Below are 144,179 nucleotides of genomic sequence, written 5' to 3'. Positions count from 1 at the left end.
TTTCATGGATACATTTAAAATTGTGCAAAGGCATAAAAATGTTTAAAGGTTCTGTAGTGCTTTGCGCATAAAAAATTAAACATAATACACCTTTGATTCTCATAAAATGTTTATTTCAATTGTTTCATTCAAGACCATTAACAAAAGTATATAGGAGAACCTTAAGGTTCAACGCAAACCCAGGGTACTCCAGAGAATATTCATGACAGTAATAGCTCCATTTGTCATAAGAAGCACTGCAAATAGCCTCTATCCAAGTATTCAAATTTCTTTGCACGTTTTTAAATTTTACTCATTACACTTCCCCCATTTCTCATGTTCTGCATACATTTGCTCATTTTATTCAGGTTTTCAAAAAGTCCACCCAAGTAAAAGTACACATTACAGAGTATATTTCAATGCACACCAGTATTCTCTACTTGGGGGGGGGCACTCTACAATTGCTCTTATATTTTGGTGCCTGTTCGGGGATAGAGACACCAATTTTCTCTTAGTTTGTTTTTAGGCACCTTTTTCTTTATTCATTAGCAGACATTAAGTAGAACTTGAAGAAAAAAAAAAAAAAAAAGAAAAAGTACATGTGCAAAGACAAAGAGCCATATAAAAAAGGACCGCAGGCTACAAGATGCCATTAGGAATTCTGCACTTGCCCATAAACACATTGAGCTTTTGAAATCAAAACAGGAATTAAAATAAAGGCTCTTTAAAAAGAACACAAGCCAATTTAATTTGAAAGTAATCAAAAATAGTCATTTACACATCAAAAACCATACACAAGCGGGTTCAGAGCGCAGAGAAAATTTATTAAGCTCTTAGATCCATGTTAAAACCTATGGAATTGGTATGGAAAACGTGAGTGAGAAGAACTTTAAAGTAATTTTATTTCTCAGCAGAAAGAGCCCAGCAATATCTCAGCTCTTCACCTGGGTGAGAAACTCAACATGGGAAGAATTCAAGTGATACAGGAAGAATAAAGTATATATAACGGAGGTCAAAATACAGACAGGCAAAGCTACTCTAAAACAATAACTCACACAGCAGGTGCAGAATTCCTGGCATTTCAATTTCAGCAGAGACAAAAAAACAGGTCAAAAAGTGCCCACATCTCAATCTAAAGATGTGAGAACTATAAACCCCTTATTTCTCCTCATATCCTCTGCATAACCTTACAAGTTTACATGTGATGCATACCACACACACGCTCATACAACACGAGGGGTTTTGCTCAAATTACAACCACACAAAAACGTCACGCATACAATGAAGACAATGAGATGAGGATTCAACCCCCCCCCTCCCCAAGGGATCTTGTGACAAAAGGAAGGGAATTGGGTGCTAATTTTTCAAGTCTTGATGTGTTTGTTACTCTGTGAATTGTGTTTATGGGTGAGAGATAAAATGAGTGCGAACTAAACAGACACAAACAAATCCCTTCCTCTGCCCTCTGTCTGATTGCTTTTCTTCAAGGTGTTTCTTCCATAGTGAGGAGGAGGAAGAGGGGTAAACAGTACTCAGTCAGTAACACCAGGTTGGCGGGATTTCCTCTCTACATTGAAGCCCTGTAGGAACAAAACAGGCCAATATCGAGATGTCAATTACTTTAGGCAAGCTTCATATCTGAAAGTATCCTGGCCTGCAGTATTAGAAGCAAGAATGTGTTTACTTAAATGCTTTCTAAAACAACAGAAACAGAAAAGCAGTTTATTTGTACCTTTGAATTGTCTGGGCCATGAGGCTGTCTGATAACAACAAGACGGGGGGCACTGGTGTCATCAAGAGTGATGCTCTTCAAGCGATTGACCAGTCTGTCAGGTCGAGGTGTTGCTACTGGTTTTGGACCCTCGCTGTATAATTAAAACAAAAAACAATTCTGGTAAGATTAATTTAAAAAAAACATCTAAAATATTTATCAGCTCAATTTCATGATATTAGCAGCAGTCTTACCTGACTCTGCGAACATTGCAGGCACTGCATTTGCCAGTGCGTTGGTTCAGGATAACTGCAAACTCCACTTCATCACCAGCCTGAAGCTCCAGACCATCCTGCACCTCCTTGACATGGAAAAACAGCTTCTTGCTCTCTCCAACTTCGTATGTGATGAAACCAAACTGGGGACGGACGGGACAACATTTAGCCAGTGTCTTAAGTTAAAAACTTCTCACTTTCTTGCATCAGTAAGTTTACCTGATCTTTGACGCACTCCACCAGGGCTCTACGCTGAGGCACAATATTGCAGGCCATCTTTTGTCCTGTCTGGGCCACGGTACACAACTGAAACTTCACCATCTCCCCCTTTTGTAGACAGTCCCCTTTATTGGTAATACTAACGATGCCGAATGGATAACTCTGACCCTTGCTGGCTGCTAGTGAAATGTTTGAGCAGATAACAGTAGTTAATTGAAAATGAGGGGAGTTCATAGTTTCTAACATGATTACAAAATGCTCTAGATGGATTTTAAAAGATCACACACACACAAAATAACAGCTTGTGTCACTCACCTTCATCTGTGATCTCAATAAGGCCTTGATAATCAGTCTGAGAAGGATCCACACTGCGCAAGGGCCGAATCACTTTCCCCAGGAACACGGTATTACTCACATCCTCTCCTACACCATTCACTGACACACACAGAGTTGTGTTATTTGCGTGAAACAAATTCATGTATTAATGCCAAACCAATAAAAAGTCTCTGCAACCTACCAGCTGCAACTTTGGTGACCTTCTCAGCACTGATTTTGTTTCCTTTGCCCTTGGATAGAATGTATTCCACTGTATCTCCCAGGTCCATGTTATCCACATCCCCACATACCTCACTGGACACAATTCAGATTAAACAACGACAAATCAAACAATAAGTAAAACCATCAAGGAGAAACATTAATTACCTGTAGTGGAAGAAGATCTCCTGATCATGATTTGCCGTTTCTATGAAGCCAAAGTTATCCTTCAGTGTTGCTATGTATCCCAGAAGCCTCTTGGTGCCAACAGCACGATTAAGGATCTTGAGGGACACAGCGCTTTGCTGTCCGGTGCGTTTCACCTCACTGATTAAGAACTCCACCTAATGGAGACATGAGGGTTTACTTTACAACAAACCATCAAGTTAATAAACTACTTTATTAGTCCAAGAAGAAATTCAGCAAGCACAAGTAACACTGAGCCACAGTGCCAGTCTAATGTACCTTGTCTCCAACCTGTGGGTAAGCACCTCCCTCCAGGTCTTTAATATAGTAGGTAAGAGTGTTCTTCACTCCACTGTCTTCATACGCAATCAAGCCTTCATCTGCATCCTGGTGATGACACAAATACACACATTCACATAAGGACCAACAGCATTTAACCACATATCCAGAACTGAGATGAACTCGGACTCATAAGGGCTTTTCACACTTGAAACTGTTAACCCTGGGTCATCCTAAACCCCGGATAAACGGAATCTTGGGTTATCTGTAATCACGTTTAACACTGCTCATACTATACCTGGGGTTAATGCTTAATCCTGGGTATTCATTAACAGACGTTTCACACTGTACATTCCAAAACCCCGGGTTAACGTTCTTATTTGCATATTTGTGGAGTCACTAATTGGACAAACATCAGGCAACCCGTTTACACCGCTTTTTTGGCGTCTTGCCAGTTAAAAAAAATAAATAAAGTCACTGCGTAGGCCTATGTGCGTCTAGTGAGGCTTTAAACGGCTAAAGATAAGAAACAGACAAACCTCCTCATTACTCCAGTTCACATGCTTTGTCTTTTGACATTTCTCTCGCCGGCTGCTGTTTACACAACAACGTGTTTCCTGTTACTGCCATGACATGTGCCTCGCTGCTCAATTTCTTATTGGCTGTCTGTTGCCAAACGTCCAGCAGCAACAAGCAAACACCGCTTCGTTTCACACTGAACAAACTTAACACCACAAATGCAGTGTTAACCCTGCTCCGGAGCAGGGTTTCATAACCCCGGGTAAAAAGTGGTGCGAACACCAATTTCAAATTACAGGTGTGAAACGTTTCTTTAAATGGGGTTAAAAGCATTGTTTAGAACGATGATAACCCGGGGTTAAGCGCAGTGTGAAAAGCCCTATATAGACACATGAAATGAACACTCATTTCAAACTTTTGAAAATGAAAATACTACTGAGTGCAACTTCAAGATTGATTAAGTACAGAAATTACCCCTAGTTGTGAACTAAATTTAAATTTTTTGATTAGTGTCAATGCTGAAGGCCAGTTTCAACATCAGACTGCAGATACTCGAGGACCATGTAAACAAGATTGTCTCTCTGGATAACAGCAGCCATAATTTATTAAAACCCCTAGATTTGCCTTACAGAATAAACATCGAAAAAGGTACAAAGCATGGGGAAAATGTGTATTCACACAATGAGTAAATAAAGAAACAAAACATCTAATGCGTCACAATATTTAGCCGCCATGCACACACTAACACAAGGGGTAAAACTGCTCTCATACGGTTTGTCACCCACTGTTTGGTACACATTTGTGCCATGGTTAAAATGTGTATGAACGGTGTTGTTTCCATTTTAAAAATTAATTGCGTGAGTGACAGAAACGTTATACCCCTCATACAAGAATGCACACACTGAGTGGCACAGCTTGGCTGAGTTGGTATGGTTATGAGGTTAACATGTCTGTATGATTTAATGCTGTTAAATCAATCTCAGCTCATGCCAACAGACCTCATAACCAAACAAACAGTCATAGACTTACAGATCAAACTGACCTTTTCAACTTTACCCTTAAAAAAAAAAAAAAAATGAAAAAAAATGAAAAAAAAAGAAAAACGGAGGATTAGACATCCGTGACTTCATTTACCCAGTCATAAAATGTTTGAATTGAAGGTGAAATCAAATTAAACAATTTTTTTACTTTACTACTCCGTTACAGTAAGTAAAATCTCATCCTGGGTACGTTAACAATTTGCCCCAAATACGTTTAAGAACATGTTGTCAGAAGTTCTAGCAGTCTACACTGTGGAGGAAAGGCAGCATGCAGAAAACAGCAGCCTATCTTGTCTTTTTTCTAATGAAGACGGGCATGGTAAAAAAATAAAAAAAAATAAATTAAAAAAGGAATAACAAAAAAGACAATAGAAGGTCAGACAAAAGATAGTAGTATGTTACTACTGAATTTTGTGCTTGGGTCAATTAAGAGGGAGACAAGCAGATACAGGATATACACGTTTGGAAAGCAGAATTAAAAACAAAAACACTAAACTCCATTTTCAAAGTCCCTCTTTATAATTATGACTGAAGGTTCTACACCAAATCTAGACAGATGTGTACTTTAAGGACTGTTAAGAAGAAACACATTAAAGTCAACTGCGTATACACTACCTTTCAAAAGTTTGGGGTCATTTCGATTTTGTTTATTCAGCAAGGACACACTAATAGATAGTAAAAACAATGTTACAAACTATATTTAAAATAAATGCTGTTCTATTGAGCTTTCTATTCAAAGAATCCTGAAAAAAATATCACCATTTCCACAAATATATTTAGTACAATTAATGTCAACATTAATTAGAAATGTTTCATGAGCATCAAATCAGTATATTAGAATCATTTCTGAAGAATTGTTGACTGAAGTCTACAGTAAAGATTGAAGTCTAGCTGCTGGAAATTTAGTTTTGCCATCACAGGAATAAATTACATAATAAAATGTAAGTTATTTTAATGTTTTGGATCAAATAAATGCAGCCTTGGTGAGCATAAACTTTTCCAAACCACCTTGCCAACCCCAAACATTTGAATTGTAGTGTAGATTCAGGAAGACAAGAGTTGGTCTACCTTCTCTTTGCCCTTGCTGGGGCTGGAGTTCTTGGTGGTGGTAACAGGCACAGCTTCTTTCTCCACCACCCCCACAAAACGCAGCTCAGATTGAGTGTGGAATGACACTGTGCCCTTGGGCAGCTTTTTGATCCGCACGGCATGGTTCCTTTGGGCTGACAGCATGTCCTGAGAGAGTAAAGAGGGGATGTTTTAAAGCTAGTCAGTCAAGCTAAGACCACAATTACAATTCACAGTTGTTTCTGCTTTGAGTACAGTTAAAGCAGTGGACCAATCTGGGTTTTTCCAACAACTGATTCTTATATATCCAGCGAACAGGACGGCCAACTGACGAACGGTCTAATATAGTCCATCATAAAAAAAAAAAAGCATTTACATAAACGGCGACAAAAACAGGAACAAAAGTGGTTCAGGTGTGGTGATATCTGGGAACTCACAGGGACAACAGTGAATTCCACTTCATCAGAAATGTGCAGTTGGCTATCTTCTAGAACCTCGCTGAAATGGAAGAACATTCGGGCATCACGGTCCACACATTTGATGAATCCAAAACCATCACGCATGGCAGCTATCACACCCTGCACAAAAAGACAAGGAGAGAGACAAAGCCAACATTAGCACAAAGTGAAACAGCCCTGTAAGTAACCACAAGGACAAAGTTCTACAGTCGGACCATTTCACGGGTCTCCTTTGTGAAATGGAAGGTATCAGGGAGGATGTCGATATTTGTCGCTCTCTCCAGTTTGTCCCGACGGTCGGTGGATATATTGAACTGGACATGGTCTCCCTCCAGCAGCGTCACTTTGGACTTGGTGTCCTTCTCCCCGAATAGCAGCTCTTTGTCAGCTAAATTAATTCTGGCACTGATTCGCCCAGGCAGCGGGTCGTTCTGAGAGAGACAGATGGAGTCTTATTCAATTTAACATGCAAGTAGAATCTATATGGTAATGTTATTGAGGGAGTCTGGGAAGACTAATGGCAAGAGCTGATTCACAAACCTGATTCTTGGTGGGGACCTTGGGAATAACCTTGGAGACAGTGCCCTCGAAAGTCTCAATACTGATGTCCTCAAATATAACAGTGCCCTGAGGCAACAGTCTAACATCTGTGGCCACTTCCTTGCCCTATGAGAGACATACAGACACAACCTCCATAAAGCTGTTTGAAATGGCAATGCATCTCATAACTAGTAATTTCACTATTGTTTGAATGTAAAATCTTTTGCATCTTATCAGTAAGTATTATTTACTAATCAAAAACCAACAGAACGTCAGTAAAAATATTTCTTCATTTATTGCTCACGTTTCTTTCTTTAATGGTGAATTCCACATCATCTCCAGCTTGCAGAGCCTCCAGATCTCCTTTAAACTCACTGTAGTGGAAGAAGATCTCCTTCACAACATCCCCTCGTTCAATGAATCCAAAGGCCTCCTGCAAGATCATTTTTATGTTTGAAACAAGCAAAACTTGAAAAGTATTATTATATTATTAACAAAGTATAAATGTAATTTTGAATTTTAGAAATGTACATTCGAGATTTGCAGATTCGGTTCTGAATTACAAGTTATTGCAATGTTCAAATTCAAAGATTTGAAAATAAACCATTTAGAATTATGTTGTTAAACCTACACAACTTCCTTTGACTATTCTAGCAGAATGTTAAGATAAGAGAAGTCTTTTGCCATTCTCCTTCCCATAAGAGGGCAGGAGATCACTGTTCCTCAGTATAGGGTCTACAAAAAAAGCAGCTACTACAAACTCATCTTTGAATAAGATCCTTACCTTGGTAGCACAAACAACTCCCTGACATCTTGACTGTTTCTTCTTTACCAATACAACGTTGTGAGCACTAACAGCACCAGTACTGAAAAACAAAAACAAACCATTTCAACATCCAAAAACTGTTCCTCTTGTAAAATCATACCCATTTCAAACAGACATTAAATCCACTTACTGCTTGTTGGTCTCCATGTAAAAACTGACTTTATCTCCAGTATCTAAAGTAACGTTTCCTTCAACATCCTCAGGGGTGTAGGTCAAATAAAACACTTCCTGTGAGAAGATTCAAACCACAAACGCATTCAGAAACAGCAACTGGCTCCATCAGTGTGCCAAAACAAAAAAGACTAGTTTATGAACCACGGAACTGTTATTCACTCAGATTTCTTTTGGTTTGCCAAGTTGTATCGGTCCCAAAATGGTCTCAAAAGGGGGCGAACAAGACAAGCAAAACTCTGCAAATGAGAATAAATGACACTCACTCCATTCCTCTCATAACACACACTGCCTGTGGGCACTTGGCCAGGTGCGGACTTCCCGTCCAAATGAGAAGGGATAGCTGACACTACCTGAAAAAAGTGGACGTGCAAATCGACAAGATGGGGTTAGAGGCTGCATTGGTGAGAGACAGGATCAACTAACCATTTTTAAATGCTAAAGAGAATGTCCCTGAACACAGATGTGCAACATGTTCTGAACTAAAGACAGATTAAATAAAACCATTAAAAGAAACATTCATATTTGACTTGTACATCTGAGTTCAAGGAACCAGTGAAGAAATTTATATTTATGCACATGAATGACAGACTTAATATTGAGAACAAATCAAGATTTGTTTCTATCATAACTGTATATTAAAAGATGAAAAGTTCTCCCAACAAGATCACAGACAATCAAGCTCATTGTGAACCCACATAAAAACAAAGCATTAGCATTTTTATAGGATTGCTATGTAGCTCTTAATAATAGAAACCAGTGATTTATGCATTTACCAGGTCAATATGGATTAAAAATGAGCTCGAAACTCCAACAATGATGGACATTAATGGGACAAGGACAATAAAACATGAAAGTAAAATGTGTTCCTTAACTGGATGAATAAAACCATGCAGCACAGTTAAGGGAGAGGCGTGCAAGTCAGGCCCCACCTGCCCAGAAATTCGCTCTTCTGGCAACATTTCTGCCTTGATTTTTACCAGCTTCACTGCAATTGGTTTGCCAGTGCGTCTATCAGACGACACCTCAAACTCCACATCGTCTAAAAAAAAATAAATAAATAAATGGCAGAATAGACATGGAAGCCAGTTCCTGCATTAAGATACATGTTAAAAGCAATGAACTAAATATTTACTGCATGTATTTTTGGCATCAAGGTTCCTATTAGGTCTGGTCATTATTGAATGCTGACAAGACATTTGTGATGTTTTTACTGGCGATTTGTATACTGCAATTAATTTGATTAATTGTTGTAATTCAGCCATAAGCTTCCCTAAAGAAGCACCAACTCACAAGTATGAGATGGAAATAAGGGTCTCAACTTTCAGTAGCAAAAAATGGCATTAGATTGGGTAACTTTAATTTCCTTGAAAATTAAAACAATGACTACGTTTACATGGACATCAGTAATATATTTACCTTATTCTGAATAAGACAATTTTATGATTAAGGGGTTTACATGAGTTGGTTTTAGAACAACCCTTTCATGTTCCCGTTTTACATGTTATAGTACATAGATCGATTAATGGCACATCATTACGTCCCCATGTGACGCCATCCGATGTCACCTCCAGAATTTCACGTGCAAACATATAGTTCGTCTTCGTGATAATGCCATATAAAGTTTTGGGTGTTTCATTTTAAATTTTATGAAAGCTTCAAGTGCAGTTAATTATTTGTACGTGCACACAGACGACGGCGGTGTTGTAGCTCTTTTATTTGCCGTCACACATTTGACCACTGCCGTGTGTATCCTGTCGCAAAATGTGGCGAAAAGTCCTACATGACGTTTACTTCGATTGTGACTTTAGCCGGATTAAGGTAAATGAAAAATCTGTTTACATGGTGGATTCTTAATCAGACTATCGTCTTAATCGTATTAAAATCAGAGTATTGTTGTCCACGTAAACGTAGTCCGTGTTTAAACAATTTGAAATTGCGCAATTCAAAATTCTGGTTCAATGACTTGTCTGGATAAGAAACATTTAATGATTTGTTGGTACTAAAGCTTGATCAAAAGGCTAAATATGTAATTTTTTTTAGTTACACTGTTCAGCCCTAGTTCCTGTTATTTCCCCCACCCCATCTGGCTCATACCTCCGATCTTTAGCTCTTGCAAGTTGCCGCTGTACTGAGAGCAGTGGAAGAAGAGGCGGGCCTGTCTCTCAGAGCACTGAATGAAGCCGTATGATGCTAGCAGCTTTTCAACCACTCCTGTCTCACGTACTCCCATGCCTGTTCCATTGGCAAAGCCACCATGGCCATTATTATGCAGCAGACTGGGGTCAAAACTCATCTATGGGACAATAAGACATAGAATGAGTTAAAAATGTACTTGCTCCGTTTTCAACCTTTAGAATTCTCCACACATCCGACTGCTCCACAACAGATCAGAACACAAGTGTGGGAAATGGTAAAATGGGATGAAATAGGATTTTAAATGCTGCAAGTATTTGCAATTATGGAGAAAAAAAAAAAAAAAAAAAAAGTTGCCCCAGTAATTTGTTGTAGCATGTAGGTTTACGTTTCTCTTCTCCGTTTGGTCTGCTTGAACTGGTTACCTAATCAAGTATATCAAAATGACCAGGATAAATCTGCAGTATCTGCACAATACCAAACAACACACAAATGCAGGTATCATCGGTTTCATATTAAACCTACACATTAAAGTTCATGCATTTAATCCACTCCACACTGACTTAAATATTAGAGTATAAACACAAACACCACATTCAAAGTTAGGACTAGGTGTTTTTGTAGAACTTCACCCACAAATCAAGTGAACTGTACGTGAACGGTTGGCAGGCATGTGGTCAAAAGTTAGACAATCAAAAACAGATCTTATGGACCAAAAACACCCTGTAAAGCCAAAAGCTATACAACTCCTAAATTTAAAGCATGCGGTTACAGTGTCAGGTATTCTTTGCCAGTGATGATCAAGCCGGCACAGACTGTCCCATCATGCCCACTTACGGATCGCTGATATAAGGGGGTCCGCTTTAACTTTTTGCCCCCTGATGCACGAGAGGCATGGCATGAGACTGAAGCGGAGCGGGGGATTGGCTGGCTTGAGGTAGAAGGGGTGGGGGCAGCAACAGGGGTATCAGAGGCCTCCATCTTCAGGTGAAGGTAAGGGGTGGTAGGACACTGAAGGCAATAAGGGAGGGGGGGGGGGGGGGGGGGGGGGGGTATATAAAAATAAATAAAAACACGACCTAAATGACGGATCACCAAACAGGAAGAACCAAGAGATGGCATTAAAAACAACCCTTCTGAGAAGTTCAATTATGTAAAAAAAAAAAAAAAACCCTCCCTGCAAGAAATGAAATGTCTAAGAGGCCATCACACAAATATGATGATCTACAAAGGGTTAAAAGTAACAACAACAAAAAAAAACAGATTGACCAAAGTACACTCCTTATGCCTTTTGTTAAGGTTCTAGTAATTACTAGCAGGCAATATGTAATTTGAAATGCAAAAGAGCAGCTTCCAGGAAGAAATCTAAACAAAAGAAAGTACGATCAACAGCTTTCAAATTCTGTCAGCTTTATCACAAAATACAAACTATAAATAGTTTTTCAAATAGTAATTTTTTTAGATGGGTAATAAAAAATAAAAAATAAAAAAAAAAGGTTATTATACCGCGGGAGCGGTCATGGAAGCCGTCGTGTAAAGACCATCGACTCTACCGTGCGACTCCACCGGACAGGGACACCGGCAAAGGATAGAAGTATCGCTTTTTATTTTTCCTCTTTCACTTCTGTTTCAGTTTTTATAACCATTTCTTACTATGTGCAAGCAAGTTGTTGTTGTGGTGCTTGGCTCAGTGTTGATGTCTGTATAGGTTGTTTCAGTTTTATTTAATTTTAGTTATTTTAGTACGTCATACTATATGGAAATTAAATAACATTGAATTTATTTTTATGTATGTGTGTGTGGCTCAAATGACTAATTATCGAAACTCTTCAGTCATTTGAGCGAGATGCTAATGGTCTAATACGAGTCAATGATCTATGCTAACCTAAGCTAACAGTGCTACCGCCAGACACGGAGATCGGCTGAATGGATTCAAAAACAGTAAAACTCAACCGTTTATCTCTAGGGGAGTTGTAAAATGAGCCCATTTCCAAAAAAAGTGGAGTGTTCCTTTAATGACAGTCGGCTGCATGTTTAGTTCTGTCCCTTTAAGAGCTGCTCCCATCAAATACACAGGCACGCAACTGTTTACTTTCATTTTAGACATAACCAAATGAGTTTATATGTAAACCTTGTGTGTTTGAGTATTAGTGCAAAAGAAAACTTGGTTGAGTAATGAGGTGCCGTTAGACAGGCGCGAATGAAAAGCTTAACCTGAAAGGCATTAAAACACGCAAATCATGTAATTTTGTGACCGCGAATAAGTGCAGAGTTTCGTGAGAGTAACTCACATCAGTGTTAACACTGCGGTAGAGTGAATGTATGTCGCGCTGTACAGTATTGATACGGTGGCGCCAGAACTGTAACTGATAGAATGTGCGCTGTAGCACGATACTACGATATTTCTCCAAAAGCAGATCGTGGAGACATTTTTATCGTCCACGATCAAAAATAGTCATGTCGCACACCCTTACTTCACTTATGATGTCTTGAGCAATTCAGTTCTATATTAGTAGTTGTAGCCACTGCAGCGTGAACGTCGTCTCTGCTATATCTACAACTGTGGGAGAATACTGCTTAGTTGCACCCGATCATAGTTTTAGTTGGTGCAAAAGGTGTAAATAGTTATCGTAAAGCTGGACATTGCAAAGCCCAGCGTAGGGCTTACACCCAGCTTTTTTACGTCTAGCTGGTGCAACCGGCCCCTGAACTGACATTAAACAAATTAAAATGGCTGGCAGCTAATTTACAGGAACATTAAAAGCCATAGAAGCAACAAACAAGGCTGGCTAAGTAAGTGTAATAGTAGTGATATGGCAAGTATGCTTGCTTTTTCTTTGAATAAAAGCAATCAAAGAATGACAAAACTGACACGTGGGAAAGTCAATATACTCAACCAACAAATGACCATATCCATTACAACAGCTGTACTATTTCTACAGTTCACCGATATTATCTCTACACTGTGGTACCTTCCAATGTCAATGCGTCACATTTAACTTTCACTGCTCCATTCAAGTTGAATCTCACATTTAAGTGATGGGTTGAAGTAATTGTGAAATGTGTTTTGAGATGAAAGTTCTGTCTTTGTTTATTCATCCTAATTGTCATTCCAAACGATATAATTGACTTTCTTTTGAGGAACACACAAGACAATGTATGGACAAAAAAAAAAAAAAAAAAAAAAAAAAAAAAAACTTTTTTTTAAACTATTCTTTCAACTAATTCCCCACCTGTGCTAGGATACATGCTCAAGGAAAATCAGAATGTGTTAGTTTGATGAAGCGACTGGGAATGACACTACTAGACTACACAGTAACAGCAAATGGTTAGATGACACAGACTCTGACCAGCCTCGACCACTGGGCCATTACATTGAAACAGACACAGGCCTTTACACACCCATAAACGCTTCGATTCACTCAGCGTCATATAACAAAGCCTAATATCCATTTACTGCCAATCACACGTGGTTCAACAGCAGCTGACTGAATAAACAAATCTACACTCGGCTACTATAGTGGAAATATCATTGTTCTTGCCTCTCCACCTCTCGTTGCTGCTCGTCTCTACGGCAAGTGATCGAGGCCAGCCTCTAAGCCTGGTGATCAGGATGATGGTGTAAAGGAACAGCGCAGAGAGGGGCGACAGTGGGTGTTTAATGAACAAGTCGATTTCGGGAGAGTAGGAGACAGTGGGGTGGAAAGCGGATGTCGGGGCACTTACAGATCGGCCGTAGGGTGACAGGCTGAGCCCGACGGGTGAAGTGCTGTTCAGGTCAGCGCTAACAAACGCTGCAGGTGGCGATGCCGGCAAGGTAAACTCGACAAAACCTTTCCAGGGACTACCCATAATTCTCCCATACGCAGTGGCCAAATCTACTACACCTGGGATTGATCGGATTAAGCAGTGTTCTGAGTAAAGATTTTATTTTTAAGTCAGCCGTTGTGTTGCAGCTCCTCCCTTCCCTCTCCCCTCTCCTTTTGGTTACACACCCAACAAAACACCTCAGGATTTCTGCAAAGGTGAAGAAAGGAGGGATAGGGGTGAAAATAAACTGAGGGAGAGGCAACAAGAACAGCCAGTAAACAAAGCAGCACAGCAAAGTCAGTCGAGGGCTGAGGGTGTGTGTTGGTGTGGAGGACCTCCAACATGCATATGTGCCTCATCTGCACACAAAGTTGGGTCAAGGACTACTAAATTCTTCTCAGCAGGCTAAGTAATTATGAGCCCTTTCTCTCAGGAAAGCACATCTGGACTAATGCGAAGCATGCTAAAGAGCATCTACAATTCCCTGTCATGAGGTCACAAACTTGATCCAGGTAAATTTTCCTTCTGCTACATCATATTAAAGATCTGTACTCGAGTAAACTGAGTGAATTAAAGTGGTGCTAGATTTCAATGTTCACATTTTGAATACAACAAACAAGAAAATATGAGGGGGGAAAACATTCATCAGAATTTAAAGATTTAAAGGGATAGTTCACACTAAATTCTGTCATTTACTCACCTGTCATTTCTAAATCCATAAGGCTGTCCATCCATCCATCCAAAAAAAAAAAAAAAATCTCATCGGTTTGGAACAACATGAGGGTGAACAAATAATTCTTATTTTTGGGTGAACCATCCCTTAATTCTCATTTAGTTCTTAATTTTAACTCGCTTATATGGAGCATGAAGATATGAATAATCCAAGATCATCCAAGTAGTTCAATCTGAATGTTATGAAGCGACGAGAATACTTTTTGTATGCAAAGAAAACAAAAATAACTTTATTCAACAATTCGTCTCCTCCGCATCACCGTAGCGCCACATGAACAAACTTTATTTTTGTTTTCCTATTGTACAAAAAGTATTCTCTGCGCTTCATAATATTCAGATTTTGACGATGTCTTTCATACTTTTCTGGGACTTGACACTGTTATTTTCTTGGGAGTCAATGTAACCGTCACAAGCCTCCCGGGTTTTCATTCAAAATATTATTAATTGTGTTCCGAAGACTAACAAATCTTTTACGGGTTTGGAACGACATGGGGGTAAGCGATTAATGACAATTTTAATTTTGGGGTGGAGTAACCCTTTAAGAGACTGCGCAATAAACAGCATGGACAACCGGCCTGTTTTGGCACACTGCATATTATAAATGAATAAGCCAGACAAATCAGGATTATTCATTAAATTAAGGGGGAAAAAAAGTGGGGACAGTGTCTGGCATGGCTTACCTTGTTCTGTTGTCTTGGAAGGCTGCAATGATTTGGACTGATCAATCACTTAATCGATGCTTCAGACTTGGCTCACACAAGCGCACACACACACACACTCGTGTAAGGTTCGCCCCTCTGGCACACGTTCGAATTACAAAAAGTTGCAAAAATAAAGGAAAAAAGCGAAACAAAAAACAAATTCTCAAATAAAAAGGCAAGAGCAGGTGTACGAACACTGCTTTTGAAAAATATTGAAAAGAAATACAAGAGAGAGAATGGGGGAACAGAGGGGGGAAAAGATCAGGGAGGGATTCGGTCTGCAATTGACAAAGAAAAAGGTCAAAACTGAAAAGCCTAGCAGACAGCAGCTCTCACCGCACCCCAGAAGAGGAAGAGGTGCGGGGAGGATGAGGAGGGCTTGGTGCAGCGTTGGGACGTGTGCTTTTTCAAAGCTGTTGAGTAGGCACAAACTTCTTGTCTCAGATCAGGTCTCGCCTTCGCTGTTAATGTTGATAGTTGGTTGCTTTGCTCGTTGCGGCCTGGTTCTGTTTCTTAAATCTTTGGTTTGTTCATTTGGTTGTGTTGTGTTGCTTTAGTAGTTTTCCCTTTTGTAGCAGTGCAGTTCTTTGTCTTGGTCTTCGTCTTATCTTCAGAGTTGTTGTACCGCTGGGTCGTTTTGGGGATGTTCGTTATGTTTTCTTTTTTCTTGACGTTTCTTCTGACCGATCAATGATCTGAACTTGAAGTAGGTTTCAGATGGTACACAAATCAATTCGGTTTCATTTCATACTGGTTGGGGAAAAAAAAAAAAAAAAAAGATTAAAGTTTTATTAAACTAACACCAACCCCCCCTCCAAACACACGCCCACCAATATATGATCTAACAATTAATCTCATTAACCACATTCATTTATTGTGGGTTAAAACACCATGTTACTCTCTTGTTGATACGCAGGCCTAAAAATAAAGTTTCCTCAGCAGCCTTGCGTACAGAAAAGCAGCTGACTGAATACACGCATGAGGATCAACAAGTCTCAGCGTGAACCAGCAGTTGGCTGAGTATTTATGGCATACATTCAATTCAAGCGGTCAACAACTGCAGATATCCAGCATGCCAATCATTCAGTTCCCTACGGTCTATTACACATGAGATGGGAGGATCAAAAAGCTTGATACATAGGCCAGTTCTTTACTTGCTCTGATGGACCAAGTACAGACTTAAAGAGGATGGACACAATTTCTTAATAAACAGGCAATTTTATTTTTTCAAGTCAAAAGATTTGTTCCATATTGTGCTGTACATTTAATAGATAAAAAAAAGGATGGGGACTTGGTTGCTAACTGGATTTGGAGACGCCCGTTGCACCCAGAAGCGGAGGCAGATAAACTGTTCTCAATTAGATCTATAATTTGCATTTAGAAAATAGGGTGACTTTTCAGTTCATGTCGACTTCCCAAAAAAAAAAAAAAAAAAGTGTGGAGAATAGGACAACTATGACCTCTCAAGTCAGAAAACAAACCTTGAGAGCATATTGTGTGCCTTGCTTATTTACAACCTCCACCAAAGTGATTTGATCCCACCTACAGCGCACTTATATAGACCTAAGCGCCTGACGTCTGCACCCCCGAGCGCGTGCTGCTCAAATACACAAGTCACGGGCCGCAAAGTATATTAAGACCACCGTTTTCGTTCACTAGGTACGCTTTGTTAAAACGCGAAACTGTATATTTCTACAGCATACATAAATTACAAAATGAGGACATGAAACTAAGTGATGCAAGCGGCGCTTGAGCAACAGCTGGGAGTGGATCCATCTGGAGCTCATCCAAACACAAAAACACTAACAGTGCCTTTTCAGACACCACAACCCCAGCACATGCTACTCCTGAACATAGTAGAAAACGTACTGGAGGGATGAAGACCAGCAAATGGTTAAAAGTAGAATCTAGGGCGTTTCAAATCCAAATGAGAGAAAAAGACCGTTTTGACCAAAGTATTTTCATCAGTTGTTCAATCTCAACTGGAAAATCCTGGAAATGGCTTTCTTAGGAAATTATTTGACCAAAATTGCCAAAAAGCTATTTCTTTTGTGAGAGAACATTCTGTAGCAGTGTTTAAGCTGAAACACTTATATTCACTATAAAATTGCTTTTGATTTTTTTATTGATTTTAAATACTTTCACAGACGTGCAAAATTACCATAATTTCCTAATATTTCCAGGTTATTGTGACCATGGAAAAACTGGTTTTAGCAAAGAAATCGTTTGGAAAGCAAGTAAACTCTTTTCCTGTCCTAAGAAACGGGGGGTTAGTTGTTTAACTCAATTTACTAAGTGTCGATAAAACGGAATAGACAGCGATCCAGTCGGGCTTAAAATAAATCACTCAGCCCGACAACAAAGGCACACGGCGGCGGCTGTCGGGTCACGTTGGGCCGCCGCTGGAGCCTCAACTGGGCGCTTAATTTCTTAAATGACCTTTACAAAACATCTCCCATGACGGATGTGTCAGATTAGTAAATTAGTTTTTTATTGTTTAAAACGACTCTTCGCCAGTAACGGTGCTTTAAGCGCTGGCTAACATGCTAAAGCGCTAGAGCACACGCAGAGGAAACACTGCCCCCACCCTAAACCGTTTAACTGTTCAAAAACAAGCAGGAATATTCAGAATGACATAAACGCAAACGTCTGAGGCTTAAACGTTCATATAGCCGTATAAGAGTTGTGTGATATTACAAAATTGAATAAATATAAAAGAAACGCTCACCCCAACAGCTTTCAGCACTGTCACCAGCGCCGCCATAAGCAGCACGGCACATTACGTAGTGAGGAGCTGTGCGAACTCTCGCGATATTATAACAGTACCGTGTGAACTGTGGGGGACACGCCACTGGGTCAGAGGTCACATTTAAGTTACTCACTAGCTAACTTACCTCTATATTTTCACCGTGTTAAATGTTATTTTTAGATACTGACAAAGCTTTTAAGTGGCCCAAGCTTGGACTTTCTTGTTACAGATTTTCTTAAATCCCCACTAACAAAATGTACCAACCAACACCTTGATTTACTGTGGTTTATGGGCATGATGACACTATGCTTATACTATTTTTCTTAACATGTACCTTGCTAGTTCATGGTACTTTAATACTTACGAGATCCATAACACCATGGTTTTCCACAATACCTGTACATTCATCAAAATATGGTATTACCACATGGCTGTTCAACATAAGTGTCTTTCTATATTAAAGAGCCCATCTAATATCAGAGAACAAAGTTACAAAGAATGATCTGTGCCCTTGAGTAATGCACTTACCCAGTGTTGGGGAAAGTTACTTTTAAAAGTAATGCATAACAATATTGTGTTACTCCCTAAAAAGTAACTAATTACGTTAGTTACTTTTTATGGAAAGTAATGTGTTACCTTACTTTTGCGTTACTTTTTAAATAGGAGCAGGGCTTGATTGTTTTTAATACAAGAAGTTCTAATTATAGCAAATATAAAAGGCCTTTCACACCAAAAAGTGTAATGAATAAACCTCAGGCTGAAGGAAGAGTAAATTCACTTCTGTAAAGTAGAACGCAGAAGAAGAAGGTTCAACACTCTTTGGCAATAAAAAACAATGAAGCACAATTATTAGTTTATCTAAAGTCATTTTTGCTTAGTATGGTTGAACTGGATAATCAAAAGGTCAGCAGCAAAGACATTGGTTAATAAAATGGGATTAGATACATTTGTGTTGTTTAACATATTTAATTATTGCAGGTTTGCGTCATATTCTGAGTTTGCATTTCACTGTTTGAATTCATTTTGATGAATACTAAATCTGTGGGGTTTTTTTGCAAGTGGGATGAATTAATGCACATTCACATTTAGTCTAGAACTACAGTAACAGCATGCTCACACAGCGCACTGTCAGTCAATAAATGGGAAAAAAGTAACTGGCATTACATTTTTGAAAAAGTAACTGATATTTTCTTGTGAATTAAAAAGTAATGCGTTACTTTACTGGTTACTTGAAAAAAGTAATATTATTACGTAACTCGCGTTACTTGTAATGCGTTACCCCCAACACTGCACTTACCTATAATTAATGAAAAATAGTCTTGGTGGCAAATTTTATTAGAAAATAATAAATATTATTGTCTGACATAATCAACAGCTTTTGATAAAAAATATGAAACGTTTACAGGTTCAAGACATGTTTCATAAAAGTGACAATAACATGTTCACAATGAAAGAGACTATGTTTTCTACTGTATATCAAGCTGTACAGAGAGAGCAAAAAAAGAGAGATTCAAATAATGTACTCTGCACACTGATATTTTTTCTTTTGTTTAATCCAAAATTGTACCTAATCTAAATCAAAATAAAAAGAACAAGTATGCTCACATTATGAGAATATGATTCTTGTAACAACATGAATCAAAAGGCACTTTCCATCTTTTCCAGCTGAGGGACAGAAATCTGGATGTAACACTGACTGTTGAAAAATGCAGTCTATGGTAAGAATCCACCATCTTTCACGTTCAGATTCAGTGAATGGTCCTTTGATTGCTCAGTACTATAGCTTCTCCTTAAATGAGCCAATAAAACACAAAACAGCCAAACATCACCCAATGGCTTGCCCAGTTTAGCTCCGACCACTTTTGAATGGTGTGACTGGCCATGTAACCCTGTGTGGAAACAAAATACTGTGAGAAAGCAATTCTAACTAATTTAATTGTGTATATTTTTAGTAGTAGCTGACTATTTAAACTAAATATAAAACTGTATATATTTTTAAATTTAATGCAAATTAAATATGCATTTAATATTCATTTAATATGCATTAAATCATATGCAAATTGCATATGCATATGAAAACGCTCACCTCCTCAGCATGCATGTTGTCCATTTCAGAGTCAAACAGTGATCCCAGATATGTCAGATGGAATATTGACAATGCACTGAAGAAAAGGTTAACCCCATACACCCACAGCGTCTATATCAGGAAAAAAAAACTCTATAAGAAATCTCATTGAAAATCTGTGAACTACAGATCTCACCAAAAATGTTTTTTTTTTTTTATCATGAATATAGCTGATTAGTGCTAGACAGATCACCTTCTTATTTTGGTGATGGCAGTCATTTGGGCAGCGCTTTGACAGTATACAAGAACTGAAAATAGCTGCCAACCGCTTTCTCAGAACTGCAAGAGGAAACAAAGACAGTATTTTGAGTCCTGATGTCTAGGCCAGTGATGTGACATCTATTATAGATGTTAGAATTTACTACCTTCTGAAATGTGTGCCATGTATGCATTAGTATTATTATATTTTTTATTGATGCATATTGCATGCATTAATAAACTAAAATTATTGTTTACCATGTTCAACATAAGTGATGAATCCCAAAGACAACAGCACAGCCCCCAGATGAAAGCTGAGACCCTGGCAAACAAAGCATAAGTAATAAAAGAAAATATACTACCATTCTAAGGTTTGGGGTCAGATTTTTTAAAGAAATTGAAACTTTTATTCAGAAAGGATACATTAAATTGATGAGAAGTTGCTGTAAACACATTCATAATGTTACAAAAGCTTTCTATTAAAAAGAAAATTCTACTAAAAAATTTGAATAACAAGAAATGTTTCTTGAGCACCAAATCAGCATATTAGAATGATCATGTGACCCTGAAGCTTGGCTTGACATCAGTGGCTTGTACATAAGGGTACTGTCATTTAAGACACGTCCAAAACTGTTGCAACAGAGATGGAAATACAATTTTTAAATACGTGAATTATGCTTCCACAGTTTTAAAGAAGGGGGTGTTCCAATACTTTTGTCCATATAGTGTATGTACAAGTCATTGGTGTTTGGTGATGAGTTTTTGGCTCAAGGTCTGCATTTAAAGTCACACCAGACGTGTTCAGCTGGGATCAGGACTTGTCTTTCTGCAGACCAGTCAAGTTCTTCCACACTGACTGAATAAATCATGTCTTTTTGAACCGTGCCTTATACACAGAGACACTGTCATGTTAGAATAGAAAAGGGTCCTGTCCAAACTGTTGCTATAAAATTAGAAGCACACAATTCCATAGAATATCATTATATGCTTAAACATTAATATTTGTACTCAAGGAAATTACTAAAGTAGTCAAACATGTTCATTAGAAGGGTACACAATACTTTTGGCAATATAGTGTATATTAAAATAGAAAAGTTATTTTAAATTGTAATATTTCACAATATTAGTTTTACTGTATTTTTGATCAAATAAACACAGCCTTGGTGTACATAAGACCTCTTTAAAAAAAACTTAAAAAAAAAAAAATCATACCAACTTCAAATTTAGAATCAATGTCCTACATTAACCACCAGAGGTCTCCATTCAACTACAATACACTGAATTAGGCATCCGTGGCTGATATTTGTCTTAGTTCAGTGGTAGACAACTGTTCTGTGATGTACTATATATTTACGTAGTAATTGAAAAAAAAAAATCCCAAAATATTAAAAGGTACTTTATTTGATTTCAGACTTTTTTGCTAATTTCTGCCAGAATTAGCCACAAATTGCACCCATCCCTACAACCACATGTCCTTTCTCCAAAACCCACTTGACAGTGAACCCAAACAGATTCACATTCACGGTATGTTTTTGACTGGCTAAACAACCACAGGTCACCCTAACATGGATATTTTGATGCATGGATACATACAAATAATTCCAGCTGCTATTCTGATATACTTATACTCCTAAAGGTCAAACTGGTAATACAGCATGAATGATTTTATCTTAGTTACACACTTACAGTTTGAACCACACAAGCACAGCTACAACAGCTTACTGAGGTGACAAGGCATAAGCTTCCAGGGTAGGCAACTGTGGTTGAATTATCTATCTACACCAGCTGTAGACAGCCGTTTAAATCTGGGTCATGGTGCTCTGAGATAAGATACCATCTTTATTCAAGCTGTCATGTTACAGGGAAACTGTTTTCTGGATCAGGTGTTTTTTACCCTTACACAAACTCAAATCTGTTTAAACAGATGGAACCTGATTCTGTGCCAACAAACCTTCGTAAAATGTTAATAACCAGAGGGCTGGAAATCATACTTACATGTAACAATGCACTGGCAGTGTAGGTCACCAAGATGGCAGGAAAAGTGCCAAGTTTGAGTGCACTTTTAAAGATGTCTGTGTGTTAAAATGAACAGGGAACATTTATATGAATGCACAATATATATATGCATCAATAACACATCACAAACCTGAATAAATATACATACATTCGTTAAGCCACTTAGACATGGGCAGATTCCAAGAGGTAACAACTTCCACCATAGACCTCGGCAATTCCACATTCATAGGTTTAGCTACTGTAATATCCCTTTGAATGAGAAAATACGTCACAGTAGGTGTCAACAATGCTGTTATTTAACAACAAAAGAGAAAAAGAGAGAAAATGCATGAGTATGCACCATTTGATGTGGTCTTTGTGTTCAGAGAATCCAGCTCCAGCCATCACAGTGGTTGTTTCACTCAAGTAGCTGACAAAATAATTGCTAAAGTGGAAGGACACCGCATTTTCATAAGCGTGAAGCCACCTGAGGACAAAAGGACAATAAAAACAATATTAAACACAAAATGAAATAAACATTCAAGCTAGCCATTTCATTTCCTCTGGATATGGAATCCCAATGGGGGAAGAGCAGCTCACCTACGAGGAAGTCCGTCACCGTAGATGGGAATGAAGTATGGAAAGAGATAAGGAGCAATACAGTTGGAAATGACCAGGCACATCTGACTCCTCAGAAAGCTCAGAGCAATCTTTCCAAACCAGCCAACGCTCTGCAGGAGATAGTAGGATAGTTATTGTATAGCAAGCTCTCTGCTGATGGAAGCATGCTCAGAACAAATCAAGATTATCTTCTCTTCAAAGAAAACAATTATTTTTCCATTTAACATTTAGCATGAAAAACACATTCAATTTATTTTAATGTCAATATCTGCATATGCATATAAAGACACTTTCTGAAGACTGCTTTGAAACAATAAGGATTGGGAAAAGTGCTATATGAACACACTGGCTTGAGTTGACTGTGTTTTTGGACACAGAAGGTAAGTAACTAAATAGCACCACAAACAGTGTTTCCAAAGTACATCACATATATTTATACCATTTCAAAGTTTGGGGTAAGTGAGTTTTTGAAAGAAGTCTCACATAGGCTGCATTTATTTGGAAAAATAAATACAGTAAAACAATAACAAAAATATTATTACAATTCTTAAAATTAAATAATATTTGTATTTATAATTTAAAATAACCGTTTTTTTATTTTAATATATTTTAAAATGTAATTTTTCTTGTAACGGCAAAGCTAAAATTTTTGCATCATTACTCCAGTCTTCAGTGTCACATGATCCTTCAGAGATCATCCTAATCTGCTGATTTGGTGATCAAGAAACATTTCAACATTTCTTATTATAAATGTTGAAAACGGTTGTGCTGCTTAATATTTTTTGCTGAAACTGCGATACATTTTTTTTTTAATGAATAAAAATAATTTATTTCAAATATATTTTTGTTATCTAAATATATTTACTGTCATCTTTGAACAATATAATGAATTCCTGCTGAGTCGCAGCATTAATAAAAATAACAAACATTGTACTGACCCCAAACTTTTAAACGCTAGACATATAAAATAATGTGTACATATAAATAAAATGTTCACATAATATATACAAAAAGAGCACAGAAATGAAATAACATTAAAAAAGAATAAGAATAAATAATTTATAATAAATGCGAAAAATAAGACAATAAAACTAGGATTAAAATATCATTCTATTTACCATTTTGCGTCCGTTAATTGCATCTGTGTAGCAGGCGAAACTGATCCATGGCCCAAAGATGACAGTTCCCACAAAGCAGAGGTATCCCATGAACTCCAGCGGGGAAGGAAAAGAGGACACAGCACCTCGATCAAGGTCAAAAGCCAGAGAGATGGCCTTCATGGCCACCACCATCTGAGAGCCTGGATACAACCGAAACAGTCCGTATGGGACATGTGACACCATAATGAGTGTCATTTGATGAAAATTATGTGACATGAAATAAAATACTTTGATAAAAACTTCTATAAAATATTTAAATTAATAATTCACTAAAGACACACCTCTCATCTTATGCCAGGTCTCTGCGTCTATCATGTGTAGCTCCCTACAATACAAATTAACAAAATATGTGAGCACTTGTGATTGTGCATCCTAATGATTTTTTCCAATTTGAACCAGTTTTCTGTTCATTAGGCCCTATCTATAAAATGCAGTCTTGTGGAAGTGGATGACAGACCCCATCAGCATGTAAATCAGGATGACGACGGAAAGGAAGACTCCTCGGCTGCTGGAGTTTATGCTGAGAAGCAGGATGAGGTAGCAAAGGAGGCACAGGATAATCACCCACATCATGTGCAGCTCAAAGAACACGTACAACACGTACAGGCCGCCCGCCAGTGAGCTCAGGTGCTTCACATGACATGAGACACCTGTCAAAAAGTGAGATAGCATTAGCCTGCCGCATCAAGATATAACAGATGGACCCATTCAGAAACATGAGTTGGATATAACAAGATCAAGTGGGAAGATTTTCACTACAATACACATAGCTGTGAAACAGATGACAAAAAGCATTGATGTTAGCCATAAAAGAACCAACTGGGCCATGTTCCCATCCTCTGGGGGAAGACTGTCTCAGTTAAACAGGTGTTTGAGAGCTGGTGTTGTGCATGATGGACTCACCTAGTCTACAGATGACCCGACACAGCAGGCAGACGAGCAGAAGCTGCCAGACCTGCTCTAAACCCTGCTGGGCGGTGGGCAGCACACAGCCCTCTGCTAGAGCCTGCAGGAACTCCATATGCCCAAAGGAATCCATCAGAATGTCCCTGGAATGCCGTTACACACAGACAGGATCTAGAGAGGAAAAACAGAGCATTATTTTATTGTAAGATTATTGGATGCCATCGCCACTGCCCTCCACCCAGCCCTCACACATCTGGACAAAAAAGACACATATGTCAGGATGCTGTTCATAGACTTCAGTTCAGCATTCAACACAATCATCCCTCAACAGCTCACTCACAAACTGGTCCAGCTGGGGCTCAACACCTCTCTGTGCAACTGGCTGTTGGACTTCCTGACCGGGAGACCTCAGGCAGTACGGGTCGGCATTAACACATCCAGCACCATCACACTGAACACTGGGGCCCCCCAAGGATGTGTGCTGAGACCCCGCCTCTTCACTCTGCTGACCCACGACTGCACACCGTCACACAACTCCAACCGTTTCATTAAGTTTGCGGATGACACGACTGTGGTGGGTCTCATTAGCAACAGAGTGAGACAAACTACAGGAGCGAGCTGAGCCGCCTGGCCGGGTGGTGCAGTGACAACAATCTCTCTCTGAATGTGGAGAAGACGAAGGAGATTGTTGTTGACTTCAGGAGAGTACACACTCAGCATGCCCCTCTGACCATCAACGGCGCGACTGTGGAGAGAGTGAGCAGCACCAAGTTCCTGGGTGTGCACATCACAGAGGACCTCTCCTGGACTAACAACACTGTTGCACTGGCCAAGAAAGCACAGCAGCGTCTCTACTTCCTCCGCAAACTTAGAAGAGCCAGAGCCCCGGCCCCCATCATGTGCACCTTCTACAGAGGCACCATCGAGAGCATCCTAACTAGCTGCATCACTGTGTGGTATGGCGCTTGCAATGCATCCTGCCGCAAGTCACTTCAATGCATAGTGAGAGCAGCTGAGAAGATCGTTGGTGTCTCTCTCCCCTCCCTCCAGGACATCTACAGCACCCGTCTCACCCGCAAAGCCCTCCGCATTGCAGGTGATCCCACCCACCCGACATACAGCTTCTTCAGTCTGCTGCCATCAGGGAGGAGACTGCGGAGGACATTGTCTTTTTCTACAATGTCCTCAGACTGAAAAGCTCCTCTGCACTATATATATACACTATCATTTGATATAGCTGAATGTGTTCAAAAATCTCAATCTACGACCTGTCAGTTAGACCCTATTCCCACACATCTCGTTAAGTTCTGTTTACCTTCTTTACTACCTTTGATAACTCAAATGATACATTCTTCTCTTATTACTGGTACTATTCCTTCATCTTTCAAAGTAGCGGCCATAACTCCCATACTTAAGAAACCTGGTGTGGATTGTAATAACCCGGAAAATTTTCGACCCATTTCTAATTTACCTTTTCTTTCTAAAGTATTGGAAAAAATTGTTGCTCAGCAGGTTCATACTCATTTAGTTGAGAATAACTTGTTTGAGCAATTTCAGTCTGCCTATCGTCCATATCATAGCACGGAGACAGCACTCGTTAAAGTCACAAACGATCTGTTAATGGCTGCAGACTCAGGACTTTTATCAATACTCATTCTTCTTGATTTAACTGCAGCTTTCGACACTATCTCACATAGCATTTTATTGGAGAGGTTGATTTCTATTGGGATCACTGGCATACCCCTTGATTGGTTTAAATCATATTTATCTGGTCGGACTCAGTTCGTTCAAATACATTTTTTTAAATCGCAGATATCTCAGATAACCAGTGGTGTGCCTCAAGGCTCAGTCTTAGGCCCTCTTCTGTTCATTGTTTATTTACTGCCTCTAGGACAGATTTTCCGCAAATTTAATATAAATTGTCACTGCTACGCAGACGACACACAGCTTTATATGTCGTCGAAGCCTAATTCAGTATTGCTGTCTTCCTCTCTTTTGCTCTGTCTTTCTGAAATCAAATCATGGTTTACATGCAATTTTCTTAAAGTTAATAGTGCAAAGACTGAAATTTTATTAGTAGGAACTAAATCAAAACTGCGTAATTGTGGAAGTTTTACACTGACTATTGACGACTCTGTTATCTCTCCTTCTTTCCAAGTCAAGAGTCTGGGTGTCATTCTTGACAGTACTCTGTCTTTTGAGGCACATGTAAATAATATTACACAGTCCGCATATTACTATCTGCGAAATATCAATCATCTTCGACCATCTCTTTCCATTAATGACACTGCCGTTCTCGTGCATGCATTAGTGATGTCTCGAATTGACTACTGTAATTCTCTGCTTAGTGGTGTTTCACAGAAACTTATTCATAAACTTCAGATGGTTCAGAATTCGGCAGCTCGGATTATTACACGATTACCATCAAATGAACATATTACTCCAGTTTTAAGGCACCTCCATTGGCTTCCAATCAAATATCGTATTCAATTTAAGATTTTACTTTTTACTTGTAAGGCTCTTCATAATTTAGCACCTTCATATCTGAGTGAACGTCTTCATGTATATGTACCTACCCGATCCCTCAGGTCTTCTGCTTCTGTGACTTGTTGTACCATCTATACGTTTGACTACCATGGGAAGTAGAGCTTTTAGTCGTATTGCTCCGACGATTTGGAATACCTTACCTCAAGATATACGTAATAGCCTTAGTCTTTCAATTTTTAAATCACGTATTAAAACTCATTTTTTTAGATTGGCTTATCCTGAGTGATTTTAGTTGTGTCATTGGGTATTGATTTTTCGTATTATTGTTTATTGTGGTGTTGTTGTATTTTTATTTTTTTTCCCTCTGTTTAATTATGTATTTTATTATTGTAAGGTGTCCTTGAGTGTCTTGAAAGGCGCCCACAAATAAAATTAATTATTAATATTATTATTATACATATACACATATATCTGCACAGTTTTGTTTTATTTAACTTGTTAGCACTCTATCTGCCATGTGCCTTATGCCACTTTATCTATCTCTTTCTTTATTATTCTACAATGTCCTCATTTGTATATCTGTATAGTTGTATGTACATATGTTTAAACTGTATTTATCTGTATTGGAACGTCTACTGTCAGTGTCTTAAATGTTAACTGTATGCACCAAGGGTCTGAGAGTAACGCAATTTCAATTCTCTGTATGTATGTGCCATACATGTGGAAGAATTGACAATAAAGCAGACTTGACTTGATAGGTTTATCACAGGGCTCAACAATAAGCACAGCCCGGGGCTAATGTGAGACTATTTCTGGCCAGTTGATGGAAATGCCACTGAAGCTAATCTGCCAGTGCTGCATTATCACAAAATCTTATATTTGTTCATTTCCAACAAATATAAGTATATATTTTAGAACAAATATATATTTGTTATATATTAAATATATTTTTCAAACAAATATAAGTATATATTTTATGCCTTGCAAAGAATGCATACAATTTTTGGTGCAAATGTGTTGATTAAAAATTTTGATTTTAAAGAATACATTTTTAAAATAAACAACAGTTATTTTAAATTGTAATAATATTTCAAAATATTAGTGTTGTTTGATCAAATAATATATAATATATGCAGCCTCTGTTTGCATAAGAGACTTCATTACAAAATCTTAAGTTCTGGTATATAAATGCCTTGCAAAAATAAGTTTTATTGACTTTTGTGGTGGGACCAGTAAAAATGTTGGCATAGGTTTAAATAGGTTAAATTATAAATCGGTCACTTATTATTTTGATTTTCCAGCAAAATTGTGCTGATGTCATATAATAATATTACTTATGCGATTCGTTTACTTACTCATTATTGAATATTGTACATATTTAATATTATAACATTATTTATTTTTATTATTTGTAGTGTGTTTTATTTATTATTTTGCTTCTAAACTAATTAATTATTTATTTATTTATTGGCACATAACATTTTTTAAAACTTTTGGCAGGGAAAATAAATATTGAACTACTAGCCCCACTAAACAGGCAGGGAAAAAATCTTGCAAAACCTTGGTGTTCAGTCTATATGCTACATGTTATTGCTGGTACAGAGCATTCTGGAATGATATTCTCCTGAGTCCTTCAAACCGGGCCAGTCTGTGTTCATATAACTGGACCTTCATTCTTAAACAGAGGTTATATAATGCTTCTGTATGATATGAGCATGAGACGAGCTTTACCTCTACTACATCACTGACTGTCTGATTTAAAGGGCAGTTCGTTTCTACAAGTTTTATCGTATATCATATGAACGGTGTTTTGTTGCTGTTTCTGCCTCTTATACACATATGTAGCTATTGCATCGTGCAAAAAAACAAACAAACAAAAAACTAGTATTTATCATCAAGACTCATGAACATGAGACCGATTTCAAAGAGCTGTTGCATGATATGAAACCCAGCTAGATCGCTAGATTACGAAGGAAGAGCTCTGCTTCACTTCCACGCGATTCTTACCGATCTCCAGGAGAACACAAGAATCCTTGCGCTACAACCGCACACCCGGAAGTAATATGAGATTTTTCCAGTGAAATGTGTCGTCCTGCTCATCCAGGTGTCCTTTCCATTCCGTTAGCACGACCATATACATCTATAAAACTCATCCGAAGAGAAACGCAACCGCTGTCGTGTAAATGAACATCCCGTAGTTCAACCAAACTTGACTCCAGCTTGCTGCGTTCACTTCCTCCGCAGAGCCGGTGGAGGTGCTGGAGTGCCTGTGATGATTTATGATGGGAATGCACTGATAATGCATTCAATGTCTTTTCTGTTTTCCTTTTGATTTATTAATGATCAAATCAATTGAAAAGTCGTTTGCAGGTCTTGATTCCAGTTGCGCTTCTTCTTTTATCTTTTTCCACCCTGTTCTCCTCTGCATCCTAAAGATGAAATGACTCAGATTTCATGTATTATCTAGTGGAGTTGGATTGCTCATTGTTCAAAGTCAGTTTATGCACTATATATTGAGGAGGCTGGGGCTAGGGCTGTCTCTATAGGCCTAAGGTTTGGAGTCCCCATTTTCTTTAGCATTGGTTCTATGTTGGTTTCAAACTCCTACATCAAAATTACTTCTAAAATAATGCTTTTCAATTTGTTTAATTATATCCCATAAACTAACATTCCAATATTAACATATCTTTGTACTACTACAGTTTCAATAAATGTCAGCATGTCAGTTGTTTTAGTCTGTAGGCCTATTGATTTTTTCTGTGTGTGTGTAGCCTATAGGCTATAGTCATAATAGTAAATAATAGCCTAAAGTAACATATATAAGACTGGTTATTATATTATTACATCATATTTTACTGCTGCAGTCACAAAATGGCAATGTGTGTTCAAGAAACTTTTTTTCTTTTTTTTTAAGTAAAAATCCCAAATTCTGCTACATTTAGCTATTATTAGTAGTATCACTAAAAACTGCTGTAAAAAGTCGATCTGAAAATGATTAATTCGCACAATGAAATCAAACAGGCTAGAGAAATGGCCCAATTAATAGGCTATAAAATAAAGTTGTTTAAATAAATATACTGCAGGCGTTAAAGAGAATAATATGCTTGTTGAGTCACGCACCATGCAGTTCTTTTAAATCTTTTCATCGACCAATAGCTTTGATGAATTAATTACACTCACACAATTAAAAGCATTGTCATGGTTTGTATGTTGTTTTGAGGCGGTGTGTCTCCTGCTATGATTGGTTGATTTAGGGTTGTACTGTGACTCTCACTGTGAGACACAGGAACACAGTGACACTTGTTTCCATGGTAATTGTTCATTTGACACTGGACAAGCTCAGTCTAAATTTAGTTCCTATATACCAGACTGCTGTCTCTAATTCACTGGAAAGCTTTTGTAATTGTAAATGCCATTGGCTGCACTGTCAGTTGAAAGCAACGTCATCAAGTGCAAAGATTCATGACAATTTGATTGTGATGAAAATCAGTTGGGTGGTTAGATGCCAGTCATGTAGGGATCAAATAATAGGCTAGTTGATTAAATCATATGTGAATATAACCGAGGGAATTCAGATGGTGATCACGGCAGAATGCATAGGAACAACGAGAAGAAGATGGTGTGTGCATTTCACTCAACTCAGAAAATAAAAATCTCTCCATAAATGCTGATGAGCACTGAGCAACGCCCCATAATCTATTTATTATTCTGTCAATAAAAAAAAAACAATCAGAAAGAGCAGTCAAACCAAGTTAAGATACATTTCTAATTACACAAAATGATGATGCAATTAGACACCAACTATGCCCTCCAGCAGAGAAAGTGTAGTTACAGCTGCTGTGCGCTGGATGTCACACTTCTCACTGCAAAAGGCTTTGACCTTTACAACGTTATCAGCTAGACGTCTTATTTTTTAATGTGGAAAAATGTTTCCACGTGCATTTACACTTGTATTTTTTTTACTTGTTTTGTTCTAATTTTATTTTCTTTATAGTAGGCTATGTAGGCTAATTGGTTGGTGTTTTGTTAATTGGGATAATAATATTGAGGAATTTTATCTTGAGCCAGTTTGTAATCTGTGCATTTGTTATTCTGTGTAGAAAATCAAATAAATAAAAAACGAGACTTTTCTCTAGTGAAGTATGCAGGACTTTCTTCAATCATTTTGTCTGCTTAAAATCCATCCTACAAGCTTACATTAAAGCATTGGTCTCGAACTCAATTCTTGGAGGGCCACAGCTCTGCTCAGCTGTGGCCCTCCAGGAATTGAGTTTGAGATGACTGCATTAAAGGAATAGAATAGGCTAGTTCACTCAAAAACTAAAATTAGCTGAAAATGTAGCTAATGTTATCCTCTCACATCAAAATCAAACTTTGTTTAGAGTTATTTGTTTAGAGTTGCTTTGGACTTTATGAAACAGTATGTTTTTTTTTTACTTATAATGTGTTTGATCTGTGCATATTTCTCTCCTGATACAGACGAAAGAGCAATATTATAGAAGACTCAACTTCTGGTTAAAACACCATTAGAATACCATTGAATATAGAGACTTCTATCATAATATTGCTAATGGTGACGGATTGAATTTAAAATATCTTGATGAATTTATTACAAATATGTAGCTTTTCACTTCACAAGATGTTAGTTGATGGACTGGAGTCATCTGGATTACTTGTGGATTATTGTAATGTTTTTATTAGCTGTTTGAACATAAATTCTGACGGCACCCATTAACTGCAGAGGATCCATAGTTGAGCAAGTGACATAATGCTACATTTCTCCAAATCTGTTCCGATGAAGAAACAAACTCGAGGGTGACAATTTCTAGCAATTTTAAATATTTGGGTGAACTATTTCTTTAATCTGTGACTTTAATTTCAGTTTGCCTGGACCAACTCTTTCCTTGCAGCTCTGCCGATATATACATCTGGGGATTTGAGCTAAGGTTCGTTTCTAGCAGCTAAACCCATGTACCCTTCCCCCACTATGACCCATATGAGACAGGTACAGGCCTTGATGAATTATACCCTGAATCACAGCTCCATCCTGAACCTCCGCAATTTGGAATGCATACGAGAGCCTAACGTAACGTGAATGACACACATCAGCTGAGCAGGGGGAAAAATTAATTACAAACCGATGTGTTTGCCAGCCAGTGGGACAAGTTTGCCTCATACAGATGTGAGATGGGAATGTATTGGGCATGCTGGGTAATTAAATGAACTGTACTGTGCCGCCCTTGGAGGGAGGATGTGGCTTAAAGCCCTGGGGGTGGCCGACAGAGTTCTGCTGATTGCCTCTCTGCCCTCCAGAGAGACGAGAGGTGCCCTTATTTACGAGCAGTTTGGCTCAATAATAGAGGAGAACTGGAATTGATTATATCTGTCTGGGTCAAAAGGTCTCTGTTGATTTGAGATGTAGCACACAAGTGAACCAACTTTGCTCAATAAATTTGTACAATACTGCAGAAAAGAATCCAATACATATGAAATCTGCATAAATACTCATATTAATCATACAATATTTTCATTGCAAACTCACCTGATAATTGTGTATAAATGGACAAAGCGTCATCCACAGGCAGAAGAAACACTTTACTGATCAATCTGTCCCTAAAGAATATTAGGTTGAGCAACAAACCACAATTACACATTTGGTTCGCCACGTTCCTCCTCCCCCATTCTCCTCCATCCTCCCCCAATCCATCTTGTCCATTTCACATACCTCCAGGCTCCTACATGTATCCCATCCCCCCGAAAAAAGCGATGAGAGGAACAGATATTTTATATAAAGCAATGTGATTGTGTTATGCTGATGAATACTGGTCAATATCTACAAGCGTCAGGTTTAAGATTGTATCTGGTTGTTGAATGAATCTTCATATAGAATAATAACCTGTAAACTGTGATGTCTTTGTTGCAGGTTGTGACATGTTAAAGATCCTCTTCCTCTCCATCGACTGACCTCTCCCTTAGATATAAATCTTCAGAGGAGTTCTGCCACAGGCTTGGGTTATGTCTGCGGCTGCGTCTCTCATGGAGAAATAGTAAGAAATATTAACATGAGCGGTGGAAAATTCAGATGAATTGTGAGCATATTTATCTCCATATCACTTAATTCCAAGGCCTACCAGATCTTTCAGTTTTAGAGTAAGTTTGAGCTGTGGGCCTTCTAATTATAAATTCAGTTAAGCAATGAACTGAATGTGGAATCCAATCTATTTCACTTTTTTGCTTTGCTGGCTAAATATATTGCAACTTAAATTGATAAACTCTCGCATGTTAACTGGAGTGTGCTTGCATGAGATCTATCATCAGGCTATTTTCTGGAGAATCTCCTCCCCCTCTGAGACAGAGAAAGGCTGAGTTTTCATTAAGATTGCTGAGGAATTTTCTTCACAACAGGGCTCCATATTTTCTCATTGCGGGAAGCATAATGAATTTACATGAGATTTGAATGAGTTAATGAATTTTCTCAACAACACCTCCCGTGGGTTTGTGGGGACCCTGTGGATTCATGTATGACAACCGTGTACTTTATCACAACATTTCAATAAGGATATTGAGTTGTGAACCTTAAACTTCACAAGCTTTGTACAGAAACGTATTATACATTTTGAAATGATACATTCTTGTTTTATTAAAACACTTAATTGCCGATCAAAAGTTTGAGGTCAGTAAGAGTTTAAAAAAAAGAAAAAACTTCATTAAATTGATCAGTTAATTAAAAGTGACAGTAAAAACATGTATAATAAGATTTGTACTTCAAATACTGTTTTAAACTTTCCATTCATCAATGAATCCTGAAATAAAGTATCAAGGTTTCTACAAAAATATTGAGTAGCACAACTGTTTTCAGCGTTGATAAGAAACGATTCTGGATCATATGATATATATTAGATATATTAGATTGATTTCTGAAGGATTATGTGACACTGAAGATGAAGTAATAAAATGCTGAAAATTTTGAAATATAATAAAACAGACAGCAGTTATTTTAAATTGTAATATTTCACAACATTGCTGTTTTACAATATTTTTAAACAAATGAATTAGCATAACAGACTTGTTCCAAAAATACTGAAATATGCTTAAACTTTTGAATGATAGTGTATAAAACATTGACATATTTCAAGAGCACATTAAAAAACAATGTAATTGTTGCATTTAAATGTGTGAAATATTCAATTTAAAATACTGTCATTATTTATTAGCTCTCATTAAAAAAATATACATTGGTTGCTTCTTTAAAAGTATGATTTCTGAAGCCTAAAAGCCTCAGTTACCGAAGAAAGATCAGTAGAGTCCAGAAATAGTCATATGGGTTCTACGCAACGTGAAAGTGATCTGACCATGGCAGATTTTTCATTTTTGCCTGAAGTATGCCTTTAATTATAGAGACAGAAACAGGTGCCTTCCCATCCTTGAGGCAGTAATCCATAACGCTGCTGCACTCCTGAAGTCTGTAATTTCCCCTCTTCCGTTGCAGATCCCACCAACGCTGACCTCTTATCATTGTCTCTCAGACTTCAATAACTGCTCCTGTACCATCTCTGTATTATTCTCTCTGTTGCTCTTCTGAAAGCACTGAGCTTGTTTGGCTTCTATAATTGCTTGTCAAATCCCTCACTATCTGAAGTCCTGTAACATGTCATTTATGGAGAGTCTCTGCGGTACACACACATCTCTCTGTCAACCTCTCTCTTTTCTTCTTCTTTCTACCTGTGTGCTTCCTTTTATTTGAGGCTTTCAGGCTTGCGACATGCATGATTTCCAAATGGCTTAGGTATAATTGTGAGAGATGTTAAATAGGAAACCGATCTCCCTAACAAGGCTCTTAGGAACCAGCTGGATATCAGAGCAAATGAGCAATTGAATTCAAAAGCAACATGTTGGCACATCACCTTTTTCCAACAGGCTCTTCTCCAGAGAATTCTGGCTGTTTTATTCATGATGTGGAGATCGAAATGCTGTAAAGGGTTCATAAACAGCAAAGGCGACCACAAAAACACCACAAGGTTACAGTGAGGGCAACAAACAAACAGAAAAGTTAGAGAATGAGAATGCATCAGTAACAGATATGAAATCTGTCTCTCTATCTCTCCTTCCAGAGGTATAAATAAGTAATGAGCATATTGTTAAAATTCATGTTGCACTTTCATTCCCTCCAGTCACTCTCTCTCTCTCTTAGTATGATGCATGCTAATGTCGTGAGATCAGCCCATTACATGTTATTCAAGGTGCAGAGAGAACTCATAGGAAGTCACAGGGTCATATGATTGCGGCTGGCGTCGCGATACAGAACGCATACACAATGGCCAGCTTTCCCCTGAATGCATCTCCCTTCCTCCCCCACTTTCTTTGATACTCGGCTGTTCATGTCCTTCACAACAAAATCATACTTTATTGGATGAAAATAGAAAATATATTACATATTGAATTTGTAATCCCTCTAGACTAACCTCAGTTACTCGGTTTCTCCTCATCTCCCCCATCTGTTTTTTTTCCGTCCTCTTTATCTTGCCATATTTTATGCTTTGTCTTTGTGTTCCTAAATTGAATTGTTATACTATTCAATTTGAGTTTATGTTATTAAATGCAATTAGACATAATAACTGTCAACTCAAGAAATACATAAAAAAACTATCCTCTAGTGAGATTTTCATTGTGTAAATAAAAAATATATAAAAAACTCACATATATATATATACACATTCATATATATATATACACACACACACACACACATACAAGGTATATATAATTGTATAAGAATATATATTGTTTGATTTTATTTATATAGCATACATATGACAATACTGAGCTCTGCATGTAGAGCTGTGAGGTGGATCTCAGTGCGAGGTGTTTCCATGCGAACTAATAAATGTCAGTCAACAGCATGTTATTTTGTTGTGTGTCAAAGGGCAGTGGAGTGTATTAAAATAAACCTACTTGTCTGATTCCCAAAGATGCACTGGACAGGTCTATCCTGTGTCAGCAAGGATAATCACAGCTGCCAGGTTCTCTTCAAGACACAGAAGCAGCATAGTCTAAGAGAAAGAGAGAGAACAGAGGAGGTGTTTGCCACTGTCCTCCTCTGTTCTCTCTCTTTCTCTTATGGCAAATATACAATATTCAGAATCTTAATATATAAACAAAATGTATTACTAAAAACTACACAAAGCAGTTATATGAGTTTATTTAAATTCTATTCCATTTGATTCTACTTCCTTAAATTCAAATTTGATACAGTTCCGTATTCTGTATTCTAATCCTGTATTAAATTTAATTGGAATTTAAAAGGCATATTCAATTCATGTCTGAATGGTGCACAATCTGTGTACATACACACACACACACACACACACACTGCTGCGACATTCAGATGTTAGGGTCAGAATTAGGCGTAAAGAACATGAAAGCATGGATCCATCCTGCCTTGTCTGAATGGTTCAGACTTTGGGCCTCTTAGTACCAACTGAGCATCGTTTAAACGTTACAGCCTACCTGAGTATTGTTGCTGACCACGTCCATCCCTTTATGACTACAGTGTACCCATCTTCTGATGGCTAATTCCAGCAGGATAATGCACCATGTCACAAAGCTCAAATCATCTCAGTCTGGTTTCTTGAACATGACAATGAGTTCACTTTACTCAAATGGCCTCCACAGTCACCAGATCTAAATTTAATAGAGCACTTTTGGGATGTGGTGGAAAGGGAGATTCGTATCATGGATGTGCAGCCAACAACTGCGTGATGCTATCATGTCAATATAGACCAAAATCTCTGAGGAATATATATATATATATATATATATATATATATATGTATGTGTGTGTGTGTGTGTATATATATATATATATATATGTATATATGTATGTATATGTGTGTGTGTGTATATTGCATCAGGACAATAACCCAAAACACCCTGCCAGTTCAGTCAAGGAATTTATAAGGGCAAAGAAATGGAAAGTCTTAGATTGCCCAAGTCAATCTCCAGATTTAAATCCGATTGAACATGAATTTCACCAGCTGAAGAGGAGAGTAAAGGCAGAAACTCCCCAAAACAAGCAACAATTGGAATTGCATGCATTAAAGGCTGGGGAAAGCATTTCAAAGGATGAGATCAAGAGTCTGGTGATGTCTATGGGTCACAGACTCACTGCTGTGATTGTGCGCAAGGGATCTGCAACTAAATAATAACTTTTAATCTTTTATATCTGCCTTATGTTCAACTGTCCCAATACTTATGCTCACATCAATGAGTGGAATGAACTCTAAAAGTGCTGTTCTTTTTATTTGGTAAAACATGCATGTGTTGAAACGGCTAATAATAAAATGTGACATTCTGTATTTTGTCTCATATTCATCTTTTAATCATATTTGCAAATGTCTTGACTCCACTTGGGCACTGTATATATATATATATATATATATATATATATATATACACATATATATACACACACACACACACACACACACATACATAGAGAGAGAAAGAGAAATGCAATATGCAATACAAAATTTCATCATTATGAACCAGAGCCTGCAATATAAATAATAAAAAGAAAGAGAGACATGAATGACATGTGACTGTAATAATAAAGCCAGAGAAAACATCACTGTAGGGTTTTGTAGGCTGGTTTATATTGATTTAGTGTGGTAATCCCTGTTCTCTAAATACATCAGTATCTCACAAAATCAAATAAACTCTTTCAAAAGGCAGCTCTGGTTTTGCATGACTACCCATGGTGCAGTGAGGAGTCAGAGGGACAGCATGAGATAGCAGGTTATCAGCAATACGCACAGGGACCTCATCACACCTAAAAACTAACACGTCATGGCTTACCCAGAACACACCGCTGGTGCTCAGCACAGCTACGGGTCAATAATGACTCCCCTTAGACTCAAGCAGGTACATCGGTTTACACTGTGCTTGTTAAATGTTGCTTTATCATTGCTTACTGTAAATTATAAAACAAAAAGCTCCAGTCCTACATGCCGATTTATCATTACAGTGCTCAAAATGTGCAAAAATACACAATACAGTAATATCTATGATGCCAAACACCTGTTTACCTAACAACTGTATATATAATAACCCATAGAGAAAACTGTTATTGTTTACGTCAAGGACTATATCTTCCTGTGGAGGGAGAAAACACTTAATAAGATAAAATATTCTGTTACTGTTTACAAGAACTATATCTTCTAAAGGAATAAAATTAAATGATAAAATAAAATAAAACAAAATGCAACAATTCCACATCACATACAATCAAAAGCATCCAGTAACAGAGTGGTTAAACAGTTTTCAGTTATTATTAGATTGTGACATTACCTCAATGTGTCTGCACCTATACCTGCTATTATTTGTTTTCATGCAACTGTACAAAAGTAGTTTTCCAAAAAATCCTATTAATTTCTTTAAATCTAAACCTTTTTGTAATTAGGAAAAATGAATGAAAGCAACTTCAAACTTCAACATATGTATTTTATTATTTTGTATTTTAATATTATATGCACTGTAATTTTTTAAAATTATAAATGCAATAATTATTTTACATTTTTATGCATTTTTATAATGAATAACATTGCTTTTTATTATACAAGCAATAAGGCACTCAGTGATGCACTATATTGTGACTCTTGTGATTATATAGCATACCTATTGTCCTATTGCAGAATGGTTGCAAGCATTAAGGTGAAAAGAATGGCCACAAGAGAGAGTCACGCTTCTCAAAGCTCCTTGGTCTATGTGGTCATAAATTCTGTTTGTATGCTGACAGCCAGAGACTGACAACCTCTTCAGCCCCTTTCACAACAGGCAACAAAGACCCCGAGTGCAGAGCTGCTTCCAAAACAGGTGACAGAGAGAAAGAGAGAGAGCCAGCGAAGAGGGGCTGGGAAATAAGATATGAGGGAAGCAGGAAAGGAAGGTGGGAGGGTGAAGCTATCACATATAAGTATAAGAGAGAGGCTGAGCGAGTGAGCGAGTGAGAGAGAGAGAGAGAGAGAGAGAGAGATGAGAGCTGGCTGGTGAATATTGGCTGGTATTGCTGGGAGAGGAGGGGCCTGCTGTAAAGCTGTAATGGGCTCCAGCTTGTGCAGTGGTGCCGATCCCCACGTTTCCTCCAACCCAGCAGCTTTTCCTCTTTCTGCAGACACACATGTGCATGCGCTGGGCTGGCGCCACTCCAGCAGAGCCTTGAGACATTCTCGAACGGATTTTTCAGATTCACCATCAGACTGAATGACTTTTTCTCTTTGGAAAGGCACAGCTTCACTTCATTCATCTTCCCAAATCTCCAGACGCGAGGAGCAGAAACATAACGGAACATCATTAGCAGTGGACTAATACGCACTTTAAAGCTTTCTTTTATATCCCGAGGCTCTGTTGAATCTGGAATTCTCTCGGAAGCTGGGCAGATGTAGGGCAGCGTTCAATTCATTCCCTGCTGAAGATCAGATACTTCCCCTTCACCCCTTTCAATCATCCTTCTGTCATGCGATGGAGAGAACAGTCCTTGTAGACTGACATACTGTTCGGAGAAAGAGCTGAGCTCACCTCAGTAGTGCGAGAGAGACATGATCTGACAGGTGCACCCTCTTATTCATTTTCTGCCATGAACACGCAGCTGGAATTTCGGGAAGAAAGGAAGAGGACTGGTTTGATGTGATCCGTGAACGACAGGCTCTTATCTGCGAAGTGAGTGCAAATGAGAGGTGGGATTACAGCCTCACTTTATTGAGGATAAGGAAAAGATGATGACACAGTCGTAGAGCGCTTATGTAGATAAATACATGCAGGTGTCAAATACAACATGCTGTGGAGAGGGAATATGAAATTAGGTATGGCACCAGCATCCATAGACTTGCAGTTATAATAACGGCTAATGAACATCTAGGCACATCTGCAATGAAATTGTGATCATAATCAATGATGGAACGGAAATACTCAAGTCTACAGTCGCAGTAGGCACTAGTTACAGACTCAAGCAACATGTTTTAAAGCACTTCAAATAGCATGATGTGCATGTCTGCGTCTAGAGAGCGCTGTTATATGTAAATGAAGGAAACAAGCTCTCTAATAATAGAATCAGTGTGAAGGAAAGCATCTCTCAGGGGAATACGGAGTGGTGGAAAGTAAACATTTGTTTATTGCATCTTTTATTTAATAATTCATGTCTTAGTCTACGACTTTGGCGGAGGCACCAGGGAGTTCACGTTAGGCAGATCATCTCTTTGATGATATTGTTCACGGTGGGATCTGTAAATGTAATTCTGCTGCTGACTGCTTGTTTCAACATTATCTGTCTAATAATATATCTGATTTGCATCATCATATGTGAAGTTTTAAAGCCAAAAACATTAAACTAACTTCCCTGAGTGTGCATCTCGGAGGAAATTCAAAGTTGACTAAAAGCACACAGACATCAGAGGCTCCATTCATCAGCGATCAAACCTTGACTTTCTCACGGCTGGATGCTCTGATCCCTTTTCCTGGGTTGGGCGTCAATTAAAACAGCAGCCGGGCCTGAATGAGGGAAGCAGACAAAGAAAAGAACATCAAAGCCCTTTCATGGAGTGCAGAGTCTTAACCTCTGATCTCAGGGAGGGATTACTGTAATTGGACGGCAGGGATCGACACCTACGTCGGAGAATCAGGAAGCGAAGAGCATCGAGGAATCGCACCCCCTCAGGAAACCACGAGCCACAATGGGCTGCAACATGTGTGTGGTGAACAGGCCGGAGGAACAGTACAGGATCATGTTTCAGGTGAGAATACCAACAAGTTCATATTCACTTTTCTCTTCAGTTTTTTAAGTTTGCACTTCATATGCTATGCATATAAATAAGCAATCATATGCTTATTGAGGATAATTCTAGGAGGTAAATGTTTCCCAAAGTTAATCAAATTAACAATGCAATATAAATATGTATATCTCACTTATAATAAAAGTTTAGGGTCAGTATTTTTTTTATTATTATTTATATTTGTATTCAGCAAGGGTGCATTAAATTGAGCAAAGGTGACAGTAAAGACATTCATAATGTTATAACATTTCTATTTCAAATAAATTCTGGTTCACACTTTATATTAGATGACCTTAACTACTATGCTTTACATAAAAAAATAAGTACAATGTAGTGGTCAAATTGTATTGTAAAACACGTTTGCTGGTATTGAGGTGGGATATGGGTAAGGTTAGGGACAGGCTTGGTGGTATGAGTAGGTTTAAGGGCGGGTTAAGGTGTAAGGGATGGGTCAACAGTGTAATTATAAATGTAATTACAGAAATTAATTACAGATGTAACTACATATAGGTATTTTTAAAAATATAAGTACAATGTAAAAACATGTATGTACACAATAAGTGCATTGTATCAAATGGTTAATTTAAATGTAAGTACACAGTAGTTAAGGCCATCTAATGTAAAGTGGGACCAAATTCTGTTCTTTTGAACCTTCCATTTTTTTAAAGAATCTATCACCATTTCTACAAAAAATAAAATAAAATTGATATATCAAGTCAAGTCAAGTCTGCTTTATTGTCAATTCTTCCACATGTACGGCAAATACATACAGAGAATTGAAATTGCGTTACTCTCAGACCCTTGGTGCATACAGTTAACATTTAAGACACTGACAGTAGACGTTCCAATACAGATAAATACAGTTTAAACATATGTACATACAACTATACAGATATACAAATGAGGACATTGTAGAAAAATAAAGAAAGAGATAGATAAAGTGGCATAAGGCACATGGCAGATAGAGTGCTAACCAGTTAAATAAAACAAAACTGTGCAGATATATGTGTAGTGCAAGAAGAGCTTATCAGATTATATATATATATCAATAAATAAATAAATTGCACACCCATTTTCAACATTGACAATGTTTCTTGAGCACCAAATCAGAATATTAGAATGATCTCTGAAGGATCATGTAACACTGAAGACTAGATTAATGGCTGCTGAAAATTAAGCTTTGCCATCACAAGAATAAACTACATTTAAAACATATTAAAAAAGAAAACAGTTGTTTTAAATTGTAATAATTTTTCACAATTCTACAGTTTTTTTTCTATATTTTGACCTAATAAATACAGCCTTATGAGCATAAGACACCTTTCAAAAACCATTTTTGACCACAGCCCCAAACATTAGTGTATTAAATTGTAGCAGTTGTTGCATGTCATTAAATATACATATCAAATGTAAAAGTAGCACTTAAACTGCTGAGCATTCATTTATAGGGAGTCAGTTCTCCCTTTGCTGTAACAGCTTCAACTCTTCTTGAAAAGGTTCGAAGGAAATTCGTTTGGATGGCCAATTTAAAATTGGGCCCAAATATAGATAATCTTGTGTAGATGATCATTTTTTGATCTGTAACACTGAAGTGTTCCTCAAATAACTATATAATGTTGGGGTTCAAGGTCCTTTACTTCTGAATGAGGTTCCTTTTCTTCTTAAAACTGAAAAAGTAAATCTGCTTTGCACCACTACTACTAAAAAACCCTCACATTCTGCTGTCTAATGCGACACCAGGATTTATGCATGTTAACCTTACGGGGATTGTAGATCTGCCAGCAAACTGGAAAATGTTTATCGTAACAGAACAGGTTTAAGATGTGTCAAGGGGCCTTTGAGTTAAGGTGGTGCTTTAGGCAAGCGATTTAATGAATTAATCCTGTTTTAAAAACCACAATCCCCTAAACAGCACAAAGACTTCCTACTCAGCATCCATTAACTGACATGGCGGTGAGATTTTCAAATAGGCTGAGAGAGAAAACGCTTTTTAAACCTCTTCCACTGGTAAGGTGTTAAAGTTTGGTTTCCATTCTGTCATTTTTCCAACCACATGACAGGTCATGTGACTATGATTGATAGCCAGGGGATATTTATACAGCTGGAAAGTAGAGCAGGATGAGAGAAGGGCAGATCTGCTAATAATAAAACCTATCAGGTGTGTAAAATATCTGAGTGCAGAGATGGGATAGGAATGCTAAAACCAAGGTTTATTGAATTCAGAACCAGAGTACATGTGTATCAGAGCAAAGCTGATCCTTTGACTATGCAAAATAAAAAAGCATGTGGTATGCCAGTGAACACATGGCTTAAAGCTGACAAATGAAATGTGGCTGCAGCGTAATGTCACCTTGAATTAAAAGGGTCCAAATCAGTAAGTATCTATGACACCTGTGCAAACAAACTATTACAGCCTTTTGCAAGGTCATGCTCATGAATATGCAAATTTTAACTGATTTATATATTTTCTGAAGAGAATGTGAGTCTATACAAAACTCACTGCTATCATGCTCAGGTGTTCTGGGTTGTTGCTATGTGGTTGTTGTTCAGAGTAGTTGTTGGAACTTATAGGTGATTTTTAGGTGATTACAATTTATTTATATGCATGATTCATTAAAAAAAAAAAATAAATAAATAAATATGTAGTAAATAACAGCAGTGTCTCCTTTTTCATAAAGAACTAAATAAAATACCAAAAAAACTGAGAAATGTCAAACTATAACAAAATTATGCAAAACATGCATGATTTTAAAATTAATAAATAACATGCATATAAAATGTTTTCATGTAGCTACTAAACAGTGATATTTTAGTATCAGATTTCTTTTTATTAATATTTTGAATTAGTTTTTGCTTTTATATTTTTTTGTTTTATTTTCATTTTAGTTTTCATGTTTTATTAGTTTTTAATTTGTCTATGTGGTTTGTATTTTTTTAGTTTTAGATATTTTAGTACATTAAATTAAATGAGAAATGATGTCTTGGCAAATAGCTTAGATAAAACAAGTCTAAGGTTTTTTTTTTTAAATATATATATATAGTTTATTTCCGTTAAAGTTTACTTTATTTCAAATAATGATTTTTAGTTAACTAAAATAACCTTGCTTCATATTTATACTATGGTACTAAATAACAGTAATGTGTCTCCTATTTTCTTTAAATAATAATAATAATAATTTAAAACTGAAGACTACCAAACAAAAATGCAACCCGTTTCAAATGCATTGCCACCTCTCAGTTCCTTCACCTGTAACATTTAAACTCCACTTGACTAAAATCCTCTCCACAGCTTGAGTTTGCCACTTTGAAGTTTTGTTCAGAGAGCAATTTGCTTTCTCTGCCAGACCACAATGTCATGCCAGGATAGGTCGAGCTTTTTCTAATACCGAGAGGATCTTCCACTTGATCTCTTCAATCTCACTTCAATTTCCAGCTCTTCTCTCCGCCGTATCCTCCACTGCCTGAGGCTCTTCACAGAGGGTTTTACTCCTAAACTAGTTTCTTATGCAGTGACCGAGAATCCTCTCTGTGTGAGCCTGTTTTAAATGCTGCACACTTATTAGTGGAGAGAGCTGGAAGACCCCATAAACCCCCTGCCAAATCAGCTGCACCAACACTGGAAGCCCCCTGGATTTACTGCAAAGGAATCGTGAAGCATATATAATGTGCTTTAGAATGTGATGCAAAATGATATTGGCACGAGTCATGACAAGCTGTGGGGGACATCACCGTGCGGCATTACACATCTTTACTTTTTCGTCCTATTCTTTCAGACTGAAATTGTTCACACGTAAAAGGATATTCACCCAAAAATGAAAATTCTGCCTTCATTCACTCACCCCACCATCTATTTATACAATTAAATGTTTTTTTTAAAGTCCCTTATGCTCACCAAAGCTGCATTTATTTGTCCAAAAATACAGTAAAACAGTAATATTGTGAAATATTATTACAATTTAAAGTAACAACTTTCTGTTTTAATATATTTTAAAATATCTGTGATGCAAAGCTGAATTTTCAGCAGTTATTACTCCAGCCTTCAGTGTCACATGATCATTCAGAAACCACTCTGATCTAGTGCTCAAGAAACATTTATTATTATTATCAGTGTTGAAAAATGTTGTGCTGCTTAATTTATTCATGACCGTGATACATTTTTCAGGATTCTTTAAAGAATAAAAAATTTCAAAACCACTTATTTGAAACAGAATTCCTCTGTAACAATGTTTTTACTGTCACTTTTGTCAATTTAATGCATTAATAAAATAAAATAAAAAATTATACTGAAGCCTGAATTTTGAACAGTAGGTAAGCCATTAGATTTATGAATTTTTGCCTGGCGACAATGAAACTGGTGAACAATCCCTCAGGCTTACACTGAAGGAGGGACCTGAGCCATTTCTAGAGATTGAAATATTATGGAGACTTACTGGTGGGCTTTTTTTTAAAGTAACCAACCATCTAGCAGCAACATGCTAAAAAGCACCTTAGCAACAGCATAGCAACACCCTGGCAATTATGGCAGCACATTTTGCACAAGAAAACAGCAGACATTTTCTTCACCGAATGTCTTTTATCATTGTAATGCTGTCACTGTTTTATAAAAGCAACATGTTGCCAAGGGTTAAGTGGCGCTGTTAGATAAAAACCCCAATAAAATACACCTCTTGTTGCTTACTCTAAAGCGCTTCTCATAGTGACACTGTTTCTTAGACACACATTCTCACCCAGTCTTTCATCAGTGTCATGCTCTATGTATCTGAGTAAGTGGCATTTGCTCTTGCTTCTGCTCTGTGTCTGGGCACACGTTAATGAAGAGCAGACACATCCTGACAGGCTTCATTGGACTCAGGACAAGCTGCTGCAGGCATGAATAATACCATTCACACCAGATCACATTAGCCGGCTCTGCTGGAATAGCCGAGCGTATGGAATCGCTATCCGTGAACGCCATCGCATTCATTTGGTAGTGCCATCTTCGTGTGACACTCATCCCCGCTAATTTCTTCCAAGCTTTAGTCTTATGATGAGGTTTAAATGAGCTCAGTCTGCAGCAAAAATCCTATGCATGTTGAGTCGCTCCAAAATGAGCCTTTTAGCAGACGCTTTGCCTTTTGTAATCCTGCCTAACCCCCACCACCACCACGCCATGTCTGATGAGTTTCCCTCTTGCGCTCTCAGTCTTCCTGCCTCTACCTAACATACCCTGTCAAATTTGTCTCTATGGGATGCCGTTGCCAAGGCAACTGAGATCATTAAGCAAGACTTATATGCTTTCTCACTGCAACGCACGTAGACGCAATAATGACGGCGAAGATATGCACACATATAGTCGAGCGCACTAAATCAGCCTTTTGAAAAAAACAATGATGTAAATAAACAAAATCTACTCTTGTGCCCTTCACGCTGCAGGAGGTCTCTCCAAACACGCATTGACATGAAAGGAAAAAGATAAAACAGTCCACCCTTCACCTGCTCCGAGAATGGGGGGAAAAAAGAAGAAAGTAAAACTAATCCAGACTGACATTTCGGGCACAAGTAACCTTTAGTTAAATTTTTCTCTGGTTTCTAGCACAACCCTTGCCCTGCCCTGATCGGGAGCAGTGGTAGGAGCAAAAATTGCTATTGCCCCGTGCTGAACATACATATATCACTGCTCAGGACTCAGGATTAATGGAGGTTAAGGTTCAATCCAGGGCGGAGAGAGAGAGAGAGAGAAAGAGAGAGAGAGAGAGAGAGAGAGAGAGTTTGCCTCCTCTAAACTCTAATCAAAAGCAAGATGAAATCCTGAGGGGAAGGTGATGGAAAGAGGGAGGGAGGACGGGAATAGAGTTTGGGAACAATGTAAAAGGCACAATTTAGAACCTCAAACTGAGTTGACCTAGTTTACTGCAGTGCTTAGGACCTTTGTGAAGACGTTTAGCATTTCTAACACTTCGGTTAACTCAAGATGATTGAGAGAAGCAAGCTAATTTCAAAATGAAAGTCAGAAAAAAAGAGCCATAATCAGAATAATTATTTGGAGGAGAATCTAGTGGGAAACAGCCCTCTGTTTCTGTTTTATAATTAGCAGGCCGTCAGTGGAAATGCAACAACAAATAACCTGTCACTCCAATAAAAAGCTCCTGCTGCACTAATATACACCACAGTTAATACTCAGAGGTGGCAAAGTAGATGCATTAAAGCAGTTACAGATGCAATAAGCAGATAAAATGTCTAACGAAAAAGGCACTTAAGACAAAAAGCAATAAAAAGGTATTTGCTTGCAAATGGAAACTATTACATATGATTGATTGAATTCTTATTAAAAAACAAACATTTCATTATATTGTGGCATCCAGGAACTGACATCATTCAAGAAAATTGGCAATACATTTTAAATTGTACACGAATTGTAGTACTGATGACAACTGTCTCTAAATTGATCAAAATTATAACAAAAATTATGCAACAAATTATATATATATATATTTTTTTATTTTAATTTTTTTTTTTATATAAAGCACATTTTAAAACAACCAAAAGGTTGACCAAAGTACTGTACAGGAAATTGAAAACACAACAGCAATCAAAATATAAACAATATACAAAAACCACAGCACAATAAAAAATATTTTTAACCCATCATACATTTTTCAAATAAATAAGATTTAAACATAGATTTAAAAGTATGTATATATATTTGTAACAGTTTGCAAGGTATACTTCATAATATTAACTAAAACGATTGGAAATTCACCCTATCTATTTTAAAATGCATCTTATTGAACTTATTGTGAAGGATTCATCCATTAATTAGCTTTTTTTAAAATGTTTTTGTGCTAATAATTCTTCAAATACTAATAATAATCAAAATGTCTCAACTTAATCTCCCCATGAAATGCCAGACTTCTCTTTATGAATGCTGACGTCTCCAATCATTCAGTCCGCTTTCGGATTCAGATCTGCCTCCAGTCAATCAACAACCAGGTCCCTGCCTTACATTTCTTTCTTTTTCAATAATCTGTTTCTGATCCGTCTTAGATATACGTCACAATATGGAAGAAAAGACTAGTTTCTACTTCTGTTACATTGCGGCTTGTGTTTGATAGAACAATACTTTTAAAGCTTATAAACAATCCAAAAAAAAAAAAAACTGAATTTGTTCCCATACTAACTAGATTAACATTTTCTGAAGGTTAAAGATTTCCTTTTACTAAAACAAAAAAACAAAAAACAAAACAAAATTGACTTTTTTTTATGCTTCCAGCTGCATGTCTTTGAAAGTGGCATAATCAATGCGCCGTGTTTGGTAGATCACAGACTCTGAGTTAATGCAGGCGTCCCGCAGTGAGATGATAGGGATCGTTGGGGTGTGGATGTGCATTGCGGTATCTGTGAGTGTCTTCAGAAGCTCCTTCATTAGCAATGTAATTATTCCACAGGGGAAAAAGTACAAGGTGAAGGTCAATAGAGGTGTATCAGGAGTTAAAGTGATGTAATTGCTGTCTCCTGGTATTGAACTGATAAGCACAATCACCCACTGAGTTCTGCAGGCAACTTAATCATGCAGAAGAAATTCCATCACAGTCAATTCGACACACTGTTGTTTCTCTAAAAACACGAAAACAAATGTTTGGATATTTCCAACACACTGCTTTCTGATGTAAAACTGCTTGTAATTTCCCCATGATCTCATGTATACAAATTATAAATACTAATGCATTGAGAGACTCATACATTAATATGCATTTTCTATATGAGACAGGGAACATATAGAAAATATTTTCTGCTTAAGAAGTCCATGTTTGCCAATATCACTTTTGCTCCATCAACTCTGAATCCCGTGTGCAAACAGTCCACTGACAGGATCAATAATGAGCTAAACACAATGAAAAATAAATAGGGTTCACCTCTTTTAGATATCGAAAGACTTTCAGTCAAACAGCATAAGGATTGAGGTGAGACCTGGTCTCTGTGGGTCAACTATTTGTAGCTTGACTGCTTTGAGAAGGATGAAAGAAACACAGAGAGAGAGAGGGATACAGGAGGGGTTGTCAAAAGTACTTTCAGTAGTATTAACCTTGTATTGATTGTGGGTTGTATTCTTGAGGGTTAAATCACCTCTCATCAGTCCCTCCGTAAGACCAGTCATTGAATGAACTGTCCCAATGCACAAATTCAAATCTGCACTGTCAGGTATCTTTCAGTTATAACAACAACAAATAAACCAATAGACTGAAAGTCATTAATCAGCATCCACAACAGCACATGTAGTACATGGTATAATTTCATAAGTCACTGATTCTGAAGACATGGGACAAAACATTTGACAATTTTATCTATATATTTCACTATTCTGGTGAGTTTTATAGATTTTGGATTAATTTATAATTATAGATCATAGATCATTATAATTTCAGGTAATTGTGCTGGTATTGTTTTATTTAAATTTTTTGTCATAACCATGATTGCAACTCCATTACAATCTATATCTAGATTTGTCTGTAACAAATACCTGATACATTTTTGTATAGGACAGTGTTGACACATGCTGAGCGGCAAGTAAAAAAAAAATTACGTGAGAAATTGGAATCAAAAGACTGCACTGAATACATAAACCAAAATAATTTCCTGATATACAAACACTATTTTTGAGGTTTTGTCATTGTTATAGCTTTGTCATAGTACTCAAGAAGCAGTGATGTGCAATAAAAAGAGCCTGCTAAAACATTAACTGTTATAAAGATTAATATCACCCTTAATCAAAATGAACCAGCAATCAATACAACATTGCAGCACGCAGCTGTTGTTGTTTCTGTTCAAAGCTGTCAATGTTAACCCTTTTAATCTGGTTCTGCTCTGTTTTTCACCACAGAAGGGAAACACGCTGCGTCCTATTGATGCAGAAGTAAAGGTAGGACATATTCCACTCAGATCTGAGGTTTGTCTCGTCACGGCTATACCTTACTGTTCAAAAGTAATTCAAATCTGATCAGAATATTAGAATGATTTCTGAAGGATCATGTGACTCAGCAGACTAACTATGCAAGAAACATCTCATGGATGCACTTTTTACATCACAAGAATAAATTACACTTATTATATTAAAACAGAAAACAGTTATTTTAAATTGAATTTTTTTTTACATTTTACTGCATTTTTAATTAAACAAATGCAGCTTTGATAAACATAAGAGACTTTGAAATAACAAAAAATCATACCGATCCCAGACTTTTGATTGGTAAAGCAGCAGAATCTTCTATAAAATCAGTATTTTATATATTTGCAGTTTCTTGTCTTTCTATTTCTTTGTTTGTGATGGGATGATGGGGAGCTCATGCTTGTCTTGCAATAACCATTTTTGCTGCTTTGCAATGTTACTTCTCACCAAGGAGGAGCAGAACTACATCCTTGCTTGAGTTTTGCTTATTTGTGCATTTATCTTCCCTCTCTCTCCTTCTCTCATTTTTCTTATCCCTGTCTCCCTCTTTCTCCACTTCATTCTCTCTATAGTGCTGCTTCAGCATTTTCAGAAGTATCAGATTAAACAACCAATAAGTGCATTATTTTTTAAATAGACATACAATGGCATTCTTTTTAATGTCTGCAGCTCAAAGGCAGAAGAACATCTCACCTGTCCCAGGACAAAGACGGGCAGCCTCATGACCCTCTGCTTCTTCAGGTGGTACGTAAGGGTCACAGGAGGAGATTGGGTACAGCCGCTGGCACGGCTCGGCTCATGGCAATAACAGACTGTGTGGACAATGGCACCCAGACCGACATCAGCTTCCAGAACTTCCTGAATGGGGACAGAGGGTCTTACCCGAGCAGTGAACCACCCATGCCCCCACCCTCCCCTCCCCTCGCACAGCTGGTGGAGCCATACCTGCTGAATGACCTGTGAGCATCTTCACTGTCCTCTGCCTCTTGATCAGTTCTCATTACTGTCTGTGAGGTGGGTAAATGTTGAAAACCTGCTGAAGAAACATATGTCTTTTCACAGTGGTTCTCTGGGGCAGGAATATAGTGATCCAAATGACTACTTCAATGTTGCCAACCATGAGGTGGATCAACAAGAAGAACTAGAATATGAGGTGGGAAACCAAGAAATCGTAATAGCCTTTTACATTCAACCATAAATGAGTAACCAGTATTTTAAATAAATGAAATCCCATTGATTTTATTTTTAAACCCTGGGTGGAATAAATGCCCAGAGCTGTTAATATGTTCATAATTGTGACTATCTGCAAAAATAAATAAATAAAATAAAATAATTAATGAAATTAATTTAAATACAGATTGGTTGATTCAATAATATAATAATATATAAATAAAACACATTCACTCTAAGGGAAAAATGGGATTAAATGGGTTAACAGAAGACCAGTAACCTGTACACATTACCCCAACCTATAATATCTCATAAATTTGCTCTAGCTGGTTTTCCGTCCCGGTGCATCTTTAAAGCCGAGGGTTTAATCTCTGCCCTATAAACGGCTCTTCCTCTCTGTCTTTGTCAGGAGGTGGAGCTGTATAAGTCGAGTCAGCAGGATAAACTGGGGCTAACAGTCTGTTACCGGACAGACGATGAGGAAGACCAAGGCATCTATGTTGGGGAAGTGAGTGACCACATGAGACTGAACGTTATTTCACTGCTCAAGACAAGTTTTTCAGTTGATATTTAAGCATTCCCGGTTCTTAGGTGAATCCAAACAGCATAGCAGCAAAAGATGGAAGAATCAGGAAGGGGGACAGGATATTACAGGTATGTGTTTGCTCAGATGTGCTGCTAGAGTCAAATGACATCAACAACAACCACTGATGAGCTGACATCATCGTGTCATTACGTTCATCTGGGAGGCCAAGCGTTTCTAGAGACAATCAGTCTATAAACAGATAATTGGTGTGACTTTTAACACAGCCCACACAATTACTCTAGAGAATAATTACAGAACAGCAAAGACAATGTGTCACGTTGCCTTCTTCATTTATTCTGGTTTCTGATGTGACACTGACACCAAGGACTCGGTCGAAACATGACCACCCTTTTGCTAATGTTTGGATGTTATGCTGTTTTGGGAAAAGAGCTGACCTTTTGTGTTTGAACATGGCTGTGAATAAAGTCTCTGTCTGTCCCACATTAGATAAATGGAATGGAAGTGCAGAACCGAGAGGAAGCGGTGGCCATCCTGACCCGTGAGGACAGCACCAACTTCTCATTACTACTGGCCAGACCAGAGATAGAGGTAAATATATATGACACAAATGTGAAAGCGAAAGGGACACATTAGAATAGAGCAAAGAGGACATGCATGATGAGCGTACATCAATTATTTCTCCTAGACAGTAATATGACCATATACTTTAGGAGAAATTTTAGGAGAAAGACAAAGCAGACACTAAAATGAACCAAACATAAACCATTAAATCATCCCCCCAAATCTCACATCCTCTGAGCAATTAAATGGTTTTCTAAACACGCACATACAAGCACGATTCAAGTACACACATACACACAAAAAATAGGCTTTTTGAGGCACATGCAAAGTTAATGGACCCACTTTGTCCCCAACGACAGCATATCCTAAAATTAATGGCTTATTTTGCTGATGGAAGGGAAACAGAAGTCTCACATCACTCAATGTCTCAATCATGTGATCACTCTTAGTGATGGGTGTCAAGGATTTGTGGCAGTTCCATTAACACTATTCCACAAGGAGATGAAGAATGAGAGGGAACAAAGCTGCTTACAGAATGGAGGGAGAGTGCTCCATTAGAAAGACATGCACAGAGGAGAAGTAATTGAAGGAATTGATGGAAGGTATGATAGAGAGAGGGCAAATGAAGAGGTACAAGCAAGGTACACTATAGTAAGGAAGGATACACTCGTAAAAATAGAAGTGCTTCACAGTGCGATAGAAGAACCTTTTTGTCTAAATGGTTCCATAAAGGACAAATGTTTAGACAAACATTCTTCAGAATATAAAAAGGTAAGAAAGAGATGGTTCTTTGTGGAACCAAAAATGGTTCTTCTATGGCATCGCTGTGAAGAACCTTTTAAGCACCTTTATTTTTAATAGTGTATCATGCTTTGTTCCACAGTAAGCAGTTTCCAAGGAGGCTGTGCAGATGCACATTCATGCTCTGGGTATCTATAACATTTTATAAATTTGCATTTCGTACAATTGTGATGTAAACCCTTAACCAGGGTTGGAATTTTACTTGTGCATTTATATTTATTTGTTTAGCAGATGTTTCATTTAAAGTGACTTATAACTGAGAATACCACCAGCAGAAGCAATTAATCTGAATCTTAAAAGTTGTCTGTGCAAGCAAATTTATTTAATACAAATTTAATAGCATTTTTACTCTTGCGCCACACAAATATGAACTGTTCTAAATGAGCACCTATTTCAGAGCTGTATATATATGGTGTTCTAAATGTCTGACTTTGTAACTGTGTCAATTTTTCTGCAATTTCTGGGGAGTCAGTGGTGATATTGAAAAAAAATGGCTGTTGGTTATTGTGTGCAGCCTGCAAAAATCATCTATCATGAGCACAGCCGTCAGCTAATGAATAAAACAGGGAGCTCATTTCAGCCAACGCTCAGCACTAACAAGATCAGAACAATAAGGGGGCCATTTTGTACCTCTCATTCTCATCCACAATCACCCTCCCAGCAACACAGAAAGATTAATGATGAACTGAAGACCAGAAACAAGTGGAGCTGTCAGACCAGGAGAGGAAGCGATTGAGAGAGAAAGAGAGACAGTGGTAGAGAAACAGCAAGGGATTGTTGACTTGCAGAAAGAGATTACAAACTGACTAAATCAAGAAGAAGTAAAGAGAGACAAATGTGCTCAAGAAATGTCACGGACAGACCATTAAAACAACCCGTGTTACTATTTATGAAAGTCTGATATTTAATCAAGTGATAATTGCAATTGATTATTGTCTGCCATCTATAGACAAAGATACTTAGGGTAAACAAATCAACGCTTCAGTAAATTTGTATTCATCAATAAATCTTGATTGGTAGCAAGATATAAAAATAGTCACAAATTAAAATTAACACAAAAACAGTCAGAGTAATAGTGCCACTTAGTTTTAAAGTATCTCACAAGAAAATGGTTTTATTTTTTAATTGGTAAAGTCTCAGTGATCATTAAATATTTCTTATTTACTATCTATACTATGGACATTCAATGTGATAAATATCTCACAATACGGTGTTCATAATGCCAGCTATCCACCTCTATTTTTTAATGCGGAGGTAAGCCATTTTCTGTGAATGTGCGAGACTTCTGGCTCATTAGCCGATGTAGGAAAATAAAGAGAAGAATAACAGTAAAGAGCAAAACTGTTCGCGCTACCGACTAGTGTGTTCATATTTAAGATAATACATTGAAATAATATGGTAAGAAACAGCAGTTTGCAATATCAAGCAGCAAAACGAGCTGCTTTTTACAGCTAAAAATGGTTGGAAGCGGATTAGACAGGAAGCCAGACACATTACATTTACAAATGGCCATGCCTGCTCTTTCAGGAAAAATAAGGTGGATAGATAAATTTAATTGAATATATATACTGTATATATACAGGTGCTGGTCATAAAATTAGAATATCATGAAAAAGTTTATTTCAGTAATACCATTCAAAAAGTGAAACTTGTATATTAGATTCATTCATTACACACAGACTGATATATTTCAAATGTTTATTTCCTTTAATTTTGATGATTATAACTGACAACTAATGAAAGTCCCAAATTCAGTATTCCAGAAAATTAGAATATTGTGGAAATGTTCAATATTGAAGACACCTGGTGCCACACTCTAATCAGCTAATTAACTCAAAACACCTGCAAACATGACATGGGTTTCAGCTGTCGCATTCCTTGTGTCAAGCCACTCTTGAACAAGAGACAGCGTCAGAAGCGTCTTGCCTGGACTGCTGCTGAGTGGTCCAAAGTTATGTTCTCTGATGAAAGTAAATTTTGCATTTCCTTTGGAAATCAAGGTCCCAGAGTCTGGAGGAAGAGAGGAGAGGCACATAATCCACGTTGCTTGAGGTCCAGTGTAAAGTTTCCACAGTCATTGATGGTTTGGGGTGCCATGTCATCTGCTGGTGTTGGTCCATTGTGTTTTCTGAGGTCCAAGGTCAACGCAACCAGGAAGTTTTAGAGCACTTCATGCTTCCTGCTGCTGACCAACTTTATGGAGATGCATATTTCATTTTCCAACAGGACTTGGCACCTGCACACACTGCCAAAGCTACCAGTACCTGGTTTAAGGACCATGGTATCCCTGTTCTTGATTGGCCAGCAAACTCGCCTGACCTTAACCCCATAGAAAACCTATGGGGTATTGTGAAGAGGAAGATGCAATACGCCAGACCCAACAATTCAGAAGAGCTGAAGGCCACTATCAGAGCAACATGGGCTCTCATAACACCTGAGCAGTGCCACAGACTGATCGACCCCATGCCACGCCGCATTGCTGCAGTAATCCAGGCCAAAGGAGCCCCAACTAAATATTGAGTGCTGTACATGTTCATACTTTTCAGTTGGCCAACATTTCTAAAAATATTTTTTTTTTGCATTGGTCTTAATTGATATTCAAATTTTCTGAGATACTGAATTTGGGACTTTCATTAGTTCTCAGTTATAATCATCAAAATTAAAGGAAATAAACATTTGATATATACCAGTCTGTGTGTAATCAATGAATCTAATATACACGTTTCACTTTTTGAATGGTATTACTGAAATAAACTTTTTCATGATATTCTAATTTTATGACCAGCACCTGTGTATATATATATATATATATATATACACACATACACACACACATATTTGCGTAAGTATGAAAATACTAGACCTCAATGCAGTTTAATAATAATAGGCCTCATAATTCTTGATTTACAACTAAACATGTTGCACACATTTAAACAAATGTCTATATTGCCATCTAGTGTTAAAAAGCATTACTGCATGTATTTATTTTTATGGCAATACTGGTGATGTTAGCCTCTAACTCTTCCCTCCTACATTCTTTTTCTCTTCCCTTCCTTTGTGCCTTTCACCTAGACGGACACTCATTTGGACCCAGAGGAGACTGACTGTGAGTTACCTGTAGGGATGAGTGTGGACAGCCTTAATACTTCCCATCTGTCCGGCTTTTACCATTTCCGACAACAGAGACCCCAAGCAGGCATTCCTGAGGAAACCCTACATCGGGAGACACCCATGCTCAGTTTAGCAACCCTCAGCAACAGTCAAGAGCTCGACAGTGGTGTGGGCCGAACAGATGAGAGCACAAAGAACGAAGAATCCTCTGAGCATGACATCCTTCTGGGCGATGAGCAGACCAGCGCCTCCAACACAAATGTCACTAACACACCTGGCAGTTTGCGCAAGTTCAGGCCCGGCAGGAGCGGCGGAGGAGGGAGCGACACGCCATCGCCGCTGTTCCCTCTCCGAGAGCTCCACCTTAGCACAGACTCACTGGAATGTGGAAGCATGGGTGGTGGGTACCTTCACGATCCCGTCAGCGGGATGATAATGCCGGGCCTGACAGAGGAGGAATGCGAGAGGTACAGGCAGCTTCTGGAAATCAAGTGTTGCTATGAGAAGAGGATGAAGAAAGTGCAGCAGGTTCAAGAAGAGGAGCAGAAAGAAGGAGAGACACAAGACGAAGCTGAGAATAGGGAAGAGACTCTGGATGAGAACAGTAACGAGAACCTGACTCCACATGAGATGGCGCTTCTGGAAGAGGAAATGAGGCACCTTGAGTTCAAGTGCCGGAACATTCTACGGGCACAGAAGATGCAGCAGTTAAGAGAACGCTGTTTGAAAGCCTGGCTGATGGAGGAAGAAACATCTGGCCGGGCGTCTGCTGAACCTCAGGGGTCTCCATTGCATGAGCTGTCTGACATCAACGAACTTCCAGAGAAGGAACGTTCGGACAAGGACAGCACCAGCGCTTACAACACCGGGGGAGAGAGCTGCAGGAGCACACCTATGGTGAGTGAGCATCGACTTCCAGTTTCTCAAATCGATGAGTCCACAAGTCCTCTGCCAAGTAGACACAGGGATCGACCAACCTGGAGTGAAAGAGGACGAGCAAGCCTCAACAGTTCATATTCGCCAAGCAGCTACAAGAAGTTTCAGACTAACACCCCTATGAACCAGAAATTCTGCTCACTCACAAGAGAAGGAACTGTCCATCGCATGCATGAAGGAGTGACACAGGGTGGAAATTCTAGGGTGAGTAGCCATAACAGAAATGGTGGTCGTAGTGCGGAGTCAAGTCCTTACTTCACTCGACGCCGTCATTCCAACTGCTTCACTCCAGAACGCTACCAGAGTTGCATGCATCTGGGATCCTCACTTTCTGAGAGTTCTGGACCCTTGGATAGAGCTGTGGAAGGAGAAAGTGAGGCACCAGTGGGCGGCAGTGACCGTGAGGGCCATGGGAATAGCACCTTTGGGTCGCTGCCTCACCCCAGCCCAGTGAAGCTTTCTCTGGCCTTACCTTTGCCACTTCCCCCTGCATCACCACGCATGGAGTGGAAGGTGAAGATAAGAAGCGATGGGACACGCTATGTGGCCAAACGTCCCGTTCGAGACCGGCTCTTGAAAGCCCGAGCTATGAAGATCCGCGAGGAGCGTAGCGGAATGACGACTGATGATGACGCAGTGAGCGAAATGAAGATGGGTCGCTACTGGAGCAAAGAAGAGCGTAAGCAACATCTGCTGAGGGCCCGCGAGCAGCGCAGACGCCGAGAATTTATGATCCAAAGCCGCTTGGAATATATGCGAGAACACGGTCTGGATATGGGCAAGGAGAGCCAGTCAGAGTCTGGCCAGAACCCAGCCTCAATCCTGGAGCTCAGTCAGAAAAAGAGCTCCAAGAAACGCAACCGACGCATACTGGACAACTGGATCACCATTCAAGAGCTACTTGCACATGGCTCTCGCTCTCCAGACGGGACAAAGGTGTATAATCCTCTTCTGTCTGTTACCACAGTCTGAAAGGATGGCGAGGAAGGACAACAGGAAGAGAATCTATTTTATTGAATTTTCAAATACTTTCTTGAACAGTTCTCAACAGATTCAAGGGTCATCTGTCTACATTACTAATATGGCTGAGCAATGTCTACCAACTACCGCTCTTCTTAATTTCATGTCAAACAAATCCTATTCGTAACAAGTACTTGAAGTTAAAATACCTAAAAAGTACCTGAAACAAGACCAATATACTTGAGAAGCAACACTAGATAAAACTTGTTTCATAGATATTTATCTATTGTTTTAAAATTGATTATACTCATACCTATATAAAATATACATTATCTTAAGTTGGTTCTCAAGTAAATGTACCTTTCAAAGATTTTTAGGTTATTTGGAAAACAAATAAAAAATATTAATTAAAAAGTCAAGTATTTGTTCATGGGTGGCGGTACTTTTAAGTTTGTGGAAAAACTTGATTTTCTTGATTAATGAATGTCACATTGTATTGCTTCTCAACAGACATTTTCACTCCTCTGAGGTCAAGCATCTGCTTTCGAGGATTTCTGTTTGACTTTAAACTGAAAACAGCACATGGCTGAGTGACAAAGACAAAGACACTCAAAAGATTATGAATGTTGACTGAACGTACACAAACAAGCACAACGCACACACCTCAAACTGTACAAGCAGACAGGTCTTAATCAAAATCTGTTCATTGCAAGCAAACATATCGGACAAATGTAATTCATTCGGTAACTTCCTCACAGCTGCAAAAAAGTCAAAGAATGATTCAGTTTCTTAACTCTTGAATTTTCATTGGGAATAATGGGGGCATGGAATGTCAATAGGATTTTTGTGCAATTTACTGCTCTAATTACAACATCATATAAGTGCTTAGCCTGTGCAGACACAATCATGTTAAACTTTCCTACAGAGATGTGGTGCTGAACATTTGTACTGCTTGTTTGTGATGGAATTTACACTATTCTTCTGTACTGTTCATTATTACCCAGATATGACAAAAGCACAATGTAAGCCACAATGTGCTTTTTAATTTTTGAATGTAAGTTAGTTCTTTTCCCTTACACCCCAAGTCAGCACGGAACGACTTTCACAAGCCTATGTGGCCTAGTGCGGACACATACTAAACACCAGCAAAAGGGGCAGCACAAAACACACTGGAACCCTAAGAAATCTAACCAGCTTCAAAATGAAAACAGATTGTACATTTTGATATACTGTAATTAGGAGCATTTAACCTGAAGTGGCAAAGATGAGGGGATATTCTTATTCATGAATAAATTAATGATATACAAATTTGTTAACATATTTGTAAGTGTTCAAAATTTTTGTAGAAAATGGCCTTAAGAGTTTTGACCAGTTTGGTGATGAGAGCCACTTGTTTAGCTCAACTAATTTTGCATGATTTTGACTATAATGTACATGCCAGAAATACACTATAGTGGAGAACTTCAATTTCTCAGTATACAAATGTATGTGACCAGAGGACTTTATCCAGCATCATTTGCCATTTCTGTCTTGGTGTTAGATAAAAATGTAGAAATCCACAGTTATACTCATATGGTACCTGTTGATTGATATCAATAGTCCTAATTATACAATGTGTAATGTGCATTAGTTCTTGAGTGGTTATTTCAATGCATTGCTGAGACCGTATAAAATATAACATTTTAGTCAAATAAAACAATTTTGTATGCTTAATATAATCTGTCATTAACCTGATTTCATACTTAGATGCACACAACACACACATTCATACTGCACACACACCAAAATAATTAAACACACAGCCCACTCAGAAATATATGTAAAAACAACTTTCCAACAGCAAGAACAGGTTTTATAGAATGAGAGCAATAAATTATCACATAATTTCTCTGAATTAATTCTGCATTGAAACCTCATACATATATACAAATAAAACTTCATACAATTAATTTTTAAATATAGGAACTGCTCTTACACACACATACTGATAATACTGACAATTTTACAATTACAATTCGTTCCAAGCCCCCCACCCCCAGTCCTTAAAATGTAAACAATGGTTCATGTTCCCATTCCCAGCCAGATATTGATTCCCCAGTTCAGTGCAGAGTAAATATGGCATATTTATATCAACTAATATATACATTCAGATTTATACAGCATCATTCAGCTAAGTGCAGACATGCAACACGGGGCACGGTGGCGCAAGACATTAGTGTGTCCAGAAACCAGAACACGCATCTCAAAAACTACTGTATTTTTTTTTAACATCATACATCTCTGCTTTATTTGCGTTTGAGCTCAGCATGCCCCAGCACTCAGGACTTTTAATACAAGCACAAGAGCAAAGCGTTAGAATTAGAGAAGCAAAACCGCCCATAGGAAAAAAATGTGAAATGTAGCGAATGGCCCTCTAAATTCAGATCACGCCACAGATTTTGAACAGGGACATGGAGTTCCTGTTTGTCTACAAAGGCCTTAAGGTTTCCGGTTATGGGTAATGCTAGCAGATTTGAAGTACTGGAATCCATTACCTGAATAAACAGTATTGTAGTTTGACTCAACATAATTTATATAGGCAAAGAAAATAATGAAAAAAAAAATGGCTGGGTCTAGCAGCAGAGATTAATAATCTTATTTAAGATGTCTTCATCCTTGTAGGGCTTTTAAAATTTTTTAACATTTTATAAGTATAAAAATAACTCCTCAACACTTACTCATCAAATCTAATGTAATACTGTGAATGATTCTGCTTAATGGAGAGAGAACGGCCCATTTTGGTTGCAAGGAAAGAGAAAGAGATTGTTTGGAGGGACGCAGATGGTATTGGAGCTTTGGATCCTAGGCACTGATGATCTTTAACTTGTGTATGTGCAAAACCAGAAACTTTCAGCAAAAAGATCTTCACATTTAAAGATGCTTTTACAGCTTCTTAGAGTGAATGAGTATGTGTGTGTGTGTGTGTGTGTGTGTGTGTGTGTGAGAGAGAGAAGTGTGTAAATGTAAGTCCCCTAAACACGTTTTCATATAAAAAAATAAGAGGGCACTGACATTGGACATGCAACTCAAAGTAAATTCACAATATTAAAAGAGCGAGTTGCTCAAGTGTGTATGGCTTCTGGCAACGACGAGTTTTACACGGATCATAGCTTTTATGTGGATAATATAGTTTTACAAACTTGCTGCAAAACATTTACCTGAAATTAGCAGTCCAATTAGTTTGCTGAAAATGAACACCCAAAAAAAAAAAAAAACCTAGCCAGTTGGTCTGTCTTCAAAAAAAAAAGCTCTTAGAAAACACTCGGCACAGCACTCTGCTAAAACATATCCATGTATTATATTAGTAGTAGCTTTTACACCAAAAATAGCAAGAATTATATCAGTAGTATTTGACATCATAATAGTAATAAAGTCACCCATTAAAATCACCCATATCCAGATGTTCTTTTTAAAATTCAGTTACTTCGAAATATTTAAGATATCTGTAACACATTTGGACTGTCGAAGCTGTACAAAACCAAGCCCATAAGTACAGATTTCACTTCAAAATTTCAATGACACTCTATACAAACACCCTGCTCCTCCAACAGGTCATCCAGAGAAAATATCCCACTGGTCTCAAACCTCCAATGACAAACCTTTACAGTAGGCACTAAGGTTATGTGATGAATTGCCAGATATAAATGTTTCACTGGTCAGGTGAGATTAAGTAGACAAGATGAAAATAATAGTGAAATGGTGACGCTAAAAAAGGGAAAGAGAGAGGTTGATGTAACAGGTGGCAGGAAATAAATAGAGGTGCTGATCTATGTCATGATTATTGGTAGCTTTTGTGTACGTTGCATTTAGGTTTGTATGCTTAATTGTCTTATATAATAGCAACAAAACAAAAGAACAAAATATCAACCAAACAATTTAAAATCTCTTTTTGCACATTCTGTTTGGCGCAAATGACATCATAACTTCACTTAGGCCTTCAAAAAAGTAAAGTGTTTTTTTTTTTTTTTTACTGTTATGGCTGACTTATTGCAAATCGGATGCCCAGCCTCTTCAAGACAAAAACAAAAACAAAACAAAACATAAAATATCAAACATTCTTCAAATAGTTTCAAAATAATGTTTTTTTTTCTGTGTAGTGATGTAGGTTTTCTTAGCAGTTCCCATCCTGTCCTTTCACTCACAAGGCAAAATAAAAGTCTCTTTTAAGATGATTAAAAGAGTGTTTGGCATCCCCCTAAGTGCATGCTGGCCCTTCTTATGCACCGAGGAAAACATTTGACAATTTTGAGGAATGTATCAAGCAAACATTTTCTGACTGACCCTGAAATGATTGTCATCTGAGAGACATGAAAACCAAAAAGACCACGAATGAAAAAGTTCAGTTTCTTTTATATTTTGCACTCATCTGTCCAGTTTCGGCTCCATGTTGAGTGTTTAAAGAGTTCACCACTGTCATCTGACTTCTGTATGGTCAAACTTGGTCTTTTAAACTCCAGATCATCAGTCCGACTTAAATTGGCACCCCCTTTCTCCCTGTAACCTATTCATTTGGCAGCGATGCATGTCAATTTCAATTCAAACTCTTAAAATACACTTCATCTGCTTCACCATTGTCTCCATTAGGCTTCTTCAGTCGGAGATTTGATGCTGTCACAAGCCTTTGTTTTGAATGGCGACCAACAGCAAGAGGCCGTTCAGGCTAGCAACGAGCATTTAGCCGGCCAGGATTCCCGCTCTACACGTGAGGGAAGCGGATATGGAAGTAACAGAGTCTGAGTATGGTGTGCTTCCTCTTGCCTGGGCTCCGGCTCCTCCGCGTTGGGACCCTGCGCCCTCTGCTGTGGCTAACCCTCACACCACTGTGCTGATGCGGTTGATAGGTTTGGATTTGGAGCTGCCGACCGTGCTGCTGTTGCTGGCTCCGCCTCCTCCTCCACCCCCTGGGCCGCCCGACTGCGCCCCCATGGGTCCTGGGAGCTGCGGGGCCAATGGGGAGAGCGGGGTAAGAGGAGTGAGGGGGGTATGGGGGGACGAAGGTGGAGGTAACGGGGAATGTGGTGGAGGAGGTGGGATGGAGGAGAGGGGTGGATACTGTGGGATGTAGTGGGCGGCGCCCTGGGGTATGTGGCGGGCGGTGATAGCGGATGGCGCCTGAGGGGGCGGCGAGAAAACGAAGTGAGTTTGATGGGCGGAATGATCCAGTAAGGGGTGTGGGCTGTGGGCATGGACGAGATGGCTGTGGGTATGAGAGTGAACGTGGGAGTGGGCGTGAGGGTGGGGCTGAGAGTGAGACAGGGTGAGAGGAAGCTTGCCGGTAGGACCGGGCACCCGTACGTGGCGTATGGGATTGGGATACATGTGGTAGAAGGTGAAAGGGGCGATGGGGAAATTGGGCGAATGCGGGGACAGAGGCGGAGGGGTGCAAGCCATATTGGCGTAGCGGCCTTGCTGCATAGCATGATGGGATAGTTGCTGCTGGAACTGGGCGTGTGAAGGAACGGGCGGCCCGCGCCGTGGGAGGGACCCTCGATGTAGGGTATGATGGATAGCGGGCGGATGGCCAGGGGCGATGGCCTGCATATGATACCGATGATGATGGTGGTAAGGGGGCGGAGGCTGGCCAAAGTTGTTGTGACAGTACTGAGCGTGCAGTGCTTGGATCTTGGACGGCCCACCGGGATCTGACTGGCTGAGAGCGGAGGGGGACTGAGGCGGCGGCCCTCCTGTAGTAGGAGGTGGCACGGGGGCTGGGTAATGTGGCCCGGGGGGAGTAAGGGGAGCAGGGGGTTTCGCGCGCTTGCTCCCAAACAGGGAGCCCAGGAAGGAACCGGAATTGCTCCCTCCAGAACTGCTCCCCGGCCCCCCACCTCGATCGTTGATGCCAGGGACCCCGCTCATATTGCCTACGGCGTTGTGAAGTTGCCCCGGCCCACCCCCCATCCCTACTCCGGGGCTCAGGATGGGGCGGTGAGGCCGGTAGTCTTCCAGCCCATAGCAGCCGGGAACGGCGCCCCCCATGGGCAAACGCTGATGTGGCTGAGGGCTGTTAATGATGGATCCCTACAGTGTCCACAAACACACAAAGCCAGACAGTCATTACACTGGAAATCTGAGTAGATGGACAGTGTCAGAACTAACGAGTTACAAGGGACAGGCATTCCCCAGTTACTTTTTTCAAATAAATAATGCATGTTACTTCTCAGGAACACACCAATATTAAAATTCATTATAAGAGATAATGATTTTCATTTTATAACCAGTAAATACTCTCTATTAAAATTCTATACAATTTTCTTTCTAAATAAAAATAAATAAAAAAAACAACACTAAAACAAGTGAATTTAGCCATCCTGTATAAAGTTCATGATATTAATTTTGAAAATTTAAAAACACTAATTATTGGGGAATTTATCATGATACTTAAAAGTACATGCACACAAGGCATGTAACATCACTGTACTCACATCTCCTCCATAGTGACAACCCAAAAAGCCTTTCAGCATTAGATGCAAACAGCCTCAAGCAACTTACCAAAGTTAGAAATGACAGTGTCACTTTCACAAGCCACAAAATCAGCCAGATAACGAAGTAAAGCTTCCTCATTATAGCGCCTCACTCATTTTATTTATGTATTTAAAAGTGCATCCAAACAGAAGCAGCCCTCAGACATTGATCGGGGCCATTCATTTACCAGAGCAATGCATTAGTTATTAGCACCAGGCATAACCTCTTAGACATGCTGCATGCAAAGCAAACACCAATTGCGTGTTTTGCACAATAAGGATTAAAACATGCTGAACTTCATCACAACAATCAAAAATTCATGCAAAGCCATTGTTGTTAAACACAGAGGTCTCATGCATTTGGGAAAACTGAAACACAAGATCATTCAATTTCATTATGATTACAAGCCATTAGCAGATCAGCCTGACTTACTTCTATAGTACTATCCAAAGAGCCAACGCTGTTTCTACGGCCTCGCTTTCCTGTACCCAACCAAGCACATCAAGGTCAGGGTCAAAGTCATGGAGAAAACATTTTCTAACATCCCAATACTAGGTGTTTGTCCCTGGACGATCCATTTACAATGAATCAATGTCTACAAATTGTGTACACAAATGTCTACTGACAAAACTCAACTTCACATCACTGAACTTGATATTGGCTGTGTTTAAAAAAACATTTAAAACGGTAGTGTTTGTCACATGACCACATTACATTTATGTTTAATTCTGCGAGTTATCCTCTATAAAATGGCTATTTTTTTTATTTTTTATATAATTTTGTGTAATAATATGTTAAAATTGGCAGCCCCCATCAAACACAGAATAAAAAAAAAACATTTGGTAGATATTACTTGGAAGGTCAAAGTCAATATCGTATTGTGGGATATAGTATTTCATGGAGTCTGCTCTGTTATATACTGCACATCTTAACAAATGCAGCATCTGTACATTATATGCATACAGAAATTTTGCATACTGTGACAGTGTACATATTAATCATGGCAAAAAAAATATAATTATTCAAATCCAGACACTTTTCCAAGAAGCTTTATGCAAGGACATAATGTGCCATTAGAGGGCAGTGTCTGTCAAACTGTACTTCTTTATAGAAGTTCAACACTTCAAAATTGTGCAAGAAGGCCTTTCATGATCAAACTATGGTGGATTTTTAGATATTTCCCCAGATGGAAAGACGCCAAAAAACTCATTTAAAATAGGTGCTGTCAATAGTTTCTAAAAATAATACACACTAGTTTATTAGTACTAAATCCAATTAATGTCCATTTATTGTGGCAGACAAGAAAAGCAATGAACAGAAAAAAAAGTGGCTTAAGAAATCAGAAATCAGTTTGTTTTACAAAATAGGTCAACAGAAATCAATGAAGCATCCATAATTAAAATGAGCTGATTCTTACTGCATTTATATGCTACAATTCCATTAAATGAACACTTAAATCTGACAGCTGTAGTTTAAATAGAAGGGCGTTTGTTGTGTGAATGTGTGTTGTACCTGTCTCAGAGAGGTCTCTCAGTGAGGAGCTAAGTGCTGTTCGTTTAAGCCCCTCCCCTGCTGTGTACGTGTCATCCAGACTGGGCCTACCCAGAGTGCCGTTCACAGCTTCAGTCTTCATTCCGCCAACCCCGCCCCCTTCTCCGCTCAGGAGCCCTGGTCGCATCACACCTTTCTGCTTCTCTAACTCAGCTACGGAGAAGAGAGACCAGGAGTTACTGACTATTACCATAATGAACAATTTCTGAAATTTCAGCTTGCAAAGAGGAAAAGAACTTCATGCTTTTTATATGTCATGTGTGAAACAACAGGTAACTTTAAAGGAATTCTTACACTCTACACGGTATTTCTCCATATCTTGAACCTCAGCGATGCTCTCACGCATGTCACTGGTGAAGCGTGTTCGGTCCTGCTGGCTTGGCGCATTGAACACAATCAGGACCTTACGCTCACTGCCGGGCATCGCTGATGTCAGTCTGATACCGTGAGGATAGTCTGAGAGAGAGGGACAGAGATAGAGGGTAAATACAGTCAATTAGAGAGACCCAGATAAAGAGGAATGTGCTGTGCCTCATGTAATTAGTTATAGATCTCTCATTCTGACAAAATCCACACAAGTACTGTATTTCAGCTTGTCAATGGGGTTTTAATTTAAAACATATGCCCTTAATCATGTGAGAATTTTACTTCAAGCTAATTTATCTTCTTTTAAAGATGTGTAGATATTTTGTTAATGGAAAACAAGAGCAAAACAAATACTTAAGATAAGATAAATAGAAGACAGACGTTCCCAATTAACAACACAGCCGCAATAGATGGAAGAGGATTTTCAGATAGACATAATTTTCTCCTTCATATACTGCTAAGAAACCAAAACACCACCTACGTGAAAGCAAGGAAAGGGTAATGAGAGAGCACGTAGATGAGATGGAGTGATGGAGTGGATGAGAGCAGAGTGTGTAAACGAGCTGGAATGGAGTGATAGTATAAATAAAGAAGGAGGGACAGATGGTCAGACAGATGGAGGGATGAATATACTTACAGGAGTTCTGGAACATATGAACCTGCATCTCCACCAGGGGAAAAGACTGTCTGAAACTGTACGTCACAGACGTCTTCTTCTTCTGAAAGATCTTCGTTACCTGAAGGCGGGAACATAAGGGATGTTAGGCTGTGTAGTTAACAATATACATATACATACTCTTAACACAAAATTGCTCAGATACATATGACTGAATGTTTTTTTTCCATTGTGTCTAATAGCTGTACTCTAGACCAAGACTGGCAATTTTGAACAAACTAAAATATAAGATAGTCTTGAATTGTTTAATATGTACAGATAGGCATTTAAGCTATGACACCATACAACTGATATAATTGATAATTGATTTAAGCTTTGACACCAAGCTTTCTCATTCTTTACGTCTTCAATACTAGATTAATATTACTATTATTATTAGTAGTGGCAGAAGTAGTATGAATAAATATCTAATATGTATGTATAAAGAATATGTTATTTTTGTCATTTTGGCTGCAGTGAGGACCAAAAATTGCTTGATTGTGACTAATGAATTAATTCTAGAGGTATTCTATATGTATATACTGTATATGAAACTACATGAATCTGAATATGTATTTATAAATCCTGAAGATAAAGTTTTATTTCTAAATATAAAAATTAAAATCTAAAAATACTGTTATTAAGTCTGAAATTGTACAATGTAACTCCGAATACAGTTATATTATATAGGCTAAATGTTCTTGATTTTTAAAAAAAGTGAAAACAGTAGGCCTATTCATCTAGTATACATTTGCCAATGCAATATAATTATATAATTATAGTAAGTACACATGACTCTAAATCAAAGGGAGTATTTTTTCTCTACTATGTCTTCTGACAGTAATTAGGCCAAAATGCACTCACTCCGCTAGTGAAGACTCACCACTAGCAGGTCATTAAAGAGGAAGACCTCGCGCTGGTGAACTCCACTCCGCTGGGGTCGATTGGGGTCAGGGACTTCATACAGCTGACAACAGCACACTAGTCTGCGATGTGGCAGAGAAAGCACCTGCACACACACACACACACACACACACACACACACACACACACACAGCATAACAAAATACAGCTTGGTTTGTCTCACACTAAGCCACACAAATACACAAACTAGAGATCAAATGGCCTTTTTACTACAAGCTGAACAACAATATGGGGTTTCAACCAAAAGTATGACATGCACGAGTGAAACATGGTTTGACTCACAGGTTTCTTGCCCACAATGACCCTCTCCACGGCCTGCACTTGAGACACATGGTCATCGTTCGTCCTGAGTTCCCATTTCTGAATGCGCTGGTAGATGCCCACTAACAAATCCCTGGGAATATCCTGTCCATTATCCACTCCTGCCAATGAAAAAGAGGGGGAGAACGAACAGGAAACAGAAGGTGAAAACTGCTCTATTGTCTTTAATTGGTGCTCTATTGTCTTTAATTGGAAGCCAAATATTAATCTGAAGATATTTTGGATTGGATCACCTCTAAGGTTCTTGATAAAATCCTCCAGCTTCATTTTCCTCTCAGCTTTGACGTTGGGGCTATACATGTCTGTGTTGAGAAGGATGATGGCAAATGCCAGGATGAAGATTGTGTCTGGGTTCTGAAACTGGCGGATGAGTGCAGGGTTGCACACGCAGTATCTCTGACTGTTAGAAAGAAAGAAGTTGATCCTCATGTGGAACTACGAAATGCAGAGAAAAGAGCACAGGGTGAGATGAGAGCAAAGGCTACCTGAAGGCCTCTACCAGTCTCTCCACCTTCTGGGCTTCCCCCTGAACCTTAATCTGAGCTTGAAACTTCCTCAGGGCGTCATCCAGATCCATGCCCGAGAAATCCATCTCATCCAACACACAGCTGAGAAAGAAAAACAGAAAGAAAGATCGCTAAATTCATCTGCCAACATGTTTGTGTTGATTTTTTAGCCAGTGTCCTGGTTTCTGAATTATTTATAATATATATATATATATAATATAATATATTGTTATTATTATTATAATTTTTTGCCTCCAGGCTGGTGTTAACAGCATATGGATGCTTTGCTACAGTCTGGGGTTGGAAGACAGAAAAACATCATTACTAACTCCAACACATCCTTGTTGAACTGTTTCTGTCGGTTTCCCAGAAACTCCCCGATCATCTGTCTACTTAGGCCTTTCCTCTCCAGAATGAACCGTGCAATGCCCACAGGTGTGTCCGAGACAAAACCTCTCTCTATCAAATACTGGATCCCCTTCTCTGGTTTCCTGGAAGACAGGGAGTGTGAGGATAATACAGATAGAATGTGATTCATTGTAAAAAACTGAAATAAAGAAAAAATTGACATAGCAACAACTAGGGCTAGGTTCCTTGATTAGCGGTAAATCTCCATCACCTGTTTTCAAATGGAACGGCATTTAATACACGGAGCCGTAGATCACTGACAAGCTACGCAATACGCGTTCATTATCGAAGATGATATATCTTCGATAATGATGATATATCTTCGATAATGAACGCGATATTGCATAGCTTGTCAGAGATTTACCGCTAATCACGGAACCGGCTTTACTGACGAGATGCGCATGCGTATATGAGATATATCGCCCAGCCCTAGCAATAACACCATGAGGGTAGAAAAAATGTATAGACACTTCAGCAGAAATTAAATCTGACTCTTTGTATCCAACTGGATTTAGGTTCACATCTTTCTTTGGCTTGACTGCATTGTCTTTTATTGATCTCAGCCATTTGATCTTAAAATCCATTTGATTGCTTACGCTTCCATTTCCTCATCAGAATTAGATTTCTAAAGCACCCTGCTAAAGAGTTCCCAAGGTGCTAAATGATTTATAACACATCAATCTTGCATCATAAAAAGTTACTTTTCATTATCAATTCTCTATGATTTATAATAGGAGTACTGTGTTAAAATAAAACTGTACTATAATAAAAATCATCTGTGATCTTTAACACAGGTATTAAGAAAAGAGGTTCAGAGAAATCACCCTGGGCCTGTCATCTCCTCAATATTAAGATGTAAAAATGAAATACGACAGGTGTGATAAACCATATGGAGGAGATATCTGTAGATAGATTAGTCAATAAATAGACCCATACATTTTTCTAACATGAAGATATTAGGTTAATGCTTATATGAACTTATAAGACATATTCAATGTCAGTCATCCTTATACGCAAAATATGCAAGTTGCGTAGGGCTTCTAAACCACCTTGGGCCCTCCTTGTTCCCAAAGATGAGAATTTTAGTTTAGTTTTTGATTTTAGCTGTCACACTTCCTGCATAAAACATGTAATGTGACTGTCCTAATATAAAGTTTCCTGCTGGAAATACCTGATGAAAAAAGAAACATTAAAAGCATACTGTGCTGTAAAAGAGACATTGTTCCCCCAGGCTTTCTGTGCATGTGATCCGAGACAGAACAAAACTACTTTGGGCTTCAGGTATAGTCTAGTCGAGTTTTCACTTAAACGAGTCAGTTATGTCTTAAGTGAACATAAACAGCTGGGAAAGTAATTGAATGCTTGTCAGTATTATATCTGTGCATTCGGCCTAATAAACCTGCTGCCTCTGTCACTTAATGTTAATCAAACAACAAAAGAAATTGCTCTGAAAGAACTGTTTAAGGGGTTGATGATTATTTTGGAATTTTTATGAATGCACTGACACTCTGAATGCATTCTTTTTTCGCTATTTTAAATCAACTTTATGTATATCTATTAGTGCTGTTAATCGATTAAAAACAATTAACTAATTAAATCGCACATTTTTTCTGAAATTAATTGTGATTAATCCCACCTAACACAAGTTTTTAAATACACTTTTATATTGTAATAATTTCACATTCAATCTTCAAATGAATGTAGAAACAACATATTTTTAATATTTGTTTAATGTTTAATTTTATGAATGGAGGCCAGTATCACTGATACCAAGTAATACTGTTTTCCCTATAAAAAAAAAATTCCCCTAATATTTAGCCATTGACTATACTGCCCTACAAAGGTAAAAGACCTTAACTCGCTAGAGTGTGAAACTGAGAAAAATGACTTTAAAGTTTTTTACTTGTCCAGCCAAATTAATTAGGTAGGACAGTGGATATTTGGCAATTAGATGTTTTAGTAATGAAAATTATCTACATTCAAAAATTGTGAGCTCAAACTTGATTTTTACCACTATTTTGAAGTTAATGTACTCTGCCTTTGCATTGTCTGAAGAAAGTGAGAAGTCACACCAAGGCAAAATGCAGTAACTTCCACATTATCACTATTTTGTCGCTGATCACCATTTACAAAATCGTTATAGTAACACCTGTATAAAGTCTAGTTATCATGGGCTATATCATCTCATATAGGCTATTGCATATAGTAATGTGACTGTATTCATTTTAGAATTACAGACACACTCCCCCCTTGTGGCACCAGCAGTGTGGTAATAAGCAGACTAAATGTTAAACATGTGAGTGGATACAGTTTTGCAACCAATTTATTTGCTATGCTCAGTAACGTAAAAGAATGCAAGACATAGCATTATTGCTTATATTGACTTGAATGAAATAGCCTAACCTAAAAGAACGACTTGTGGATTGATGTGAACGCCAGCAAGCAGGCATGCTCAGAAATTTGTGTGGATTAAACATGGACGACGTTCAGCGCCATGGAATTATTTTATCGGGTTACAAGAAAAGGTAGGATATGGATTTAATTGCGAACTGTCAGGCCAGCCAGCCCAATCTCACGGCAATTCGTACATATTTTACGAGGTGGCTAATTCAGATTTTATGATTGATCATGCTACATGCCACGGCATTCGCGTCTGCACGCATCCAACTAGAAATGACAGCGTGGTGAATAATTACAAACAGGAAAAAAAATGTCGATTATGTATTGCTGCAAAGGAGTCTAGTCTTTACAGTGCTTTGTTATATGGAGCTGTTTGGTAGATCGCGATCTAATTAGTTTGTCTTCACTGTAATTAAAATGCAGCAGACTTTAATGGACAGTTAAAAAAAAGGCAGAACACCGTATAACTCCAAGCCGTATTTTGACACACGGGTAAACACAGACAGAATGCCGTAACTCAGTTTGAGCGTTCCAAACAAAGCGAAAGAGCGGGAACTGGTGTTATACGGTGTTCTGCCTTGGTTTCTCTGGGGCTTTTTGAAGTTACGGTTCAGACGACCCATTATTTTCTCGGGAAAACAACGAAATTGACTCAAGATACTTATGTACATGATAAAGGATGTCTTGAATGTCCCAAAAATATCAATAACTTATTTTCGACAAAAATCGAAGTTACGGCCTTTTACCTTTGCACGGCAGTATAGCCATCAAACATTACATCATAATTAAGAGCTATCAATTTCAACATTTATAAGACTGTAAAAATAACTTCTAATTTAAGTGAACTTAAAACATTCTTCACATAAAGCCATTATAATAAATGTTATATTTAGCTAGGCTACCTGTGCCCCTTTTTTTCTGTGCCCCTGTACCTTTCCTCTTTTTTATTTTATTCTTGATGAACAGACATCACAGCAGCTGGTTATTAGGTTGTTTTTGGGTGCTATTTCTTTAAGAGATGTCACTGCTGAACATAACGCGGATCTGACACGCGTCGTATTTCTCTCAACTCTCATCACCTTTTCTGACCCATTTCAGTCTCTACTAATGAGCTGACGAGCTGAATCGGGTGTGTTAGATGAGGGAGACAGTGCTGGGATGCTCCAGGACTGTTTTGAAAACCATTTCAGAGACATGTTCTTAATGTAACTCATATATAACATATTACATTATATTACATTATATTACATGCACGCAAAGTTTTAAGGCAGCTTTAATCGGCTTTTTGGTAACGTCATGCCTTAACTGACCATGATATTGCATGCACAGTTTATTTTGCGCTTTGATTAGAATTGATACAGGCGGTTTCCGCGCTTGTTTGACTCGCCCCTGCCGCTGAAGTGAAGCTGGAGTACGCGTCTGAAACGTCTCCAGATTGATGTGATCATAAAGACGTTCTGCGACTGAATAAATGTACTTCTTGTCAAAAAAAAACAGACAGAAACCGCAGTTATGAGTGGGGTGGCCAACCCTAGGCTCTGTCCCTGCGTTAACGGTGTTAAATAATTTTAACGCGTTAAACTGAAAAAAATAATTGCCACATTAATGCGTTAATGCATGCAATTAATTCAGAACCCTTAACACGGTAAAATAATTTAACACAAAATTACGGAAACAATTTCTATTCTAAACCTTTTTTCCCCGATTTCACTTCTCTGTTTGCACAGACAGAGAAATGTTCATGCACAGACACATTTCAGTACATTCACGTTGTTTCCACACATTCAGGATAATGTTTTGATTTGTCTCGTGTATGTTGCTGTGTTTAGTCAGTGTGCACAAATATAGCAATTATTTGAACTTCTTATATCATTTGGTTTTTTGGTGTCCTTTTGGAGTCTCCCAAGTGTCCTTTTTTTGAAAAGATATCTAAATTTATCTTGAAATAAGATTGCAGAAAATACAGTTTTGTGAGAATCACCCTATAATCTTTTGATTCACTTTGCTGAACATAGTAAATAATGACAAAATTAATGTATTAAGCAAGATAAATGGTATATGCTTAATTTCATGATAAGTGTGCAATTAATCGCGATTAATCGCTTAAAAAGGGTGCGATTAATTGCAATTAAAAAAATTTATCTACTGACAGCCCTAATATATATATATGTATGAAGAGTTAATTTGCAAAAACAGATAACGTTTTTTTTTTTTTTTTTTCAGAAATCAAGTTTTTTTATTGCACATTCCAACTAATAATCAATCAAACTGCAGTTGGGTTGTTTTGATTAAGTAATAATAACTAAACAAATACAGGCAATTTGCAAAATTAAAGTTAATTGAAAGTATGTTTTTTTTTTTTTTTACATATTAAAAGTTCATTTTATAGCAAAAGCAGACAACTCCAACAGTTGTTTTTTGGCAAAAGCAGATAACTCCACATTTCAATCAGCTCATTTTTTTTAAAGTGGCGTTTATCGGATTTTGCAGATACTTTTATGCATTTTTAAAATAAAAAAATATATATAGTTAATATAGTTAGATAAATAAATAAATAAATAAATATTAATATTAAGAATGCTAATAAATATTAAAAATGATAATTTGTGGAAAACTGAACATTGTTGATATTATTTTATTTAAAATAATTATTTAATAAAAAGTATATCTTGTGTATAAAAGGGGACTTGTAAGTTAAAAAGGAAATTTTGTTTAAATTCACCATTTAAAATTTTAACTGAAACAGTACAATGTCAGTCCTATTTCGGTAAACATCTCTTACTTGTTGAAGAGGTTCAGTCCGATGCGGTATTGCCTCCTTTGCACCACGTCATTGTTGAAGGCGGGTGAGTCCCAGCTATGCCTGCTCTCTCTCTGATAGGTCTGTTTTCCTAGAGGAGGCAACGGTTCCCTTAGACTGTCCCTAGATGAAGAGCCTGAGCTGCAGTTAATGGTCTCATTGGAGTTGGTGGTGGAGTTCAGGGAGTCGTTGTCCCCATCCGAGTGCTCCAGGCCAGTAGTGGGCAGTGGCGCGGAGGACGAGGAAGAAAGTGGCGTGAGTGGAGGCTGAGTGGGTGACGGAGACGTGGGGTCTGGGTAGGGGTGATGGATGTGCGGCATAGGGTGGTGGTGCAAAGGATGGTGAAGGTGTGGGTGGTGATGGTGGTGCATCATTGTGTGGTGTGGTACGTGTGTTGGAAGAGGGGATGGGATGGGGCGACCCAGGGGTCGCGTCTGGCCCTGTGCCCCACAGGGATTGGGAGTGCGAGGGACAGGGTTGTGTTTAAGAGTGCCTTGAGGTGATCCGCCCGCGGTAGGCTCCTGCTCGTAAAGCAGCTGCCTGCTGAGGGAGCCTCGATCTGAACGGTCACTCATGTCAACAGAGCTGTCACTAGGCGGCTCTATGGTGAGAACGGGGAGGTGTGACCCCCGCAACCGGAAATCTCTGCATTCGGTGCATGGTGTGCTACGCCGGCTGTTACTGCTCGCGCCGCCCTCTGTATCCCGGCTGTCTTCACGTCCTCCGACCCCGCTGCTGACACCCCAGTACTCGGTGTCCGTGCTGGAGGGAACCCGCTCGATGGATAGTGGAGAACACGGCATGCCTTCGTCCATATAAAGTGTGACGTCGCTGTACGAGGTAGCTGTGCTGTCCTCGTGCATGACCCCCAGACGTTCTTGCTCCCCCATGACCCCCCTACGCGAGGTAGGTTTGCTACTCCATACACACTCGCCGAAATCCTCGCTCTCCTCACCGCCTCCCCCACCACCATCCTGAGAGTCCCCTCGGCCGGACTGACACGTCAGAGTGTCGTCCATAGAGTCAGCCAGAGATGTCACCTGAGAGAGGAAGCACACAGACATTTACACTACTGCTCAAAAGTTTGGGGTCTGTAAGATTTTTTATGGTTTTGTGAGTCACGCTCTCTCACGCTCACCAGACTGCATTTATAAGACCAAATACAAAATAAAGTAAAAACAGTAATATTTTGAAATATTTTTACAATTGAAACATTTTTAACCATTTTTCTGTGATGGCAAAGCTGAATTTTCAGCAGTCCAGTCTTTTAGAAATCATTTAGAAATAATTTTAACATGCTGATTTGGCACTCAATAATTACTATTAATGTTATTAATGTTTAATATTTTTGTGTAAACAGCATTTAAAATGAACAATTTTACAAAAAATTCTATTTAATCTTTAGCCAATCTTAATACAAATATCAATTTTTCATACTGTACATGATAATTCTCTGATGCCTAAATTCGCTTTTACTATTTGAAACGACTGACAATAGTTTTCAGTGTTCTGTTTTAATTAACATGACAATAACTGTCAGCATATCAGTAACAGAAGGTTAAATATCTGTGTATTTCTAATATTTTGTCTAATCTGATTTGATCATTGGCCATTTTACAATATTTAAATTAATTGAAGTTATTTTAAAAATATGAAAAAAGCCCTGATTTTTTTTCTGGATCTGCTAATGACCGTTGTGCCGGTTTATAAAGGCTTTCAAGGCTCCAGGGAGAATGCCTCTGCAGTAAGATGCTTTGGAAAAAAAGTGTCTGCTAATTGACAAGTAACCAAATGTTGTTTTAGTGTAATGCTGTGGCTTGTCATTTAGAAATGAGGGAAATGATGCCTGAATTGCAAGACCACACCATTTGTTTCAAAGGAAACATGCACAACAATTTTATACCAATTCTGAAACCGTCTAAATATATTCTATCCCAACTATATATCTGACTTGTATTGAAATGAATTTAAACTTAAATCTTTAACATAACTTTAATCTAAGGGTTCACACATCTGTCACCTGTTTGTTGAAAGCATCATCTGTACACGAGTACTCCTCTCTGTCTGAAGGACAGTGTGCGGGTGAGTCAGTCTCCTGCTGTGAGTCTGTGGTTCCTGTCTGGCTAGCTGTGCCCAGAGTGGAAGTGTGATATCGACCTTGCTGCTGCTGGGGTGTCTGGGGCTGAACCTATAGAATCATGAATAGTAAAAAGAGGAATTTATGGAAATTATATAAACATCATAAAACAGAATTAAGATCTCACAGTCAAGCTGAATAGTCTACTTTATGCTGGTAACTATTATACTGTTATATTGCCTGTGGCTGTCGTTCGTCAAACGAATACTGCGAACGCATGTTCGACAGGATGATCCGGCGAGTCATTCGGCTTTCAGAGGCGGAACTGCGCAGCCGTTGAAAGTTCTTGTTCATGCGATACTGCCGGAATGCCGTCTGTATCGTGCGAGCCGCTCGTCTGCTCAGGAAGTAACCACCATACTTCCTCTCCAGCATCTCCACCTGATAAAAATAAAGATGGACAAACAGAGAGAAAGAGAGCATGAAAAGGGAATAGAATTGAATAAGGAGTGAAAAAGAGAAAAAGAAGTGATGCATTGTTTTCTTCAAACCTAATAATGTATAATGCATCTAAATGCTTTACTCATTAAACCTGAAACACAAATAATCTAATAAATAATGATTTATCAGCAGTCTTTCTCAATTGTTATTAAAAGAAAAAAAGATATGGGCAGCAGTAATTCTGTAGATATTGGGGTGTTGGATTATTTTCATCACCCCTACATGAATGGATAATTCCACAATGCAGAGATCCTTAGTATTTAATATGAAAGCATAACAGCACTCTGTATCATAACTGCAATCCCAGCTTTCATTATGTGAGATGATGGAGGTTTGGCTTCACATTAGCATGACCGGAGGCCATTATGTACATTTGAGGCATGACTGTAGATTAAAGCCTGTAAGATGGCCTCCGTGCACATTAAAACACAAACACTTTGTGATAAGTAGATTTTCCTATGGGCTGTTTGTGCCACTGAGAATTAGGATAAACATTAATTAAGCACAAAACACTTCAAAAAAGTAAACAGTGTTTGACAAACTGAAGATTTCCTTTAATTAATGATATTAAAACATAGTATTAACTGCTTTTTGGAGATGACACCATGATTATCTTTACATTACTTGTGTTATTGTACCTAAATATGATATACATTTATTTTCACACTATATACAGTATAAGAACACCATGCCAAGATCATCTGATATAATCCTGGCTGTACTATGCATGGTTCCCTCACATTTGTCAAAAGTTTTTAAATATTTATAATATTTTTACAAAACTGCTTACCTTCTTTTTTTTCTAAGAAATTGTAATAAACGTTTAAACTACTCAATGAGGTTTTTTTAAAAGACCTTAAGGATCATGTTTCTTGAGGAACGCAGATCCGCACCTTCTTGTCCTGCAGGTCCGTGGAGAGCTCATATCTGTCAGAGAGCGCTTTGCAGCGCTTGCTCTCTTCTTCCTCTTGCTTGCGGAGTGCCAGGCTGGCGGGCTGGTTGCGGGTCCGTTGCGCCCAGGCCAGGGTCGCTGGGCTCGAAGGGGCCACAGGAGGCCCCTGAGGGCCAGGAATTTTTCGGATGTTCCCGTAGCGCTCCGAGTTGCCCAGGTATGGGCCCTGACTACAGGTGCTGTCGGAAAAGCTAGCCGTGTCCGGACACTGAGGATCTCCCTCCACACTGAGAGGAAACCAGATAAAGAGAGATAGAGAATGAGCTCTAGGTCAGCAACTACCACAAATGGTCTTATCTGTTGACAAGTTGAGATTAAAACAAGTCTGTAATATTGGCACTGAAATGGATCAGTGTAGACAAACATGTTAGCACACTAACCAACATTAGCATTTCAAGTGCCCATATGCAGCCCAGTCAGGACTCGGCCATCTGGCCGGAATACAGGAGAACGAGGGAGGAACAAGAGAAGATGGAGGGAGTGTGAAAGAGGAACAGAGAGAGGACATGATGCATAGAGAAAGAGGCAGAGAGAGGACATGATGCATAGAGAAAGAGGCAGAGAGAGAGAGATAGAGAGAGAGAGAGAGAGAGAGAGAGAGAGAGAGAGAGAGAGAGAGGGAAGGGAAAAACAGTGGCATGTGTGGCATACTGTCAACGAAAGAAGCCAGGCATAAAAATGATAAGAACTGAGTCATTCGATGATGACTCAGAGAGAAAGAGAAAAGAAGGAAAAAAGAAGGAAAAGGTGTACAAAGGTAAGTCGGACTTCAGTATCCCTCTCACCCTAAAGCAGGTGTACTGTACTGTGATGATTCACTTCCTGTTGCCAGCATTACTAAAAGAATCCACTTTTTTTTTTGCTTTTTGCTATTTCATTTTATATATGTTTATTATCTTTAATATTTTTTTAATTTGTATTTTTTAGTCACATTTTATCCTTTTTCAATTGCTGATTTATTTTTAGTTATTGAAAACAGCTAATTTGAAAATGCTGCATATGTACACTTAAAAAATATTTTTCTGGACACAATTCATCATAATACTACCAACTTAACCTATTCTCTACCAGTTAAAACAGTTTCACCATTTTTCAAAAACTGAAATTCAATTTTCAATTTAGTTAACATTTCTATAATATTAAGACTATATATATATATATATATATATATATATATATAGGTTAATATATATATATATATATATATATATATATATATATATATATATATATATTAACCAAAATATTCACTTTTCTTCTGAATAGGTTACTTTATTCTCTCACTGGTTGATAGATAATAAAGTTTTTTAAATCTCATCAAATCAACTCTGCAAAAACTACTACCACTACTACTGCAACTACTAATGATTATTATTTGTAGTAGTAGTTTATGCAAAATTTGAGTTAGTGCACTCTCAGGGCTGGGCTGCGGCAGGAAGGGCATCCAGAGTAAAACATGTGCCAAATCGGTTGTGCGGATCACTCTGCTATGCGACCCCTGATAAAGGGAGCAAACCGAAGGAAGAGAGAGAGAGAGAGAGAGAGAGAAAGAGAGCGAGAGAGAGAGAGCGAGAGAGAGAGAGAGAGTTTATGCAAAATAGTTTTTAATTTTGCATTATTATTATGATTATTATGATTCTGCATATTACCTTTACTTCTATAATTTGATGATCATTTACACAAAGAACACAAATAATTAAAATGATTTATCAGGTTATCAGATGCTTAAAGATCATTTGTATTTGTCATTAAAAAAAAGCAGTATTGGTCAGTCTGAACTTTTGTCCCATATCTGCACATATAATGCTTAACATTCATTATTCAGTTTTTGTTGTTGTTTTTTTTTCAGTCCTTTACTCACATGTAGGCGTGTGCCTTGTGCAGGAATTTTAGTCTTTCGATGGAAGCGCATGGCTAAGGAGTTGAACAAAAACTCACACATGATGTCTGCAGCGCTGTGATAGGGAGCATGCGTTTGCGTAAGAGCTGCACTGGGATCAGCAGAATCATGCCGGTGGGCTTCCTGATGACTGCATCGACGATCTGTCAATTACTGCAGTGCTGATGATGCAGTTTACAAGCAGTACAGTAGCAAAACACACATACAGTCTCTCTCTCTCTCTCTCTCTCTTTCTGTGCGTAACAAATCTCTTCACACCAGGGGACTGGTAACTACCAACACGGCAACAGCTGAGTTTTGCCAGCAACAGCAAACCTTCAAAACAATTGGCTCTACAGCAATCAACTGAAATAGTATACCGCTACACACTGTAACACAGTGTATGATTATCAGACACAACACAGTTTCACAATATACTGTTCCACCAAAAGGCAGCATGGTGCATCTGGCATTTCTCTCTTTCAATCACACACATGGCAATAAATGTCCTTCAAACTTTCCCTCCTGTCCATCAGGCCTTGTGTGTGGTAATGTGTGTCCAGGAATAGTGCCGAGTACTCCAGCCGTGCAATCCTGTGGTGATCAGTGAGTGACTTTAGATATGAGTATGCATATGTGTGTGTGTGTGTGTGTGTGTGTGTGTTTACTCATGACGCATATGCAGCTGTGGTAGGATTCCAGTCACATGGTGCATGTGGGCCCATTTTTATATAATTTTTTTATGGGGATGACAACCCCAGTCCTCATTCACCTTTATTTTACTGACAACAATATGAGGATGAGCAAATTACATTTTTTCATTAAGCAGATGCTTTTAGTTGTAATTCTTCACATAGATATCGGATTTAATAAATTACTTCATAGAAGAAGATAAGAAACCATTTCTAAAAGTTAAAGTGCACTGAGAGCAGAATATGCATGTGCATTTGTTTGCTTGTGTATTTTCATGAAGACGTCCGTGGGCAGATGCTGACAGAAAGGAATATTTCCGTGCGAGTCAGTGAGCGGCTGTTAATTGAATGTCACTCAGGCTGCTACAAGCATTTGGCAGTGTTAGTACAGAAAACGTTTGCAGGCGTTTCTGCAATATAGTTTAAAAGCATACATGGATCCACCAGAAATGGCCATCCGAACACTTTCAATTTAGGACATGCTAATCTTGCATACATTGAAAATACAGATAATATGCAAACTCAGATTATAATGTTATCACGTGCCTCAGTTAGTAAGACAATACAATACTTCCCATTCTTCCACTAGACAGAAGTACATGGGCCAATCAAAACAGATTTGTAAATGCATAATACTCACAATAAACTGAGTAATTCAACACAAATATACAGGACACAGCAGACATTAATACAGCTTTAGCTTCCTCTATAAAACCAACAGCGAAGTAATAAAAAGCACCACCATTACCTTTATGATCTAAAAGAGCCATTTGCTTTCAATAGAATGATCTTGGGCTTATGCTAATGTCACTATCACTATACCATTCATCTGACATTATATAATGGTACATTTTAAAATTATATCACTCTGCTAGACTGAGTCGTAATTTTTGAGTAATTGATATACTTTATCATGTTTAAAAGTCATTCCACAATAACTTCTAAAAGATTTCACGTTCTGCAAACATCTAGCTATTAGAAAAAAGCTAAATGTCTGATAAACAGATAAACAGAGTGTGCACCATTGATCTTAGAAGGGTATTATTGAATTGTTTCCTCAGTTAGTTCCGTGTAAATCTATACCAATTTATGTGCGTCGCCACAACCCACCAGAAATTCCCCACAAATATCAAATATACAGGTCCTTTTCAAAACATTAGCATATTGTGATAAAGTTCATTATTTTCTGTAATGTACTGATAAACATTAGACTTTCATATATTTTAGATTCATTACAACACAACTGAAGTAGTTCAAGCCTTTTATTGTTTTAATATTGATGATTTTGGCATACAGCTCATGAAAACCCAAAATTCCTATCTCAAAAAATTAGCATATTTCACCCGACCAATAAAAGAAAAGTGTTTTTAATACAAAAAAAGTCAACCTTCAAATAATTATGTTCAGTTATGCACTCAATACTTGGTCGGGAATCCTTTTGCAGAAATGACTGCTTCAATGCGGCGTGGCATGGAGGCAATCAGCCTGTGGCACTGCTGAGGTGTTATGGAGGCCCAGGATGCTTCGATAGCGGCCTTAAGCTCATCCAGAGTGTTGGGTCTTGCGTCTCTCAACTTTCTCTTCACAATATCCCACAGATTCTCTATGGGGTTCAGGTCAGGAGAGTTGGCAGGCCAATTGAGCACAGTAATACCATGGTCAGTAAACCATTTACCAGTGGTTTTGGCACTGTGAGCAGGTGCCAGGTCGTGCTGAAAAATGAAATCTTCATCTCCATAAAGCTTTTCAGCAGATGGAAGCATGAAGTGCTCCAAAATCTCCTGATAGCTAGCTGCATTGACCCTGCCCTTGATAAAACACAGTGGACCAACACCAGCATCACTGACTGTGGGTACTTGACACTGGACTTCAGGCATTTTGGCATTTCCCTCTCCCCAGTCTTCCTCCAGACTCTGGCACCTTGATTTCCGAATGACATGCAAAATTTGCTTTCATCCGAAAAAAGTACTTTGGACCACTGAGCAACAGTCCAGTGCTGCTTCTCTGTAGGCTTGACCTGGGGAATGCGGCACCTGTAGCCCATTTCCTGCACACGCCTGTACACGGTGCCTCTGGATGTTTCTACTCCAGACTCAGTCCACTGCTTCCGCAGGTCCCCCAAGGTCTGGAACCGGTCCTTCTCCACAATCTTCCTCAGGGTCCGGTCACCTCTTCTCGTTGTGCAGTGTTTTCTGCCACACTTTTTCCTTCCCACAGACTTCCCACTGAGGTGCCTTGATACAGCACTCTGGGAACAGCCTATTCGTTCAGAAATTTCTTTCTGTGTCTTACCCTCTTGCTTGAGGGTGTCAATGATGGCCTTCTGGACAGCAGTCAGGTCGGCAGTCTTACCCATGATTGCGGTTTTGAGTAATGAACCAGGCTGGGAGTTTTTAAAAGCCTCAGGAATCTTTTGCAGGTGTTTAGAGTTAATTCGTTGATTCAGATGATTAGGTTAATAGCTCGTTTAGAGAACCTTTTCATGATATGCTAATTTTTTGAGATTTTGGGTTTTCATGAGCTGAATGCCAAAATCATCAATATTAAAACAATAAAAGGCTTGAACTACTTCAGTTGTGTTGTAATGAATCTAAAATATATGAAAGTCTAATGTTTATCAGTACATTACAGAAAATAATGAACTTTATCACAATATGCTATTTTTTTGAAAAGGACCTGTAATTGAGAAGTAATAAGAAACTTATATTCTACAAGAAAAACATGTAGTTGCCTATGTTTTGTGCATATACCAAGGGAGATAAATTTTCATAATTCATTTCAAATAAATTTAGTGCTAGCATGCTGCTAAGCTAACACTACAGTACTCCACAGCATAAACAACAAAACAAAAATAAATATCAGGAAAAACACTTTATAACTGCAAGTAAACCATTTTTATGATAATATTAGCTGGCTTCAACCATCTTACAATTGATTTTTTACAGAGCTCAATGTATTATAGAATTGCCTTCTCTATAAAGGATATATGCGATGCTGCCTTAGAATTTGACCAAAGCAAGGTAGGAGGCGGCATAATTAAGCTGCCTACCTTCTGGAACAGCCATGTGATGTCTTAAAATGCTGCCTCCGTAGGCAGCACACTAGGTTTTGGAAGCTGGGGGCTGGCGTAACAGCTCTGAGCTATTTTAATAGCAATTCTATCGATTTTCATCATCATGTTCAATTAGTTCAGGCTCAGAATTACAGTAATTCCACCATATCAGTCTAGTCCTGTAGAGCTGCTTTGCAACGATTTGTATCGTAAAAAGCGCTATACAAATAAACTTGAATTGAATAGTATCAGTAGCCTTGTGTTGGAAGTGATGTTGTGAGTGAGATTTTCATTAAAGTTGTAGAGAGAAAGGTATTGTACTCATTTTTGTAGCCTTTTTAGTTTGTTATAATGCACAAAATAGAAAACCATGGCATTTCACATGTTTATTTGAGTATAAAAATTTGCACCGGTGAAAAAAAATTGCTTCTATTTAACAAAAGTACAGTAGAAATTAATACTTATATTATGTCAAGATTTCTATTTGATTTCTTCTTTTGAACTTTGTTTCTATTCATCAAACAATCCAAAGTTACAAATTAACTGAAGCCATATGTTAAAACAGACTGAAATGTTACTACACAGAAAATATTCATATCCATCTGTTCAAACAATGATACGCATTCATTGTTTGCATACAGTTAGTCATATAATAAAAAGAGGAGGGGGAAAAAAGTACAAATTCAAGTTAAAAATGAATTAGATTAAAGCGAAAGAAACACTTCTTTCTTCTGTGGAACATGAAAGAAGATAAAAAAAAGTCTCCACAGCTTTTTTTGTCTAAACAAGGAATTTCCTTTAAATGACCTTCTTTTATGTTCCACAGAAGAACATAAGCCATACAATATTTATGCAAGTAAATAATGACAGACTTTTTCAGTGAACTATTACTTCAGCTTTAAGAACAGTGCAGGTGGCATTTCTAATTAGGATGATGACTGTATTATGACAGAAATTTCATTTTTTAGTGTGCTCTAAATCTGATGCAGACACAGTTGTTCTGCACCTTTTAAATGGATTCTGAATTTAATCACACTCACAGGCACATGCTTTCCTCCTGAAATGGAAAGTTAACATACAGTCTCTGAATCACCATGTCCTCGAGAGTACTGCATGTGCAGCTCTGTTGTCATGCAGGTAAAGGTGTGAGACAGTGAGAGAATGTGTCACTGCAGGAGTTTGTTAAAGGGAAAGTTCACCCAAAAATGAAAAACCTGTCATTTTTTGGTCACCCTCATGTCATTCCAAAACCATATTTGTTTTCTTGCATGGAACAAGAAGGGAATCCAAAAATAAGGCAGTGCTGCTCTTTCCCACAGAACGACAGTGAATTGTTTCCCAACTTTACTGTTGATCTGTGGATGAAAAGACAATCTTTCCTTTTTGGGTGAGCTATCCCTTTAAAACGAAAATGAAACTGGATATGAATGAACAAAGTCAAGATCAAAGTCATTTTAAATTAAACATACTAATAAATCAAGTGTATAAATAATTATTTGGCATGTCATTCATGAATTACTATACTGCAAATATATACATTTTAACTATACATTTGTTTACATGCTTAGATGTCCAAATATGACAATGTTACTATTTTTGGAGTGGATCATATAGCTTTGGAAGCTTTCATTTTGCACACTCAGCAAACAACAAATCTTCACGCAGTGAGCATCAGAAGCCAAAGAGAGCATACGTCATTTCTGCACTCCCTCAAAATGCAGTGTTTGACAGTAACAGATCACTTCCTGTTTAAAGCTACAGGCCAGAACTGCCGAAGTGGCCCTGGGAATCATCTCTGCGTTCATTACTAAAGAACGCACTGTTGGAGAATAAAACTGTTGCCTGTCACGACACAGAGCGCTGTACGGTCTCGCTTTTTTGTACAACCTCAAGCAGCCTGTCATTTACACCAAACCGGATCACAGCTTCAGCAACACAGGAGAGAGAAACACTGACAACGTGAACGTTTTAGGCTTAAAATAGCAGGACTGCCGAAAATACAAAGCAACACACTATTTTGAACTCCTGAAGATCTGCCTGAACAAGACAGATGTTCAAGGAAGAAAAATAATGACATCTTTCAGTTTAACCATTTTAGGTTTCTAAATTTAGCCAGACATCAGGCAAATAATCTAACTCAACCCAAACCAGGTATTACCTTCAAAAGGGGCAAATACAAATATATATACACAGTGGTGGCCAAAATGATTAGAACACTAGTATTTTCACCAGCTAAAAATGGGTTTAAGTCAGTTATTTCTGAAGTGTGTCAGTAGGAAATATCAATTTACATTTCCAAACATTAATTTTGCCATTAGCTGTAATAATTTTGTTTGCACAAGGAGTCTGACAAAAGCCAGTGCTCCACACAGAGGTCTGATCTCATCATCATCCAATCTGTCTGGAATGACATGAAGAAACAGAACAAACTGAGACAGACTAAATCCAGAAGAACTGTGGCAACATCTCCAAGATGCTTCAAGAGACCTACCTGCAAAGCTACCTGAAAAACTATGCGCAAGTGCACCTAGGCCAAAAGCTGCTTTAAACCCGGTACATACCAAGCCATCGGTTGGCCGTCTGGCAGTTTTTGTTCTTCAGCCATCTAAGTTTTCTCAGTGTGTTCCACACCGTCGGCTGAAGTTGGTCCTCGTCTGCTTTTTTTCGGCGTCAGAGCTCATCGGTCAGTTGGGCCATCTGATCATTCTGATTGGCTGTTCAGCTGGCAAACCAGTGCACGAGGAAGGCGCAGAACGGACGTGCTACTTGGCTGTTGGGTGTCAAGCGTCGGCTTGGTGGGTCAGGGCAACTTTAGTCTCAGCCTCAGACATCACGCCCACGGAACGTTGGCTAAACGTCTGATGCATGGGGCACACTTTTCTGGAAACACTTAAGAAATGTCGAAGTCGTCATCTGACTGGTTGAATTAAACCGGATTTCCGGGAGATGTGAGTGTCGCTTTTACATTCGGTCTGCTGGGAATCAAAGATGCTGTGGCGCCAAACCCCCTCACGAAAGAAGAAAGCCATCGTGTTTACAACTGTGACGACGAATGCTTATCAGGGTCAACTAAACGTTGGATTTTCAAAAGTATGTGAAATATTTAATGTTTGTGGCACATAATCTTTAAAATACATCCTAGAGTTTCACACACCAGTTTGTTATTGTGGCAACATTTCCACACCCCTAAACGTGACGCTAAACAAAAAGAACGATGATTGGTTGTTTGACATGTCGGTCAAACGGCCTCATGGGCGGGCCTTGGCCAATGAAAACGGACATATATTCCAGACCTTCAGGCGTCAGTCTGAAGGTCTGGCTACACGAGACTAGGACAACTTTGGACCCAGACACTGCCGACATGAGCCGACCCCACAGTCTGCTTTGTTCGCCACTAGTACATTGGCGTTGGCTTGGTGTGTAACGGGCTTTAAACGCAAAGTATGCTCACACCAAATGCTGATTTAATTTAGTTAATAGAAGTTAACTGATAAAGAAAATATATTTATGACATTATTTTGGACAGCATCCTCATTTTACAGCATTTTTACACAAGAGCCTAAAACTAACAGTACTGTAGCTTTGCAGGTAGGTTTCTTGAAGCATCTTGGAGTCATTGCCACAGTTAATGATCATCTACCTTATTAGCTATATAAGTTATTAACTTATTATATAAATTATTACAGTCAGACCACAGGCCATCCGAGATGTACTGTATATGAGCTTGTGTCTTCATTAGAACAGATTTGGAGAAATATCATATAAATTACATCACTTGCTCACCAATGGATCCTCTGCAGTGAATGGGTGCCGTCAGAATGAGAGTTCAAACAGCTGAAAAAAAAAAATCACAATAATCCACAAGTATATCGACAACTCCAGTCCACCACCTATTAACATCTTATGGATTGAAAAGCTTTATGTGTGTAATAAACAAATCGATCATTAAGACATTTAACTTGAAACCTTCGCTTATGGTCATTCCATAATCCATCATTTTCCACTTTTCCAGTACAAGAGTCCATCCCCTGTTGTCCTTTGACATAAAAACCAAGCAAACGATTTCAATAAAATGAATCAGAATCCCAACACTACTTGTAAGAGAGAGTATTGTTTGCCTATGAATTAAGTTTGGACAGTATAATGCCTCTAGACTGGACTATTGTAATGCACTGCTAGGTGGTTGTCCTGCATCTTCAATAAACAAGCTACAGATAGTCCAAAATGCAGCGGCTAGAGTCCTTACCAGGTCAAGAAAATATGATCATATTACCCCAATTTTACAGTCCCTGCACTGGCTACCAATTACATTCCACATCAGTTACAAAATATTATTACTTGTTTATAAGGTCCTAAATGGTTTAGCTCCTGCGTACCTAACTAGTCTTCTACCACGCTACAATCCAACCCGCTCCCTAAGGTCGCAAAACTCTGGACTTTTGGTAGTACCTAGGATAGCAAAGTCCACTAAAGGAGGTAGAGCTTTTTCACATTTGGCTCCCAAACTCTGGAATAGCCTTCCTGATAACGTTCGGGGTTCAGACACACTCTCTCTGTTTAAATCTTGATTAAAGACACATCTCTTTAGCCAAGCATTCACATAACGCATCTCATAATCTTGTACTGCAGTTATATCTGATCAAATGGACATTATTATTATTCTTTAGCTTGGGTTGAAAAAATAATTTTTGCGTGGATGGAACAGCAGCTACACTAATTATGTCTCTATTTGTTTCTCTGTTTCTACCACGGGATGTAATTAGGAATTACTGAAGCATCAGTTTGGATCCAACCCTTAAATGATCTGAGATGACCAAACACCTGAAAAGAGATGATGCCAACCCCTCAGAGGATGCAACCCTCAGACAACATACAGAATTACCAAATTTTGCCATACGTTACATATATTAAGCTTCTACAATATATAAATATATTGTGGAAACTTAATTTCCCGTAAAGCTGCTTTGCAATGATTTGTATCGTAAAAAGCGCTATACAAATAAACTTGAATTGAATTGATGCACATTCCAACATGCAAGGTTTCAACACACTGCTTTCACCAAGTTAAGTTAGCAACACGAGAAAGAAAGCTTTCTTGGCATATTTTTAGACATGTTAGAAAGGCAAAATTGCCAACTATTCAGTGAGGTTCTATGCGGAGTAGCATAACTTCTTTAGTCAGCTGACTCAGTCTCTTTCTCTGACAGGACTCACAAGCTTCTCACTGCTATGGCAACTTGCTATGGCAACTTAGGGTGCTTTCAGACCTGTAGATCGTTTGCTTTGTTCCGAAACAGGGACTAATTTGTTACATTGTTGCATTTTCTTCTTGGTTCGGTTTGCTTTCACACGGCAACATTGCAAAGCGTACCAAACTGTGTTTATGCAAGTCACATGTGAGTAAATCTGTCCTCTTATTGGTCAGAGTTCACTTGTTTACGTTCCTCTGCGTCATTCATCAAGATGAATTGACAAGTTTGCTCCGCGGGCTTATTGCTGCTTTATAGCTGTCCTGGCAAACGCAAACCCAATGTAGCCATCATTCCTCTCTAATATATCTATCTATAATTATATTTTCACATACATATATATATCTGTGAATGCAAGTGAGATATTTATATATATAATGCAGTTACAGCCAGAGGGAATCAAGGCTTCGTCAGGACAGCATTCTTGTAACGCGCAGAGAAGAGTAATTACTTACACAACATTTTAATATGAAGAGGTGCTCTTTGGTTTTCAACTGCAATAACAAATATTCTCACAAACAAAATCAAAGTTTCTCACAAATTCTCACTTGCATTCACAAAATAATAATTTGTTACATTTATATAGCGTTTTTTTTATCTTTTCATTTTACATTATTGACACACTATTTTTTGATATTGTGCAGTTGCTTTGACACAATTTACATTGTAAAAAGCGCTATATAAATAAAGGTGACTTGACTTACTTGGCTTTTCTGGGTACTCAAAGCGCTTGACTGCTAGACCCAAAAGACACTGACTGCTGCTTTTTATATAACATATTTCCCGTTATGAATTATGATACCGCTTGGTTCGTTGGGTCGGATTGCTTTCTCACCACAAACAAACCGCTCCAGGGTTCGTTTGAAAGCGTGCCGAGACCACCTCTTCAAGGAGGTCTCGGTACGCTTGTTTGGTCCGCTTTTGGTACACACCCGAGTGCAATTGCTGCTTTCTCACCTGCCCAAACGAACCGCACCAAGAGGGAAAACAAACTCTAGCGCGATTCAACCGAACTAAATGAGGCAGGTGTGAAAGCACCCTAAATGCCACTTTTCATATGTGCAGAGATGTGTTTAGAATGAATGCAATGCACTAGATACTTACACACACTGAACGGATTGACAAAAATCTGTGCATGTAAACACAGCGACATGGATAAGAAAAACTTTGCGCAGTGTTAAAACCTAAACACAGTCGGAAATAAAACTGAATTAAGGTGAGTAAAGATAAAGCAAATGAAAATTGTGGCTGTGGCTCAAATCCAATGCATTAAAATAAACAGGAAACTGACCAGGGCTGATAGTACAATAAGATACATAGCTGGAGGCTAGAAAGAGAAAGAGAGGAAGAGAAGGTCGAAGCTCAGATGAAATCTTTAGCATTTTTGAACAAGAAAAACTTGCTGAAGAACAGTGATTCTCTCATACTCCGTCTCTTGCTGCCTCTTTGACAGTGTTGTAACTCTCGCAGTCTGTGAAACAGCTGAAATCTCTCCAGCACTGTTTAAACCGCTCACAGCTGAAAAACAGAGAGAAAGCCTAAAGAGAACACCACAGCCCATTTCTGCACAACATACTAAAGAGTTTTATCATGTTTTTTTGACAAGACTCAAATCTGGATGCTGTATCCTTCATGGTACCAGTGTAAGAACAAGAAGTTTGAAGCATTATGGAACACAACATGTTCCTTCAGTCAGGGGTGTTTTGTGAGGAACCAATGCAGCGAGTCCCTCCTCAAAATTCGGAAAAGGAAATAATTGACAGAACAAAAATAAAACAGAACGAATATCACACAACATGCTACGACTGACCAATCAAGCAGTCCTGTTAAAATAAAACCTGTTTCTCATGGCCTGAATCGGACATACTGGTGTAAACGAATGAACTAATTACAGAGTAAACAATTCACCCACTCAGGGATCACCACAGATTTTTAGTGAGCACTCTGCTCAGTTACATTATACACTGTGACCATCATAACACTGTGACCATCATAACACCTGCCGTTTTTACAGTGAATTGGTTGACCAATGGTCCAAAAAGAAGGTAACTCTTAAAAAAAATGGCCAAATACAAAATATTCTGTGCTTACTGTAGATGCACTATTTTAGATTTTAAAAAAAGCATAAACCTGACATTTTGATTAATGACTTGAAAAAGAGCTACTAAAAATGTAACATCTAGGCTAAATTAACAGGTTTATTCAAGTCAGAAATGTCTAATCAGGTAGAAATAGTTTACTGCAAGGTAGTTTACCACTTTTTACAGTGGAGTACTGTTTTTTTGTTGACAATGTAAGGTAAATGCTCTGCAGAAACTGGGTAAAAATCTAATGAAAGTAGTTTTGCCTCCTTATTGAAGAAGAGCACCAGTGTATTCAAACAGGTCATACCAACTCCACAGGACAGCAGCAAGCTTCAGAACTGTCACTCAACTGTAATATGTTTGAATATACAACAGTCATGTCCATCTGTTCAGTTCAGCACGCAAAAAAGAAAAGAAAAATGATTCAAGCATTAGTCAGTACTACACTTGTTTTCAAATGAGGGCATTACTGTGTTGAGGGAACTTGTGACCTACAAGTCATTGCCAAGAACATGCATTCAAAAACTGAGACTACTGCACAAGCTCATAAACGCCGTACATTACAGCTATTCACGTAATAACCTATAATAGCTGTTTTTAGCAGACTCGTTGGCCTCAAGCGTTTTCTCTGCGGCTAAAGATGCGCTTCAATTTATAATGCACAGAGGACTCGCGCGCAGACATATTGCGCGTTTTTTTTGTTTTTTTTTACTGTACGTTGTTTTCCCCGGTGGTGCCTCACAACAGGGTCATTTAAATAAACGAATCTAACTAATTCATTAAAATCCAGTTAGCATGGGAAAACAAACCACTTATTCCTACCAGTCGTGTCACAAAAAAAGAGGAGTCACAACATTGCGTCTTACCAATACACAAGCTTGTTATGTAGAATAGCTGGAGTCTTATCCGACGCACAGTTGATGCACCACATTGTTGCTATTAACACGTCCGGATGCGCAAGCGCTATTTCATTTGATCGCAAATTTGGCTCGAGCGCTGACAGCGTACCTCACGGCGTGCGCGTGGAGTAGGTTTCGCTTTAAAAGGCATGATTTGCGATTTCATGTGCTGTCATTAGCGAGGAGCTGATGAGAAGCTCATTCTCTCATCCTTGGCCATCCTCCTCCCCTCTCGTTCCATCTCTCTCTCTCCCAATCCTTTGAATCTCTTCAGGCTCGTGCAGCCAACGTGACACAGCAGTAAGGGCGCGAAAACGCGTCTGCCAGCAGAGTTTGGCAAACCGTTTCCTGTTCGCAGAGCATGATCCGCACCTCAGGCATCATTGCTTCGACTCATCTGACAGGCTCTGTTCGGTGCCATCAAGATCAATCAGCGTGTCATGTGACAATCTGTGTGAGTCACATCTCGATTCGTCGCGCGGTCCAGGGGAACCATATGGTGTCAATCTGGTGGTCAATTCTATCACTCAGTCCGCGCCACTTCACAAAGTGCATTACTAAAAATAAAGGTTCCAAAAGGGCGTTTTGCAGCCATAGCAGAACACTAACCATGCAATAAGCAGTTTTTAAAGAACCATTTTTCTTGTTTGAAAACATTTTTAAAAATTCAAATAACAATTTAACACTATAAATTATGCATTTGAAAAGTTTCAATATATGTGAAAGGTTCTTCATGGAACCAGGTGCCAATAAAGAACATTTTTAAAGGGGTCATGACATGAGAAACCAAATTTCCTTTTATTTATTTATTTATTTTTGACATAGAAGAGGTCTACATCCTGACAGTTTCATAACTTAAAATGTCCTCATCATCAATAAAAAAGCATTTATGTAGCCTAATAATCCTCAGAAAACGGCCTGTTTGGATCCGAGGTGTCATGTCACCTGGGTGCAGTCTATACACTGGTGAATAGTCTTCTTCTCACCATAGGCCTCGCCAACTGGCATTCAGACACTTAAAGGGATAGTTCACTCAAATATGAAAATTCTATCATTAATTACTCACCCTCATATCGTTCCAAACCCGCAAGACATCCTCGGAACACAAATTAAGATATTTTTGAAGAATTCCGAGAGCTCTCTGACCCTGCATAGCACAGATGCTAGCACGATCAAGGTCCAGAAATGTAATAACGACATCGTTAAAATAATCCAAGTGACATCAGTGGTTCAACTGTAATTTCATGAATCTACAAGAATGTTTTTTGTGTGCACAGAAAACTAAAATAACGACTTTATTCAACAATTCGTCTCCTCCGCGTCACCCTAGAGTGCTATTTTGGAGAGTATCCACTGAACATAAACAACGTATGCTGATCTGTGTCAGCAGCACCATGTGGATACGTTGTTTACGCTTTGATTTGAATGACAACAACGTTTCTGAGTGGTGCTGCTGACACAGAACAGCATATGTTGTTTATGGGGTTGTTTATGTTACACTGTATGGGAGGGCCAGAGAGCTCTCGGATTTGGAACGATATGAGGGTGAGTAATTAATGACACAATTTTCATATTTGTGTGAACTATCCCTTAACGGCTGACACGGAGTATGTGTCAGAATCAGAATCAGAATGAGCTTTATTGGCCAAGTATGTTTACACATACAAGGAATTTGTTGTAGTGACAGAAGCTCCACAGTGCAACAGAAAGACAGCAACAGGACAGGACACAGATAATAAAAGAATAACAACAATTAACCAAAAGGCAATGTCAAAAGCAAATAAAAATTATAAATCACTGCCACTATCTTGTTCACACTGGACACAGTATACAAATGCACGTTTGTTTCTGACACAGTCCACACGCTTGAGTCTGTTGTCAATAGGACAAATGGAGTGAAAGAACTTTCGCTTTAACACATTTGATTTAAACAGCTCGTTTGCGTCTTTGTACAGATATCAGAAGATTCCCAACTTAAAAGTGGATAGTTTATTTTTAATGGCATCATGTCAGGGGATTGATCGGAGGATTTTTATTTTTTTGTAAACAAGGCACAGTGTCAAGGAGAGTTCACAAAGAAACTTTTGTTGAAAAATTAAGATCTGACTGCAGCTGCCTCACAAACCGTAACTTGAATGATTTAATAATGCTTTGTCTGGAAATGACCGTTTCATTTTGATCAGGTTCTCAAAACACTCTGTGAGGGATAAAGGGCATCGATACGGTTTCCTATGCAATGACGACAAACCTTAAAGGACCCGCCCCTTAAAACAGGTCGTTTTAGAATAATTTTTCCATGTATTTATTTGTTTTTTGTGTGCAAAAACGTTATTAGCATTATAAGTAAACCTCAAGGAACATATTAAAATAATTTAAAAAATCCATGTCATGACCCCTTTAATGGTATGGATAAGCAAGAGATCACTCTCTGTTTCTCTCCTCATTTTGCACATCCAAGTTTAATTAATGTTTTTCTTATTGTCAGTGGACTTATAATGAAGCACGCTGAGAGAGACTTTTCAACCCACTCTGTTGTGACAACAGTCTCTTCTCCTGTATCTTGAGCCTTCTCATCTTGACAATGGCCCACTCTGCTTCCATCTTTCGCATTGACATCAAAACACAGGAGAGATTTGTGATATTTCTTTCTCTCTCTCTCGATTTGTGTCTCCATCTCTCTCCCTGGCCTCAGGATAGCTTTATATAATTCATCATATTCCATATTAGCCACCATTTTGATGCCTCCTCCCCATGTTTGTCATCTGTCTCATTCTTCAGCACAAGCTGCTCAGTGTTCTATTCACTTCATCTCTCCTGTGTCACTTCTCTTTTTTTCAGGGTTCATACGGTCATGATAAACCTGGAAGTATCAGACCAGGGAATATTAAATGTGTAATATCCAGACTGGGAAAAGTTTGTGTTTCTCTGATTATGCTCTGCATGGAGAATCCTGTATTTCTTTTTTGATACTGCACAAATACTTAATATTAAAATATCATAATTCTTAAGACTGGTACCTGACATACAAATTAAAATATTTATATATTTATAAAATTATTTTAAAAACACTTCTGCAGTACATCATGAACAACTGAAAAAGTTATTGAAATTCATTGGTTAAACAAATGTTAGAACATGTGATAGTAAAACATAATTAGTTCAAATTCACAGTTCATTTATAACAACTGGATTATGCCTGCTTTAATCAGAATACAGTATCATGCAGACATCATCTTTGATTATGGTCTACAAAACAGAACATTAATTTTAATCTGGACATGACCATCCAAAATTAATTCTAGGGGAATTCTCTATTTTTTTCATCAACATTTAAAAAAAGAATCTAATATTATGGCCTATATTTGCAAAAGTCCCATGACCTACATTTCGCCATTCATCACACTCTTGTGTGTTATTTTTAAGGACATGAATGAGAATGAATGAGTTGGCTAAATTACTGTCCAAAAATCGCAAAAATGCATTGTAACAAATGGCAAGACCATCAATAACATGCAGAAATGTATCCAAATTCTTCAACAGCAATTCATTTTCAAAATAAAATACAGAATTATCTGGATTATGCACCTTAATTGCATAATTATGTCCATGTACACAACTTCTATTAGATGTTTTTGCCTATATACTGTATGTTTTCAAATAAACTGCCAAAAATTGTCAATGGATATATATGAGGAATGGAATTGCATTTTATTTTGTGATTTCACTAAAAACCTCAGATGATTGGTAGAGCACCTGAAAGCATAACTGACAGATCACTTGATGGATTTTTAGGAAATCCCCCTAAATAAGGCGTAAAATCAATTATTTGTGGCTCATTGAACATGCTAGATGATTGCACATTTACATTCTCTCTCCCAAGTAACCTCCTGTGATGGCAAGCAAAATACAGTCATGCTTCATTTTACAAAAACACAAACACAGCTCATGCACAGGTAAGATTCGTGCTTTCACACGGAGAAAACACATCACCACAAACACTCTCCTTCTAGGTATACAGTATGAAATGTTCCTGTAGCACACATTGATGTCTACCGCATGATACAAATTTGGTTGAAATATTGTAGACATACATCATCTCAATGTGCAATGAGCTAGTACTCATGCAGCACTCAGTCTATTTTAATGTCACCAGGGCACCACGTGATGCGAATCTCCACATGATTGGACAGACATGATGCTTCATGACTGTGCTCTATCAGCCTCCCGTGGTGGGCGGAGTCAACGTCGGTCTCCTCGCATTTCCCCTTTCATGATTCCCAAAGAACAACGATACAACGTGCTGCTGACTGCAATATTAATAAAGTCTAACTAGGTCATTTGAGCGATCAGAAAGACTCTGCTTCAGAATGCAGCGAGTGCAAACAGCTGAGAGGAATAGAGGCATCACTTCAGATTAAGATTTTACATTCATATCATATTTTCAGTTTATAATGCTGTATAAATCTGAACATGAGAACTCAATGTTATGTGAAGAGCCTAAGCCAAGGATCAATAAACAGAAAACAAAAAAAAATTGGATTGTCATTAATGTTATATATACTTCATAAGACATTTAGAATCTTACAAAATATTTATATTTTAAGTAAATGCTGTTATTTTGAACTTTCTATTCATATATATATACTTTTTGTTTTTAGGATTCTATACACTCACTGGCCACTTTATTAGGTACACCTTGCTAGTACCGGGTTGGACCCCCTTTTGCCTTCAGAACTGCCTTAATTCTTCGTGGCATAGATTCAACAAGTAGTTGGAAACATTCCTCAAAGATTTTGGTCCATATTGACATGATAGCATCACACAGTTGCTTGAGTAAAGTGAACTCGTTGTCATGTTCAAGAAACCAGACTGAGATGATTTGAGCTTTGTGACATGGTGCATTATCCTGCTGGAATTAGTCATCAGAAGATGGGTACACTGTAGTCATAAAGGGATGGACATGGTCAGCAACAATACTCAGGTAGGCTGTGGCGTTTAAACGATGCTTAATTGGTCTAAGGGGCCCAAAGTGTGCCAAGAAAATATCCCCCACACAAATACACCACCAACACCAGCCTCAACTGTTGAGACAAGGCAGGATGGATCCATGCTTTCATGTTCTTTGCGCTAAATTCTGACCCTAACATCTGAATGTCGCAGCAGAAATCGACACCCATCAGACCAGGCAACGTTTTTCCAATCTTCTATTGTCAATTTTTGGTGAGCCTGTGCGAATTGTAGCCTCCGTTTCCTGTTCTTAGCTGACAGGAGCGGCACCCGGTGTGGTCTTCAGGGTTCGATGTGTTGTGTGTTCAGAGATGTTATTCTGCATACCTTGGTTGTAACAAGTGGTTATTTGAGTTACTGTTGCCTTTCTATCATCTCTAACCAGTCTGCCTATTCTCCTCTGACCTCTGACATCAACAAGGCATCTTCGTCCACACAACTGCCACTCACTGAATATTTTCTCTTTTTCGCACCATTCTTTATAAACCCTAGAGATGGTTGTGTGTGAAAATCCCAGTAGATCAGCAGTTTTTGAAATACTCAGACCAGCCCGCCTGGCACCAACAACCCTTCCACGTTCAAAGTCATTTAAATCCCCTTTCTTCCCCATTCTGATGCTCGGTTTGAACTTCAGCAAGTCATCTTCACCACATCTAGATGCCTAAATGCATTGAGTTGCTGCCATGTGATTGGCTGATTAGCCATTTGTGTTACCAAGCAATTGAACAGGTGTACCTAATAAAGTGGCCGGTGAGAGTGTGGCTGTGTCCAAATTCAGGGTCTGCATCCTTCGGAGTACTCATTTGAAGGATGTTACGTCACAGCGCCGCGACGAAGGCTGTCCAAATTCGTAGGATCCTTCAAATGCGGCCCACAAATACGTCCTCCTTTTCCCCGAATTGGAAGGATGGGTGTGGTGGATCCTTTCCCGTCCTACCTATCTCATAATTCTTTTCGGCAGAGCGTAATGGTGGACGAAGCGAGCGGTAGCGGAGTGGGAGAGGAGTTTCTCTGACAAAACAAGCTAAAGTTTATGCTTCGGCTCAATGAATTTGTAGGAGAAATTAGTAGAATACTTAAAAACAAATAAAAATAGGCTATAATGGCTTACCTGGATGTGACTGTCTTGTAGTCTGATATAAAAAAAACTCTCCGACAACGAGCAAAGAAAGTATTTAATTTATTTAATTGCTTTATTTCTTCCAAAAGAATTAAAATGAGGATAATAACTCTGTTTGTCCATTTTCCTGCTTCTTGCTTGGCGCTGTCACGGTTGCTAGGCGACAGGATATGAGCAACGGGTAAGGGAGGGAACTGAAAGAAGGGTAGGCTGTCCAAATTCACAAACACCGACTTCCGGGTTTTGCGGACGTCGGAGGATCCCTCCTCCTTCAACCGGGTAGGAAGGAGGATGCAGGATGCAGACCCTGAATTTGGACACAGCCTGTGTGTGTGTGTGTATATATATATATATATACATATATGTGTGAAGGTTTCCACAAAAATATTAAGCATCACAACTGTTTTCAACATTGATAATGAAAAATGTGTCCTGAGCACCAAATCAGCATATTATTATTATTGTTATTATTATATTTAAACAGAAAACACATTTTAAATTGTAATAATGTTTCACAATATTACTGCTTTTATGGTATTTTTGATCAAATAAATGCAGCCATGGTGAGAAAAACAACAATACAAGAAAAAAAATAATGGTCATTAAAATAATGTTTAAAAAGTGGTCATGACCTTTTCTTTGCAAATTATAAAATTTTGCTTTATAATTTATTACATTTCCTTTTGATTTTGTGAACGGTGACCTGGAAATGTTTTCATGATCTTGATCCATAAATAATAAAGCATGCCACTTTCTTTCAACCCTTTTTGTTCCTGATTCACTATTTCCCACTATTTATCATTTTTGCTTTACTCTGTATTTGTCCTTTACTGTAATCTTGTTTACTGATCTCTTGCTCATCATTTGTCTCTCTCCATCTCATTCTCATTTCTTTGTAATCACACTGCCCCTTCTCTCTATTTTTAAAATCATTATCTCTCTCTCTCTCTCTACACTGCTTCCACCCTTTATCCCTCCTTCTCGATGCGGTCACTCTCTCTGGAAGAGGCGGATTCAGAGAAGGGGAGAGGGGGCGGGGATGAGAGGAGAGAGTTGCTTGGTGACGGTTGCTGAGAAATGGATGTAGGAGGGGTTGCAGGGAGCCAGAGTCAAGAGTGGCGTTGCCTTGGCGACCGAGGTTTCACACTGTCTTACAGGATTTGGCGCAAGATGGGAGGGCTCATGTACCTCTGTGGGGTTAGTAGCACCATATAACCACATACACAATATAAGTATACACACAAACACTAAAGTTAATCTTGTTTTAGGGATAAAAGTCAAAAAGAATATTAAAACTGGTAATGCCAAAATTGGATTTTTTAAATTTCATTTTTATTCTTATTGGAAACCATGGTAATGAAATGCAGTGTAATCTACTGCGGTTTAAGGATCCAGGCTTATTATTTCAGTTAAGGCTAACATGTACATTACTACTAAAACCTTTGGGATCAGTGAGTTTTTTATTTGTTTTTGAAAGGAAGAGGAAAAGGAAAGCATTTATTTGGTCCAAATACTATAAAAATAATATTGTGAATTTTTTTTATTTATTTTTTTTACAATTTGAATAACTATTTTCTATTTTAATATATTTTAAAATGTAATTTATTCCTGTGAACGCAAAGCTGAATTTTCAGCAGCCATTACTCGAGTCTTCAGTGTGACGTGATCCTTCAGAAATTAATCTAATATGCTGATTTTGTGCTCAAAATTTTTTTTTTTTTATATTATTGTCAATGTTGAAAACAGTTGTGTTGCTTAATGTTTTTGTGAAAACCATAACTTTTAAGGATTCTTTTATGTTTAGAAAGTTGAAAAGAACTATGAAATAGAAATGCTTTGTAACATTGTAAAAGTCTTTTGAATGTCCCTTTTGATCAATTTAATACTTTCTGAAATTTTCAAAAATCTCCAAATCACTTGACCATTGAACGGTGTTTAAAAACAGCTCATTTGAAGAGGCTCAACAACGATTCTAACTAGGGGTATAACGGTACACGTACTTGTACCGAAAAATTTCAGTATGGGTCTTTCGGTTCGGTAGGCATGTGTAACGAACAAATACAGCACTGTCTTAACCACTGCATGAGTGGAATTTCACTGTAAACCTACTGATTTCTATACATTTAAATTTTGATAAGAAACGGTCTAATCTTTCAAATTATGTAAATGTTTGCAGCGTTAAGCAAGAGAGAGCGTTCTCTTTTTTAATAGTTTTAACGTGAAATAAACATGAACGAACATCTCATGCCTCATAATCACTCAATCTGTGTTTTAACCATGGAAAGACGTCAACAAAATGTCACAAAACATTTCATTTACCGCAGGCAAGTCATCAGTGTCCACAGCTCATTAGTTCTCTAGACAAATGAAGTCAAGAGAAGAGTGTTTTACAAAAAGTTTAACTATATACTCAGTATATTTCACTTCACCTAGTGATCTCTTAATTAATGTATGCTTAAATAAATCTGTTATGAAATAATTTATGACAGCCACTGTTTAAATGAATATATTTCAACAACAAATAGAAATGTTATAATTTAGAAGTTAATTTAGAAACTGCAATATGTGCAATGTACTTGAGTGTTGATTATTATATTTAAAAATAAATAGTAATAAAATTTAAGTTTGGGCTCTGTTGTTAGTAATGTAAAAGGGGCTCCCTGTTTTACAGCATAAGCTGAGGTAGATCCCTAAGAAATATATTTTCTAATTGAATTTATTTAAAGAAAGAGCAATTTGTTCAGTAAACCACTGTTTAATAAAAAAAAAGACAATTTTATGTTTAGTTTTTCCCCCCTGCTGTACCGAAACCAAACCGTGAGGTCAAAACCAAGGTACATACCGTCATGTTTGTGTACAGTTATTCTAACATTATGAGAACGCTGGAGATGGAAACACATTTACATACATGCACAACAGGAAGCTGTCCCGACTACAGGTTGAACACACTTTGAAACACTTATAAACATAAATCATTGAAGTCTTGCTGCTTTTTTAGTACTTGCTATTAAGTGCAAATACAAACTTTTTGCAAAGGGTTTCCACTGTGCTGCAAGTTATAATCTAGATTTAACAAGTTTCTGGCACTAGAAAGTGTGATACTGGCTCTTTTTGATCAACATATAAACTGCTTTTTTAATCCCATTATTAATTATGCAGCAATTACTCCCTACACTTTATTAGGGTGTAAAATTAACCTCAAAGCAAATCAGGATTCCAAGTAAGGACACTGGGAAATTGAAACAGCTCACAGATCATGTCCAATCAAAAATGTTTATTTATACACAGAATAAATAAACAGAGCAAACAGTCATGTCTGGACACCATTGTACCGCAACGTGATTCAATTAATGATCCTAATTAACCACTGAATATGGACATTAGATTATCAAGTATATATTTTTTTAAATCAGTATAATTTTCAACAGCCATTAGTCTCGTCTTCAGTGTCACATGATCCTTCAGAAATCATGAAATGCTGATTTGGTGCACAAAATTTTGTCTTATTATCAGTGTCGAAAACAGTTTGTGTTTGTGGAACCCATGAAATATATTTTTCAGGATTCCTTGAATAGAAAGTTAAAAAGAACAGCGTTTACTTGAGTATTTTTACTTTTGAACGCCTGTCAGTGGAAAACATCCTCTTCGTAGCCAGACGGTGTAGTTACAGCATCTGCCAGCAGGGACTAACCAGAGAATGATAACCAGCCAAACCTTGACCTCTTGGTTAATCCACACTGTCATCTATAATTCAATGATTTCCTCTGTCACTGTATTTGCTGTCGCCAGTGCTTTGTTTCTACAGAGCAAATGAGCAGGACACCGTGAACTCGGAGCAAAACACCTGAGGGGGATGCGTCCTGATATGAACATACAACCATCAGAGAGACTGTGTCCCCTTTTACAGCCGAACATTTCCATTCCTTCCATTTCTCTTGGATTATTGTTTCAACCATCATGCAATTCCTCCTGCTGCCTCTTTGGTCATAGGTTATATGCGACCTTGGCTTGGACCCAAAACGCAGTACAGACATTCACTCTTTTATATACACAGACAACACTCACACTCAAATATTCTCATGCAAACACACATGTAATCAGCATTTACTAGAGTGATATAGTATAAACCAGCAGTGAAGGCTCTGCCCAAAAGAGACGCCATAATCTCCAGCCGTGTGCAGAAAGGAGTCACCCTCGCCCTTTGATGTGCGCTTGCACTAATCTGCGTTTAGCTCCCTTTCATGATCACCACAAGCTGACACTTGCTGTCAACCAAACAAGATTAATCCGACACGGTCATCCCCGCTGAAACATATTAGCAAATTAACAATTTCTTAAATCCCTCACAGTTTGAAGTCGCACGTCGCAGCAGAATGACTGCAAACAGTCATTGCTCATCGTTAGAGTAAATGAAAACGAATGCCTCAAGAAACTTGGACAATCGTCAGTCATCTTAGGATCGCTGACTCACTTCTCAGTAGAAACACTCGGATTACAAAAGAACAGCCAGTTTTCAGATTGCATAAAAACTGACTTTTATAAAAACATAAAAACTCATAATACTTGAAATATACACAAAATAATGACTATTGTTGCCCAACTAGCATTCTGCTGTCAAATACTTGAAAGTGACAAAACATACACAAGGACAAAATAAGTAAATAAATAAATGGGCTGAAATATGGATCAAAGCTAAAATTATTTTATTATATAAGAAGCAGCCATGGATTGTGAGCAGCTATGGATTTGTCAATTTATTTTAAAAAAATTGACAGCAGAATAAAAATCAATAAAATAAAACATTAAAAAGACATTTTCATTGCACAATGCACATGAAAACAACTGTGCTTCCATGGAGGTCTTTTCTAGCACCGTGCAGCACCATAAACATAAAAAAACAAATATAGCCTATGTGATAATCATTTAGGACCACAGTGTATATAAAACACCATGAAATGACCATTTGGCACAATCACTGTAGCAGGATGCGGTCAAAGAACTTTTTTGAAAGGGTTTACTTTTCCTGAGAGTCAGAAGGCATTAAGAGGGACGCTTCAGCAGAACACAGCTCTAAATTACCCATCAGCCTTGTACTTGCCGACTGAGGATACCAGAAGTGCTCCTACCAGACACAGTTCATCTTCTGTCACTAGATGAGACCCATGGGTGCACACACCCCCGTAAATCTGACGATTCTGGTGGAATTCATCTCTAAGCTTAAACAACCTGCCCTCTTCAGCTAATAAATCTACTCACTTTCTCTTTCTCTCACACACACTTGAACATTCGTGTGTGCAGCCAGCTGCTTTTCTTTATATTATTAATTTAAAATATGAACTCTCACTCTTCTTCTTTCTTTCTCGCTCTCTCTCTCACCCTTCCCCCCTCCTCTCCTAAGATGGTTTTGACGGATTTTTTTCTCCCTCTGGATCTTTGAACCTGTCACTTCATTTCTAGATGTGTCAATTCATCATTCTTTCCATATATCTCCCTCCCTCATGCTCCTCTTGTCTCTGACAATACAGCTGGTACGAATCCCACTGCTATTAGCAACACTATTACCAAGCACTTTTAGTCTCTGAGCTCTATGAGACAAACACACTGTACGCACAACAATCATAATCAATTACATTTAAAATCAGATTACATACTTGATATGCCAATAAATTCATGTAATATATCACAATAAATCACATTTAATCACTTGTATAAATATTTGCTGAGAAAAACTAAATGCTCACGCAGCGCAACTTATTCATACCGGTTTCAAAAGATTAGAACAATCAGGAAAAGTTAAGGTGGGGCAAGCAAATGTGTCTTGTCATTAGTCAGCAACAAGAGGAGGTTCTTATAGCAGCTGTGTCTGAATACTCGGAATTATACTTTCTAGTTTTATTGGTCATTTCAAAATGTTTGTAAGTATTAATTCTGATGTTAAGCTATTTTTGTTTTCTCTTCATTATTTCCATTCTCTTAATTTTTCCATTAAAATTCTGGCAGATACCAATAAGCTAAAAATAATTATTATTGTTATGGTCAATAGTCGATAAAGGACTGATATTAAATATATCTAAATAATTTTTAATAATGATACCTTAATAAATTTCAAAATAATAGAATAAAATAATGCACTAAAATGTTATATGATATTAAATAAATTAATATATCCAAATAAGATAAAGATAATATCTAAAAATGATATCTAAATCTAAAATCTAAATCTAAAAAATGCATTAAAACTATATTACATGATATTTAAAAAAAAAAAATATATATATATATATATATATATATATATATATTATATATGAATAAACTTAATGCACTAAAAAGCTATTACATTATATTAAATAAATAAAAACATTACAAATGTACAGTTAGAAAATTATGAGATCTGCTAATTTAACAAAATTATTACATTATCAGAGTTTTTAAAGTAAATCTTTAATTGAGAATCCAATATTGACAGACACCAATAAATTAAAATCTGGATAACTATATGGAATTAACATTGCACATTTTTGTTTTTTACTAATCCTTAGTGCTGTCTCATGTTTTTAAACATTTTGTTCGAACGCCCCTTAGAAGTATAATATATTGCTTAATTTATTTTCATATTGTCATGCTCGGGCGGTAGGAAAATTACTTACAAATTTTTAATTCAGATCCAGGGGCATCATTTATAGTGTAAATTTTCGATCACATTTTTTGATAACTTTTTTCTATTATTATTTTTCTAATCACACAAAATTAAAAATGTTAAACCGACATCCCTAGTTACAGCAGTGCTGCTGAAGCTGCACATCCTCTCTCACACACGCAGATGTTCACTTCCTCCTGCCTTTTGTTCTCCCAAAAAGACAAAGACACCAGTTTTGGGCAAAATAAGAAAAATTAAATCAATTTCTTTTCTGAAACAAAGACTTACCCACTAACAGTCCACATAACCGGCTGCCTAAAGGCAAGCCAAACTGGTAAATTATTGAGTTCTGTCTCATTCAGGCATAAGACACTTCACTCCGTCCCCAAAGGCTCCTGGGTTTATTTTTAAAGCAACATTTACATAAACGCAGCCAGAACAAACGCTTTTCAACTGCACACGATACCACAATTGTGATGAAAATGAATAAATGGGCAATACGTTGTACTTCTGTGGGCCTTCATGTCAAACTGTAATCACCACTGGGCTATGCACTATATTCTGGAGAGTCAGCTGTCTGCGTGTCCTACACAGCAAGAAACAGCACTGTTTACTAAATGACTACTGGAAGTAATAGTTAACGTGATGCATCAAATGCACTGAAGAGTATAAACCAGATTAGCTGAATGTGAATTTGAAAATGTCGTGGGTAAAAAGGCACTAAAGTCAACGTATTTCCCGTTCAGGGTGAGCGGACGGCACATCTGTTATCACAAGACTGTGCCACGCAGCCGCTTAGTAAAGTGTCAGCGCTAATACCACAGACAAACGTGCGATGATGCAGAGAGTCAAAGAGTGAAAGGATGGAGGAGTGAACAAATGAACAAGAGCTTACCGCCACGCAGCCACAGAGAGGTCCCATTCAGGCTGAGGGAAGCGGAGGAAAAAATAACCCTTTTCTAGTCTACCCTGTGTCTCTCACACCCACCACCCCTCCTTCTTTCTCTCACTCCCTCTCTCTCTCTCTCTGAGGAGCAGAAAGGCTGCATTCTTGACAGGTCTCTTCCACGTGTGTACTTCACTCATGAGTGCACATGCACACTCTCTCACACACACACACACACACACACACACACGCACACACGCACACACACACACACACACACACACACAAACACACACACACGCATGTGTGAATGAGCTTTTTGCAGTGCGGGGTGATGGAGAAATGCAGGGATAGCACTTCATTAAAATATTTGTCATTTTAAAAGACTCAGTTTCTAGGAATCGGTTTGGCTCCTGCTGGCATTTTCAGTTTTGGTAGCTCGTGTGTTTGTCTGCCTGACAAATGCAGCAGATTGCAACACCTTTAGCTCAGATATGAACAGCATGTGTGTGAGATTTACTGTGATGACGATTCAGCGCTGGTGAGATGAACCCATTGGAAACTAAGCTGAGAATGAATTATTCTCAGGGGCTGAGGAGCTAAGTGATGTTATGAAGAGCTCTTACACTAAATAATTGCTTACTTCTACTTGCTGTGCAGTCAACATATCACACATGCGCATACACGCATAAAGAAGCATTCGAAAAACAGTTAATCCAAAAAGGAAAATTCTGTAACGTGTCATTCTGAACCCATATGGTGTTACTGCTTACGTGGAACCCACAAAAGAAAAATTCAGGGTTCTTTTCCACTGAAAGTAAATGAGAATGTACGTTGTTGGGTATCACAATTGCAAAAATGTATAAATACATAACTAAAACACCATAAATCTCATTATGGCCTGGTCTTCAAAAGCCTGAAGACTTGAGCTTTGTGTGAGAAACGGACTGAAATTTTATTAATTATAGTGGTCACATGGTGCACAAGATGTCATCACTGACGTCACAACTGGTGCAAGTTGTCTCCACGCTGCATATTTAAATATACACAACCGAATTAATGAGATTTAAGCATTACATTGGAGGGAGAGATTATTTAACAATAAAATTTGTGTGTGAACAAGTTTTATTGTTGAATAATCTCTCCCTCCAATGTAATGCTTCAATCACATACACATATATATACATACAAATATATATACATACACACACACACATACATATACATACATATATATATATATATATATATATATATATATATATATATATATATATATATATATATATATACACTCACCTAAAGGATTATTAGGAACACCATACTAATACTGTGTTTGACCCCCTTTCGCCTTCAGAACTGCCTTAATTCTACGTGGCATTGATTCAACAATGTGCTGAAAGCATTCTTTAGAAATGTTGGCCCATATTGATAGGATAGCATCTTGCAGTTGATGGAGATTTGTGGGATGCACATCCAGGGCACGAAGCTCCCGTTCCACCACATCCCAAAGATGCTCTATTGGGTTGAGATCTGGTGACTGTGGGGGCCATTTTAGTACAGTGAACTCAAGAAACCAATTTGAAATGATTCGAGCTTTGTGACATGGTGCATTATCCTGCTGGAAGTAGCCATCCGAGGATGGGTACATGGTGGTCATAAAGGGATGGACATGGTCAGAAACAATGCTCAGGTAGGCCATGGCATTTAAACGATGCCCAATTGGCACTAAGGGGCCTAAAGTGTGCCAAGAAAACATCCTCCACACCATTACACCACCACCACCAGCCTGCACAGTGGTAACAAGGCATGATGGATCCATGTTCTCATTCTGTTTACGCCAAATTCTGACTCTACCATCTGAATGTCTCAACAGAAATCGAGACTCATCAGACCAGGCAACATTTTTCCAGTCTTCAACCGTCCAATTTTGGTGAGCTCGTGCAAATTGTAGCCTCTTTTTCCTATTTGTAGTGGAGATGAGTGGTACCCGGTGGGGTCTTCTGCTGTTGTAGCCCATCCGCCTCAAGGTTGTGCGTGTTGTGGCTTCACAAATGCTTTGCTGCATACCTCGGTTGTAACGAGTGGTTATTTCAGTCAAAGTTGCTCTTTTATCAGTTTGAATCAGTCGGCCCATTCTCTGACCTCTAGCATCAACAAGGCATTTTCGCCCACAGTACTGCCGCATACTGGATGTTTTTCCCTTTTCACACCATTCTTTGTAAACCCTAGAAATGGTTGTGTGTGAAAATCCCAGTAACTGAGCAGATTGTGAAATACTCAGACCGGCCCGTCTGGCACCAACAACCATGCCACGCTCAAAATTGCTTAAATCACCTTTCTTTCCCATTCTGACATTCAGTTTGGAGTTCAGGAGATTGTCTTGACCAGGACCACACCCCTAAATGCATTGAAGCAACTGCCATGTGATTGGTTGATTAGATAATTGCATTAAGGAGAAATTGAACAGGTGTTCCTAATAATCCTTTAGGTGAGTGTATATAAATTGTATTATATTACTTACTATATAAATTCATTTGATTTTATTTATATACTGTAGCATCTCTCCAAAGCTCATGGCAAAAAAATAAAACTAATAAAAATAATTTTTCACACATTGCACACAACAAATTTAGTAAAACAAACTAAGATTAAAATGAAAACTGAAAACGTAAAAAATAAAAGCTAATTCAAAATATTAATAAATACTATAATAGTATATAAATAATAAATATACTAATAGGGACAGTTTCCAACTAATAATATTAATACAAACAATAAAATAAAATCTGACAATACAACAAAGGAAGCCTCACAAAAAAATATATGCTCCAATGATATGCTTAATTGCTTACCAATATAATGCTCTTCTGATAAGAAAAATAAGTATATAACATCCAGGGCCCTGCCTTTAAACACTGATCTGATACTATTTGGCTTGTTTTGCTTGTACAGTTTAGCTCTGCTTTTAGATGGAACACAATGTCTACCAGAGCTTATCTGTTTCCCTGTGCCTATAAAGGGCACTTGAGTGATAAACCATGAAGAGAAGCAGCCGTTTACTGAGAGAATGAGCTATCCATGATCATTCCCACATACAATTAATAAACAAACAGGCAGATGGCACCAACAAATGAGACAAAGAGTAAAGCGAGCTCGAGTCCTGATGCAGGGGCTCCAGAGGCAGGCAGGGAATGAAACTGCCTTAAGAGCAGCAGGGTGGCATGGGTTCATTTGTTCAATGTTACCCATTTAGAGCTTCGAGAACTGGACTCTTGTCTCTCTATTTTGTATACAGGTCATAACCACCACAGCAGGGTTGTGCACCATTCTGAACCGAGAACCTTTTAAATTCATCGTAAGTTCTAACTACAGCACCAAACAGGATTCAGAATTGCAATTTGAAATGGAATATAATGAAGAGGAATTAAAATGAACTGAAATTCAAAGCACCAATCAAAATATAAAAACTTTGAATGTTGGCTTACATGAAGGTTGGAGTTTTTTTTCCTTTTTTAAATGTTTAGAATGATAGAATGATAATATATGAATGACTGAACGATAGGTCGATACATGTGTGATTTGTACATTTCCACAGTAGATTTTAAATTGAATTTTCTATGGATAAAAATCATCCTCTAAATAAAAGGTATGTTGAGGTATTTGGGCTTCGTGAACTTCACTGGTGAAATTAGGGAAGGTTTTTCTGAGCACATACCTGCAGAACGAGGGACCTACTAACCGCACACAGAACAGGTGCCAAAAGTCAGGACAGATGCACTGCAGCACAAACATCACTTGCTTTCTCTTTCCTCTTCTTCAGAGAATTTACGCAGCAACTTTACTCCAATACTTGTCTACCAATATGGCTCCTTTATATTCCACACCAGAAAGTCCAGCCTCCCCAGTCCTTCTGCTGTGAGCTTGAGACCCAACCGTTGAGACTGCGGCACATCCATTTAAAACCGCTTCTGCTTGTCCTGTCTCTGTGTGTTGAAGTGATATGAGAGATCAGATCCCAGCGGAAAGTGTGACAGCAGTAAACATGCAGCTATCATCTGTGTCTATGCTAGTAGAGATTCTAGCATTGGCTTGGATGCAAGTTACCTCACAGGATTTAGATTTGATGACCGTCCAAAAGCAAATCCAGAGGGAGAGAACTTTGTTGACGGTTCCTGAAGTTCATTCTCCATTATAGTAAATGATAGATAAATATCAGTAAACGATAGATAAATACACTAAGCATAAATAGTTTCAACAAATAATATTCTAGAGTATTTTATTGCTCCATGTGCTCAAGAGGCCTATTAAACACATTTGCCCAGGGTGCAGTTATTTTATTTTTTTTCATTATGCATACTAATATATTCAAATATGAACCTTAGATCTAATAAATCACTGATGCTTTCTAAAACAGATTCTTATATTTGATGAAACCCTTTTAACCTCTGTTGAGGAAATGTTCTGGTCATGTTACCGGTTACACTATGGGTTACATCAGGGTTTCGTTCATCGATTTTCCCCATTCCTTTCATTTTCTATTGCCCCGAGGTTGTATTTTCCAGTTCTCACCCTTCCCCCTCCAGCGCTGACACTTCCTTCATCTCTCCCACTAAGACTTTAATCAAATTATCCCTACCCGACCTTGCGTCCAGCTGAGGTGACACATACAGTACAAACTGAAGCACATTCACACAGTACAATCAATCAATCAGGCTAACTCTTGAAAATAGTATACAGTTGGCTCAAAAACTAAACTAAATTAATCTTGCACCTGAAAATATTCAAGCAACAGTTCACCCCAAAATGAAAATTTGCTTAAAATTTACTCTCCCATCCAAGATGTACATGAGTTTGTTTTTTTTTCTTCAGGACAGATTTTGACAAATTTAGCATTGCATCACTTGCTCACCAATGGATCCTCTGCAGTGAATGGGTGCCGTCAGAAAGAGAGTTCAAACAGCTGATTAAAACATCACAATAATCCACAAGTAACCCATATGACTCCATTCCATTAATTCAAGTCTTGTGAAGCGAAAAGCTGCATGTTTGGAAGAAACAAACCCATCATTAACGGCTTTATCTGTGTATATTTTTTTTCTTGATTTAGACGAGAAAAAGTTTTTATTGGAGAAACCAATATTGATAGAGGACTTGCATTTTAGCTGAGTGTTTTAGAACTTCACCAGACATTAATTGATGGACTGGAGTTGTGTGTATTACTATGTTTTTTTCAGCTGTTTGGACTCTCATTCTGACGGCACCCATTCACTGCAGAGGATTCATTTTTGAGCAAGTGATGTAATGCTAAATTTCAATGAAGAACTTATCTACAGTACATCTTGAATGGCCTGATGGTGGGTATATTTTCAGCAAGACTGAGCAATTATTATTATAAAAGTCTAAAATAAAGAAATTATAACAAAAAACTGTCAAGATTTCAAAGAATATTTTGAAGTATCAATTGCATAAGACAAAAACACTACAAAAATGCAATTATTTATATTTTTTAAACTTACATAAACGATATTTGTGCTGCATAGAAAAGTAAAAAACATGACCACATTTTAATCTGGATCATAATAGCATTTATTCAATCACTTTCATCATAATCATTATCATCGTCATCAGAAGTACCATCACCACCACATCAGTAACATTCAGTAATATTCTTTAATATGTCAGTTTTATATCATATCCATTATCATTCATGAAATATACAGATATCAATGAATGTTCCACCTCCTTTGGAAAGGAGTAGGAATGATGTTTCAATATTTACAGCATGTAAGAGAGACAGAAAGAGAGAGAGAATAAAAATAGTAAAGAAGGGCGCTTTCATGTGTGACTCATCGCATTCATTCCTGCTGCGAGCGCTAAATACAGGAACACGCTGACGGAACGCGTCAGGCGAAAGATTCCACCACTCATCTCCGTATTAGCAGTGAAGCTGTGTCGTTTCCAGCCGCTGTATGTGAATCACAGCATGGTTTAAGGGGAGGTACTACAGGCATACATAATGCATACAGTTGGATGCAATATGTCATTTTTGTATTTTTAGTATTTTAGGTTTTGCTGTTGTAATATTTCTGGTCATTTTCAGAAAGAACATTTCTGGTCATTTTCAGATATTTATTTAGATGCATGAAGTTTGATTTAATTTATTAAATAACTTAAATAACTGAGAAACACCGTTTCAATCATTGAGTTGTTGATTTAAAAAAAAAAATGAAATACGGTTTATCTTTTCTATTTTAATTTGCAAATTTGCACTAGGGAGTCAATGTCTGGTACATTAGAACTCCTTGTTTTGCATATTTAATAAGATTAAGCTTTATTTGCATATTTTACAACTTCATATGACAAAAGTTTTATTTTGATAAGTCACCTGTAGTACACCCCTGGATGGAAGGATTCCACCATGACACGAGAGGCTCTTTTAAAAAAGTCGCACGCATCTCACTCTCTCTGTGAGTGACAGCACACTGCTAACAATGATTGGAGAGACTCTTAAATCTCTGGAATAACCGGTGAATTATGAGCCTTCACCTTCAAACTCCATTCTTTCCATATTTAACGGCTCCCAAAGACATCCAAAAAGCTGGTACAACAAAGTGAAAACAATTAAGCTTCCACAATAATAATAATAAAAACAATATCGGTCACAACCATGAAAGAGTTTAAAAAGAGCAATGACTTTTTAGAGCATGCATTAGAGTTTGAGAAACTCACTGTATTTTCTTATTATCGGTTTATGCAATCGAGTCTCTGAGCAAGTGGCAACAACATCATTGTCATGATCCTGTCACAAATACGGGGGCATCATAGTCACACATTTGGCTAATGTGTTTTCTTGCAGTTCTCAGTCCTATTGCAAACCTCCCCATGAAAGATATTTGGTTCATGCAATGATTTCCATCACCTTTTACATTCATTTTTCATCTGCCCTCAACATTCCTTTTCAGTTGATATTCTAACTGATCAGGCAAGGAATATATTATCGTATTAAAATCGAATTCTAAAGTAAGAGTCAGTTTTCCTAAGTAATTAATTTATGTACTGTACATACGTTGTGCGTATGATTGTTTGGGATATTATCAGTTCAATTACAAACAAAACACTACGGTTTCAGAATAGCTCATCCACAACGATATTGGACACTTTCACCAATGAGGTGAGACCATTTTTGAACTGTGACAGCATGACAAAATCTGTGGACATCTAGCTACTGGAACCAACACACCAGAGCGATGTGATCTACAATAGTGCCAAACGTTTTGTTGACGTTGTATCTTTTATACCTGAGGTACAGTAAGAAGTTCACTATAATAATATCTCACTACTATACCTGGATAATTCAGTGCCATTTTGGAGACTTCATTCATTGAAGTAGGCCAGAGGTTGAAAAACTTGGAGTAGCCTATGAAGCACCGCTTAAACCCTGTTGTTGTTTCTGACCTACACCGCTAAGCTAACATGCTAACCAGGCCTTTTTCTCCTTCAACATGGTCCAAAGTGTCCTGCACTGCGTTACGTGTCAAACATTGACATTTACATGTATGTACAGAGTCACAAACTTTAGTCTGAGTTGGTAGAAGTGGGATGACACAGACCGGTTTGCCTTTGGATTGTTAAGGTGATAAACAAATGCCAGTAAACAACAGTACAAAAAGACACGAAATGTAAAGAAAGCAAATCAAAAAGGATTGACAAATGGTGGTCGGTGAAGTTTCCACATTCAAATATGGCTTTAGAACGGCTTGCTGTCATGCTGGGCCTGATATATACGTAAAAGTATTGTAAATCCTTAATTTTGTTGGGTAACTTTGACAGCTGGGCTGACAGACAAGCATCTTTTTACAGTGGGGAAACGGAGGATGATACCGAGGAGGGAAAAGAAAACATTTCCTTTCTTTTGACACTAAATGTGGGAACAAACACAACACATCACAGACTGTACTAAAGTTACACAGGCGCTTGGCAGACGAGATACAGAGGCCAGAGAACACATGGAGGAAAGACAAAAGCAGAAAACAAAGAGAAGCTAATATTGCGGCAATAGGAGGACCGGGGAAAAGACGGAGGTGGAGAAAAGGGGACAATCGGTTCGGTTTTCTTCCATCGCTTGATTCTTCTCCTCTTCGTGTTGATCTTCCACTTCAGATCTTCTCCATTATGTCCCCTTATTATTACTGTACAGCAATGGTTTATCATTCTCTTTCGCTTATTTCAGTCACATACAGGATATTTTACCATTTCTGAGAGGTGGCAGGATGCAGATGACATGCTAGTGCAAAGGATATTTTTGTATTTTGTTTCATCAGTTTTAGTTAAGACCAGCTGCATTTAGGCTTCAGATTCAGACGCACATGGTTCAAGTTTAGCATCCAGGTGATTGACAAGTTCACTCCATACAGTCTTGTTGAAGTGGGCAGGACAAAACTGGGGGATGTTGTCAGGAGTGGGGCCAACAAGTCTGCTGGTTACCTAGAGGAGGGGCTACTGCACTCAGAGGCGGGGCAACAGAACTGATGGGCGATGTCATCGTCCTCATCCTCTCTAGGGTGCGGCAGAAGTGGTCAGGGAGTGGAAAGAGTAAAAAAAAAAAATAAAAAAAAAAAGTTTCAGATGAAGAGAAGTGTGTTAGAACAGCAAAGAGAAGGAAGACAAGGACTAATGGAGATATGGATGGGTTGTATATAAATCTAGTAACATTCACTCAACAGTGCTGTAATTTGTTGCAAAATTCAAATTGAGTAATTTGCTTGTAAATTAGAATGAGGGTGCTGGAATGAGTTGAGAGTCGAAAATTGGCAGGTTGTGATGTCACTAAATGAATTACAATACCGGAGGAAACTGAGCTCATGAATATTAATTAGCTCGTACTGACATTGCTAGGTAATTTTCCTAGGCTGTCAAGACATATTCATAAATTAATATTCATGAGTGTAGTCTTCGCCTTGGGTACTATTTATATATTGGCATGTGCAGATGTGCATGAGTTCCACATGGACTTGGAATTGAAATACAATAGCAAGGAAATTTTATGTTTAGAATATCAGATAATATTATAGGGAAAATAAATAAAAGCTAATAGAGTGCTGCAGAAATCCATGTAAGGAAGTTAACATTTTTGCACTACTGGTTCCATCGTTCCGAAGTCAAAGAGATTTTTTAATGATTTTATGGTTAAATGCCTGGGCTATAGTTAAGGCAAGATCAAGATATAGTCATGTTATGTTATGTTTTATGTTATGACAAAGTATCAGTAACATCCCACTTATGATTTTTTTTTTTACATCTACAAGTGGTTGCTAACAAGTGGCTAAATGGTACTACGGAGGTTGTTAAGGACATTAAACATCATCATGCCAAAGAGGTAAAGTAATCTCATCTACTCACTAGTCTGCCTTTACAGCCTTGTCGTTTAAAATCATAGTCTTGTAAAATATTCTACATCAGACTTTCCAACTTGTAGATTTTAAATAAGGACTGAAAGAGTTGTCAGAAGCTTAGAGGTGGTTACATGGAAGTCATGCAACTGTGGTGTAGTTCATAACCTGACTTTAGCCTTTTACTTCTGCCGATTTTACCTAGGCTTCAAGATAATGCTCACAAATGAAGCTGATGAACTAAACATGCAAGTATCAAACTTCTGTTGGTCACAGAGCTTACTTTCTTGAAATAACACAAAAGCCAATGGGAATATCCTGTTGTTGTTGTTTTTTTTTTTAAATCAAGGAAACCAGAGTGATGCTTTCTTCTGGATTGGCCTACATCCCTGCAGCACTCAATATCAAAATAATTAAAAGTTGATTTGGAAATCACGTGTGAAGTTGGGCTCATTTTAAAATCAGTCAAAACTGAAATGTTTAATAAATTGTGATTAGAAATAAGCTTCTCAATAGATAATTATTTATTTAAATATACAGGATACAAGCTTGGTCTCCAAAAATCACTCAGATATCATAATATCCACTAAGTAAGTTTGACCGAGTTGGCTAAAAGTCAGTTCCAGCACATCTTGATTCAAGAATTGTCTTTAGTTTGCAGGGATTCAAACCTCAACCTTGTGTTTCTCAATCTTTACCAGCAGGGTGCAGAATTGCAGTACAAACTGAATTCATCCACCACACTTCTGCCAATAAAACCCTGCTTAAAACTGAAATATCACCAGTTTAACTATTATATCATCTCTGATGTACATATATAAATACTTGTTATGCACTACAGTGAAAATTAAAACATTGCCATTCCAGTTCAAATTGTTTTTAGATAATCACAATAGGCTACTCTACAACATCTTATCTCTCCATAATCTATATTTTAGATTAAATTATCAAGTGAATTTATCAAGTAAAGCAATGTGCACAAATACATGCAACATGAAATCATGGGAGAAATGGCTGAATTGATGAGGAGAGGAAAGAGACGAGTGTGAATCACGCAGTGACAGAGTGTGAGGGGTATTAGGTGTGTGTGTAGGCAGGAGGGGTTCTGTGTGCGTTTTTGTCTCCACCTCTGTGTGATTCATGAAGGGGGTGGAACTACAATTGAACAAGCTTGAGAGGATGAGTGTATGTTGGTGTGTGTGGAGGATTTTGCATGAGGATGTGTCATTTGACTAGTGTGTAGATAAAATTTGGACCAAGGAGACTGAATAGACGTCTTGAGAGATGTGTGTGTGGAGGGACACTAATGCAAATTTAAAGGGGAACCGTGTAATTTTCTGTGCTGTAAGTGGCACAAAATTGCATTTGCGTAAGCGGGCCGGCGTGAGTTTGGAGGCGGGACAAACAAAAGGAGGACAGAGGAATATCATTCATTTTGCAATTCCATTTAGTGGCAGAGAATTTACACACTTCACCAGAAATTGAAATCACATTATCACAAAGCTCATTTGAATACGTTCCTCGTTAATTTTAATTAATTCACTGGTTAATAAAAAGAGCAAACTGACTGAAATTGGTGTGGACAGCAGGGGTTCAGACCTCGCTAGGTTACTTGCAAGGTCACTTCATCTCCAAAAAGCCATAATTCACTTGCTCTTGGAGGCATAGGAGGTATTCAGTTTGGACTAAGGAATTTATGGGTAGTCAGTTTAGAGAGCACAGCTTTTCTGTTACTTTCTGAAAAGGTTGGAGATGAGAGGTGAGCGGTTGGACGTGGGTGATGGGAGACACTGAGGTGGTGGAGGATCGGGTGAGCGGGTTATCGAAAGGGGAAGTGTGGGCTCGGGCCCTTACCTTGCCTGCTCCGGGTGCCGGGCAGGGGGGAGGGCGCAGGGCGGCTTGGGCAGAAGGAGCCGCGCGGGGCAGCAGTACTGGTGGTGGGTGGAGTGGCTGTTTGCGGTCAGACTGGTGTGGACAGAGGTAGAAGCTGGAGTAGCAGTAGAGGAGGTGGAAGAATTGGTACGAGTAGAAGTACTACAGGTGGAATAGGGTGGTGACCTGACAGAGAGAAAGAAAGAGAGGAAGAGGGGAGAGTGAGAGTGAGAGAGAGAGAGAGAGAGAGAGAGAGAGAGAGGGAAGGAAGGAAGGAAGGAAGATAGAGATAGGCACAGGAAGAGAGAGAGAGAGAGAGAGAGAGAGAGAGAGAGAGAGAGAGAGAGAGAGAGAGAGAAAGAGAGAAAAAATAAAGTCAAGAAAGAAACAAAAGATAACAGACAACAAAGACAGCCACATGCATACATTACAAACACTTTAGCAGCAGCAGTACAGGCATGGTTAGGCAGCGTTATGAAGCGTTATGCAGACTCTTATCGAGCTGTGGAGAGTTTGGTGCAGTCAGGCAGAGTACTTAATGAAGATTTAGATGGTTTATGCAGAGTTATGTCAAATTACCTGTATGGAGGAGTATTACAGCATCCAGACCAGGGCTGTGTCTCATTCCGCTCCCTTGTTCCCTATGCTGTGAATAGCTATATCAAGATCACAAACTCAGGTGCTAGCAAGGGTCCACTAAACATTGGGACAGCGATGACACAATCACCTTGTGAGGTCACGCATTAATTGGATTTACTGACAACATTGGAATATGGCATTGGGCATCTTCACTGCAGCTTGTGCCATTATGAAATATTCCTTGCATTTTTTTCAGCAAAACATACTTAAGTGGCATCCTGACAATAAGCATATATATATATAAAATGAAAGGAAAATAATAATTGGGATATTTGTATTTTTTTAACAACTGTTAATTCTGTGATAGTTATGGGACTTTTCCCTTGCATGCATATTAGAGATGAAACAAACTAATTAAATACCAACAAACAAAATCTCTTCTAAAAGACAAAAAATAATACATTTCCATCCATCCATTGATGACAAATCAGTAATCATTAAGTGAATATTTCAATGCACTGAAACAATTTTGTTAACCCAACTTTCTAGACAGTGCACTTCATAGTGTACTATTGAGCGAACTGAGACACATCCGAGGTGATGGGCAGACTTGTTCTCCACTACACTGCAACTTAACCAAGAGCTGTACAAGCTACACTAGACAAAAATCAATGCACTCAAGACTTTTTATCTGGTGTTATCATTTTACATACTTTATTATTCAACTAGCCAGTTTTAAGCAAAATAAAGAAAAAGAAAAATTGGTTTACCCTATAATATGGATGAGAATGTGATTAAAAAGGAAAATAAAAGGTTTATATTAGACTTGCAGCTTCTTAACTAGAATCTAAGACTAACTGAGTTAAAGAAAACAACATTTCTGTCAGAGCAACAGTTAAGCAGATCCGCTTAAACGTGAAGAGGCGAATAGTGCCTTATGGTCAGAAGAAAATCAATATCCGTCAGCTTTTATTCCACAATGCAGTTCTGTCATGCCAAAAACAACAAATGGAATAAATATATGTATTCAAATGACTCATCTGTACAACACAGAAAGGTGTGTCACCTACCCTCATGCTTTAATAATGAATGTCACAATACAATTATGATCCTGCGGGTTTATTTGGAGAAAAGTGTGACTGACCCCTACTGGCCAATCAGAGGTGTTCATTCTCATTAAAACATAGAATGACATTCACAATGCAATTAACTTCCATAATGTGAAGCATTTCCAAGCCAAACAGAGAATAATGGGGAAATAATGTAGGGCAGTACTATGATTAGCAAACCAAAACAATATCAGGCAGAAAAATAAAACATTTTTAAGTTTTTTTTTTTTTTTGCACTGAGGAATTGTGCCCAATAAGACCAGAGACATTTACTAAGAATTGCTCTATTTTGATTTAATGTTGAATTTAACAATCAAGCATGAGTTTGTGAGCAACCAATGAAAATGCTTCCCCACTCATGTGCCAAATTAATACTTTTTTTTTTTTAAGCAGAAAATGTGAAGAGTACTGTTATACTAAAACTGCAAGAGTACTATTATACTATATAATTTCTGGTATTTAATGATTGATTGAAAGTTAATTTTGTCTTCAGTCTTGATGGACAGTGGTGAGTCCGTCAGGCTAACATTAAACAAGAAAAAAAATAAAAAATAAAAACACATACTTCACTTCAACACCACCCAAAGCTCAAGCAGACACAGGGACAAGAAAACAAAGAGGGAATATATGGACTGGTATGAGTAAAGGAAATGAGGAAAGGATGAAGGAAGGAAGGAAGGAAGGAAAGAGAGAGAGAAATGAATAGATATTGTGACCTGAAAGAGAAGGATGTAGAAGTGTGTAGGCAGGTGGCATGAGTCCTCAGTATGTACTGGGGGTGAAAAGGCCAGGGATGAATCTGTGGGTGTGAACAGGGACCTCTGAGAGACCTTTACACTACAGGATGTGCAAAAACACTTTTTAAAAGGTGCCAAAGGTAAAGCTGAAGCATTTAATTTTCCAAACAGCAAAGCAAAAATATTGATTGTTTCCAAACAGGTCTCCTGAACACTCCCATTGGTCACCCAAACAGATAGCCCCGCCCCAAACTCACTCCATTGGCTTAGCCTGTTGCTGTGGGAGTCTGGTCGGGTTCACAAACAAATGTTTTGATAACACTACAGAGACAATTAACTTCAACTTTTAATGGAAAAATCTACTGACAAATTTCATATTAAGTGGGATAAGAGTGTTTTATCATTTAAGAAATTACACACTTCATCTTTTAAGTGATTTTGAGGGGAAGAATGAACAAAATCTAACCACTGAGTTTCCTTATAATTATTTTATGCTGTTCCATTTAAATTTAATTGCAGTCAGATATTTCATCCATTTCCTCAAAACACTTCATTTTGTGTTTCAGTACAAAACTTGCTTTATCAGTTCCTTGTTTGTGGTTTCGCTTATCGGGAGGCATCTGTAAGCAGCACAGTTGCAATGTTCTGGTAAAAATCCAGCTGGGACAGTTGCTGGAAATGGACACAAACACACACGCAGCAATGTCGAATCCTCTAGGGAAGGACTGTATTGGTACATGACCTCTCCTCAACTGCTCTTTCTCTCCCTTTCACATGCACTTTAAAAACTCAGTTTTGCTGCCCAGCAACAAAAAAAAAAAAAAAGCAGTCAGTCCCCATGCGTCCGTCCCCATCACGCCTGTGTGGTCACCTCAAAACCAGCTGACATGCACCATCCTACTGCAAAACGAGAGAGAATGCCTCGTCTCATCTCCCTCAGTGAACAAGCACCTCAAGAGCTAAACCCTGTATTACCATCTTGTGCTGCTCTGCAAGTCTCTCTGGACCCATCTGGAAGGGCTGATGTAAGTCGAGGGAAACATGGTGCGGCCCCTAACAGACAGTGGCAGATATCGCACACTGCTCTCTGCTGATTTCAACAGGCAGTGCTGCTTTTAGTCACATGGATTGAGGCTGAGAAGACAATAAATGCAAGTAATAATATTACCATAAAACTAAACATGGGGGGGGGGGGGGGGAGATGCCAAAACAGTTGTCATACCACCAAACGTCTCGGTTACGTATGTAACCCTCGTTCCCTGATGGAGGGAACGGAGACGTTATGTCGTGACGACATTAGGGGATTTACTTGGAAGCCCCGGCTGCCTCTGATAAGAGAAAACGCCAATGAAATTTGGCTAGTAGATTTTGCATACCTGAGCCACTCCCCGTGCATACGGGTATAAAATGGCAACAGGTACATCCACTCATCAGGTTTTCCGCTGAGGAGCCGAGAACGTGTCCCTGGCAACCAGCGATGGTTCAAGATTGTGGCATGGGGACATAACGTCTCCGTTCCCTCCATCAGGTAACGAGGGTTACGTACGTAACCGAGACGTTCCCTATCTGTCGGTCACTACGAGTTATGTCGTGACGACATTAGGGGTCTATGGAAAGCGCCACAACCTGAACCCCGTCACGACCTTGTGGCATGCAGATGTTGACAAGCTAGCGCGTGACAGACAAATGCGATGCGAAGGTTGCAACCTTCCCGTCGCCCCAGCGCAAATTCGCTAACCTAGGCGCCCGCAGGGACCACTGAGTACATTGCTGCTGGAGATAGCCAAGCCGCTGTTCCTTTCCCCAGAAATCGGAAGGGATTTCGACCTTCTATGAAAGACTGCTTCAAATCTTTCCTGTTTGTTGTTAAAGCCCGGCAGTAACGACGGGGAAGCGAGCCTTCCGGAGAAGGGCGCTACGGAGGCCACACCCTGCCCGAAGGGAGGTAACGTGTGGAGACACTGGTATGGACTGGCCCATGCCTGGGGCAGTGCTACATACGCCTGGACCCCGGGGCAGATCCTACCTAGGAGAAGGGAGAAGGGCTGCCAGCAGGGTCTGACAGAGCTCTGTCAAAGGGAAGACACGGGTTTAACGTGAGGGAAACCGTACCGTGGATGAATACACATGTGGGATCAACCGAAGGGAATCAGGCCACACGGGCACCTAACCGAGTACAGGGGCTGACCGGAGACCCGGGCAAGCTAACACCGGTACTGGGCCTGGCGTCAGACTGCTCCGCCCAGCCTGACTGCCGGGGGTGCTGGAGGAACTCCGCCAGGGTTCGCCGTCCGGGGAACTAACTGGAGGAGAGAATAGGCGCTCATATCCCCGGGTAAGGGGGAATGGCGCAGCAAGCATGACACCGGCCAACTCTTCCCGCCACTTACCTGTTACCCAACACACGGGAAGAGACTGGCTCAACACGGAGACTATAAAATCTCGCGAAGGTGTTCGGTGTCGCCCAGCCCGCAGCTCTACAGATGTCTGCCAAAGAGGCGCCGTGCGCCAGCGCATAGGAGGAGGCAACACTCCGTGTGGAGTGAGCCCTCACGCCGAGGGGGCACGGCTCGCCTTGGGATTGGTACGCCAAGGCGATGGCATCCACTATCCAGTGGGCCAACCTCTGCTTGGAGACAGCCTTCCCTTTCTGCTGACCTCCGTGGCAGGCAAAGAGCTGCTCAGAGCTTCTGAAGCTCCGGGTGCGGTCCACGTATATGCGCAGCGCTCTTACGGGACACAGCAATGCCAAGGCTGGGTCTGCCTCCTCCGAGGGCAGTGCTTGCAGGTTCACCACCTGATCGCGGAAGGGCGTGGTGGGAACCTTAGGCACGTATCCAGGCCGGGGTCTCAGGACAACGTGAGAGTAGGCCGGCCCAAACACAAGGCACTCTTCGCTTACCGAAAATGCTTGGAGGTCCCCGACCCTCTTGATGGAAGTGAGCGCGGTCAGGAGCGCTGTCTTAGCCGACAGGAATTTCAGCTCGACTGAGTCCAGCGGCTCAAAGGGACCCCTCTGAAGTCCAGCCAGGACAATAGAGAGATCCCAGGAGGGCATCAGGGGTGGCCTAGGAGGATTTAACCTTCTGGCACCCCTCAGGAACCTCACGATGAGATCGTGCTTCCCCAGGGACCGGCCGTCCAGTGCATCGTGATGGGCTGCAATAGCAGCCACGTACACTTTCAAGGTGGAGGGCGACAGCCTGCGCTCCAACCTCTCTTGCAGGAAAGAAAGCACCACTCCAATCGTGCATCTTCGGGGGTCCTCCTGACGAGAAGAACACCAGTCCGCGAACAGACTCCACTTCAGTGCATAGGCTTGCCTAGTTGAAGGGGCCCTAGCCTGAGTGATGGTGTCCACCACAGCCTGTGGCAGGCCACTCAAGTCTGCCGCGTCCCATCCAGGAGCCACACATGGAGGTTCCACAGATCTGGACGCGGGTGCCATATGGTGCCGAGCCCCTGAGAAAGAAGGTCCTTCCTCAGAGGGATGCGCCAGGGAGAGGCTGTCGCGAGGAGGGTGAGTTCCGGAAACCAGGTCCGGGTGGGCCAGTAAGGCGCAACCAACAAGACCTGCTCCTCGTCCTCCCTGACCTTGCACAGTGTCTGTGCGATCAGGCTCACTGGGGGAAACGCATACTTGCGCAGAGCCCGAGGCCAGCTGTGTGCCAGTGCGTCCGTGCCGAGGGGGGCCTCGGCCAGGGAGAAATACAGCTGGCAGTGGGAGGACTCGCGGGAAGCAAACAGGTCTACCTGAGCTTCCCCGAATCGACTCCAAATCAGCCGGATCATCTCGGGATGGAGTCGCCATTCTCCGGGGAATGTGAGCTGTCGTGAGAGCGCGTCGGCTGCACAATTGAGCTCCCCCGGAATGTGGACGGCGCGCAACGATTTGAGCTGTGACTGACTCCAGAGGAGGAGATGGCGGGCGAGCTGTGACATGCGGCGTGATCGTAGACCTCCCTGCCGGTTGATGTACGAAACAGCCGCAGTGTTGTCCGTGCGGACCAACACGTGCTGGCCTAGGATGCACTGCCAACAGCTCTAGGCAGTTGATGTGCCAAAGCAGTCGAGGCCCCGTCCAGAGCCCCGAGGCTGCCTGCCCGTTGCATGTAGCGCCCCAGCCCATGCTGGAGGCATCTGTTGTGACAACAACATGCCGGGACACTTGTCCTAAGGGCACCCCGGCCCGTAGGAAGGCAAGGTCCGACCAGGGGCTGAAAGAGCGGCGACACGATTGCGTGATGGTCACACGACGTGTCCCGCGGCGCCATGCCCATCTTGGGGCCCGTGAGTGTAACCAGTGCTGAAGTGGTCTCATATGAAGCAACCCGAGCGGCGTGACTGCGGCTACGGATGCCATATGCCCCAGGAGCTGCTGAAACTGTTTCAGCGGAACCACTGTTCTGCCTCTGAAGGAACTCAGGCAGTTCAGCACTGATTGGGCACGCTCGTCCGTGAGACGTGCCGTCAAACTCACAGAGTCTAACTCCACACCGAGAAAAGAGATTCTCTGCACAGGGGAGAGCTTGCTCTTTTCCCAGTTGACCCGAAGCCCCAACTGGCTGAGGTGCCGGAGCACCAGGTCCCTGTGACCACACAACTGTTCTCGCGACCGGGCCAGGATGAGCCAATCGTCGAGATAGTTCCTGACGCCCTGACGCCCACTTCCCGTAACGGGGCAAGGGCGCCCTCCGCCACCTTCGTGAAGGCACGGGGAGACAGGGAGAGCCCGAAGGGGAGGACCCTGTACTGCCATGCCCGCCCCTCGAACGCAAACCGTAGGAACGGCCTGTGTCGAGGGAGAATCGAGACATGAAAGTAAGCGTCCTTCAGGTCGATCGCTTCAAACCAATCCGCGGACTGAACGCATTTGACGATGCGCCTCTGTGTCAACATCTTGAACGGGAGCTTGTGTAGGGCCCGATTCAAGACTCGCAGGTCCAGGATTGGCCGGAGGCCACCGCCTTTCTTGGGCACAATGAAGTAGGGGCTGTAAAACCGCTGCCTCATCTCGGCTGGAGGGACCGGCTCGATTGCACCTTTTGCCAGAAGGACAGCAATCTCTTCGCGCAGGACAGGTGCATCTCGGACTGCCACCGAAGTCTCGAGGATGCCACTGAACCTGGGAGGCCGCCTGGCGAACTGAATCGCATAGCCGAGTCGAACTGTGCGAATGACCCAGCGAGACGGGCTGGGTAGCGCAAGCCACGCCCCCAGATACCGTGCAAGTGGCACCAAAGGCACAATCGACGTGCCCGCAGTGGTGCAGCGAGGGGGAGTAAGGTTGGATGGAACAGAAGGCGGTGCGTTCTGACTCATCCCCACAAAACTCCCTAAGTCCCCGGGGGGACCGGCTAGAGGTGCGTGGGGAGGCATCGCGTGCCCAGACCGCACTCTCTTGGCCACTGGCAATATGGGTCTCGGGTGAGAGTGAGGAGGCAGTGCGTCGCACACTGTCAGCCCTGGGAACCCGGAGGAAAGGGAAATTGCTCTTTCTTTGACAATGTGGGTACCACTGGCCCTTGAGCCAGTGGCGGAACAGAAACAAGAGAAAACACAGGATTCTCCACCCGGCCCTCCTCCGGGGGAAGTAGCGACGCTAGCCTCGTCGTCTCCTGGGAAAGAGCAAATTCCTCCATCTCCGGGTTGTGCGCGTCAGGGCCGCTTTGTCGTCTTCCTGGAGGACTTGGTGTCCGGCTGAGGCGCAGGGGGCGCCGCACTCCTGCGAGAGGCTCGACGCACCGGCCTAGGTGACGACTCAGCACGGGGCGGAGCAGCTCTGGAGGACGCAGGAGGGCGCCCACGGCGACCAGCAGACTGGGGCCTGGCCCTTGGGCCAACGGTGGCAGCTGGAGCATCCCGCCGTTTAGGGAGGATGTGCTGAATTGCCTCCGTCTGCCTTTGTACTGCCGAGAATTGCTGGGCAAAACCTTCGACAGTGTCGCCAAATAGCCCCGTCTGGGAGATGGAGGCGTCGAGAAAGCGTCCTTTGTCGACGTCCTTCATCTCAGCCAGATTGAGCCAGAGATGGCGCTCCTGGACCACTAACATGGACATCGCCTTCGCGAGGGACCGCGCCGTGACTTTCGTCGTCCGGAGAGCAAAGTCAGTCACCGTGCGCAGCTCCTGCATCAACCCCGGGTCGGGACTACCCTCGTGCATTTGTTTCAGTGCCTTGGCCTGGTGAACTTGCAGGATGGCCATGGCAGGCAGGGCAGAGGCAGCCTGGCCCGCAGCGCTGTAAGCCTTGGTGGCAAGTGCGGTCATCAGCTTACAGGCTTTGGACGGGAGACGCGGACAATTCCTCCAGGTGGCGGCGTTTCGCGGGCACAGGTGCACCGCAACCGCTCTCTCCACCTGGGGAATATCCACGTACCCCCTGGTACGTGGATAGGAGGACGGAGGAGGGAGACGAGCGGCTTCTGGCCGAGAAAGGGGCCGTCCACGACTTCGTCAGCTCCTCATGCACCTCCGGGAAGAAAGGCACCGGGGCAAAGTGCGGCCGCTGGTCGCGTTTTGCGCCGATGAACCAATCATCCAGCCGCGAAGGCTCGGGACTGGGCGGTCTGTTGACCTCCAGCCCGATACTCACGGCTGCCCGGGCAAGCATGGCCGTCAGCTCTGGGTCCGGATCGGCAGTGGCGACAACACCCGAGGGGGGCAGCCCCGCCGATCGTTCATCCTCAGAGGACGAAAGCCCATCCCCCGATGCCGCGATCGACATCTGATCCTCGGGCGGCGCACCGAATGAAATGCTGGCGGCCCCGTGAGGCGAACCAGCGAAATCACTCGGGAACCGGACGGAACAAGCGCTGCGGGAGGAGTAAGAGGTCCGCGGGGACGTGCCCGGCGGAGAAGCTCTTACTGTCACCCTCAGATCTCCCAGAGCGCCAGCCGGCGGTCCTCTGCTCGAGCCAGAGAGACCGGGATGGGTGGCGGCAGAGGGTGCCAATCCTTTCAGAAAGGAAAGGCGAGATCGCAGCGTTGCCATGTTCATACGCCCACAACAGGCGCATGACTCATCCACAAACGCATCTTCAGCGTGCTGGATGCCCAGACACTGAAGACAACGCTCGTGACCGTCATCCGAGGACAGGAAGCGACCGCAACCAAGAGAACACAGACGGAACGGCATCTTTAAAAAGACGCGAACCGCCCAGTGTTTTAGAAATTTGCTTTTTCAGGTGAAGTGCCCAGGGGAATCGCTGCTGCAGGGACACCGCTGTCTGCACCGTGACGCCACCCAGGAACAAATTCTTGAGGCAGAAGGCTTTGTGGAGATCGCTTAGACTTCTCATCCACTCGGCTCCGAAGCAAAAAATCTGATGAGTGGATGCACCTGTCGCCCTTTTATACCCGTATACACGGGGAGTGGCTCAGGTATGCAAAATCCACTAGCCAAATTTCATTGGCGTTTTCTCTTATCAGAGGCAGTCGGGGCTTCCAAGTAAATCCCCTAATGTCGTCACGACATAACTCGTAGTGACCGACGGATAGGGAAATATGGTTACCAAGAAATGTTGGGGTCTCAATTTAAATACCACAAAAAAAGAACAATGCGCATTAAAACAAGCTTATCTACACAACTGTTCAAGTATTTGGGATATGTTTTTAAATACATACTTTTATTCAGCAAGAATGCATTGAATTGATCAAAAGTGACAGTAAAGCCATTATTACTGTACGTTACAAAACATCTGTATATAAAATGCTGTTTTTAAGTGTTCTATTTGAAGAATTTTAAAATGAATGTAACCGTTACATAGTTACATGGTTTCTGAAGGATCATGTGACACTGAAGACTGGAATAATGACTGCTGGAAATGCTGCTTTGCAAATCACAGGAATAAATTACATTTCGAATTAAATTAAAACAGAAAACAGTTACATTAAATTGTACAAATATTTCACAGTGTTACCGTTTTACTGTATTTTCGATCAAATGCATAAGAGCATAAGAGATTTCTTGCAAAAACATTAACAAAATCTTAACTCCAAAATTTTTAATTGCAATATACAGTATATATTAGGAAAATAAATGAAAGTACAAATTACTCCCTTCAAGTAAAAAAAAAATCCAGTAAAACAAAAGCACAGTTGAAGGGTCTTCTGTTTTTATTGTCAGTATCATTGTTTTATTAACATCACATTTACCGTTGAGTCCAATCCTCTGAAACGCATCCTCAATTTTGTTTTGGTCCTACGTTCAGTTAACAAACAGTGTTTACATCAATATGACCACCATTCTAACCAAAAAAAAGTGTACCATTCACAAGCACTGCCGCAAAAACGTTAAAATTTAAAATGTTTTGACATTGCTTTTTTGACATAGACTTCTGACATCCCTTGATGTAAATGATGGAGCTGTTTTGTGTCAAGGTTTTTGTGTGTTTGATAGGATGTGGGAGTGTGAGTTTGTATGTGTGAGCAGAGTAGAAGGCTCATTTCCTTTGTAATTCCCTGCATGTTTTATTAGCCTGTCAGCTGCACTGTCCTCTTTTTGCACATCACTCCTTCTCTCACTCCTTCCTTCTTTCAATTAGTACCTCTGTTCTTTCTGCATTTCTCTCCTTCTCCATTTTGCCTCTCTCTCTTTATCTGTCGCCCACACAGTTCTTTACACAAACACATTTGTGATAACTCACCTCGTTCCCCCAGCAACACTTCTACTGAAGCCCACAAGGGAGAGAAAAAGAGAACAAGAGAGCACTTCTGTGACTTTGTGACCTGCTTGAACAAACTAGCTGTGGCCAAATACTCTGTCCTGCAGTGATCGTGCAAGCACATACTAAAGGTCAAGAGTAGATACACATGATCAGACGATCTTAAATTCATTAAAGAGAGTGTTCATTTACTTAACCTCATGTTGTTCCCAACCTGTAAGACTTTCTTTTATGAAACTTTAAAGCAGAGATTTTGCAAAATGTTCAGGGTGCTCTTTTTCCAAATAATCATTCCATATAAATCGCCATCATTATATGGAAAAAGATGGTGAATGGGGACTTCATTTTTTGATTAAGTATTACTATTAAAATCAATATAACAAGGAGAGTTTGACATACAGTACACATTATGTATTCGGAAACACTGCCACACTAGTTAGTCAATTTCCTTGGTAAAAGTAAATGAAAAATACCATATTTAATTTGACCCAAGCAAGAGTAAATGAAGAAAATTACAAAATTAGAGAGAGAGAGAGAGAGAGAGAGAGAGAGAGAGAGAGAGAAAAAAAAAAAAAAAAAGTATACATATAAAAATAAAGTAGTGAGGTTGACTAGTTCATTTAATTATTTCAGCAATAGGACTTTAAAGAAGACTCATTTAGGGATGCAATATCTTGGAGCGGATTTCACCATGTTGTGCTTTAACCGTTAGAATCTTATATGGGAAAACTCTCATTAAGAAAAGAATTAGGATTATGAAAACATGTTTTGCAAATCCGTATAATATTTCATACCGTTTATTCAAATTTTCACAACCCATGTTTCAGTTTAGAAATGTGTGGAAACATGTTCAATACCCAGGTACACTACCATTCAAACGTTTTTTTAATCAGCAAGGATGAATTAAATTAAAAGTGACAAAAGACTTGCATGGTTAAAAAAAACAACAAAAAAAACTCTCATGCTTCTTTTCTTGAATTAAATGATTAATGATTAGTTCCCATGGTTTCCACAAAAATATTAGGCATCACAACGGTTTTAAAAATTTATACTTTCCAAAAAATGTGGTTTTATTCATTTATTTATTTCTCAGCTTATTGGGTTGTTTTTAATATTTTTTTACCCAAGTGCTGGGTAGTTTTTCCTGCATTCTAAAGCCTTTTTTTTTTTTTTTTTTACCCAAATGCTGGGTTCAGCCTGTTGGGGGGCATTTTTTTATGTTTTTTAACACTGGGTTATTTTTTCTACTCGACCACTGGGTTGAGACTGTCTCCGACAAAACAACCCATGCTGCTGAGTGAGTTACACTCAGAGCGAAGGCTTTTTGAGTCTTCTACAGGAGAGAGCAATTCTCAGCACTGGCGCCGCTGATTTGGTACACTTCTTCAGTGAAATAAAGGTTTGTATAGGTTTTAATTCATTTATAAAGTCTTTACTGTGCTGTACATTATATTATTTTATGCAACGCAACATACAAGGACGAGATGTCAGTCAGCTGCATCAGCAGTGGTAGTTTCGCATGATGGAAATGACTTTTGCCTCGCATAACATAAGCTGATTTTATTTGTTATAATACTGAATTTAATTTGATGTTTAAATATGTTCTCTAATCACAGTACGGTGTGTTTATGGGCAGGTTATGGAGTCAGTCATGGAATCTTTCAGCTACATGTGAAACGCAAGGCTGCGGAAAGAAAATTAGCACCATTTCGGTACTTTTAACCATTTTGTTAAACAAGTTTAAATGTAATATTGTAAACTACACTGTATTCAGCCAAATAAATTCAATTTGTTTTACATTTTGCCCATGGGTGATCTTGCTTAATAATAAGGTTTATCTTTTGATTGCGGTTGCCTCTAGTAATGCGGTGTGTGATTTTTAATTTTAAGCCAGCAATATAGTAATTTTGAAACAATAGTGGACTTAAATAAAACACAACACGTTGGGTAAAAACCATTTAACCCAACCAGCTGGGTCAAAATAACCAATATTTACCAAAATGTTACTGTTTTCAATGGATTTTTTATTTAAAAAAAAATAAAGCCTTCATGTCAATGAGAGACTTCTTTCATGAACAATAAAAAAAAAATCTCTTACTGACCCCAACCGTTTGAACAGTAGGACATGTCATACAGGCTGTTCTTCAGTCCCTCATGGCCTTGTTTTCTTCTGTGTAAAATTAAACTTGACTAAGGTCTATTGCCTGTGAACTCACTGTGCTGAAGCTGAGGGCTATCACATTAGCTGAGGTCAGAGAAGGCGGCCCCACCATGCCTGCACAGCCTTGTCAATGTAATTTCACTGGAGCACCAGCTTCCTTTCATCGAACAAAAAGCATCCATCTTCATTTCCTGATGTTGCATTTCTGTCGATTTCTTCAAGTCATTCAGTATTCAAATGGGAAATATGCCTGTCAGTTAAAGTGTAATCGACCTGATAGCGTGCTAAGAGGCTGAAGGCATGAAAGTGCATATTAAATTCATGGCTGCATGAATATCTGTTCAGCTGGAGGCTGTAGATGCGTGTTAACACCACCAAATGGTGTTTGGTTTCAAATAATTATCCCGTTTCCATGCGTTTGAGTTGCGTGTTTATCTGACCTGGTTTAGACAAATCAACTTTAATAAAGACTATTGGCGTGAAAATGTAAACTTGTATAAGAGCCCGTCCTTTACATACGTTGACAAATCCAGTAATCCAAAAAAGTCTGCACTGAACATAACATGTCAAGTTGAAGTCAATTCACACTCACATGATGACATTTGGCAGCTTGAGGCTGTTCTTTTAGGTCGTTGTTTGAATTCAAGGAGACTTTGTACAATGGTCTCCCATCTCCACATGTCCTGGGACAATGTTCCCAGCGGTTCCACCCTGAGACGGCCCTGCCCTGAATGTTTGATACATTTTGCACAAACAATAAAATTCATGTGCTGAATGCACAAAACAAGTTGACATTTGGTCCCAAACAAAGCATCAGCAGCAACCCTCATGAAATTCGGTTTTGTCACTCTACAATATAAGCAGATCTATTATACAACTGTTCACAGAAACATAATCCCTGAGAGCTCTTATTTACTAATGAAAAAGCTGTAATTTAATTCTACCCCTCAGAGACACTCAGAAACTAAACTTCAGATATGTGGATGCACAGTATACTGCATGTCTACACATAGTTTGCGTTTAAGGAAAGCTCCAGAGATTTCCATGGAATTTGAGCACAGCATCTCTCACACCCCCTTGCATGTTCATTTATTCAATATTTTGGCTCATTTGATAATGCTCCCAATAGCGTGTAGCACTCCAAACTACATTAGAAAACATGGCAACGCAGATATTTTCCCACTGGGAAAGCAAACACTTAAAGAAAATAATAAAATACAACTATTTAACTGTGCAAAGCAAAAATGTCTGTGTAAAAGTAGAAAACATTTTCCATTTTCCATGGGGAGGGGGGGGGTTGTTAATCGAAATAAAGCTGAAATTAACAAGAAAAAAAAAAAATAATTGTGTTCTGAGGATGGACAAAGGTCTTACGGGTTTGAAACACCATGAAGGAGAGTAATTAATGACAGAATTTTTACTATCCATTTCAAATGTATAAACCTAAAATTTTAATTAAAGCTAAAAATAAATGTTAAATAAAAAAAAAAAAAATAAAAAAAATGAACGAACACGTCATAAGCACATAACCAAATCTAAAACGTAATATTGAAAAGATAAATAAAAACCTATTTAAATAGTTTTAAATTAATAATAAAAATATTAGAAATGCTGCCTTGGGAACTAAATGGGAAAAAAAAAAAAAAAAAAAAAAAAAAAAGTTAGAAAAACAAATTAAATCGGTCACCTCTGTAAAAAACTAAAAGCTATACAAATAAAAGGTAAATAAAATACCAAAAAATTAAACCTGAAAATATACAAAAAAAGAGCCAAGTCAAAATATTAAAACAATACTGAAATAACACTGCTGGAATACACTGGTTCACATGCTCTGTGCAAAGGAAGTGTAAAAGTATTACATCACAACTCCAGTTAGAACGCAGCACAGCTCTAGGGCTCGTGGCTGGAAGCAGCGGCTGATGCCCTCGGGGGCCGAGTGATGCATTACTGCTGACTGCAGGGGCTGCTGGGGTGGGAGAGAAGCTCAAGGCAGCCCTGCAGCAAACCTCTGCTGGGAGTTATTTCCATGCTCAGCCCAGCAGGGACGCACTCACGTTCATGCCTCCGCCGGCTCAGGAAATCAGGTTGAGCAGGAATACCAAAGAGTTTCATTAATTATTGCAACCTTGCATTAGTGTTGCGGTGACTAACAAAAACATGATTCATATCGCAACGCATAAACGATGTCACATTTATGAGAACGTATAACTGCGATTTAACAATGCAGGAACAATTAAATTCACATCCGTATCGGGGGAGCGACTCGTGAACTGAGGACAAAAGCATCTGGAGAGTAATTATAGTGAAACGTGACATAGACAAACGGTGCTTGAGGACAAGGCTGCCGCTGTGTCCTTCTGCTGTGTGTAAGGTAAACAATTACACGCACACATACACTAGAAACGGGTTATATATTACACAAGCAACTTTTTTGGCAATCCAATTCATCTACAGGTGTTGCCATGACAACCAATCATTTATCCTTCAGATCCCCAGCTCGTGCCCATGGTGAGGAATCGTCATAACAGCGCCGAGAGACACTCCAAAACCACCAAACGCTCTCATATCAACACCACAGCATCAAAATGGCTTTTTTGTAACAAAAAATATTCCCAACATATCAAAATCCAGCACATTCTTGCCATTTGACCTTTTTCCCTGCACCCACTAACACTCCCACATGCAAAACGCACGCACACAGCTGGGCTATTACTCATGTAACTTCTGACTAACCACTGACGCCCATGTTCGCATTCACTATATGGGCGAATGCAAACGACATGCATATCAATACCCATTAACATACTCACACTGGGCATATTGGTCACTACGGCAACGGCTAACAGGGAGTCTTGCAGTCAAGTGACGCCAATTCTCGATTTTCAAATGCTTTTCAGCCCTCATGTTCTCACACTTTGCTCACGGTGCTGTCCTTCTGCTAAAATTGCTCCAGATGCAAGAGCTCTTTCATACGGGGAAGCAATAGGTCATTAGAAGCAATGGCATGTCCCACATGCATTCAGCCTGCCCTAGATAGAACAGGCCTCTGTCATTTGACGGAGCGTGCACTACTACAGGAGTCAGAGAGTGCACTGTGCAGGAGGAAGAGAAGAAATGGAGATTGAATGAAAGCGTTAACACAGACCTGTCTTTGTTGGAGGAGTCTCCTTCTGCCCTGTGGATCCAGTGGAAGAAAGAGTGAAAGACAGACAGACAAACAAACAAACAAACAAACAAACATGGAGACACAAAGAAAGTGGAAGTGTCAGTAATGTTATTGTTGAACACATACAGTAAGGAATACATAGAAATCAATGGATCAAATGCAAATACAAATTGATCTTGTGCAGGGAAATGATTTGAATGATCACAAATAATGGCTTTTTTTTTTATTTTTATAAAAGATCCACTCGAAACCATGACTGACTAAATTTCTCATTTACAAATTCATGCCATTCATGAATAGAAGTGATGGACAAACAACAGTTACATGAAAAGAACTTGTGGATAGTGGATTTTACAGATACTGATAGCTACGTTGGACCACACTGGCCGATACGGATTAAATCGACCGATAGTTTTTAACATGGATACTTAATGAAATAATAATAATAATATTATATATATATATATAAAAAATCTACAGCTTTCATTAATCTTATTGTTACCAGGTCATCTGGTAACATCTGGTAAATTGATCTACATCTGAATTGTCTCTTAGCCTCGCATGTCAAAAACAACGTGAGGTGTCAGTGATTTCCGTCTCTAGAGGCCGCTCTTGCACTGACCAATAACGGCAGACCCTTCTCAGTCCCTCCAGCAATGGACGCAACCCGGAAAACTATCGGCACGAATTTTTGATGACAGCCGATAGTTCCAGCAATCAACTATCGGTGCGGATAAATCAACGAAACCGATCAATCGGTCAACCATTGAGATTTCACAGTAGCAGAGCTACACAGCACATAAACCAATCATCCCAAGAAATATGCAAATAAGAAAATTAATCCAGAGTTTACAAATGTGCAGTGTTAAATATTACTGTTAGGGATCACATGAAAAGGTAACATGACGCCTTCTGTTACACCGCTTTATATACTTTTTCACACCAGTGCATGGCAAAACAAACTTAAATTAGGTTAAAATTAATTAAGACTTTGAGTACAACTAATAAAATAGACAAATCTTACAAAGCAGCAGGTGTCGGGTTTGACTGACACGTGGGCTCTTCCATAGGCATTCAATTATTCAATCATAATTGTATAAACTATCAGTCAGTCCTCCAACACCCAGTGTATTACTCAGACTCACGTCTACGACAGTAATTGCCACCTTCAATGGACAAATGTAATTAACACTGGCCATGCTAATTATTCTGAGAAACAATCCCACCTCAACAGCTCCCCCACAGCAGTAGTTACACTTGTTCATTAGCTGAAAGCATTACACCAGAGAGCAAGATTGTGATCACCCATGTTGGGTCATTTGGAGTCGCAGACATTTGTCTAAATGGGACGGGAGCAGATACACCGATCTAAACCGAAAAAGAGCTCACATGAAAAAGGCAACGCTGTAAACGACCCTTGTGGGTGAAAAGAGAAGAGGCGACCCTAAAGAAAATGGCAAATGACATGTTGGTGTGCCATCTGCTCAACACCAAGGGAGGGCTGGTCAGGGGGTGAACGAGGGATTGGAAAATTTGGCAATAGTCTAAAGAGAAAGAGAGAGAGACAGAAAGAGAATAAAAAGGATGGAAATGGAGGAAATGGACTCAAAAACAGTCAAATGATAACTGTCAAAAAAGTCTGTAGAACACCAAAATCTAGCAGTAAAACAAGCCATCTGCCCTCACATTGTCATGTGACTTTTCATTGTTCCAGGTGAAGTTGATGCTAAGCGAAAGCTAGCAGCCCTAAAGTTACTCAGGTATAAAGTAAACACATGGCCACATCTACCAGATGCCGTTTACGTGACTGCTAGTGAGTTCACGCATTTATCATGTGAATCAGCAGAGGAGTTGAAACTACTATTTTTTTTTTTAACACACACACACACTCACACATGTTGGTTTTTGTGGTTTATGGGGACTCTCCATAGGCGTAATGGTTTTTATACTGAACAAACTGTGTGTGCTATTGCCCTACACCAACCCTACACCTAAACTTAGCCCTCACAGGAGACTTTGTGCATTTGTAGATTTTTCAAAAAAAAAAAAACACCATTTAGTATGTTTTTTAAGCCTTTTGAATTACGGGGACATAGGCAGTGTCCTTCATATTGTAATACCTCTGTTATACCCATGTCATTATACAAATTTGTGTCCTCATAAACATGCACGCACACACACACACATACATATATAAATAAATACACAGAATCTCTAAACTAAATAAACTGGGATATTTTAATTATGAACAAAATGAGCAAACGTGGTGTTGGATGAGGATATACTGACTGACTCAACCAAAAGGGCATGTTGATCATTCTGTTTGACACATGAGGCTTTTTTGCCATGTTTAACAAGGACAGTCCTAATATAAGAATGTGTAAAATGACTGATAATGACATAAAATTGACGACTTAATACTGTTATCTCTTTCCACAGCTTGATAGAGGTCAAAACTTGAAGCTGAAAATGAAGTGGGGGAGGAACCATAGCCATGTTTTTACCATAAAACCATATTTCTCACATCTTTTATTTTTTGTTTTTTTTTACCTTGCTTCCGGATTTATTATATTCATCATATACACTCTCTGCATTAAGAAAACTTGAAAGCCCTCTAAAAGCTCTCAAAAGGAACCGTGAAATTCCTAATAATAATTTAATTCCAAATCATGTTAACTTTTTCTATTAAAACTACAAAAAGACCATATTGTGCACAAGGTTGTAGAAGTGCATTAAATTGCAATTGTGCTGAATAAGTCTCAGCAAATAGCGACTAATCAAATCATTGGACAAATCTTTTTTGAAAAGCAGCAAAAGATTCAAATAAATGGTATAAATCAAAATTGCCACTTCTAACAAATACTACAGTTAAACCATAATTACTATGCAAGAAGCAAAGTACGCTATCTGCCCTCAAGGAAAAGAAGAAATAAGTCTCAGATGAGAAAGAAAGCACTCAATTTATCTCTGCAAACAGAGGGCATTCCGGTTTCTCTGAATTGGAAAGGAGGGCAAGAGAAACAAAGAGGTGTGCATATTGGAGAAACAAAACATAGAAAGTGAGCAACAAAAAGGGTGCAGTGTATTCTGCAGCCTTTTCTGCTTGCTCTCCCTCCGACTCCATGCTTCACTCTCCCACACAAGTTGATCCACAATCTGACTCTGCACTGAATTTTAAAATCACAACCTCTCCTACACAGTGGCCCGATCATACATACAAAACGAATCTCCACACCACACCAGCCACCAGCCTGAAAAACTCCAGGAGATGCTGTACTGCAGTGCTCGACACTGATCCAATCCACTGAATGTTAATCTCCACACGCTCAAGCACACATCTGTATGCATCGTGTGCTGTGATGAGGCCGGCTCAAGTGCACACTACAGGCGGGAGTGATCAGAGGTGCAATGGAGAGGTCGATTCCTCAGCAATGCAGGGAGGGAGACAAACAACTTAACTGTCAGCAGCACAAGGAGTGGCCTACTACACTGCCATCTCCCTCTGTGGATTTGTATGGAGCATGTTGACGCAGCACATGCTGGGAATGATTTTGACAGTCTTGAGGCTACTGACAGCTTTGCTCACTGTGGAAATCTTTTCAGAGATTCCTTTTCCTCCAACACATTTAAAACCATACAAGATACCAACAGCATCAGTTTAAAATGAACGTCATCCCAAACCCAACAGGGTTGTGCACCATTCACAAATTAATTGGTTTAACATTTTAAACTGCAATTCAAATCCAAAGTGAGGTAGTAAAGAGGATATAGAACTGCATTGAAATTAAAAAAAAATGAATGACTAACTTATGAAGACAGGCAAGACTAACTTTGAATGTCTACTAGACAAAGTCTCGTTTGAAGGAGATAGATAGATCGATATACTGATTGTGTACTTCAAATAGCTTATTTGATTTCACATAATCTTAGCTAAAAGCTAAGTTTACAGTAAAATAAAGCTAAACTTCCTGGAACTTCCTTGTTCTCCAGAAAACACCGCATAGTCCAATCTCTTGCAAAATCAAGAAAAGTTATTACATTTGTGACAGATTTAGCATGCCAATTCAATCCCAGGTACCCATGACATTAGCCTGTCACTCTGCCAAAGGCCCAGCAGCACAAGTTTGTCCAGATAAGAGTCTGTCGGCTTATGTAATGCTCAGGCTCGATGGCACAGCCAGCTGCCTGTCTGATGGCCTGGAAAGATTCCTATTGTGACAGACTGTTGCACTCAATTTCAGTTTTGCAAGACAGACAGAGTGCGAACAGGAGAGATACCCTCTGAAAGGTGTTTTCCGTTCTTTGGTTCCCGACATTGTAAGACTTCGTTCTGCACCAATATTACTAGTGTAATAAATGCTGTTAAAATACTGGTGTGTGTGATGTAAAACAACTCAAACTGTGTACAAACATCCATAAGTATGTGTAGGCCTAGTTGAAATCATTATCCAGTGTCAGTGAATATTACAGTGTATGCAGTCGTTTACTCATACTTGCTTTAAAGGATAGTTCGCTCAAAAATTCTGTCAGCATCAACATCCTCATATTGTTCCAATCCTGTATGATTTTCCTCTGTAGAACACTAAAATATTTTGAATAATCAATGCGGTCCAAAAGAACACTAGAACGGCATACATAAGTGACAGAATTTTTATTTTTAAGTGAACTATTCCTTTCAAATATATTGATTACTATAAACTGTAGTCTTTAGTTAGCACACGCACCAACATACAGTCTTAAAAACGGTTTTAAAACTTGACAGTTTTCAAAACAGCCAGCATGGAGGCTGTGGAAACTGTTTTCTACAGTAGATCCTCAGCTATGCAGTAAAAAAGCCCTCAGGCCTGTACTTACTGTCTATGCAGAGAGCTTCCCAAACTGGTAGCGGCACAGTCTCTTCCTCGTTCCCTGTCTCGGTCCCTCTCTCGCTCTGAGGCATTGGCTCCAGCTGACAGGCTTTGGCCGAGCCTCATGTGCTTGTTGGCATTGACGCGCCGGTCCCGTGGTGGCACGGGTGGAGGTGGGGGTGGGGGAGCCGGAGCCGGGATGGGTATCGGGATGGGCCCGCTGTTGTGGCTCTGATTGACGTAGATGTTGGTGGAGGTTGCAGCGTTGGAAGTGGGTGGCTGGATGGGGTGGATGGGAGGTGGAGGTGGGGGCGGGCAGGGCTGTCGGTCCAACCTCAGGTCTTTGTTCTCCTGGCTGAGCCGGTCCAGCTGCACTTCAAGCTCCTCAATGCGCCGCCGTTGAGTTTCCAGAAGCTTCTGCTGGCTCTCAATAATGTTGTTGAGCTCCAGCAGGTACTCCACTGCCCGGTTAGGGCTCTCTGGGCTGCCCTGCCCAGCATCCATGCTGATGGACACTTGCGTGACAGTCACCGTCTGCCGGGACAAACTTCTGAGATCACCCCGTAAGAGGAAGCTCTCCCCCCCACGTGGAGCGGGTGGGGGGGAGAGACAGAAATGTGTTGGAGTTAGAGTTGAGTAACCAGAGTAAAATAGTCAGTGGTTATAATCTGAGATTCCCGCAAAGTTAAATTCAGTTTTGGAAGTCACAGTACCGGAAAGCGATGAGGAAATTCCATATTGGGAACTTGTTCTCACATTCAAGGGATGATGATAATGTTAAGGAGTAGATTTATTTGTTTGTTTACGATTGGTGCGAGCATGTTTGTGTGTATGTGTGCATTGCTATTCTTCTGTCAAATGTGCCATTTTTTCCAATGCCACCAAGAAAATCATGGAATTGATATCAAAGCCAGTTTGCAGAAATGAACTTCATCAGTCATTCAGACATTTTTTACTCTCATTAGGTAACGAAAATGAACAAAAAACTATTTTGACAGTCACAGAGCATTCCCAGCTGCTCAATTCCAAGGTAAGGATGCTCTGCAAAAAGCCAAGTCAGCAAATATCCATTAGACAGGAAGGAAAGCCGATTTCCTTTTCACCCATTTCTCTGGCGTGCATCCTCTTCCGTTTCTCTTTCAAATGTGGAGTTGAAGCACTGCAGCTGTTTTCTGGCTGTCTATTCATGACTCATATTCCAGACTGAAGTGTTTGGGAGACATTTTCGTCAGGAGTCGTTCTACTCCAGAGGCGATCGAGATGGGAAGGTATAGAGAGAGAGAGGGACCAAAGTTCTTCTGATAAATCCACTGCAATACTAAATTGGCTTCTGGGAGGTGTGCGCATGCCTTTCAGAACAATCCAGTTCCCCCTTCTCTCCTCTTCGCACCCTCATTACAAAACCAAGATTCATTCAAGCCACTAATATTGCTCATCATTATGCATCGTAAGACATGGAATTAAATTTCCCAGAATGATGCATTTCAACTCATTGCAAAGTCCGTTCAACACAATATTTGGTTATTTCATAACACACTACTTCTTTGCACCTTCATTCCATTATTTCTGAACCCTAATCTCTCTTCAATGTAAAATTATTACATCTATCATTAATGTTTCATGCACGCATTTGTCGTTTACTCACGAGCGGTTTCACACTTATTGCCCAGACAGTCCTTGAAGACAATCGCGCATCTCCAACGCGCACAGCTGTGCGATAATGACGCGATGTGTAGAATGCGTCCCAAAGCGATGACATCAAACTCGATTAAATCTCCAAATTCGACGTTCCAACGCAAATAAAAAAATCAGGGATTTTTATGAGTTTAAACCGAGCAAATGATTATTGATCTTCTGTTGCGGCTGATCGCAACGCGTTCCTCCCGGTCAACTAAAACAAAATCGAGAGGAAATGCAATCCTTGCGGCAGGATGTCCACTGCCTGTCGAGTTTTATGTCGCTTTGTGTAATCAGCGCAAAGGCGCTCAGGTCCCGAAACAGCTGAGACGCGCAATACAGCGTCCGCGTGCTCGTCCACACAGTGTCAAGCCAATGCGCGCGAGATCATTAAATAACACCCATGCTGATGGAGCACAGCTGTCACTATCATTTTTAAGACAATTTATGGAGACTACGTTGCATGACAACTAATTAAACTACCCCAAACGGTTGTGTCTCCAAGAATGTGACAGATGTCAAGACGTGTCGATGCCAGTGACTAAAGATAATCGTTCGTGAATGAACTGCTCACATGTTGAACAGGCATGCATTCGTTCCTGATGCTCCCTGGACAGCCCTGCACCTGCCGCCCCTCACCGCCATTCGGTTTCACCGCAGTGGCCACATGTGTCTCGATCGCTAGTTTCGCAGCATGTCGATGATGCTCAGCGCCTCTTGCCGTGATAAAGGCTGATGCAGGGGTTATTTGAGTGAGTCAGAGAGAATATATTTTTCTTTTCAATCGAGGCTCTGACGTTAGTCCGAGCGTGTAGCGCTAGAGGAACATGCCGGGGAAACTGTATCCCCCTGGTCCGCCATTTTGGAACGCGGTAACATTCATTTCGACTGGAGAGTGGCTCCTTGCTCTGAGCCAAAATGAGTGCAGTTTCTCTCTCTCTCTCTCTCTCTCTCTCTCTCTCTCACTTCTACACACACCTCAAGACTCAAACCGAAGGCTGCGTGGTGCATTTAATCTGCAGAAAAAGCAAGCCAGCATAGATTTACACATTGAGGCAACGTTGCTCATTCAGTGCAGTCCAAATTTAAATGTCAGCCAGCAACAGGTGGCCTACATTAATATAAAAACAGGCTTTGCACAGTTACTGTGAGCTTAAGATGATGATAGTGCCTAGTATGAATATTTTATTTGGTGTTATCATTTCTACTGCAGCAAAAACCGCGGACAAGTAGCTTTTGGCTTTAACTGCAATTTTAGGATGTTCCATGTGCTGAATCGCTCTCACTGCTTTCAGCACCCACATTAAACCATCCATTTTTTTCTTACTTCCACCCCCACATGTCCTGCCCTCTCTTTCTCTCTCTCTGTGCCTTAGTCACAGTTGAACTGTGTGTGAGTGAAAGGGATGTGCTAAGCACATGCAGGACAAGGAGACTACAAGTATGCTGTGGTTTATTTGATCATTAGGGCTTAATTGGTCTATTTAATACCAGTAAGATTCCACGTTAAGGGTAAAATTATGCTCCTGTCAACAGTTTCCCAGCTGAATTCACCAATACAATGCAGTGTGACATTACATATAATCTCATGCCTGCTGTGTTGTACAACCTAGGGTGTGTCTCAATCTCTCTAGTTCAGTTGTCAAGGGAGGCAGTTATTTCAAAGACTGTTCCACTGTCAACGTCATTCCAGTGATAAATTACCACAAAAAACTAGTAAGCATGATGCCCAAAAATGCTGTCTAGGTAGGCAGGTCACTGGTTTTTGAAACAAAAGCCACTCTGTGCTGACCTCTGGGTCCAGAATTAATCTTTACCCTGGCATTCTGCGTCACTAGTTCATCAGCTCACTCCAGATGCCCTCTTCTGAAAGTTCATGGAAAACGTGTTCAAGCGTGAGAGTCTGCGCTCAGCACGGGCGAATTGGGCACGCTTCGCTCATATAGAGCATACTGATCTCCACTGTTTATGTAAGAGGTGCATGCGGAGGAGAAAAGAGTTGCAGAGGAAAAAAAAAAAAGATGGATGAGAGAAATCCATTTAATTTCTTGCTCTCCCACACTGAAGCCTTAATTATCTATCTATCTATCTATCTATCTATCTATCTATCTATCTATCACTATGTACTGTATCTATCTATCTATCTATCTATCTATCTATCTATCTATCTATCTATCTATCTATCTATCTATCTATCTATCTATCTATCTATCTATCTATCTATCTATCTATCTATCTATCTATCTATCACTATGTACAGTATCTATCTATCTATATGCAATCCTGTCTGTATAATTTCATCCTCTTTTTCGCTACTCCTTTTCATTTCATCCCCTTACATCTTTCGTTCATGTTTTTCATCTATCTTGTGCTCTTTTATGTCTCTGACACCAGTCATAAAAAGAAAGCTGGAGAACATTGTGAAGATCTGAGCTTCAAAACTACTGTCATGTTTTCAACCCTCCCCATCTCTTCCTCTCGCTCCCCACAGGGCAGCCATAGCGTTTGTTCTCTCACACTGAGCTTTCGATTCCCTCTTAAATGCTTTAGGAACATTTCCTACTCTTTAACTATTCATTCACAAGAAGCAGCGTGTTATATAAGGAGCTTCATCAACATGTCACATCGGTTTTACAGTTGATCTGACATTTGTGGTGGCTTTTTTGTGGTCTGGTCCAATTGTTGTTTCGTTCTGACAGTGACATCAGCGCTTAGATAGCAATGGCTGTGCTCCATTAAACAAAGGGCAGGAGGGAGGATTCAACATGGACCAATAATTGGTTTGTAAAACTAATAGTGTCACATTCCAACACCCCATGTCTGCCAAAACTATAAATGTAAATTTTATGTTTTCTGTTTACAGAACTGAAAGCTGTCATGAATGTCTGGATGGAAAGAGATGAGCGGACGAGTGTGTTTTCTTCAAGGATGATGGCGTCATAACGCACAGTTTTGATCAAGCACTTCGCTAGAGACAATCCTGAGCTGTGACATTACTGAACAGGAAAAACTGTCAATTTTAAATGTCCTTCAAAATGAGATTAGGCACTGGTAAAACACCTAGCTCTAAGTATAATATCAATACAAGCCAAAAAGTCATAAAAGTTTAATTGATTAGTAAAATGGAAAAAATTTAATTTTGTCAGAATACACAGCAAATTGTGAGACATTAATGAACCGAGACACTTTTTAGATCCAGAGAGAATTGATATCAGTCTCCCTAAATTCCTGATCAAAAGCCTAGCATGCTATTATGATATCTTATTCTGGATCATTAAAAAAGAGCATATTAATATGCATACTTATTATAGGTGCATGAAAAGTCCGTATTCAAAGTATTCATAAAACAGTAAGTAAAAAGTACACAGATAATCTATTGTGACTTCCAGTCAGATTCTCAAGTGCAAATCGAATGGACACTTCATACTATCCCATGAGGCCGCGGGAGAGGAGCAGTGAAAAGCAGTGAAGCAACACAATTGACACTGTAGGTCATACGACAATGACAATACGACAGATGTAGTATATTCAAATAACACATTCATACTATATACAACATACTTATTAATGGTCGACTTATACAGTACAAAATAATCACCTACTAGTATGCAATTTTGGATGCAGCCCATTAACCAGTAAGCACTGTGCTAATTTTGTAGGCTAATTTGTTAGCTTGCTAAATAAAGAATGTACTAATAAAATAAGGAAAACAAAATTCTTAATTTGACCATTTTAGCCTCTGTAATTTAATGTGCTCCATGTAATTTAAAATATAATTTAAAATGTCATTAAAAAATTGTCATGATTAAGACTACAAATTTATTTCTAATCAGGCCCTGAATAGAGCATGCTAACCATCCAACTCCTTTAACCTGGAAATTGGAAATAGCAATTGGAAATAGGACATGAATTTACAATGTCTACAAAAACATTCTCATTTCTTAGGTCCACCACCTGCCACTGACACACATACAATATCCAGGCCAACTGCATAATGCGCAACATATCAGAGACACTGTAATATACGCCCTTGTATACACGCCTCGCACTTATCGCCGATTATACTTCATATGTGAGTGACACAAACCCTCCTCGTCTCATCTGAAGCAGCCTGTAGCTTGCTGATTAAAAAGGTCAACATGACATTTCCCTGGTGCTCAACATCCAGCCCCCTTCTGCTTCCCTGAGCAGCACACATGCACGCCCCAGCAACGTACCGGTTTCTCAGGCAAACGTTACGTGT

General features: G+C 39.3%; 5 protein-coding genes across 12 annotated transcripts in view; 2 read left to right on the top strand and 3 right to left on the bottom strand.

The window, feature by feature from the left end:
• Positions 1-98, top strand: part of rassf11 (Ras association domain family member 11) — a 2,648-nt gene extending 2,550 nt beyond the window's left edge. The window contains exon 3 of the mRNA XM_079383314.1: positions 1-98. This exon is cut by the window's left edge and continues 1,348 nt beyond it. The gene's annotated coding sequence lies outside the window, so the exon portion shown is untranslated.
• LOC306848644 (cold shock domain-containing protein E1-like) lies at positions 88-17,972 on the bottom strand. 7 transcript variants are annotated; one of them, XM_079383305.1, is made up of 21 exons: positions 17,913-17,972; positions 15,164-15,934; positions 10,779-10,952; positions 9,903-10,101; positions 8,681-8,847; positions 8,072-8,158; positions 7,765-7,862; positions 7,593-7,674; positions 7,113-7,241; positions 6,809-6,934; positions 6,484-6,699; positions 6,248-6,388; positions 5,811-5,978; positions 3,184-3,291; positions 2,887-3,062; positions 2,702-2,814; positions 2,500-2,619; positions 2,185-2,363; positions 1,945-2,108; positions 1,712-1,844; positions 89-1,559 (listed from the first exon to the last, which is right to left on the bottom strand). In XM_079383305.1, exons 3-21 carry the CDS (start codon positions 10,920-10,922, stop codon positions 1,512-1,514), a joined length of 2,598 nt encoding a protein of 865 aa, XP_079239431.1. In that variant the 5' UTR covers positions 10,923-10,952; positions 15,164-15,934; positions 17,913-17,972; the 3' UTR covers positions 89-1,511. The 7 variants fall into 7 exon arrangements, with proteins under 7 accessions (XP_079239434.1, XP_079239431.1, XP_079239432.1 ...); XM_079383306.1 differs by having other exon boundaries at positions 8,738-8,847; XM_079383307.1 differs by having other exon boundaries at positions 94-1,559; positions 2,185-2,360; positions 8,738-8,847.
• Positions 17,973-19,254: 1,282 nt separating this feature from the next.
• On the bottom strand, positions 19,255-29,656 carry porcnl (porcupine O-acyltransferase like). Its single transcript, XM_079382308.1, has 13 exons — positions 29,433-29,656; positions 24,936-25,109; positions 24,490-24,682; positions 24,314-24,357; positions 23,991-24,172; positions 22,852-22,982; positions 22,613-22,738; positions 22,421-22,521; positions 22,252-22,328; positions 20,515-20,578; positions 20,252-20,337; positions 20,020-20,130; positions 19,255-19,822 (listed from the first exon to the last, which is right to left on the bottom strand). Exons 2-13 carry the CDS (start codon positions 25,069-25,071, stop codon positions 19,724-19,726), a joined length of 1,350 nt encoding a protein of 449 aa, XP_079238434.1. The 5' UTR covers positions 25,072-25,109; positions 29,433-29,656; the 3' UTR covers positions 19,255-19,723.
• An 11,493-nt stretch (positions 29,657-41,149) lies between these two features.
• On the top strand, positions 41,150-58,269 carry pdzd4 (PDZ domain containing 4; the record flags this gene model as incomplete). The annotated part of the gene is made up of 8 exons (XM_079382897.1): positions 41,150-41,209; positions 50,106-50,144; positions 50,841-51,130; positions 51,234-51,324; positions 51,751-51,849; positions 51,933-51,995; positions 52,375-52,476; positions 56,323-58,269. 8 exons carry the CDS (start codon positions 41,150-41,152, stop codon positions 58,267-58,269), a joined length of 2,691 nt encoding a protein of 896 aa, XP_079239023.1.
• Positions 58,270-60,096: 1,827 nt separating this feature from the next.
• Positions 60,097-140,227, bottom strand: LOC306848475 (IQ motif and SEC7 domain-containing protein 1-like). Of its 2 annotated transcripts, XM_079383042.1 has the most exons (16): positions 138,267-140,227; positions 133,392-133,421; positions 78,164-78,449; positions 77,010-77,210; positions 76,713-76,880; positions 74,675-75,732; positions 69,414-69,575; positions 69,064-69,186; positions 68,812-68,978; positions 68,540-68,679; positions 68,217-68,342; positions 67,316-67,415; positions 66,607-66,768; positions 66,274-66,465; positions 65,194-65,243; positions 60,097-64,317 (listed from the first exon to the last, which is right to left on the bottom strand). In XM_079383042.1, exons 1-16 carry the CDS (start codon positions 138,761-138,763, stop codon positions 63,109-63,111), a joined length of 4,671 nt encoding a protein of 1,556 aa, XP_079239168.1. In that variant the 5' UTR covers positions 138,764-140,227; the 3' UTR covers positions 60,097-63,108. The 2 variants fall into 2 exon arrangements, with proteins under 2 accessions (XP_079239168.1, XP_079239169.1); XM_079383043.1 differs by lacking the exon at positions 133,392-133,421 and having other exon boundaries at positions 138,267-140,052.
• Positions 140,228-144,179: the final 3,952 nt, after the last annotated feature.

The sequence above is a fragment of the Barbus barbus genome, assembly GCF_936440315.1.
Source record: "Barbus barbus genome assembly, chromosome: 28".
NCBI classification, from domain to species: Eukaryota; Metazoa; Chordata; class Actinopteri; order Cypriniformes; family Cyprinidae; genus Barbus; species Barbus barbus.
Note: the sequence above shows the minus strand (reverse complement) of the source record. Positions and strands in the feature narration are given on the sequence as shown.

Coding starts and splice junctions, on each gene's coding strand:
- LOC306848644 (XM_079383305.1), bottom strand. CDS start 10,922: ATGGAGGCCTCTGATACCCCTGTTGCTGCCCCCACCCCTTCTACCTCA. Junction 3,063..3,183: donor ACCCACAGGTTGGAGACAAG/GTACATTAGACT, acceptor TGTCTCCATTAG/GTGGAGTTCTTAATCAGTGA. Junction 1,845..1,944: donor TGCAATGTTCGCAGAGTCAG/GTAAGACTGCTG, acceptor TTAATTATACAG/CGAGGGTCCAAAACCAGTAG.
- porcnl (XM_079382308.1), bottom strand. CDS start 25,071: ATGGATTCCTTTGGGCATATGGAGTTCCTGCAGGCTCTAGCAGAGGGC. Junction 20,579..22,251: donor CTGCCAGTGCATTGTTACAT/GTAAGTATGATT, acceptor TTTGTTTGCCAG/GGTCTCAGCTTTCATCTGGG. Junction 19,823..20,019: donor ACAACATGCATGCTGAGGAG/GTGAGCGTTTTC, acceptor GTTTCCACACAG/GGTTACATGGCCAGTCACAC.
- LOC306848475 (XM_079383042.1), bottom strand. CDS start 138,763: ATGGATGCTGGGCAGGGCAGCCCAGAGAGCCCTAACCGGGCAGTGGAG. Junction 77,211..78,163: donor CGGACCTGCAGGACAAGAAG/GTGCGGATCTGC, acceptor TATTTTTATCAG/GTGGAGATGCTGGAGAGGAA. Junction 69,187..69,413: donor TTCAACAAGGATGTGTTGGA/GTTAGTAATGAT, acceptor TTTCTTTCTCAG/CTGTGTGTTGGATGAGATGG.